Below are 130096 nucleotides of genomic sequence, written 5' to 3'. Positions count from 1 at the left end.
ATGTGTAATTCCCATGCAAGCTTATAACTCCAATTTACTTTTTAAATAATTTCCATTTAAATATTTATAACTTCCATTTTAATTTTTATAACTTTTATTATTATTATTTGTTTATTAATTTATTAGTATTTTATAATTATTATTTATTTTAATTTCTAATTTTCTTTTATTTAATTCTTTTCTCTCAATTAATTCTTCTTTAATTAATTATAATCAAAATATCAAAGATCATGATATTTAATTTTCTCAAATAATTAATTTATTAATTAAATCTATTTGTTGAGACTTAATTAATAGAAAATTCACCATAGACCTCCAAGATAAAATATGAAAACCCATCATAAGACAATTCATACAAAATCAGTCTATAGGATTAAAAATCATGAAATATGTCATCCAACACATTCAGTGGGTACTCAACTCTGATACTTGTCCTAACTCACTAGGACAAGTGGTTTTAGGGTTTGGGATTTGGACTTGAGAATTTATCTCCCCTCTCTTATCATTGAGATAGTATAATAGGGTATGCTCATCCTGGCAATTCAGGGAAGTCTTTACCTGGTACCTGCAACCTGCAAAAAAACCATGCATGTACATACAATATATAGTGCTAAGCTAAACAGGCAATGGTAGGAAGTGGTGCATCGTGTAGATCCTGACTATGTAGGTGACTACAACTCCCTTCCTTAACCACATCAAAAATGCCATACAATAAGAAAACACGCACACCATACACATGCAAGTATGGGGTAAGTATCCATAATAAAACACATGAGATAATAAGCCATCTAACTAATCATCAACAGTAACTAAAAACAATATAATGATCATCATACATACATGAAATGTAAAGTCTAAATGATCTCATCATATAACAATTGAATCGATAACATAATGTCTGATAGTGTCAAAACAATACCACTAATCCATTAACATAAAGCTAGTCTATCATAGTCTAATAATAATAGCAATAATATGTCCAAAAAAGATGTGAACAAGGGTAGGCACTACATCCACCCCCCCTTGGATTAGGCTTACTCCTGGAAGCCTACAAACAAGTAGGGATATAACTCCCTCGATCTAGCTGCATCCTCCCAAGTAGCTGAAGAATCATCAGTAGGGTCCCATTGGACCCTTACCTGCTCAATGGTTCGACCCCTGAGGTTCAACCCTCGCTGCTCCAAAATATGAACCGGCTCCAAAGCCAGCTAACTGTCCTCTACCTGCAACACATTCCAATCAAGAACATGAACAATATCAAGAATGTACTACCTAAGCACTGAAACATGGAAAACATCATGAATGCAAGCTAGGCTGGGTGGTAGAGCAAGGCGATAAGAAACTAGGCCAATCCTCTCTAGAATCTCGAATGGTCCCACAAAATGAGATGCTAGCTTAGAACCCTTTCCGTAATGGATCAGACTCTTTTGCGGTTGCACTCTCAAGAAAACCTTATCTCCCACTGCAAACTGCTTATTAGTCCTATGAGCATCAGCATACTTCTTCTACCTATCTTGTGTCGTAGTCAAATGGTCACGGATATGCACTACCTATTGCTCCATATCACGAAGCATCTCAAGACCCAACAAGATGTGATCCTCAAAGTTGTCCCACTCAAGGGTGTATGACAAGGACGACCATATAATGCCTGAAAAGGTGTCATGCCAATAGAACTATGATACCCATTGTTGTAAGAAAACTCCACTAGGTAGAGATAATCCTCCCAATATGTCTTCCTATCCATCACATACATCTGTAACATATCCTCCAAAACCTGATTCACCCTCTCTGTCTGGCCATTAGTCTCTAGATGATATGCCGAACTGAAGTTTAAATGCGCTCCAAGCTCATGCCGCAATGATGTCGAGAATGCAGATGTGAATATAGGATCCCTGTCAGAAATGATCTTTCTAGGAATACCATGTAATCTCACAATGTCATGCATGAAGACATTAGCTACAGAAGCTTCTATGTAGGAAGACCTGATGGGTGAAAAATGTGCCACTTTAGTCAACCGATCAATAGTGACCATGATAGCATCATGACGACGAACAGTCATAGGTAATCCTACAATGAAATCCATAGAAATGATATCCCACTTCCAAGAAGGAATGAGATTTGGCTACAAAATTCTAGCCAGGTGCTGGTGTTCTGCCTTGACTCTTTGACACTCAAGACACCTAGCCACAAAATCAGCAATATCTCGCTTCATTCCGGACCAAAAGAACAAACATCTCAAATCAGCATGCATCTTTTTGACACCTAGATGTGCTGAGTACGGTGTACAATGGGCTTATGCTAGAATCAAGGTGCAAAGCTCATCTAGTAATGGCACATAAATCCTTCCCAAATGTCTCAAAAGACCATCTAATTCTGGAACATAACCTACAAACTTACCTTCCAAGGGTCTTCCTAAATCTATCTCTCTGCACACTTCTTGATACCAAGAATCTGTAGGAAGTGCCTGAAGAATCCGACTCCTCAAATCGACACTAAGAGTCATAGATGATACCACATGTCTCCTACGACTCAAAGCATCTGCCACCACATTCTCCTTACCTTGAATGTACTTAACCTCAAAATCATACTCACATAGAAACTCCATCCATTGTCTCTGGCGAGCATTCAAATTAGGCTGAGTAAAAATATAATGAAGACTACGATGATCACTGTGTAGCTCAAATCTGTGCCCCAACAAGAAATGCCTCCATCTTGTCAAAGCATGAACTACTGCTACTAACTCAAGATCATGCGTAGGATAATTTAACTCATAATCCTTGAGCTTGCGTGATTCATACATTATCACCCATCCATTCTACATCAACACTGCCCCAATCCCTTCAAGAGAAGCATCTGTAGACACCATGAAATCTCCCTCTGGATCAGGTATTGCTAAAATCGGTGCACTAGTCAAAAGCTCCTTGAGCTTCTGAAATGCTTCCTCACATTTCTCTGTCCACATAAACTTCTTTCCTTTCCTCTGAAGAGAAGTGATAGGATGTGCTATCCTAGAGAAGTTCTGGACAAATTTGCGATAATAACCAGCTAAAACCATGAAACTATGAATCTCTGACATGTTAGTTGGTGTCGACCAATCTATTATCGCCTGAATCTTTGTAGGATCCACTGAAATATCATCACCTAAGATGACATGCCCTAAATACTGAATCTCTGATTTGAAGAATTCACACTTAGCTACATTGGCATAAAGTTGATTGTCCCTCAAACACTGCAATACCAACCGCAGGTGTTCCTCATGCTCCTTCTCATTCTTAGAGTATATCAATATATCATCAAGAAAAAAAAGTACAAACCTATCAAGATATGATCAAAATACACCATTCATCAAACTCATGAACACTGATGGAGTGTTAGTCAATCCAAAAGGTACCACTGTGAACTCATAATGCCCATAGCAAGTTCGAAAAGAGGTCTTGTGAATGTCAGCTTCCTTAATGCGAAGCTGGTGGTATCCTGACTTAAGGTCAATCTTGGAGAATATTGTAGCTCCCTTGATCTGATCAAATAAGTCATCAATCCTAAGTAAAGGATACCTATTCTTAATAGTCACCTTATTCAACTATCTGTAGTCGATACAAAGGTGCAAAGAACCATCTTTCTTCTTCACAAAGAGCACGAGAGCTCCCCATGGTGATACACTAGGTCGAATGCTCCCTTTGGCCAAAAGTTCCTCTAGCTAAAGACGTAGCTCACCCAGTTCCTGTGTAGTCATGCGATAAGGAGCTTTAGAGATAGGCTCTGCTCCAGGAATTAGATCAATGCTAAAATCGATATCCCTCTTTGGAGGCATGCCTAGAATCTCACTTGGAAAAACATATGCATACTCATGTAGAATTGGGTGATCTAAAGTCTTCCTCATAGGATCTTCCTCATCAAGATCATTTACCATAACAAAAAATACTTGACATCCCTTATGGAAACTTCGCTTCATTTGCATAGCAGAAATCATCCGTAGAGATATAGGCCTTGGTATCCCAACTATCTTCACATCATTCCCTTGGTCATCTTGGCACATAATAATCTTCTTCCTGCAATCTATACTGGCTTTATGAGTTCCAAGCCAATCCATGCCTAAAACCACATCATAGGAGCCAAGGGGTATGACTCAAAGATCCACTATAGAAACAAAGCTTCCTAAGCTAAGCCCACACTTATGAACTACAGAGTTCGTGGAGACCTTGATACCTAAGGCTAGTTCCACTTGCCAACCATGATCTTGCTTCACCGCATCCAGCTTACACTTAGAAATTATAGATGGTGAAATAAATGAATCTGTAGCTCCTGAATCAAATAATATTGAAAGAGATATACCTCAAATAGCACCTGTGGTCTCAACCATTGTTCCTTGATGATCTGCCTGATGGTGTTCAACTGCTACAAATACTCTATGAGCTCTACTTGCATCACCAACTATAGGCTCTGAAGCTGTAGGCCTAGGTCCTAAAAATTGAGGTGCTCATTGTGGACACTGAGCTGCATAATGACCAATCTGTCCACATGAAAAACATTCTGTATTCTTGCCAGATCCTCTACCCATAGGTGGTACATTTGATTGCTGACGGTTGTTCCTACTAACAAATGATTGACTACTCTGAGCTGGTTGATTGGTCTGATTTTGTTTATTGCATTGAGCATTGCGGATGTTCTTAAAGTTAGAACCTTTGCCACTACCTTGAGCTCGAGAATTTGATCCCTTTTTCTTTTACGTCTACTGAGACTACTGCTGAAACTGTTTTCCCTTAGAAAAGAAAGGCTTCTTGTTACCACCTAAATTGAAGTTGCCTTTAGATCCTGATGCTACTGGCACTCCTACAAAACCACCTTGACCAAGGTTGACACTTTGCTCAACAAGGATTGCTTGATGTACCGCATCCTTGAGGGTTTTTGGCTCAAATACTTTGACACCCCCAATAATATGGTTGTTCAAACCCCTAATAAAATGTTGTGTCAACTAAGCTTAATTTTCATTGAACCCTGAAAAAGACATGAGCTCATAAAACTTACGCTCATACTCGGTCATTGACATAGTGTACTGCTTGAGATTATGAAATTCATCTGCCCTTTACTGTTTCCATTCCTCTGGTAGGAATCATTCACAGAAACTCTCTAAGAATAGTTCCCAAGTGACACTGCTCATATCGATCCCCAACTTCTTCTCCTCAATTGTCCACCAAGTGGCCCCAAAATTCTCTAAATTGGTGATCGCAAATCTTGCCTTAACATTGCTGTCAAAGTCCTGCATAGAAAAAATCCCATCAAGAGAAATAAGTCACTGCTCAGCCACATAACCAAAACCTTGCCCATTGAAAGGCTTAACCTTGGATCTTGAAAGATCCTTCATCTGAGTGGACACAATGGACCTCTGATGATCCTTTCAAGTACTTCTAGATCTAGGTCTATGCTCTTGTTCTGTCTAATGCACTTTAGGCTGTTCATGAATAGGAGGTAGACATTCTAGAATAGTCTGCATCATCTGTCTCAGACCAACCTCTTCAGACTTAGCTTGGTCCTCTCTACGACTCTCTTCTTGCTACCTATTAGAGTGCTCTTCCATGCTCTCTATATGAGCCGATCCCTCATGGGTAGACTCATGGGCACTGACGGCTCTGCCACGACCACGACCTCTTCCATGGCCTCTACCATGGCCTCTAATAGAATACCTAGTCCCAGATACCATCCTACAATAGTAAAAAGTACTATTACAATCAAAAGACACATGTTTGTAATAGACTAAGTTCAGTTCTATGTTTAGGTCTAAGTAAAATTTCAGTTTTGACAAAATATACAAGTAACAGTTTAAGTTTTGTTTTCAGTTCCCCTAGTTTCAAGTTGAAGAGATACACTTAATAGTTCAAGTTATAGTTGTTCCAAAATACCCAGAGCTCCCGATGTAGAAACTCGGGCTCTGATGCCAAATGTAATGCCCTGCCAAGGGATCCAAAGAATTAACCTAGAATTTCACTAAATTTGGTAACATTTTTTATTATTAAAAATTACATGAAAGTAAATACCACATATAACTTATTCACAATAATGGAAGCAATAGCAATGTCCATCTAAAAATAAACATAACATACTTAACAGATTACATTCTTTAAGATCCCTTAACGTGAATTACATAGATGTTTCCATCTAGTACAACATCCACATGAAATAATAATGATAACTCCAATGTACAAATGTCCTTTCTAAATTACATTCCAGAATCCACAATCTTTCACTGTACATGTTGCAGGGTATGAAGGCTTAAAAGAATATACATATGTGAAATATAGTACATCACTCTATTCTAATCCATGATACATCAAAGTAGAGATAATCACATGATACATCATCATAGAAGACATATACATCCATCATAAAGAACAAACAAAATAAACTAAGTGCATAGTTCCTTCCAACCGTTAATAGCATCATTAGACCATTGTGGGCCCTAGCCATCCCTCCATGCGTAACATCCCAAATCACCGAAGAGATCATCGACATTAACATAGTAGGAATGTCACTCCTAATAAATACAACATCAGATGTAGAAGTAATCTAACATGCAAATATAAGCATAAGATTACATCATCTAACATATGCTAATCATCAATGAAAGGATACACATCCACCATCACGAAGGACGCTTCAGCCACAATGTCTCAATGAATCTCAAATGATAAGAGTGAAAAATACACTACCACCCGACCGCATGGTACCTAAGTGGTCCACTCCCACCGTGCTAAGGAGATAATCTCAAGTCTCAAACAGGCTATCAAAATCACATAGCACAAGTCTCTAAAGTCTAGGAATCCTAAAAGTATACTAACTCAAAGGTTCCAATCACAAAACAAACATCTACTTCCCAGAGGCACACAATGACATGTAGGAACCTACTATGCAAGCGAGAAAGTGTCATCGCATTTATCTCGTACAAGTTACCCTGGTAGTTAGCTAAAATCCACGAGTCCATACAGATCTCATGCAGCCACTAGTATTCTCTCATACTAACAAGGCATACTATGGAATGCAAGGTTGCAACCATGCATTGTCACTACTCCCATCCTAGCCTATACAAGCACTCAAGGCATGGGCGAGAACCAAAACTCTTATCTTTTTAGGTTCATTCAGTTAGTATTAAGTGTGAATGTTATCACTTATTAATCCAACTTACAATGAGTTACCCTGGCAACCTCTTAGGGTCCCGGCCCCCATTGCAAGCCACTTCCCATCACTACATGCAAATATCCTACCCTAATGCTCATGGTATCATAAACCATCAAAATCACTAAAGAAACTCCATAATAAAATCATCAAATTTCAACAATAAGAATCATCAAATATGCATAAAAGAATCAAATCTCCATGAGCCACATCCATAGAAAATCATGACCACAACAGCTCTCTATTGGCAACTGAAGTATCACTGATAATCAAAGTATATCCATTGGTTCTCAATAACTAAAATATGTCTCAATCATATTGATCGAAGACTCCAAAAATGGTTGAGTCAAACATGTCACAACATGACATCATTAAGAACAAATCCACATCTCAGTCCCATCATGGCGACTAGAATATAACCAAGGATAACTGATCGATGACCAAAAATAATGGTTAAGTCAAGGGTCTCAAACATAAGAATCTCAACTTTAACAATCAGTAATCACAACCAATACATAGAGCATTCCATCACATAATCATGGTTGGGTTTATAAAGATCAAGAATAAAACATCATCATGACATCACAATCACATAACCCCCAAGCCTCTAGTAGGCATCCTATACTGGTCAACACTAGTCAACCCAAAACCCAAAACAATAGCATAAAGAATACACAATGTAAACACATGTTTTGGTTTTGCTAAGTTTTCAAAATTGAATGTAAAAGTCTCAATTTACATTTCCCAATTAATATCAAGTGGAGAAATATCACATTTTACCTAACCCATGTATTTGCTTGATAGATAAAAGTTTCTCCATTAGATTCAATTATCTGAATGTTTTTAAGAATATACGTTATATGTTATTCTGGTATTGAGTTATCATTATTCACTAACTCAAAATTATAAATTTGAGAAAGACTTAAATATTTGATGACCTAGATGTTATAACTTTTAAATTTACCTTAATTAGATCAAATTCTAATTAAGATAAATTTGATTAAGTAAAACCTATATTACTTATTTAAAAATTCTAATTAACTTTGAATGTTAAAATTTCATTAATATATATTATATATATATATATACATATACATATATATATATATATATATATATATTAATATTATATATACATATATATATATCTAAATATATATATAATAAATAACATATAACAATATTTACAATTGTTTATATAACAATTAATATAAATTTCTTAATACAAAATCGAATCATGTCAAATCGACATATCACAAAGCCGAACGCATTTATATCCATGGGCGAGTTTATACTCACGCGACCACTTATACATGCGGCAGCGCTGTGCAACCTGCCTCTATCGCAGGCCTGCGACAGTAGGCCTGTTGCTGGCGGCTTCTTAGAGAATGGGTCGGGTGGTGTAAAAACCCCCACCCTTTAAAAATAATTCGCATACGAATTTTCAAAAATTGTTTATTATTAACGATTTCAAACGTTTTCAAATAACGACTTATCATATATAATTTTTAAGAAACGTTTATGAATTTCATTTTAAAAGAATTTACATATATATGCAGAATTTAATTATCACAGTATATATATATATATATATATGTATGTATATATATATGTATATATGTATATATATGTGTGTATATGTATATATATGTATACATATATATACATACATATATACATATATATATATACATATACATATATATATATATGTATATATGTATATGTATATATATATATGTATACATATATATGTATATATGTATATATGTATATGTATACATATATATATGTATACATATATATATATATACATATACATATATATATATACACATATGTATATATGTATATATATGTGTATATGTATATGTATATATATATATATACATATACATATACATATATATATATTTGTGTATATATGTATATATATATATATATATGTATGTTGCAGGTTTAAAAATATGACCATGTATATTTTTTTGCAAAGGCATATACACAGTTTATTTAAAGAACTAAATTTTCAGAGTTTTCCCATAAGTATTTGGTCTCAAAATTTATCCATTAAATCATCTAATGGTTTTTGGCTATGAAATTAAAACCTTGGCCAGATTTTCTTTTCAGGTCGATGCATATAAAATTCTCAAATAGATTTAAAACTTCTCATATAGAGAATGCATATAATAAAATATGAAATTCCTCTGAAGCCCTATGAAAGACACAAAGAAGACAGGGAAAGCAAGATGCAAAAATAGTATAAGTAAAATCACAAGAATCTACTCAAATTTTGATGCTAATTCTCTCTTTCTCAGAAAACTCGCAGAACAAGCTCCTCCCTTCTTCAGAGTTCTTGAGTCCTCCAATGCTCCAATTGCTCTCCCATGCTATCCACGCTATCCACGCTATCTCTAAGCTTCTAGGAATGCCTGAATATATAAAGAGCTCTCAGGAAACCTCTAGAATGCTTCTAGAAACAGCTGGAAGGTGTCACCAACTAAGCATGGGTCTTTTCCAACCTTTTTGATGAGCCTTAGGGTTGTAGACACCATGTGCTTAATTGATGCACTAACCCCCGTGTTGTTGACACATGAGAAATAGAGAAATGTGTTAATTCCCATGCAAGCTTATAACTCCAATTTACTTTTCAAATAATTTCCATTCCAATATTTATAACTTCCATTTTAATTTTTATAACTTTTATTTTAATTTTTATAACTTTTATTATTATTATTTGTTTATTAATTTATTAGTATTTTATAATTATTATTTATTTTAATTTCTAATTTTCTTTTATTTAATTCTTTTCTCTCAATTAATTCTTTTTTAATTAATTATAATCAAAATATCAAAGATCATGATATTTAATTTTCTCAAATAATTAATTTATTAATTAAATCTATTTGTTGAGACTTAATTAATAGAAAATTGACCATAGACCTCCTAGATAAAATATGAAAACCCATCATAGGAAAATTCATACAAAATCAGTCTAAAGGATTAAAAATCATGAAATATGTTATCCAATACATTCAGTGGGTACTCAACTCTGATACTTTTCCTAACTCACTAGGACAAATGGTTTTAGGGTTTGGGATTTGGACTTGAGAATTTATCTCCCCTCTCTTATCATTGAGATAGTATAATAGGGTACGTTCATCCTGGCAATTCAGGGAAGTCGATACCCAGTACCTGCAACCTATAGAAAAAACATGCATTTACATACAATATATATAGTGCTAAGCTAAACAGGCAATGGCAGGAAGTGGTGCATCGTGTAGATCCCGACTAAGTAGGTGACTACGACTCCCTTCCTTAACCACATTAGAAACACCATACAATAAGAAAACATGCACACCATACACATGCAAGTATGGGGTAAGTATCCATAATAAAACACATGAGATAATAAACCATCTTACTGATCATCAACAATAACTAAAAAAAATATAATGATCATCATACATACATGAAATGTAAAGTCTAAATGATCTCATCATATAACAACTGAATCCATAACATAATATCTGATAGTGTCAAAATAATACCACTAATCCATTAACATAAAGCTAGTCTATCATAGTCTGATAATAATAGCAATAATATGTCCAGAAAAGATGTGAACGAGGGTAGGCACTACAACATATATGATAATAAATCATCTAACTAATTATCATCAACAACTGCAAACACTAAAATAATCATCATACATACATGAACTATAAAGTACCAAGTAATCTCATCATATAATAAACTAAATGTAAAACAATATCTGGTAATCTCAAAATAGTTCCACTATTAATCATAAACATAAAACTAGCCCTAAAAAAGTTCAACAATGATAGAAAAAATGTGAACTAGGGGCAGGTACTACATTCCAGATCCCTATTAGTAGCTTCTACTAGATTATTAGCCTAAGGATGACAACATGATGATTTATTATGCCTGATAGTATATTCTTGCATAAGAGAAGCTATCAAATTTGATTTAAACTAAGTCCCTTCATCATATGTCAATTTCCTAGGAATGCCACATCATGTAAAGATGGATTAATACAAAAACTTTTCCATGTTGATATCCCTTGGGAGTTTTGTGGGTTTACCTTTCATCCATCTGGTGACATAGTTAGTGCATACTAGAATGTAAGACTTGCCTTGTGAAGTAGGATCAATGGGTCCTATAAAGTGAATCCTCCATTTGTTGAAAGGTGTGATGACTACTTGAGGTTTCATAGGTATTTCATTTGATTTAGTGGTTCATCCCATTAATTGACACCTGTCACATTTCATTGTATATCTTGTTGCATCCTAGTGCAATCTTGGCCAATATTATCTAGTTGTTAAATTTTGAAAGATGTTCTCTGGGTTGCAAAGTGACCTCCACAAGGCTCATCATGATAGGATTTTAAGAAATCATATGTTTCATCTTCTCTTAAACACCTATGCATGAGTTTATTAGGGCTAGAATAAAATATAAATCCAATAATCCATGAATAATTAAATCTCCTTTTAGCTAGTAGCTTTTTGGATTTTTTCTTATGGTGAGGTAGTTAGAAATATCTTTATACCATGGGTTCTATGCAACCAATAAAAAAAGGTGCTCATCTAGAAAACTATCATCAATGATTGCAAGATGATCATGATAATGTAATTAAGAGAGAAAGTCACCTACTACATTGGCCTTACTAGGTTTATCATCCATGGTGATGTCAAATTCTTGCATGAGCAATAACCATCGAGAAAATCTTCCTAAGATTGTAGGTTTGTTCGCCAAATATTTTATAGCAAAATGGTCAGTGTGAAAAAATATTTGATATCCAATAATGTAATGTGTCAAATTACTAAGGGCATAAATGACCAAAAGTAATTCATTTTCAGTGGCTATGTAATTAAACTCTGCACCTTTCAAATTCTTACTGATGAAATAAATGACATGTTTAATAGATTATGCTTTCTATCCCAAAACATCACTGATAGCATAGTTTGAGGCATCTGTATGAATGTGGAAAGGCATGCCCCAATTGGATGCTCTCAAAACATGAGTTGTGGTATGAACTTCCTTAAGTTATAGGAAGGATGTTGCACAATAAAATTCCCAGACAAATTCAGGATCCTTTTTTAGAAGGTTGTAGAGAGATGTTGCAAGTTGACTAAAGATTTCAATAAATCTTCTCTAATATCAAGCATGACCAAAAAAGCTACATACATCATTTTTCTTCTTTAGTGTTGGCAAGGTAATGATAACTTCAATCCTTTCTAGATCTACTTGGATGTCCTTTGATGAAATGAAATGGCCTAGGACTACCCCTTCCTCCATCATCATAAAATATGTCTTACTATCTAGAGAAAGGTTATAGTCCTAACATCTTTTTAATATTGTTACTAAATTTTCTATTACTTCTTCAAAAGTAACACCATAAATAGTGAAATCATCTACATAAATCTTCATATAGTTAGCAGAAATATCTAAAAGAATATGGATGATAGCTCATTGAAATGTGGCTTGGGCATTGCACAAGCCTAAAGGTAGTATTGAATAGGCAAATATTTCCAATGGGTAGGTAAAAGTTATATTTTCTTGATCTTCTAGGGCTATTTGAATTTGATTGTAACACTGTAACCATCCAAAAAAGAAAAATACTTTTTACTAGCTAGCTTGTCAAGGACTTGGCCTATAAATGGAAATGGAAAATGGTCCTTCTTGGTGGCTGAATTGAGATCCCCATAATCTATGAAAGCTCACCATTTTCCTTCCTTGAGTACCATGACCAAGGGTGAGACCCATTGACTATCAGAGATGGGTATATAAAACCATCACTTAATAGTTTCTATCATTCATTCTTAACAATATATTTTAACATAGGACTAACTCTCCTTTGAGGCTCTCTAATAGGTTTGAAGCTAGGGCTGATATAAATCTTGTGAGTGCATAGCATAGGATCTAGTCCTTTTATGTCCATGTAATCCCAAGAAAATACATTTTGATTCTCCTATAGCAACTACAACATAACTTCTTATTGGGAGTGTGATAAGGCATTGTTTACATTCAATTCCTTACCTCAACCAATTTCCATCTTAATAACCTTATCTTCCATGAATAATTAAGCAATAGAAGAATAATCCATCTCATGATGTAATAATGAATGGAGGAACTATGAAGCATCTGAATGATGTAGTTAACTCAAAGATGGTACAATAGTTTCTAGGATGCATTCAAATTGAGGACACATTGGAGATTCTACTCCATATTCATTCATAACAATGCATGAAATTATTTCATCTTCCTCCTGAGTAGCTATAAATGATTCTCTACCTATCATCATCAACTAATGGATGAAATTGGCTTCTAGATCATCATCACCCAAGTCTGGCCATTTTACTTGGTCATATAGTAACAATGGTTGAGCAGTGGAGTACAAAGTTAGGTTCTTGGTATGAACACCATTGGATATTGTCATCTTTCCAAATTGGAAAGCTATATAAGCATCTACAATGGCTAACCATGGTCTCCCTAAAATTAAAGGATATCCTCCCATATTAGCTTTTGGGGAGAGAACTATAAAATCAAATGGATATTCCTCAAAATTTAGGGTGACTATAAGATCTTTTCTCATCCCATCTAGTTTAATGGTAGCGCTATTAGCAAGTTGAAGGATGGTGGGTGTCTCTCTGAGGCCAATAATATGCAACCTAGATAGTAGCTCCTTTTTCATGACAATAATAGATGCTACTAGGTCAACCAAAGAATTTTGAACTTGGATCCCATGAATAGTAATTGTAGCTATAGGACTCCCTAGGTCAGAGTATTTTTGTATAGTTAATTTCTCTAGTATTAAGTTAGACAAGTGTCCTAGGACATGACTCATTTTTAGATCTTTCTTCTTCCTTCTTGGCTTCTTATGAAATGATTCCTTAATAGCTTTAGTATAGGGAGGGACTTCCTTAATAGCATTCTGTAATGGTATTTTTACTATAATCTATCTTAGATGATTAAGAAAATCAATGACTTCATGGTTCTTCTTGGACTAACCTTATTCTATCAACCTATGGGAAAATTGAGGTTGTTTTGTTATAGGAGAGGTATGCTAATTTTACTCATCCATATGCTCATTTAGAGGATCCTTAACTTCAATTATTATAGGTTTTAGGGGTGCAGGAAAAGTGGTTCCTAATCGTAACTGAGTATCATTCAATGAGATGGCATAGGTTTGCTATATGTTATTTAGTATTGATCATATTCGGGTTAGGTTGAAATTGTAGTCAGGTCTTCTTGGAAGGAGTATTAGTGGCTATAGAAGGAGGCACTAGAGCTTTATACTAAGTTGGTGGAATTAGGGTTGGTTGACTAGATTAGATACTCCAATTTTGATGTTGTTACTAACCTTGTTGAGGTTATTGCTAACCTTGTTGAGGTTGCTATCAAAACTGTTGAGGTTGCTACCAACCTTGTTGGGATTATTCCCAACTTCTAGTTGGAAGGAGTATTAATGGATATAGGAGGAGGCATTAGAGATTATTGTTGAGTTGGTGGCATAAGGGTTAGTTAACTAGACTGGGTACTCAAATTTTGAGGTTGTTGTTAGACTTTCTGAGGTTGCTACCAACCCTACTGAGGTTGTTTTCAAACTAGGTTGTTGCCTACCCAAGTTTTTGCCAACCCTATTGGGGTTTTTGCCAACTATGATTTCCACAAAAACTAGTATTTTGAATTTTTTTTCTATTTATTATTATTATTATAGCTTTGAAAAAGATCTTGGGGCATACCTTATCTTTGAGCCCATGGCCTTTTTAGAGTGATAAAGAGTACCTCTTCATTTTCATCAATAGCTTTGAACTCAATTGGCATTGGTTGTGTCTCCATACTTGGATTAGACTTACATCTCCAATGCTTTTTCTTTTCTCTACAATGTGGATAGTAGTCAGTCAACATGAAATCAACTTCATCTTTCTTTCTTTGAGTTTGCATGTTATCTAGCTAAATTGCTACATCATTAATGATGTCTTACTTGAAGTGTTATAGTAAATTAGATAAATCCATCTTGGGTACTCCTGAACTACCATTGGACTTATGTGGTAGGTCTCTAAGTCCCCTACCTTTCTTCATAGTAGTTCTGGAATAATTTAGGCAGGTAAAAGGATGAATCTATGTTACCTTTCAAGTCAACCTATATGAATGACTTAATTTGAGTATTTCTATTCAAAAAATAAATTCTCTCAGCCATATTATCTAGATAAATTCATTCTAGCTAAGTTATATATGGTCTCACACTTTTCCAATTGGAAATTTATACTAAGTGCATATTTTATACTAGCTTTGTCCAATTACTAAAGAAATAATATTATTTCATAAAATTGATGTTTCGATATCTCTTACTATTTTTTTATGATATTTTTTAGTAAAATAAAAACTCCATTTTATAGACCTCAAATGCAAGAATATTCTCATATAGAGTTTACAGTGTTTTAATTAGATATAGTTTATAGCAATTAAAAAGTTCTGCAAGCACATATTTAACACTAAAAAAATGTCAATTTTGAGAAAGAAAAAATATTAAATCATATCAAAAAAATAAAAAACTTATATGGCATTCTAGAGGAGAGAGTCCTCTTTTAAAATGTATAATTTATCTTCTATATAGAATAGATTTGTTTTTTAAAATGTAGTGGGACATGAAAACTACCAATTTTGGGTGAGTTGAAATTTGAATCACTATAAAAGAGAAAATATAAGTCTGAAGCAAATAATTTACTATTGATTGTTCTAGCTATATGTGTTATCTATAACATACTCTAAGTTCAAATAGAACACATTTATTTCCATGATAGTTTTATGGTTGGAACTAAACCCCTTAATTTTTAGTATTTTTTAGTAACTAAAAAATAATCCATAAAAATTTGGATAATATATATCATTTATTATTCCAAATAATTATTAAAAATTTTAATTCTAAACTTCAACCATTTCTAAAAATTTCACTAGTTTACCTCATATTAAAGTTCTAAATAATAATACCAATTTTATATCATTGAAGGTGAACAATTATACTGTTATGAGACTTTTCCTTTACAAAAGGGTGATATAGGCCTATGATTTTACCCAAGCATATACTCTATATCTCAATCCAAGTCTTTTAAGAAATGTCTCATCCTACCATAAGGTCTAGAGCTTCAATGCTTTCTTCATTTACACCTCTTAGAAAAAGAAGTCTCTTTGACTTCTCATTCAATTCATGTTGCATGTTACACTCTATGTTGAACTTGAACTAGGGAACATACTCTTCCAACATTTCATCATCCTTTTGTGGCATTTTAAAAATTTTGTCTCCTTCTAAATCCTGACCCCTACAATACTCATACTTTGTGAGAATCAGATTTTTCACTGCAAGACAATCTACCACAACTTAGGCACCCAACCCCATGAACCATCTCAAAGTAGCTTCTTTGAGGGTAGAGGGAAACAAATTCAATTTATGGACATTAGTTATATAGTCATAACTTCTACATAGTATATCAAATTCAAAGAGAAAGGTTTTAGGCTCATCAATTATTAAGTCATAAAACTTGGGAAGTGCAATAGTGGGTATGCTTTTCAAATTTTGGTTGCCTTGCTGAGGAGGGATAGGAAAAGGAAATGTTGGTTGAGGTTGAGAAATTCCTAGAGGAAGTACTATTAATGGTGCTTGATATATGACAAGATTAAGTGGATTATCTTGGTATTTTGGCTCAACAAAGAGATCATTTAGATGCAAGGATTCATTTGAGGATAAGGGTACTTATTCTTGAGTAGTAGGGAATGGATTTTTAAAAGGTTATTCATTATTCTTGTTGTGTGATTGATTAGGTCTAGGATTAATGATGTCCTCCTAAATATCATGGGGAAGAAATCTCACAAAAGTGTCTTTTCTTCTATGCATGCAAAATAATGAAAAATCTAGTCTAACATAATGACTTCAAGGTTGAATTAGATTGACACCTTCCTAGGAAATGATGTCAAAAAATGTTTCATCAACTCAATAACTTAGTAATAAAGGATTGGACATCCTTCTACATTGACTCCATGATTAGACAAAATCATGTATTTTCCTAAGAATAAAACACTAACTTCATTTTATTTGTCAATTGAGTAGCCTAAGCTTGAGAGGGTGGCTGCAAAGTTTATTCTCTAATTCCTCTTTAGGTCCTTACAACTATAAAAGGAAAGAAATGATGAATTAAACTAAGCTAGGAATTGAAACAACATTTTCCTTAAAGCATAGAGTAATGCTACAAACAATAAATCTATTCATGCACCTATGCTGGAGGAATAGTTCAATGATTGTGTTATCAATGGTTGTAGCAATAGAAAAAGTCTACTTTGCAAAGAAACAAACAAAGAAATAAAATTTGTTTGAACAAAGCAGTTCACTAACCAAGTGGGCCCCCTTGGATGAGTGAACATAAAAAATCAAGTCTGAAGGTGGAAACTTGAACTCTCTATTCTATTCATTCATAATAAGATATAACATTTAAAAATAAGATTATACACTACTGAATAGAATAATATATTCTATCTTCCTTCTAGTCAAAACTAGGAAAAATCCCTTTTCAAGGTTACAACATAAATTATTTAAAGGAAAGCTATAATAAATTCCTACTCCTACGATCACTCCATCAATGAGGATAAATTATAGTTCATAAATTATACAATAGAAACACTATTAAATGTGCTTAAACGCCTCCAACAATATAGTAGGTTGAGGAAGCTATCTTTCTACACTATCATAATAAATTTCGTGCTATAATCTGCTTATGTTGTAATTCAATAATCATCTGGTCAGCTTTGACCCAATGCTGAAATGATGTCTTCAAAATGCATGGAAAACACCTATAAAAAATTAAATACAACAACTTATAAATAAATTTATTCATTTCATTATCAATGTTAGAAAATGTATAATGTTCAAATTATCACTCTTGCACATCCTATGGTTGTAGGAAGGAACCTACCCAAACATAGCACGGATGAGGAATTATTTACAAGCATGTAATATTCCTTCATTAAACCATAGAATGCCATATATTTGAGCAAACACAACATATCTAAACAATCTATACTTCAATCTTCATGTCTTGACATATAGATAGTATATTCATAAAACATAAGTTCTTTTGCTAAACCATAGAGTCATAAATTTTTTCTAGCAAGACAATTATTTAAAAAAGATAAAAGGTACTCAAAATAATGGCCTTTAGAGTCTCATCAATATTTAAAATCAACTTCACATTGTGTTGTAACTGTGGCATATTTTTTTTATCCTCAATAGTTTTCATTTCAATATTTCAGCATTCAAGTTTTCAAGTTTTCTCTTCATTATATATTTGGTTTATCAATTATTTCATCTTCTTTGATCTAAACTAGATTTAAACTAGTTGCTACAATGATGCAATCACCATCTATCTCCAGATTATGTAAGCACTTGTTGATTATAGAATCTAGATAGATACTAAGAGTTCAAAAGCCATAAACTAAAGATCATCATGTGTGCATCCCACTTTAGGGAAAAATTAGATGTCATATTTTGCATATATTACAATCACTTCCTCAAACTCAACTAAGGTGAACCCATGGAATTATTTAGGTGAATTATGCTGCCCATGGAAGATGAGGCTTGTTGTTGAGCATACTCTATTGTTTCTTATTGCTACTGAAGTGCCTCAAATTGGCATTTCTCTATCATGCTATGATATCTTACATTCTCTCTAGCCCCAAGTTTTTCCACAGTCCGCCCTCTATAGCTTGATTTATTATTTCAAGGGCTACATTTAGCTGATTTCTTATCCTCTCATTAGCAATAATCTCAAGGAAAAATAGTCCTTTCCACCCTAAAAACCACTTTGTTACTTCATTAAAATAAGGAATTATGTTAAGATAATGGTTGTTGCACACATTGCATAATATTGTTATATTGTATTATTTTATTATGTAATCTTGCACCTAGATGGATGTGCAACATATAAAGATTTTGATGGGATATACTTGATGAGTTTTATTGTAACATAGTGATAATATTTCATGTAATTATTTAATTTCAGGAAAAAGAAATAAATTTCCAATATTAAATGTGGGGTCAAGGGGTTAGGTAGCACATGGTTTATGTAATACCACTTGGTGGTTTTGTGGAATCTTCTACTATATAAGAAACCACAAGGGTAGTTGTTATAGGAGAAGAAAGGAGAAGAAGAAGGCACAAAGGGAAAGAGTTGAGTGGGACAAGGCTTGGTAAGTTAGCCAAGGGAGAATTTGTGAAGGTTGGAAGCATAGCATGGGGTGTGTGGATTCATGCTTGTTCACATGGATTGCTCGGTTGTGGCTACAACTTTGAAGGCTTCCATGGTTGTATTGCAGTGGTGGTTTTGCTAAATAATACATGGGGATGGATGCTTTTGGAGGCTAGGTTTATCCCTCAATGAGGATTTCCTAGGGTATATCTTGTGTCGCATTTTTGTGGGTATGTTGTCCATTCAATTGTATGTGGATTTAAATTGCATATTTATTTGAGATCTATTATAAGTTATGTGGAAATGGTTATATTCTTTGTTTCTATTTTCCTTACAACTTGAACAAAGCCAATGATACAAAAGCTATTGCCACTTTTGAAAATATGTTGCCTCCAAAATTGCAACCATATGATAAATGGGAATAGCACATGCCTGAGCCATCACCTAATTAAATTAGTCTAGTTGTTGATTAGCTAGGTTGATTACAAATTCATGTAGAATCTTCATCATATTAGGTATGATGAAATGAGCAATCAATAGTTTCCATCTAGTAGAATCAAATAAAATTTTCAAAGGTGATAAAATTGCATATGCAGATGCATCACTTGCATGTTATGCATGATATACATTCCTCAATTTATAATGAATGGCTAGATATAAAAGCTCTATATGCTTGCCTAAAAATGGTAACCAAGGATGTAACCATGCATGTATTGAAGTTAATTTGGGCATCACTTTATGATCCAAAATATTATGAAGTACGGATGCTAGTAGTGACTTCTCTCATGTCTCTAGAAAATACATCATAGGTTTAGGGTTGCTTGGCTCCTAGGAATTTGTAGCATAGGTTTTAGGGTAGTAACTCCTTACACTCAACTCTTCACTAAAGTTATTATCATTGCCATAATGACATTACCTCTAAAACATGCAAAGGATGTTGAAGTGGTTCCCAACCATGAAATGCTCTTATAAGCAATGGAAAAGAAAATGCCATGCAATACATGAAAAATTGCACAACTTGCAATATTTATATACACATCATTTTTTTTTTTAAATGTGCTTATTACATATTAGCAAAAGAGAAAAATTGTTCTAGGTGCACATATATTCCTAAATCCAAATAATAAAACAATAAAACTCACTCAGCCTATGCTAAGTGACAAGCCATAACCTAGTTAAATTTGTCTAGTTATTTATTGGTTGGGTTGATTACAAATTTCTATAGAACTATCATCAGATTAGGTACAATAAAATGAACAATCAGCTATTGCCAGCTAGCATGATCAAATACAATTTTCCAATGTGATATAATTCTATATGTAGATGTATGTATGTATGTATGTATGTATATACATATATGTGTATGGATAAATACATACATATACACATTTGTATGTGTCTATGTATGTATATATGTATATATGTATATATAGAGAGAGATCTTGTGGATTGTGATGATCAATGGATATCTAAGATTTTGTTGTCATGCCTTCGTGATCTTTGCATCTCATTGACATGCCCTTGTGATATCTATGTATGTATGTATGTCTATAAATATTTATATATGTATGTATATTTGTACATATGTATGTATGTATGTATTTATGTGAATAGAGAGATCTTGGTATGAAAGTAAAACAATAGAACTCACTTAACAGGTAGCATGGCCATAGATGCAATGACAAAGCCTATTTGTAAGTAGATTCCTCTTTATCTCTCTCACTTTTCATGTGTTTATTTCACTTAAACTGTTATTTCTTAGGGGCTTTTTTGTAATATTTGATTCATTTTATGCAAGAGGTGATGAGGACATTCATGGATGTAATCATGTGATGAACTTATCATGAGAAACGAAGATATAATTTCTTGAGATTAGTACAATGCAATGAGGACATTCCAAGTACTTTAAAGATTGATACTTTCTTAAAGATTTTAGATGTTAACGGGGATTTTAGATGTTGGGGGGGTTGGGGCCAAATGAGCTTTCACCTTCACGTGGTTGGCCCTAATTAGTAGAAAATATTACACTATTCTCAAAACTAAGTGAAGATCAATATTAACCTATGGATTTATGACAACTGCTTGTGTGAATCTCTTGGTTTTAGGCAATGCAAAAGGATGTCATAGTTCAATATAAAATGTCAATTCATATGCATACGATATTAGGCAGAGCTAAAAAAAAATAGGTTTGCATTTTTGTTAGAGGTCTTTAATTAGGTATTTTAAGTTATAGACCATCACAAACATTTTTCGTGATGGTCTATAATTTTAAAAATCTATAGACATGTATATGTGGAGGATCATGGTACGCCAAAAAATGGTGATTTGAAAAATATATAGTTCTGAAATGCCTCAAAGCACTTCATAATCTATTCCAACTTTTTCCTCTCCATCCCAATGCTAAAAAGAAAAAATTAATACTTTTGTAAGGCCTATTATATCTTTTGATATATCAACCCTATATGGTCAACTTTAAAAACGTCCCAAAAATGTGTTTTTGGCTTGCTCTTGTCTAATTTTTACTTCAAACATCTAGCTGACGACTTTTTTTCACCAAAATTTGATGAAATGAAAAGGGTTTCTTAAGAATGTTCTTAGTTTTTCATAAATGTAAGGTTTGTCAAATTATGAGTTCAATAAGTAATTCTAACTTTTTTATAATGGAGTTATGTATAAAGTGTTAACTAACACACTACTTGAAAAATAATTATAACTTTCAAATGGTACAAGATCTTTGAAATCCAAAAGATGCATTACATTCTATGTTTCTTCTACTCTAAGGGAGAAAAAATATTTTTTTCGCATTTTTTTAAATTAGTTGGGGTGGTCAAACACAAGAGTATTTTTTCCAAAAATACTAAAGTATAAAATTAATAACTAATTATTAATTTAGAATAAAAATGCTCAAAAATATGTGTCATATCCAAGCATGATTCTACTTCTTATATTTAGAATATTATTAAAAAATATTATGATTTCATTTTGGTTAAGGTGGTCAAACATGCATCTGCTTGTTATTTTTGTCTTGAAAACTTTGTACTATTGCATTAAAATTCAAAAAATTTACCAATTTTTATTTTTCTTCAGATAAGGCCTAGTATTTTAGAAACTAAATTCAATTTTCAAGAGATTCTTTTGTCTCATATTTTCAATATAAATCTTATAGTAAGTAGAAATGTGCACATCAAGTTGACATAACTCTGATTTGCTGATTTTTTATTGTCACTTAATAGCATAGTTTGGGTTAACCATGATCTTGCATGTATACCAACCTATTAAATAAATGTAAACATGTTTTGTTTTATTAGCTCCACCTATTGTCCATGGATTTGAACATAGCTACATGCACATTCTCGAGTCAAAGTGGTTGAATCTTATTTTGGATGCGAAAAAAAAATGAAATGCACCAGAAGATGGGAAATGTTGTCACTTTTCTTGGTTTGGAACCTTATTTATATTTTAAACATTGACCCTTTCTTAAATATTTTAGATTTTAATGGGGAAATTAGATGCTATGGGGGTGTGGGGCCAAATGATCTTCCATCTTCATGTGGTTGGCTGTAATTAATAGAGAATATTAAACTATTTTCAAAACCAAGTGAAGCTCAATAATAACCTATGGTTGCATGACAACTAACTATGTGAATCTACTATGAGCTGTGAGAGCATCATAGTTGTTCAACTTTTGCCACCAATTTTTTTTTATTAATATAGTAAGTCATCACAATTGTGATAGTGAATTCCAATGGCTAGTCGTTGATCTCATAACATTGCTACCACATACCTGTTGCTATTATGATGGACTATTCTAAGGGCTAACTATCAGTACTACAACATTGATGTCACATACACATTGCATGTGCAATGACATTTCTAATAGCTAGATGTCACAATTGGGATGGTGAAAAGAACTCTTGGCCTTTATTTGACTCTAATTCTTGATAGCATTAGCTATCACAATTGTGAAATTCACCCCTACTGTGCCAAATTGTAATGGAAAAAGTCTAATGCCCATCCAATGGACCCCCAGAAACTACTAGTGTTTCTTGGGTGATGGGTGGTTGTCACAATTTCTATGGTATGTCATCACAATCTGGGCCCAAATGTAGTAGAAAGAAAAAAGTAATGTTATGACACTTAGTAAAGGAGACTATAATTCATGTTTATTCAAAGTTGAAAACAAAAAAATCCAAAAAAAATCATACATCAAACAAAATCCAAAAAAAATCCAAATATCCAATAAAATCTATATACTTAAGAAAAAAATCCCAAACATTTATTCATCTTTATTTTCTATTATGACATTTAGATGTTGCTAACATTCAATCCAATGATCCTCAAAATTATGAGCTGACTGAAGAACAAAATTAGGCCATGTTCCTTGATATGCCTAGAAGGCAGGCAACAAAGGACCACTTTATTGATCTTTATTATGAAATACAAGGATAGTAGGATTATTTTCCCCCATCATAGTTACACCTTGAGGGATCTCAGTCAATCCACCCAAAATATTTTTTCCTTATCTCCATAGAAATCCTAGGTGCTTCACCATAGGCTCTTTCTCTATGTCTTTGGTAGTCTCCTCCATATGTTTGATCTTCTTCTTGACTATCCTTATAATAGAGGGATAAGACACTAACCTCTAGCTTTACCCCTCTCTCAGAGATCCTATCTACTCCAATTAATTATCTTGTCTTGCAAGTTGCATCACACTCTTTGAGAACATTTGCAGCAAGTAGGATCCTCTTTGTCATCCTTAGTTTGATCTTAGGTTAGATCAAGTTGTCCTACCTCAATCAACTCCCAACTTTCTTTCTTCACATCATGATGAGGCAACATATCCCCTAATTCTTTTCGCTTGTGCTTTGCTCTCTTATTCTGTTTCCTCCACTTTCCATTGGTAAATCTTTCACCATCCTCTTCCCCCCATCATCCCTTTTCCTTCTCCACCCTCTAATACAATTTTTGTGAGTGATCTTGAGAATAATCCATGAATTCTTTGTTTTACTAACTCCTCCAAGATTTATCTTGAGAAATTTGAAGGCATTTTTTAATACTTTCTAACTTGTTTATGTAGTTTGATGCATCAACTTCCAGGAGTCATAAATTTTGACTAAGATATGGGTTTTGGCTAGAATTTTATAGGCAGTCATGTCATGAGGATTTATTTCAATTCGAATGAACTTAGCTTGTTAAGTAGCCATTTCAAAAAAAAAATGGGAGCCTAAAATTTCATCTTTACCTTTGAAATTGAGTTTTTTTCCTATTTTATTAGAAAGTTGTTTTTTAAAAATTTGAAATCATACTCTTGATTTTGTAGATTAGTTCGCAATTCATCTTGCCTTAGTTGGGGGCTTTTATTGGGAAAAATTAAGATTCATAAGATGGATTTTGGAAAAATAGAAAATTCTTTTTATTTTAATTTTTTTGCCAAATATGATAATTTTTAGAATTGTAATAAGTAGGCATTTTCTTTCATTGTAAGGGGAATAGAGTTGGAGAAGCTAAATGAATAATATGGTGTTTTGAAAATCTATGTTGTGTTATTATTTTTTGTGTATTATTTTGAAAGGGGGTTGGGCTACATCACACTTCATGATTGTTTATTTATGGAAATGTCTAGAGAAAAATGTAGTTTAAATCTCATCTCACATATTGACTCATTGCCTCTCAATAAAAGTCCAAATCAAGGTAGTTAAGGAAACTCTTGAGCTTTGAATATGACCCGATAATTATTTTTTTTAAAAATCCCATCAAGCATATAAAAAAATAGACACCTTTATTGCCACATGAATCTAATTAGCTAAAAAAAACAAAATCATTCTCATCAAGGGGTCAATCAAACCCACCTTTTTTATTGACGTATCTCATTTCCATGTATTATTCTATTTATTTCATCCCACTATCTCCTCATTTTGATCTTTTTACTACTATACTATATCAAATCACTTCCAATATCCTATCATACTAATATTTCTTATAGTAAATCCTTTTGTAAATATCATAGTTAGTCTATTATATAACCCCTAGAGTTAGTCCTTCTCTTTGTCCAATTGTACATATCTCAATTTTCTCATGTTAGTTCATCTTTGATCACAAATTGAAGTTCTTTTAGTTAGGTGCTTTAGTGAATCCTCATGTGAGATTCCTTTTCATCAACGTGTTATCCTAAAGATTATGGTTTCCAGTCTCATCCTAGTCCTTGATACTACTGATAGGTCTTTTTAGGATGCATCCTTCCCCTTGTCTAATCTTGGTCAGTTAGTATCAAGTCCTACTGGAATGTCTTTGGAAAAAGGTCACCTTTCTAATGGATTTATATTTTCTTTTGATTTTTTTTCTTTTTTATGATTTCAAATTTGGTTGTTAAAACTATTTTTTCTAAGTGTTTTCTTTTTTTCCTCCTCAAAATCACCATATTATTTTACATCATGGTGTGTTGCATGGGGAAATTTGAAAAAAAGGTCTTGATCAGGTCTTTCATTTTTTTTTATGATTATGAGTCAATTGAATGTGATCCTTGCATATTCAAAATATGCCATCCCTTGTAGTTGAATGGTGCACTTGGAAAATATCATTTACCTATGAGTTACCCAGTGTCATTTCCACTCTAATTCTATTGGAATTCATGTATGATGTCGAGGAGATCCTTGTATTTTTTTCTAGTCAGTCCTATGAAATGTTGGTGACAAGGCCATGATGTTCTATGTAACCTTGATGAGTCTACAATATTTCTATATCAAACTAAGTGCTCAGCTACATGGTAATGCTCCCTTTTAGAGTACCCCATGCTCAAGCTTCAATAGATTTTACTCACCCTCTCCCTTACCAATCATCCCCTAGAAATGCAATCCATTTTTAAGAATCCAACATAATCCAAGATAATAAGTTTATCCATGTAACCCTCTTAAAAATTTCTACATGGTAATGCTCCCCTTCAGAGTACCTCACACTCAAGTTTCAATAGATTTTACTCATCTCCTCCCTTACAATTCATCCCCTAAATGCAATCCATTTTTCAGAATCCCACATAATCCAACAAAATAAGATTTTCCATGTAACCCTCTTAAAAATTGCTAATCAGATTAGTCCTACAATCATGATCTTGCAAATCCTATAGTCCCATCACATCCAATGGTATTTATACCCTCCCCCACCTTGACCCTAGCTCATCCCACAATCACTATCTTGAGGGTTTATTTTAATAGATGCCCCCACCATTCCCCCAAAAACTCAACTTCTTAACCCATGGTTAATATTGTACAAATGGTTTCTTGATGTCTCGTACTCCTGTAGTGAGTGTATGATTCCCTTTTAATAATCTTTTAGCCTTGTACATCCTCCTACTCACCTTATTTTCTCATACTTTTCAAGTCATCATTGAGAATCATTTTCTCTATCCACCACCTTCTCTAGGGGGCATTACACAATCCAATCTCTCCTCTTTTTTAAGACTCGGGAAACTTTGTTTCTTTAAAAATCTTATTTGCGTCATCTATCTTGAAACTTTTGCAAAATAGTGATTTCCCAACACTATGTCAAAGAGGGGCCAAATGTAGACACTTTAATATGATTACATCATTTAAGTAATCCTATTTAATCATCTCCTAAGGAATTAATGATTAAGTATTTAATATTTAAGTAATTTTATGTTATCCCCTAGTTAGTTGATTAATTTAATTAATCGTAGTCCAATTGATAAATTTAAATGACAACCAATAGTCTAATTTGTTAATTAAATACCCCTTCTATTAAATAAAATAATTGCACTATACCTATTTTATTTAATTCTAACTCACCTTATTCTATTAAATTAAATAATCACACTATATACCTATTTTGTTTAATTATAAATCCCCCTTTCTATTAAATAACCCCTTTAATAAATTCCTCAAACATAAACTAACCCTTAATCTAGTCCTAACTCTTGGGTTCTAACTCAACCCAACCCAATCATCCATGCTAAGATTATTTAAGTAAATAATTAAACTCATTTAATTAAATGACCCGCTCACATTTGTCTAACATGTCCACTTGCTTCATAATCCCCCTCTAGTCTAAGACTGCCCTCACCCTAATCATTTGCATAACCCAAAGTATGAGGATTAATAAATACTAATCCAAACCTAAACCTAAACCTTATCTTATCCACACACTCACAAAATAAATTATCAAAATATCCCTTACATATTCCTTTACATCCCTTACATATTCCCTTACATCTCTTCCATATTCCTTACACCCTTAATACATTCCTTACACCTTTTATGCATCCCTTACATATTCCCTTACTCCTACTACATATCCGTTACAGCCCTTAATTATTCCCCTACATCCCTTACATATTCCTGATACCCTTATCCTCTTCACATTCTCCAAAATGAACTTTATATTCATCTTCACTCTACCCTTCAAAAACCATGGTAAGTCTTGAACCTTATCCCAACCCTTGGAAAAATCCTATAAATAGAGTTTTCTACCCTTCACAAATTATCCACCACTTGAGTATTTCTATCATGCTAATTTTCAATCCAATCTATTGAGAAGAAACATCATTACGAAGAAATATATCCAATTCATTTAATCTTGAGCATCCAGCATTTGAGCACACATCCCATCTTTCAGACACATTGACACACCAAAGGGAAGATTGCTTGGTTTAAGAGGTTTTCATGTTCTCAGGCTATTTGGCATTTTAGTTCTCTTTTGTCCAATCACATATGTGGCTTAATTCTCTTGTTTTGAATTCTTTAGTTAATCTAATGCCTATAAACACTAGTTTTATCTCTTATAATATGTACTTCCACCAATTCTTCTTCATGTTTGAAGGAATCCTCCTGAATTCCTTTGACCCAAACCTTTGCACTTTGAGTAGTCTACTTTATCATGTCAATACCACATACTACTTTAGTTGAAACACCTATCAAAGGGACAAAGGATGGACTTTCCTCTCTTACTAGATAAGGCAAGGTGTTGATGTACTGGCACAAGACTTTAATTTCTCCTTTCTATTTTTAGCATCCATGTTCTACCTTCTTTAGTCTATGCTTTAAAGACTGTGTAAAGTCATCAAATTCTTCTAATATTTTTTCCTAGGAGGCACAACCAAGATTTATCTCTGTAACATTTTATTCATTTAGGGCATTCCAATTTTCACTCTTTTTGACTATAGAAGTTCCAATCTACAATATTCTAGACCCTGATACTCCTCTCACAATATTAGTGAATATTTTTGCTTTCTCTTTCTCTTTTGATCAAGTTTCTCAATCTAAAATATCTTATAGTCCAATTGTTAGGTCAACGTCCTTTTGTTGACTCATCTAAATTTGTTGCCTCAACCATTCTAGAATAAATATACTTTAGTCTCCTTGAATCATGAGCTTTCTTTCCTTTTGACTACTTGAATGTTGATCTCCTCTTCACCTCCTATACTCTCCACCATTACTTTAGGAACAACAACTTTGCCATTTGAAATATGTATTTCTACTATAAGAGCCTCTTCCTCTAGTAGACCAACTTTGGATTCCATCATTTCTTGCTCTAAGATTTTACCAAGAATTTCCACTATATCTATATCTCCCCTCTCCCTTTCATGGACTTGTCATAAGAATTTATACTTAATCTATCATAAACTGGCCTATCCAAATTTTCTTCTTGCTCAGAACTCCTTATGCTTGTCTTCACTTCTTGCCTTTCAAACATTTCTATCTCTTGAACATCAAGAATGTGGCTCAGAGAAGAGGGAACATTTAAATGTTTTTTTTTTTTCTTATTTTGAAGCTCTTGGATGAATTTCTCATTCCTAGGATGCTTCTCTTGAGATACCTTTTTTCCTTTTCTTGTTTCCTATGTCCTCTGATAGAGTTCCTCTTTCTTCAAAAGTCCCTTCATATATTTGTCCTAATCTGCCATCCCTTAGTGGTCGGACACCAAGTAACCTATATGTGAATCCGATATGGCTCAATGAATTTTGCTGGGAAATTTAAAATTCCAACCCATTTTGGAGGGAAAATCAGGTTTGAGAGTTATAGCTTATGATTTATAAATTATTTTAGTTATATTACTATGTATATATATATATATATATATATATATATATATATATATATATATATATATATATATATATATATATATATAATAACGTAATGTAAAGATATAAGATATAATCTATTAATATATAATAATATATTATATTTTTCTTATTATAATCTATAAATATAATTTATATTATTATTATTTTTACTAAATATAATCATGTAATATTTTCATTAAATATAATATGTATTATATATTATTATATTAATATGTATGATATAAATATATATGAGTCAAACGGGGTCATAGGTTGACTTATGACCCTCTTTAACCCATTAAATAATGACATATTAGAATCGTTCTTATGGGTCGAAGGGGGTCATAGGTTGACCTATGACCCTCTTCAACCCATTAGATGACCACATATGTCCCAAGGGGTCATAGGTTGACCTATGAACCCCTTCGATCCATTACATGATGACATATGTCTCTAGGGGTCCTAAGACCCCTAAGCACATATTAGAAATGTCCCCTAGGGACATATATCATCATTTAATGGGTTGAAGAGGTTCATAGGTCACCTTATGACCCCATTTGATCCATATAAACGATTCTAATATGTCCCTAGGAGTCCTAGAACCCCTAAGGACATATGTGGTCATGTAATGGGTCGAAAGGGGTCAAAGGTCAACCTATGACCCCCTTCGACCCATAAGAATGATTTTAATATGTCTCTAGGGGTGTTAGGACTGCTACGAACATATGTCGTCATTTAATGGGTAAAAGGGGGTCATAGGTCAACCTATGACCTCCTTTGACTCATATATATTAATAATATACATATATCTTAATAACATACATATTAATATAATAATATATATTAATAACATATATATATATATATATATATATATATAATGTTATTAAATATATTAATAACATACATATTAATATAATAATATATAATACATATTATATATATATAATATGTTACGTTATTATACATATATTATATTATTATACATATTAATATGTATAATAAGAGTGATTCTCATATGTCACTAGGGGTCTTAGGGACACATGTCGTCATGTAATGGATCAAAGGGGGTGATAGGTCAACCTATGATCACTTTTGACCCATATGAACAATTCTACTATGTCCGTAGGGGTTCTAGGACCGCTAGGGACATATGTCATCATTTAATGGGTTGTGAGGGGTCATAGGTCACCCTATGACCCCCTTTGACCCACATTAACAATTCTAATATGTCTATAGAGGTCCTAGGACCCTTAGGGACATATGTCATCATTTAATGAGTCAAAGTCCTTTGACCCATAATAACATATGTCATCATATAATATGTCGAAGGCCGTCATAGGTCAACCTATGACCCCCTATGATCCATAAGACTGATTCTAATATGTCCCTAGGGTTCTTAGGGACATATGTTGTCATGTAATGGGTCAAAAGGGTTGATAGGTTAACCTATGACCCTCTTTGACCCATATGAACAATTCTAATATGTCCCTAGGGGTCCTAGGACCCTTAGGGACATATGTTGTCATTTAATGAGTCAACGGAGATCATAGGTCAATCTATGACCTCTTTTGACCTATATGAACAATTCTAATATGTCCCTAGGGGACTTACAACCCCTACAAACATATGTTATCATTTGATGAATCAAAGGGGGCCATAGGGTGATTCATTTAGGACCCCTAAAGACATATTAGAATTGTTCATCTGGTCAAAGGGGGTCATAGGTTCACCCCATGACCTCCTTTGACCCATTAAATGATGACATATGTCCCTAGAGGTCCTAGGACCCCTAAGGACATATTAGAATTATTCATATGGGTCAAAGGGGGTCAGAGGGAGACCTATGATCTCTTTTGACCAATTAAATGATAACATATGTCTCTAAGGGTCCTAGGAACCCTAGGGACATATTAGAATGGTTAATATGGGTCAAAAAGTGTCATATGGTGACCTAAGACCCTCTTTGACACATTAAATGATGACATATGCCCCTAAGGGTCCTAGGACCCATAGGGACATATTAAAATTGTTCATATGGGTCAAAGGGAGTCATAAGGTGACTTATAACACCTTGCCCGTAAGGGTCCTAGGACTCTTAGGGACATATTAAAATTGTTCATATGGGTCAAAGGGGGTCATAGGGTGACTTATGACCCCTTTTGACCCATTAAATGATGACATATGTCCCTAAGGGTCCTAAGACCCCTAGGGATGTATTAGAATTGTTCATATGGGTCAAATGGGGTCATAGGGTGAACTATGACCCCCTTTGACCCATTAAATGATGACATATGTCCCTAGGGGTCCTACGACCCCTAGGGACATATCAAAATTGTTCATATGGGTCACCCTATGACCCCTTTTGACATATTAATGATGACACATGTCCCTAGGGGTGCTAAGACTGCTAGGGATGTATTAAGATTGTTCATATGGGTCAAAGCGGGTCATAGGCTGACCTATGACCCCTTTTGACCCATTAAATGACAACATATGTCCCTATGGGTGCTAGGACCCCTACGGACATATTAGAAATATTGATATGGATCAAAGGGGGTCATAGGGTGAGCTATCACTCCCTTTGATTCATTAAATGATGACATATGTCCCTAGGGGTCGTAGGACCCTTAGGGATGTATTAGAATTGTTCATATGGGTCAAAGGGTGTCATAGGGTGACCTATAACCTCCCACGATCTATTAAATGATGATATATGTCCCTAGGGGTTCTAAGACCCCTAGGGACATATTATAATGGTTAATATGGTTCAAAAAGGGTCATAGGGTGACCTATGACCCTCTTTGACCTATTAAATGATGACATATGTCCTTAGGGGTCCTAGGACCCCTAGGGACATATTAGAATTGTTAATATGGGTCAAAACGGGTCATAGGGTGACCTATGATACCCTTTGACCTATTAAATGATGACATTTGTCTCTAAGGGTCTTAAGACCCATAAGGACATATTAGAATTGTTCATATGGGTCAAAAGGGGTCATAGGGTGACTTATGACCCCCTTTGACCTATTAAATGATGACATATGTCGCTGCAAGTTTTAGGACTCCTAAGGACATATTAAAATTGTTCATATTCGTCAAAGGAGGTCATAAGTCATCCTATGACTCCCTTTGACCCATTAAATGACAACATCTGTCCCTAGGAGCCCTAAGACCCGTAGAGAAATATTAGAATTGTTCATATGGGTCAAAGGGGGTCATCAGGTGACCTATGACCCCCTTTGACCCATTAAATGATGACATATGTCCCTCGAGATCCTAGGACCCCTACGGACATATTAGAATTGTTCATGTTGGTCAAAGTGGGTACCCATTAAATGATGACATATGTACCTAGGGGTCGTAGGACCCCTAAGAACATATTAGAATTGTTCATATAGTTCAAAGGGGGTCATAGAGTGACCGATGACCCCTTTTGACTTATTAAATGATGACATATGTTCCTAGGGGTCCTAGGACCCGTAGGGACGTATTAGAATTGTTCATATGGCTCAAAGGGGGTCATAGGGTGACCTATGACCCCTTTTGACCCATTAAATGATTACATATGTCTTTAGGGGTCCTAAGACACCTAGAAACGTATTAAAAATTTTTATATGGGTCAAAGAGGGTCATAGGGTGGCCTATCAGCCCCTTTCACCCATTCAATGATGACATATGTCCTTAAGGGTACTAGGACCCCTATGGATGTACTAGTATTTTTCATATGAGTCAAAGAGGGTCATAGGGTGACCTATAACCCCCCACTACCTATTAAATGATGACATATGTCTATAGGGGTCCTAAGACACCTAGAGACATATTAGAATTGTTTATATGGGTCAAAGGGGGTCATAGGATGACCTATGATCCCATTTGACCATTTAAATGACAACATATGTCCCTAGGGGTACTATGACCCCTAGGGACATATTAGAATGGTTAATATGGGTCAAAAGGGGTCATAGGTTGACCTATGACACTTTTTGACCTATTAAATGATGACATCTGTCCTTAGGACCCCTAGGAACATATTAGAATTGTTCATATGGATCAAAGGGAATCATGGGGTGACCTATGACCCCCTTTGACCCATTAAATGATGATATATGTCCCTAGGGGTCCTATGACCCCTAGTGACATATTAGAATTGTTCATATGGGTCAAAGGGGGTCATAGGTGACCTATGACCCCCTTTGACCCATTAAATGATGATATATATCCCTAGGGGTCCTATGACCCCTAGTGACATATTAGAATTGTTCATATGGGTCAAAGGGGGTCATAGGTCAACCTATGACCCCCTTTGACCCATTAAATGACGACATATGTTCCTAGGGGACACCCCTAGAGATATATTAGAATGGTTAATATCGATCACCCTATGAGCCCCTTTGATCTAGTAAATGATGACATATGTTCCTAAGGGTCCTAGGACCCCTAAGGATGTATTAAAATTTTTCATAAGGGTCAAACGTCGTCATAGGGTGACCTATGACCCCCTTTGACTGATTAAATGAGGACATATGTCCCTAGATGTCTTAAGACCCCTAGGGACATATTAGAATTGTTCATATGGGTCAAGGGGGGTCATAGGGTGACCTATGACCCCCTTTGACCTATTAAATGAGGACATATGTCCTTAGACCTCCTCGAACATCGAGGGACATATTAGAATTATTCATATGGATAAAAGGGGTTCATAGCATGACCTATGACCCCCTTTGACCCATGAGATGATAACATATGTCCCTAGGGGTCCTAGGACCCCTAGGGACATATTAGAATTGTTCATATGGGTCAAAGGGGGTTATAGGATGATCTATGACCCTTTTTGACCTATTAAATGACAACACATGTCTGTAGGGGTCCAAGAACCTCTAGGGATGTGTTAGAATTGTTCATATGGGTCAAAGGGGGTCATAGCGTGACCTATGACCCCCTTTGATCTATTAAATGACAACATGTCTCTATGGGTGCTAGGACCCCTAGGGACGTATTAGAAATGTTTATATGGGTCAAAGGGGGTGATAGTTTGACCTATGAGCCCCTTTGATCTATTAAATGATAACATATGTCTCTAGAGGTCGCAGGGCACCTAAGGACTTATTAGAATTGTTCATATTAGTCAAAGGGGGTCATAGGGTGACGTATGACCCCCTTTGACCCATTAATTAATGACATATGTAGTATACTATATATATATACTATCTATACGATATTTATATACTATTAATACTATTATAGCATAATAATAATAATATAAATAAACACTAAATATTAATAGTATTATATCTATAGCAATAATAATAATACTATTATAGCTATAATATATATATATATATATATATATATATATATATATACTATTGTAGCCTAATAATAGTAATATAAATAAATACTAAATATTAATACTATAGCTATAATAATAATATATTTATTAATACTCTTATAGCTCTCATACTATATATTAATACTAATAAACCAAAGTCGGTTTCCCTCCAATAATTATTGTAATATTAATACTATTATAGAAAAGGTTTTTTTCCCTCCAAATGTGATTGGAGAAAATCAAATATTCAATCTGAAATTGGATATTTTTCTTGGCACCAATTTTCAACATATCCCTATCCCTATAGACCCGACAACATCACTTTTTCAGTTTCTTTTTCATGAGTTTTGCAAAAAAGTGCATTTTGGGGCCCAACCAATTGAAAAAAAATCAAAAATATAACCTTAAGCATTCCAATTTGTCATCTGAATGGGGTGCAGAAGTCATCGAAAGGATAAATGCAAAAGGAATATATCCAATGAAGGCATCATGACATATAGAGAAAGAGAAAAAATGGAACACTCAAGAAAAAGACAAGGTATGCTAAATATCAGTCAAGTTGATGATGAATTAGTCGAAGGTGAAATCATAGAGTCAGATAATGAATATGTACAGTTGGCGAATGAAAATGTACCTATTGAAAACAATAATGCCGAAATTAAAAATTTAGAGAATGAAAATTTTGAAGATGAAATGCTACCAAGTCATAATCCAAATTGCATAATTGACCATGTCGAACATGACAATGCACAGGAATCTAATGCACAAGAACGTTACATATCTCCTAATTATAATCGACATGAAGGTTCTAAAACACCAAAATAGATAATTGAAATTGATAAAATGATTATTACTAGTTTGGAAGAGAAAAAATTAGAAAGAACCATTTGGTTATGGGCTTCAAGACTATATCAGATATTTTTCGGCAACAAGACAGTGGTAGAGCAATGTCATCTTTTCATGCACTTATTAAAGATGTAAAAGATGAGACCTATGATTTCCAAATTGAAGATTTGTGTCAATAAAAAGTTGCAAAGAAATGCCATTATTGTGAAGAATCTTTTTAGTTCTCTTAATAACATTGGAAAAAATAACAGAGAGAAGGATAACAGAGTTGCTCGAAGGGTTATTACAACCTCTTTGGTAAGTCATCATTTGAGAAAGGGTAGATATATGAGACAAAACTTTATTGATTTGAATCTAAATTGTACTACTTTGAGAAGAGCACTTAGTCGACGAGAGAAAATTGACGATCCTATTTAAAATGAAACATGGGCATTTGGTGGGGGACTTCCACGTTTTGATAAGAAGCTATCCGATGATGTGAAGGAAGAAATTACACAATTTTGGCACTCTAACTCACGAGTATCACCCAATGCTAAAGACGTGTTAAAGTTGAGAATTGGCATCAGAGGCCACACACCACATCCTCTTTCTAATCTTGTTCTCATCTTCAACATTTTCTTAAAAATTCTCATCATGGACTTTATGTAGTTACTTTGATCCTACTGCTATCATGATCTTGTTGTAGGGATCAAAATTAGGCCTTTTTGGATAAAGTGGAAGACAAAAGAAGTTTGGCTCATCTTATGATATCTATGTAGCCTTCAAACTTGGGCATAACTTTTTTTTTCCTTCTCCTACGGAAATTGGGAACTGCAATCCCAACTTCTTCTTCACTTTATGAATTTTGTTCAAGCCCATCTTATCTTTTGGGTACTTGGGAAGCTTGTATGGCTATAAGGAAAATACTTGAACTCAAATGTATGTAAAGGTAGAAAATTGGATGAACTAGATGCCATAATCTTTCACCAACTTTATCACCCCAACTGGCAATCTCATATATAGACTCTTTTATAGTGTTCTCACTATACATATAAAAAATGCATTAATAACCCTTATGTAATCATCTTTTAGATATTAATGCAACTGCAAGTAGCATTTATAAACTTTTAGGTTTTGGGTTCCACTTCTAATCGATCCTTTGCATCATAGTCCATCATAATTCATCCTCCATAGAAGTATACAAGTGATGTAAGAGCTCATATAAACTTATGTGTGTTCTCTAGATTCATCAATTATACATTAAGGTTATCACTATTGAACCTAGCCCAATCTAGCCTGTCACATTCTTCTTTCACCTATGGGTATGTGCAAGATCACGGTGTACCAAACTATGGCCTTAAGTGGCAGTGAAAAATTAGCAAATTAGGTTTATGTCAACTTGACACATAATTTTGAAATGGTTATGTACTTTATATCAAAAGCTTGTAAGAAAATAATCTATAAGAAATTGAATGTAGTTTCTAAACTACCAGGCCTTATCAGGAGAAAAAAATAATTAATTGGTCAAAAGTTTGAATTTTAATGCACTACTAAGAAAATTTTAAAGCGAAAATAAAAAGTAGGTGTATGTCTAACCACCTTAATCAAAATCAAATCATAATATTTTTTTAATATAATTATAGATATGAAAAGTAGACTCATGCTCGGATGTGATGCATATTTTTCGGTATTTTTATTCCAAATAAATAATTAACTATGAATTTTCTACCAAAAAATTTTCAAAAGAAAAAGTCTCGTGTCTAACCACCCTAACTAATAGAAAATTTTACCAAATTTAATTTAATTTTTTTTTTCTTATACTAGCTGAAGTATAGAATGTGACGCAACTTTTAGATTTGAAAAATGTTATACCGTTTGAAAGTTATAGCTATTTTTAATTCAGTATGTCAATCAGCACTTTACAATTATCTTCATTGATAATTAACTAATAAATACTCATCGAACTCAAAATTTGACAAAAATTAGATTTATGGAATCTAGAGATCGATATTAAAAAACCTTTTTCGTTTTATTCAATTTCGATCAAAATAAAATTGTCAGACGGCTACCCGAAGTCTGAGTATCACTAAAACCCTCTTCAAACAGTATTTACCAAGCCTAATCAGATATCCGATTTGAAATTAGATATTCGATATGTTGAGGTGGGAAAATTTAAAATCTCAACCCATTTTGGAGAGAAAATTGGGTTTAAACATCACAACTTATTATTTTTAAATTATTTCACTTATATTGCTATGTAAAGATGTATTTTAATATATTATATATATATATAATAACATAATGTAAAGATATAAGATATAATCTAACAATATATACTAATATATTATGTTAATCTTATTACAATCTATAAATATAATTTATATTATTATTACTTTAACTAAATATAATAAAATAATTTATATATATATAAAATACATATTATATATTATTATATTAATATGTATGTTATTAATATATATATAATAACGTAATATTTTCATTAAATATAATATGTATTATATATTATTATATTAATATGTATAATAATATATTATATATATAATAACATAATATTTTCATTAAATATAATAGAGTAATACATATATATATGTTATTAATCTATATATAATAACATAATATTTTTATTAAATATAATAATGTAATACACACACACACACACACACACACACACATATATATATATGTTATTAATAGATATTTATATTATTAATATATATGAGTCAAAGGGGGTCATAGGTAAACCATTGACCTCCTTTGATGCATTAAACGACAACATATGTCCTTAGGGGTCCTAAGAGCCCTAGGGACATATTACAATAGTTAATATGAGTCAAAGGGGGTCATAAGGTGACCTATGACCTCTTTTGATCAATTAAATGATGATATATGTCCCTACGAGTCCTAGGACTCCGAGGGACATATTTGAATCGTTCATATGGGTCAAAGGGGGTCATAGGGTGACCTAGGACCCCTAAGGACATATTTGAATGGGTAATATGGGTCAAAGGGGGTCATAGGTCCCTTTGACCCATTAAATCATGACATATGTCCCTAAGGGTTCTAAGACCCCTAGGGACATATTCGAATGGGTAATATGGGTCAAAGGGGGTCATAGAGTGACCTATGACACACTTTGACCAATTAAACAACAACATATGTCTCTAGGGGTCTTAGAACCCCTAGAGACATATTCGAATGGGTGATATAGGTCAAAGGAGGTCATAGGGTGACCTATGACCCTCTTTGACCCATTAAACGACAACATATGTTGCTACAAGTCCTCGGACCCCTAGGAACATATTCGAATGAGTCATATGGGTCAAAGGGGGTTTTGACTCATATAAATGATTCAAATATGTTGCTAAGGGTCCTAGGACCCTTAGGGACATATTTGAATTGTTCATATGGGTCAAGGTGGTCATAGATGACCTATGACCCCCTTTGACCTATTAAATGACGACATATGTCTCTAGGGGTCCTAGCATCCCTAGGGATATATTTGAATTGTTCATATGGGTCAAAGGGGGTCATAGGGTGACCTATTACCCCCTTTGACCCATTAAACAATGACATATGTCTGTAGGGGTCCTATAACCACTAAGGACATATTCAAATCGTTCATATGGGTCAAAGGGGGTCATCGGGTGACCTATGACACCCTTTGACCCATTAAATGATGAAATATGTCCTTAGGGGTCCTAGGACCCCTAGGGACATATTCGAATCATTCATATAGGTCAAAGGGGGTCATAGGGTGACCTATGACCCCCTTTGACCCATTAAAAGATTACATACCCCTTTGACCCATATGAACGATTCGAATATGTCCCTAGGGATCTTAAGACCCTTAGAGAAATATTTGAATGGTTCATATGGGTCAAAGGGGGTCATAGGGTGACCTATGATGCCCTTTGACCCATTAAACGATGGCATATGTGGACATATTTGAATCATTCATATGAGTGAAAGGGGGTCATACGGTGCCCTATGATCCCCTTTGACCCATTAAATGATGACATATGTCGCTAAGGGTCCTAGGGACATATTCGAATGGGCCATATGGGTCAAAGGGGGTCATAGGTCACCCTATTACCCCTTTTGACCCATTAAACGATGGCATATGTCCCTAGACCCCTAGGGACATTTTTGAATCGTTCATATGGGTCAAAGGGGGTCATAGAGTGCCTTATGACACCCTTTGACCCATTAAACAATGACATATGTCCCTAGGGGTCCTAGGATCCATAAGGACATATTTGAATCATTCATATGGGTCAAAGGGGGTCATAGGGTGACTGATGACCCCCTTTGACCCATTAAACGACAACATATGTCCTTTGGAGTTCTAGGACCCCTAGGGACATATTCGAATGGGTAATATGGGTCAAAGGGGGTCATAGGGTGACCTATGACTCTCTTTGACCCATTAAATGACAACATATGTCTCTAGGGGTCCTAGAACCCCTAGGGACATATTCAAATGGGTAATATGGGTCGAAAGGGATCATAGGGTGACCTATGACTCTCTTTGACCCAATAAATGACAACATATGTTGGTAGGGGTCCTCAGACCCCTAAGAACATATTCGAATGGGTTATATGGGTCAAAGGGGATCATAGGGTGACCTATGACCCCCTTTGACCCATTAAACGATGACATATGTCTCTAGGGGTCCTAGAACCCCTAAGGACATATTTGAATTGTTCATATGGGTCAAAGGGGGTCATAGGTTGACCTACGACCCCCTTTGACTCATTAAATGATGATATATGTCCCTAGGGGTCTTGGAACCCCTAGGGGCATATTCAAATCATTTAAATGGGTCAAAGGGGGTCATAGGGTGACCTATGACTCCCTTTGACCCATTAAATGATGACATATTTTCCTAGGGGTTCTAAAACACCTAGGGACATATTCGAATGGGTAATATGGGTCAAAGGGGGTCATAGGGTGACCTATGACTCTCTTTGACCCACTAAACAACAACATATGTCTCTAGGGGTCCTAGAACTCCTAGGGACATATTCAATGGGTAATATGGGTCAAAGGGGGTCATAAGGTGACCTATGACCCTCTTTGACCCATTAAATGACAACATATGTCACTAGGGGTCCTCGGACTCCTAGGAACATATTTGAATGGGTCATATGGGTCAAAGGGGGTCATAGAGTGACCTATGACCCCCTTTGACCCATTGAACGACGACATATGTCTCTAGGGGTCCTAGAACCTCTAGGGACATATTCAAATTGTTCATATGGGTCAAAGGGGGTCATAGGGTGACTATGAACAATACTAGATACTAAATTAATATGTATATCATTGTGCACATAAATGACAAAAATATATATCAAAATACATGTATCCATAGACAAAATTTTACACAAATATATATCAAAGATCATGTATCCATAGACAAAGTACTCAAATATATATATATATATATATATATATATATATATATATATACAAAATATATCAAAATACATAGATCCATATACAAAATGTGGCTGATCCTGCCATCAGAATGTGTATAATATCAATGTTTCTGTATACAATGTGGCATATGCCATCTCAAAATATCTCCTGATGCATCCTACGAAAACTATACTATCCTAGGGTGTTGGTGGATGATCAAAATGCAGCCTCTTTGTTGCACTAGGTGGATCAGATGCCTCCTACATAAACAAAAAAGGAAAACCCAAAGTTAGACTACTAAATTTATATGATTCTACATATCTAACATTGAATTACTCAAATGCATAATGATCATTTCCATAATGGAGATTAATACTATCAAAATTTCATAATAATTACCTTCTCATCAACCTCCTACCCCGGTTAGGAGTCCTCTTGTATGCCCTCAGAAATGCTGGTACCTCTCTGATTATGGGCTATATATGTTCAAATACCTTTGTCAGATGAATCTACAATTTAAACTATAACATTATAATTCATAGCATGCTAAATTTATAACATATTTAATCATGAATTCAAACTACAACTTACTATTATAGGCTCCTCCTCAGGAGTGAGTGGCCACGACCATCAAATCTACAAACTGTCCCGTCGAACCTCATGTGCACTAGGAGTCTCCTATGAGATACAAAATAGTAGTTGTTAATATCACGAAAATTAGTTCTGAATTTATTTATTAAGATAAGTGATGCAGGAGCATCCCATGCTCATCAGGGGAACATTGAAGATCCAAGGCATTACAGAGGTCATGGAACATCTCTTGAAGTCAATTAGGCAATCCTTGCACCAATTATGGCTCATGGAAGCATACAAAGTTATAATGTTGGACTCATATGTGAAAAAAATTTATAATTGGGCATGAGATAGGATTTTAGGATTTCATATGGTAGATGAGTCATTTGATAGGTTCACGTAGGTTGTCATGATCATATCTTGTCATTAGACAAGTCAAAATGTTCTAGAATTGAGTTTTGGGGTTTGAACAAGCAGGCCCTGGTTTTTAAGCCATTTTAAGAGGTTTTGAAGTTTGGGTGTTTAGGAGTGTGACCAAGACCTATAATCTAGAAAATCCTTAGTGTGCTGGTCCCTTTGTTGAAGCCTTGGAGTGTCTAATTCCTCCTTGTGTGTCCTAGAGTTGAAAGGTACATAAGTGGTGTCCAGAGATTTCTTGGTGAGGAAAGAAAGAGAATCAGTGAGTTGGCTCTTAGGAAGGAAGAAAACTTGTTGTGAAAATGCCTCCTAAAAATGAAATGGCTAGAGAACTTGAAGAATTGAGAGAAGAGTTGGCAAAAGAGAAAAGAGAGAGGAGAGAACTTGAAGCATCTAGAGTGAGGGAAGAAAGACAGATGAGAAGAGAGAGGCTAAAGATTATTGCAAGGATAGAATCCTTAGAAAAGGAAAGGAAAGAACCTAGAGGAGAAGAGGTTAGAGGAAGAAATCATGGAGAGAACCATGAAGAAGAAGAGGTTGGTAATGCAAGGCAAGAGCATGAGACAATAGATGATCCTGAAGAAAGGAGATTTATGAGAATCATTAAGGCAGTACAAGGTAATGGTGGGAAGAACCATATTGATTTTCCAATATACTAGGGTAAAATGGATAGTGAAGAAGTGCTAGGGTGGATAGAGGCCCTTGAGAACTACTTTGATCTTGAAGACATAAAGGCAGATAAGAAGGTAAAAGTAGCAAGAACAAGACTGAGAGGAACATCACTCACTTGGTGAACTAGTGTTCAGAATGAGAGAGAGGAAAGGTGGTGCAGGGGACCTAACCTATGTGGTAGGGGGGAACAAGTATCTATGTTGTCGGACACCTTGCCACTCCATGAAAGCGAGGATTCAAGTAGATTAGGAAGTTGGAATAAAGGTTTGGTCCATATTTTACAAGTTGGTCTATGTTTTGTAATAAAGGCACATGTAAGGCCCACAAGCATTTTGGTGTGGTTATAAACTAAGTGACGCCATGGGACCAAAAGGCGTTAGAATAGGGTATTTAGAGTCTAAACAATATTAGCAAAAAGTGGTTGTTTGTTTGTTTTATGTTTGGGAATGCCTATATGGTTGTTCCAACGGTCATGTAGAAATTTATATATCTCATATGTGATCTCAGTTGAAAGGGGGAGATCAGAGTGTATGGTGGTTTGGAGAAAAAATAATAAAAACTTCAATTTTTTGGAAATTTACTGGTAATCGCTCGGCTATTACACTGTTACAAATCTGTATGGAAATTTTATGATTTCTAAGTGTGTGAAATAATGTAGGGGTGAGTTTGAAAACTTTTGGTTTTGGTTTGACTCAAAAAGGAGCTAGGGTTTAAAAGTTATCTGCATTTTAGTAGAAGGTGGTCCGAAAAGCCTTGTTGCCTAGACCCTTCCACAAATGCATCCCTAACTTGCATTCCCACTAGTGGCACCCTCTAAAACTGAGGGATATGCAAGTTAGGAGACTAGGCAACATAATACCAGAGGTTGGAGGCTTGGAGAGAAGGGCAACTATTTTTCCAAGTCGGCCCTAGGTCAAGCAAGCCCATGTGGTGACAGTCATGGTTGCAAGCACTTTTGATCAGTTTGAGTGTTGTAGTTGGATGCATTGACTATGTTGGAGATTTCCTTAAGTTTTTTGGGTCTTGGGAACCCACCTTGCCCATTCTTCCTTGAAGCCCTAGCCTAACTTGATCAACTAGGCCTAGGTACCAAGAAGCAGTTTGGAGGGTGCTAGAGCAAGATCAGCCCAAAAGCTTTTGGATTCTTAGTAGGTGCCAAGAAGGGTGTTTGGACCTATGGAGAAGTCCCTATGCTATTAAGGGATACTGGGAGAAAAGTGCAAAGAAGTTAATTGGAAGGCTACAAGGTTTGTAGGCTGAGAAGTGCAAAGGTGTGTTGGGAGTTTGGTGGAACCAAACAAATTGATGAGTTTGGGTTGGAATAGTATGTCCATGATTGTCTCCATTTCTGGTGATAGTTGGTGAGGCTTTTGAAGTGGGATTTCCTTGTTTGGCTTGGAGGTTCAGTAAACCCAGAGTGGGTAAGAGGACTTTTGAGAAGTCCTAGAATCCTAAGTTGGATTGTGACACCCATTTATTGGCTTGTGAAAGGTAGTTGTTGCAAACTCTGCATCAAAAGGGGATTGAATAAGATTTCAAATTAGGAAAGAATGAAGACCATGGTGAGAAATCAATTCTTGCCATCTGATTTAGCAATCCAAATTTAAAGATAAGAAGGAAAAATTTGAAATAGAGGGATATGGATGTCATGTCCTATACTAAGAAATTCCATACCCTGAGTATTAGGGGAGGACTGGAAGACGAAGATTAGAAGGTGGCTAGATACATTAATGGCCTCAAGTATAATATTCAAGATGAAATAGGATTGAATGTACCAAGGACACTTGGAGAATGTTTTCAGTTGGCAATCCGGGCAGAGGAGAAGTTGAAAAGAAAGAATGAGAGGCAAGAAAATTAGAGAGGAGGTGGAACAATGAGAGGAAGAGGTGTAAGAAGTTAGTTTGACACTTCAAACAATCAAGAAAAAGATAAAGGAAAAGAGATTACATCTGAGACAAGAGGAAGTTTCAGGGGAGGAAGATTTGGAAGTGGAAGAGGTAATACTGTTTTCACAAGTAAATGCTTCACATGTGGAGGAGTAGGCAATCAATCCTACAAGTGCCCTGAGAAAGGTGTGGATTTCGGGAAGGAGGAGAGGAGAGTCACCTTGACCCAAGGAGAAGAGGAAGAGAAGAAGTACGATAATGCAGACCCTGAACTTGAAGGAGAACCTTTGATGGTGAGAAGAGGACCATAAATATAGCAACAAAAGGAGACCAGACCATCCATTTTTAGGACATATTGCATCAGCCATGGTAGGATTTGTAAGATGATAATAGGCTCTAGTTCCTTTGATGATTTAGTGTCTTATGAAATGGTAAATAAACTAGGATTGAATAAGTGTCCTATTGATAGACCATATAGGGCATTTTGGGTCAGTGATGCACAAAATATTGTTGTAAGGGAGCAAGCAATAGTGGATTTCTCTATAGGAGAATGTAAAAGATCAAGCTATATCTGATCACATTCTAATGACATGCTACCATGTAATCCTTGGAAGGCCTTGGCAAGCCTCAAGGAACACTATTCATTTTGGCTCATCAAATGTTTATATAGTACACAAAGATGGTGTGAAGTTTAAGCTAAATCCTTTGACTGGTCATGATGAGGAAAGGGTTATTTGTTTTGGCAAGAAAGAGTTTGTGGACTTGGAGGAGTAGAGGGAGAGTAAAAATGATATGATAGATCTGCCACTGAAGCCATCTCTTTTGGTTATGAAGGATGAGATTATTCAAGACAAAACTCAGAATTATGCTTACAAGCAGACAGTGATAGCAAAAGGAGTGATGATAGGAATAGTATGGTGTCCTTTGGTGACGAGAGTGAACAAAGAAGTGAACATATCCATGGAGGATAAGAGACAAGGCCAGCATGACCTCAGACAACAAGTTATTCAGCATTTGTCAAGGATAAAACATGACTGTTCACAATCAGCAGGCAGTAAGGTTACCATGACTGGTAACAAGAATCCAATGCTTTTTGTTTCTAATGATTTGTATGTAGGTGTGCAGGGTAATACATTACAGGTGCAAAGTTGCAAACATCCCTCTAGAAGGATGGGAGGAAAGAAGATAGTACCCCTTAACTCTTGGGACAAGAGTTGCTTTGAAGGTGGGGTGTTTGGTGCAGGGGCACCTATTAAATCATCTAAGAGAGCCTTGGTACCAGATGAAGATAGAGGATCAAAGACATCATTGATTGTAGATTGGGATATATTAAAACCAATAATAGAATTATGTAATAAACAATGTACTTTGAAAGACAAAAGTCATAAAAGTCCTAGTAAGGACCTAAGGGCAACATGATGTAAAATGGCCAAAAGAGCCATATGGGGTAGTCTTAGGATAGTTTCATACTTAGTTTCATTTAATAAATCCATATGAACAATTTTGAGTCAATGGAATAGTTTAGAAAGTTAGGGAATACATAAAAACTATAGTTTGAAATTTGAATTTCAAATTCAAACGGTCATATTAGTTTTGGAGGGAAAGTAGTAATTTGGTATTTGGTTGATTAAATAAACCTTTGTAACCAACTTGGTCAGTTGGACAGGTGCATATAAGCCTATTTAAGTTGTAATGAACATATGCAAGACCTGAATCATTATTGGTAAGGAAAAAATCACAAAAATTGTATAGAACAACAATCATACTTTCCTTTGCATCAATTAAAAAAATAAAAAATAAATGATACTTATACATACAATGGGGCTCTCTATCCGAACGAAAATCCCTGATGATCTAGGATGCCGAATCTATACAGGCTTATCACAAGTAGCCACACCCTATATACAATAAAGAATGTAATTAAATGAGATTACCACAAACATTTTACAATAATGCATCAATATTTAATCAATTAAAAAACATCTAATTACTTTTCCTTTGTCAATGCATGTTGGCTCACCCCCCGCACTTTGTCCCCCCAGGGTAGGTGGTATCTGCAAGATAAAAGAAAGATTAGCAACCATATATGCTACAATATCAAATAGAAAAAAAAAATGTGAACACAACATAATGTACCATAGATGTCTCAAGGCCAAATGAAATGGCTGAGAGTATACCATCATCTATCTGTCTGAGCTCCTCCTCGATCATCAACTAAACATGAATGAAGATCACATACATGTAAAAGTCGGTATGGCTTAAAAATTAAAATTAGTCTATTATAAAAATTAACTTTAAATCACATGTCATAACAAAAAAATGTATACATGTACCAACATCAAAGGAGTCCATGCCTCTGCATTCCCCTCCTCTCTCGCATCAGGGTCTGTAGCCTCTGCACGTGCATCTAGTGTATCCTCATCTAATACAAAATGATACTCAGGAAGATCACCTATGGGACCCAGGAAAATATTCTTGCATGTAATGCAAGTGTGAGGCACACAAACGTGTGATGAGCTAGCCGATGATGAACTGGCACCAACATCATCAACACGAGGAGGCAGGACTGACCTAGCCTGAGATATCATTAGGCTACTCAGCCATTCAAGGGGGAGAGATATCGGGGGGGGAAGTGCCAAGTTTCTTCCACTGGGAAGAGGGTCTATCTTGAGGAGCTCCTAGTCCTAAGCCCATGTTGGGCTTCATGCTCCAATAGTTCACTTTAAGTTTCAACACAAATTTTGCATATAATTTTCTAAGGAAATAAAATGGTATGTCTAAATTTCCATGTGGAGGGATATCAAAGACCATCCACCAATGGTCCCAAAAATTTGCATGTATGGCATCATTTGTGCACCATTTAATCGATAGTTTGGTTTTTTTTAGGTCAACTGGTATACCCATTTTTGGGTTAGCAAAAAGGCTAGCCAAATCATCTTTGGTTATGTTGAGGGCTGCGACCTCATCATAATCCAAACCATCATCAAACATCTAGTGCATTTCATCATGCCAACAAAGAGTGACATTTTGTTGGTTTGTAAGGGTTTCAATGTTATCCACTATGGTGTTTAACGTGGATAACATAGGAGCCAGTGCAGGTACATTATTGTTTGTTCTATGCAAATCTCTCAACTCAGTGAGATTTTCATTTATCAAATCCTCAATTCGAAAAGGGTTTTGAGGAGGTAGAGGATCATTTGGTGGAGGGTTTTGTGGGGATACTGGATCGTTTGGTGGTGGGTTACGAGAAATATTATTCCCTGCCTCAGTGTCATCATTTTGATTGGCCATTCCTATTGAATTGTAAAATGTAATATATATTTTAAAAAAATCTAAATTTTAACCATTTTTGTCAAAAAAACCCTAGATTCAACTAAAAAAAACAAAATCATGTTAAAATCTATTAAATTTAGGTTAAAATGAGTCGGGGGGGGGGGGGGGGGGGGGGGGGGGCACATACCTGATATCTAATATCTGATCTGCTATGGTAATACTGGCCCCAAATTCGCATAAAATGAGGGCCCCTGGGTCTGTGATTTTATTTAATCCAATGTACAGGTATTGGATATTCGATACTATATTGAATATCCGATATGGCACAATAACATAAAATGAGTACAATATATGTAATATAACATATAATATATAATATATATTACATTTTATATATTTTTATATTATATTTTATATTTATTATATTAATTTACTATATATTATAATATAAAATATTATATTATATAATGATATTATTATTATATTATATTATTATAATTTATAATATATTATACTTTTTTATTATATATTATATTATAAGATATTACTTTTTATTATTATATTATATCTTATATATATATAATATTACATTACTATATATTATAATATATGAAATATTATATTATATTATTATAATATAATATGTTATTATAATATAATACATTATAATATTATTATTATATCTTATTATTATTTAATAATAATATTATATTAAATAATAATATCATATTAAATAATAATAATATCATGAAGTAAATATTAATATTAAATAATAATAATAATATTAAATAATATATCATACTATTGTATGATTATAATTATTAGTCAAATATTTGATTTAAAATTGGATATTCGATATTATCGGATATCCGATATCATATCAGATATCCGATAAGGCTCGGCTTAACCTTCTAGGTTTGGTTCCTAGATAGGTAAAAAAAAGTTAGAGCAGATTTTGAAGCGCTTTTAGGCATCTTCAAACTCTCTTTTTTTCACATCACCACTTTTTGGCACACCATGATCCTGCACATACCCCTATTCAACATAGTACCACATCAAAGATTCAAATCTATTAGAATGAGGCATGTCAAATATATGACTTAGCATCATGATCATGTTGCTATACTCCTTCTACAAGTTGATTCATACTATTTCCTCAGGCATATTGAAATGATGTGATCTATTATTTTAAAATTATCACTTTAGTTGAGTATTTCCTCACAAAAATGGATTCTAGAGGTTTAGATTCTAAGTGTTTTCTCCTATGTCTTTGTAACTATCCTTGGGTGAGAAAGAATCCCAAATGCTCTAGAAATGGATTTTATAGATTGTAAGAATTTAGACTTAGGGCAAGATTCACCCAAGATTGTAGAACTCAACACAAGCACAATTGTAGGCCAAAAATGGATATGATCAATTACTTAGAGTATGTCCTAATACATTTCTCTATTTCGTATGTACAAATACATTAGGAGTGTCTATATATAAAGGCCTCTTAGGAAGCACCTAGAATGTCCCTAGAAACAACTAGGATATAAGATAAGCATTGACAACTAAGCACAACCCTTATCCAAAATTCTAGATGAGTGGATAAGAATGAAAAGGTTGTAGACACTATGTGTTGTAGACAACATGTGCATAAAATAGGTGCGAACTCCTATGTTGTCAATATGGTGACTAATAAATAAATATTAAAATAATGCATTAAACTAAGTAAACTTAAGTAATTTTAAATAGTAAATACTTATTTACACCAACACCCCCCCTAAAGTGCAACTTAGGGGAATGCCCTTAAACTTATGAGAACTAGGATGAAATGCATGATGAATCCCAGCTACTAGGCCATTTTAGGTAGTCATGTACATAATGAAGACACAATCTCTTATAAAGTGGGGCAAGAGGGAAAACCTCATGGAAAAAAATCTCCCCCAAAAGAGAGAGATGAAAATGGATGCATGGATGGATGGAGTAATCAAGACCCCCCCATTATGACATACATCCAGTATATACAATAGAGAAATGAGAAGAACAAAACCTCATAAGAGGAAAAAGTCCCCCCCCCCCCCCCATAAGAAAGAAGAGGAAGAGAGACAAGGTAGTCCACTTCCCCAAATGAAGAATGTATATTAGTGAAATACACTCCAAGATAGAAGCTAATCGATGACCTCTGAATGATGTTGCTCCCGTTTGGAAGAAACAAATGCAAGGGTGCAAAGGAGATGCATGCCAAATATGGAGAAAGGATCTCGATGATGTAAGGTATGTTTGAAACCTATTTAGGTTTCCCTGTATCGATATTGATGATTGCTTCCTCCAAAATTTTTGAGAAGAAGTGTAGATCAAAGAAGGAGTGATGTAGAACCTATTTCAAAAAACTAATAGCCTTCTCAACTAATAAAGAGACCTCTGGCAATTTCTATAGATAGGTATCCATAATCATGCCAACCTATAAAGATTGATCATGTAGAGAATGGACATGAGGGTTAGGGTAAATGCTCACAACAACTATAGAAGGATAATCCTCAACAAAGAGGTTTGGTATATCATCAAAGAATTCCTCCATATCTACTATGTGTGACTCCATGAACAAACCTGAAATGTCAGTCGAGAAGCCATCATCAAGAAGACAAAGTGTACCCTATTATGCTAAAGTACATAAGTTTGTCACTATGGTAGTTAATGAATTATTTTCCTAAACAAGGAGACGAATATTATCTAGGACCAAAAAGAGTTGGAGGTATGATCTCATATGAAAAGGATGTAGCTACAATTGGAGGTAAAAGATCTTCTAGGAATGGAGGAATGTTTGGATCTCCATACTTCTCCCAAAGATACATCCAAATATCATGTGGAGATAATATCATTGCAACTAGCTTATAATCTTCAGAACCTATGATATGATTTTAGATCTAAAAAGTACATAAAAAAATGCACTTTCAAAAAAAATGGAATCTGTTTGTGTCCAGATGAGCTTGTACTGAGCATTTGAGGTAGAAAAAATCGTGATTTTGGAGTTGCGAAAAAATTCAAGAACTAAGATCTCAAACCATTGGCACCAATGTATAGATCACAAAATTCTATTCTAAAACAAAAAAAATTGCTCACAAAAAAGAGTCTGTATGAGGGAGATATCACTATTTGAAATTTTTTTTTGTTGTTATTTTTCCTAAATCATTATCGCACCTCCAAAAATCAAATGGCTCTAGATTTCACCTCGGATGTCCAATTTTGGTGAAACAAAAGTCAATTTGGGGGTTTTTTGACCTTCTGAATGTGATGCAAATATTTGATTTGCACCAACAAGCACCAATTTTCACCTGCAATAAATCTCTCCTATAGCCCAATGGTAAAAAAAATATGGAAAATAATGCAAATCCAAAAAAATAGCAGAGATGTAGATGAAAAAATGTAGATCTAAAAATTAAATGTACAAATCTGAAATGATCATACCTAAATTGCAAATCATGCCTTCAGGTGCTGATTTGCAAAAAAAAAATGCCTCACAATTGACTTTGGCCTAGGGCAGGCAACTTTATAGCTGATTTTCATCGAATCAGCATTCTGGATGCAATGGGGAGGTCAAATCTGACTCGACACTCTCAATTTCTCTAGTGCTCTAAATTTGAGCCTTGGTGATGAAGCAAGAAGATGGTCTCAAATGGCTTTGTGAAGAGATATTCTCCAAGAGCTTTGATACCATGTAAGAATTTTCTTTAGGCCAAGATTCACCCAAGATCGTATAACTCAACACAAGAAAAAATATAGACCAAAAATGGATATGATCAATTACTCAGAGTATGTCCTAATACATTGCTCTATTCAATATGTACAAACACAAGAGGAGTGCCTGTATATAAAGGCCTCTCAAGAAGCACCTAGAATGTCTTTAGAAACAACCAAGAGATAAGATAAGCATTGATAACTAAGCACACACCTTATCCAACATTATAGATGAGTGGATAAGAATGAGAAGGTTATACACACCATGCACTTAATTAGTGTGCTAACTCTTGTATTGTCGAGAACATGTGCATAAAAGAGGTGTGGACTCCTGTGTTGTCAACATGAAAACTCACAAGAGTATGCATACTCCTAGGTGACTAATAAATAAATATTAAAATAACGCATTAACCTAAGTAAACTTAAGTAAGTGTAAATAGTAAATACTTATTTATGCCAACAGAGATAAATCTATAAGAATATTTTATTCGGAATCCTTAATAGTTTTGTCCCTAGGACTATAGTTATTGGTGCATTCCATAATCAACCATGGATGTTGAAAGGAAGGAGGGAAACTAGGTGCAACAAGAATTTTGTCTCTCACAATTCTAATAGCTAGGTGTGTAGGATAATGGTCATGATATTGAAACATTTTTTGAATCAACTCTTTCAAATCAAGGTTGTTGAGGCTAGTATCTCTAATTTCTACCAACTTTGATGTGATTTTGGATTAGAGGTAAAATATTCTCCTTTCATTTTTTATAAATAGCCCTTGCATTTACCCTTTTCCTTGGGGTTCTACCATTCTTTCCTTCTACAAACAAAAAATGTCCATACATAGGAATATGAAGAAAAAGAACTAAAAAGTAGAGACATTTTCTCTAAAGAACAAAGGTTTTCAAAATTTGTTAAAATTTCTATATTTTTCCCAAGATTCACAAAGTTTTCTCCAAATTAATAAAATATTTCTTTCTAATGAAATTTGAAATCTTTCTTTACTAATTCCAAGAAAACTCCGTTACTCTCTCCTCAACACTCCAAAAAGAATCCTCCCAATTTCTCAAAAATTTTCTTCTTTTCTCAATTTCCTCTTCAAATTCATGTGTGAGAAGGAATGAATGAATGTGTTGACTATATAAGTCATACCCACAAAAACACTATCTTTAAAATTGTATGCTAGAAGTAGGCAATTTCTTTAATTGACCACCAAGACTCCCCTTTTTTGTCCCACTTGCCATTTTTTTCCTCATTTTTTGAAAGATTTCCTATTTTATGCGTTCAGCTCCATGATGAAGCTATGTCCTCATTTGTCACATTTTGATTTTTTGGAATTAATTAATTAAAATGTATATTTATTTAATTTTCATGTTTAATGTAAACATTAGATTTTAGTTTACCTTTTTTTTCAATATTTATTTTGAATTATTTTTCAAAAAAATAAGAAAAAAATTAACAAAAATTAGTATTTAAACTTTTCGTCCTAGGGTATGTGTAGGATCATGGTGTACCAAACTATGGCCTTAAGTGGCAGTGAAAAATTAGCAAATAAGGGTTATGTCAACTTGACACATAATTTTGAATTGGTTATGAAATTTATATCAAAAAGTTGTAAGAAAATAATCTGTAGGAAATTGAATTTAGTTTCTAAACTACTAGGCCTTATCAGGAGAAAAAAAAAATTGATTGGTCAAAAGTTTGAATTTTAATGCAGTAGTATGAAAATTTTAGGAAAAAAATAAAAAGTAAGTGTATGTCTGACCACCTTAACTAATAGAAAATTTTACCAAATTTAATTAATTTATTTTTTCTTATACTAGGCAAAGCATAGAATGTGATGCAACTTTTAGATTTAAAAAATGTTATACCATTTGAAAGTTATAGCTATTTTTCAATCAGTATGTCAATCAGCAGTTTATAATAATCTTCATTGATAATTAACTAATAAATACTTACCAAGCTCAAAATTTGATAGAAATTATATTGATAGAATCTCGAGAGCGATATTAAAAAACTCTTTTCGTTTCATTCAATTTTGATCAAAATAACATTGTCAGACAGCTACCTAAAGTCTAAGTATCACTAAAACATTCTTCAAACATGTCTTTTGGGTTGACTAGGTAGGCTTGGTAAATACCAAGCCTAATCAAATATCCAATTTCAAATCAGATATCTGATTTCAAATCAGATATCTGATTTCAAATCAGATATACGATATGACTCGAAGAATTTTGATAAGAAATTTAAAATCTCAACCCATTTTGGAGGGAAAATCGGGTTTAAGAGTTATAGCTTATGATTTATAAATTATTTTAGTTATATTACTATGTAAAGATGTCTTTTAATATTGTATATATAATAACGTAATGTAAAGATATAAGATATAATCTATTAATATATAATAATATATTATGTTATTCTTATTATAATCTATAAATATAATTTATATTATTATTTTTACTAAATATAATAATGTAATATTTTCATTAAATATAATATGTATTATATTTTATTATATTATATGCTATTATATTAATATGTATGTTATTAATATATATGAGTCAAACAGGGCCATAGGTTGACTTATGACCCCCTTTGACCTATTAAATAATGACATATTAGAATCATTCTTATGAGTCAAAGGGGATCATAGGTTGACCTATGACCCCCTTAACCCATTACATGACCACATATGTCCCTAGGGGTCCTAGGGCCCCTAGGGATATATTAGAATTGTTCATATGGGTCAAAGGGGGTGATAGGTTGACCTATGAACCCCTTTGACCTATTACATGATGACATATGTCGCTAGGGGTCCTAGGACGCCTAAGCACATATTAGAAATGACCCCTAGGGACATATGTTGTCATTTAATGGATCGAAGGGGTTCATAGGTCACCCTATGACCCCCTTTGACCCATATGAATGATTCTAAAATGTCCCTAGGGGTCCTAGAACCCCTAGGGACATATGTGCTCATGTAATGGGTCGAAAGGGGTCATAGGTCAACCTATGACCCCCTTTGACCCATAAGAACGATTCTAATATGTCTCTAGGGGTCCTAGAACCTCTAGGGACATATGTCATCATTTAATGGGTCAAAGGGGGTCATAGGTCAACCTATGACCCCCTTTGACTCATATATATTAATAATATAGATATATCTTAATAACATAGATATTAATATAATAATATATATTAATAACATATACATATATATATATATATATATATATAATGTTATTATATATATTAATAACATACATATTAATATAATAATATATAATACATATTATTTATATATAATATGTTAAGTTTTTATACATATATTATATTATTATACATATTAATATAATAATATAAAATACATATTATATTTAATAAAAATTTACATTATTATATATATATTAATAACATACATATTAATATGTATAGTAAGAGTGATTCTCATATGTCCCTAGGGGTCCTAGGGACATATGTCATCATATAATGGGTCAAAGGGGCTGATAGCTCAACCTATGACCTCCTTTGACCCATTTGAACAATTCTAATATTTTCCTAAGGGTTTTAGGACTCTTAGGGACACATGTCATCATTTAATGGGTCGTGGGGGGTCATAGGTCACCCTATGACCCCCTTTGACCCATATTAACAATTCTAATATGTCCATAGGGGTCTTAAGACCCTTAGGGACATATGTCATTATTTAATGAGTCGAAGTCATTTGACCCATAATAACATATGTCATCATGTAATGTGTCAAAGTGGGCCATAGGTCAACCTATGACCCCATATGACCCATAAGAGTGATTCTCATATGTCCCTAAGGTTCTTAAGGACATATGTTGTCACGTAATGCATCAAAGAGGGTGATAGGTCATCCTATGACCCCCTATGACCCATATGAACAATTCTAATATGTCTCTAGGGGTCTTAGGACCCCTACATACATATGTCATCATTTAATGGGTCGAAGGGGATCATAGGTCAATCTATGACCCCCTTTGACCCATATGAACAATTCTAATATGTCCCTAGGGGACCTACAACCCCTAGGGACATATGTCATCATTTAATGGATCAAAGATCTATGACCCCCTTTCATTCATTCAAAACCCCTAGGGACATATTATAATTGTTTATATGGTCAAAGGGGGTCATAAGTTCACCCCATGACTTCCTTTGACCCATTAAATGATGACATATGTCCCTAGGAGTCCTAGGACCCCTATGGACATATTATAATTGTTCATATGGATCAAAAGGGGTCATAGGGTGACCTATGACCCCGTTTGCCCAATTAAATGATGACATGTGTCCCTAGGGGTCTTAGGGACCCTAGGGACATATTAGAATGGTTAATATGGGTCAAATGGGGTCATAGGGTGACCTATGACACCTTTTGACCCGTTAAATGACGACATATGTCCGTAAGGCTCATAGGACCCCTATGGACATATTAGAATTGTTCATATGGGTCAAAGGAAGTCATAGGGTGACTTATGACCCCTTGTCCCTAGGGGTCCTCAGACCAAAGAATCCAACAAGAATAATCCATTCTAATTACTTAATCATTTAATAATGATTGATTACTTTGCATTAAAAAGGCATTTAAAACACATAAGCAAACACAGTCATAAACATGACGAACCACTGCTACAGGAACCTAGTCTAGTGTAGCATGGTAATAGTACACAGTGCAATCTCTGCACACACCTCAGGGTAATCATAGAACAACCTCATGATACCACATCGATCCTAGTAACCACTGGCACAAACCTCAGTGAACCAAAAATCACATCATAATCTCAAAGATCAGTCAAAAGCATAAATAAAGCAACTGATAAGGAAACATAAATCCAAACACCTCAACGGTGTAGACCACTCAGGGTCACAATCATGATCCATCACAAAAAAAGATCAGCAAGGTTGCATCCATCAGGATGACTTACAGAAGTCAAATGGGAGAGGCACTACATCATCCTCCCCAAAGACTAGGCTTACTCCTGGAAGCGTACAATCCAAGAATAGAAACCAAAACACACAAGAACCAAAATCAAAAGCGAGCAATGGGAATGAGTCAAGAAACTCTCTACAAGTCAAACCCAAATCACTCCAACATTCTCAAACCATCATGTTAACCCCCAAATTGGTTAATGACGAGAGAATGGGTGTCACACAGACACAAGGTCCTCCAACAAGGAACCTTCTATGCACTAGGAAAAACCAACTAGCCATAAAAACAACAATACAAGGTAAGGAACAAGCCACTCTACCTTGTCAATAGGTGCCCAACCATAACATGCACCAACCACATGACCACAAAACCAGGTCAAAACACTAAGCACTTCCAACAAAAGTTGGAATCATGGGGAATAACCATCCCAAACTTCCCAAGAATACTATCATGTCACAGATGATCATTCTAGAATCCACATAAACTCACCCTTAGAACAAGGAGGATGAAAGTTTACCAAAAAAAGGACACACTCCAAAAGACTGCTCACCACCAAGCATAGGAGCACAACACCTCACCAAGGCACAAAAGCTCAACTACCACTGGAAACTAGGGTAACATAATCCAACCAGATACGATATCACCTTTCCACAAGGTTACACAGACTTTCGTGAGTGGACACAATCATGAAATGTTTGCATACCAACTCACGAGATGGTAACATGTGTCCAACGATACCATGTCCCTCCAGCACCATGCTAGGAAAACTACACCCAAACTACCGCTAAACTCAATCTCTAGCCTCAAGTCAATAGTTAAAGAGAAAGCTTGACTGAGACAGTCCACATGAAGATATACACTTAGGGAGAAGGATACTACAGAGTATTAGGACTGAGAGGGAGTCTCTCTCTCAACCTCTACACTAACCAGTCCATGATGCATTAGGAAACTCACAATTTCACCAACCATCAACATACTCACCAGAAAACACTAACTGAGCTAGTGGCATAACCACACTAGCCTACTCTCACAAGAGAGAAGAGGATATGGAGATGCACCCAAGTCAACATCCAAAAAGGAGAATGTAGACTCATCAAAGAACTGAGTCACTCTCAAATGATAAGGCAACATCAACCCTGAGCAAGGAATGCTCACAAACCACACCACCTCACAAGGGCGATTCAGTGCAATAGGAAACACAAAAAAAACCCCAAGCATGAACCCCAACAAGTACCTAGTAGATTATGAAGACAAGATACTCTTCCATTATGAATAACATAAGGAGTTAAACTTCTCCAATGGCCATAAATATGATATGTCATGATTGAATTGGCCTCTACTCGAAAAGATACTTGGAACATCAATCAACAACTCCAGAAGCCATAGCTTTTACATCCAAACTTGGATTGAATCCATTTGAAAAGCATCAAAAAGATATTGACAAGGACTACAACATGAAGAAGCTAAAAGAGACCTAAGATCTACGATCTGAGCCACCACTCAAATCAAAACAACAAAGAAAAAACCAACAGCCTTGGTCACCAAGACAAGCAATGGATGCAATGTCCAAATCCACACAAGAGCACACATGCCCAAAACAACATAAGGCATGGAATGAAAGGTAAATCACACATTGAAACCATCATTACTTTTCTTTCATTAATTCATTAATTAAGCATAACATAAGCACTAATGCATAATGAACTGAAAGATTTTCAAGCAAGGGTCCAAGAATCACCATAAAACAAGTACATACCTTTCAATTTCTTTCAAAAATAACATTAAGTTTAATCACCATTTAAACCATTCAGTTACAATAAAAACTTTAGATCTAACAAAGACACACTAGCATGTTCTCCATGATATTATCCCTTGAACGTACTAGTAGAGATTTGAGATGAACATGATAGAGTCACAACACACAACTAGGCAGTAGTAAAACACATCTAGAATAGTCATCATGAAACAAAATAAAAAGCCCAAATGGGAGAATTGCCAATTCCAATAGTAAGTACCAAAAAGAGCTCATTTCAACAATAAGTCAAATGTGACAATTGCCACAAAGAGAGCGATAGATAAAATTTGATGACTACTCCAAGAGAGGAAAATACTAAAAACTAATGCTAGCCCAACAACATGAGGAAAGTACCTCCAGCCAAATAAAATAAGGCATCAAAAAAATCACATTACAGGTGATGACTGAGTACAGTCACACAAGAGGGATAAATCACCACACAATGCTAAGGAATACATCATCCTAGCAATGTTAGAGAACACACTCACACACATCAAACAGTATACCATCAATAATCTCATGCATATGCAAAAAACAAAAATTTCCATGCAATGCAACATTTAGATATCCATTAAATTAATACAGTTTTACATAAGCTTAAGAACAATCGAATTGGGGACTTAAGTCATTAACCCAAGGATATAATGCAAAACTACTACTTTGCAATGATTCACAATAAACACTCATTTTCAATGAAAGGAACCATTTTATCATTATAACAACAAAATAAAGAATCACAAATAAGATTCATTCATCAACTTACAATCAGGAGAAAATAGGGAAACAATGCACCTAACCCCACAAGGAGAAACAAGACGAGGCACACAAGCCAACACATGGAAACCAATTAGTGGCTCCATCCAAAAAGGGTCACACACGCAACCAACCAAACAAGGCACATCAATCCCACCTACAAGGCTAGGAAGACTCACTTCCTTCTCCACACACTACTCTAGTTGCCTCTATTGGACAAGCGAGTCCATCACAAGTAGATACCAAAGCAACAAGATCACGAGTTCTCACCAAGACACTTGCACTCAACCAATGCAACAACAACTACAAGGGCAACATAACATAGAGATCCCAATGTTTGAACATGGGCTCTGATACCAGATGTAGTGCCCCGCCCAAAGATCCTTGGAAACAAGGATTCAAATCAAGCCAAGATATTTTTTTTTTTACAAGTATGAATGCACAAGACAACATCATACAGGGATCACAAAGATCGCAAAGGAAGACTTCAATACAATCTTGACAACCAATGAATCTCCAAACGCCACTACCCAACTGACACACCCAAACAAAAGCCAACAACCACCACAACAAGATGAGGGCACAAGAAATGACCACTCATCAAAAAAACACCAAGTTGGGGTAAAATGTAGAATTCCAAAATTTGGCTAAGCCTAAAATCTTGAAGCCCTGAAAATTGGCTAAGTCTAGATTTTTGAAGCCCTGAAATTTCCTAGAATCCATAACTTATCTCCGAGAGGTCTAAAACCTATCTCAAACGATTTGTCGCATATATTAAAATATATCTTAAGTATAAGAAATGAAATTAAATATACATCAACTTATACTTAAACGATATATTTAAACCCCAAGAGACTAAAACAAAAACATAAAAACTCGATTTCAAGAGAAACCGTCAGAATTCAAAATGCAACAACATAGGGTCGAAGAACATCCAAAAGGGTATCCAAAACCACTCTCAAAAAGATTAGATCACAAAGAAAAGTTCCCACTGATGGCATGCGCAGGTTTTTCACAAAAATTGTGCGACACTTTTTACTAAGGGAGGGCGATACTTCTTCTTAAGGCGTGTGACACTCTTCCAGTGTTGTACGACATTTCTCAACAAGGCATGTGACACTTTTCAGCATTGTACAACATTTCTCAAAAAGGCGTGTGACACTCTTCCAGTGTCATACGAAATTTCTCAAGAAGGCATGCGATACTTTACATTGTTGTACGACATAGTTTGCATGGGCATGCGATACTTTTTAAAGTGTCCCACCATGTTGAACAAATGTCGCCCATAGAAAACAAAAACACTCCCAGAAGCAAAAAGAACCAAAATGGAGCAAAGAACCTCCACACCAGGGAGTATCGGATCCACAAAGGCTTGAGGAATGAACACTCGAGTGTAAGAACAACACAGAATGAAGAACATCAAACCATCTAAACTACAGCAGCAAAGAACACGCTGAAATAAACATCAAAGAGCTCAAAAGCAACATTTCAGAACTAAACAACCAAATAAGTGCACGGTTCCTCCCAACCGTCAATAGCATCATAAGACCATCGTGGATCCTAGCCATCCCCCGTGCGTAACATCCCAAGCCACCAACCAGATCATTGGTATTGTCGTAATAGGGACGTCACTACTAAAAACATGCAACAATATAAGCATAAGGAAATCTAACATGCTAGTGATAACACATAAGATAATCCTACAATAGATAACATCACCTATCACATGCTAAACAACAGTAAGCAACAGATATACTACTAAAGCAAATCACATCATCTAATCATATGCTAAACATCATAATAAGGGAATGCGCCAAATAGAATAACATCATCTAAACATGATATACAAGCATCCCAATGAAAGCATAAATCACAACAAAGCATACTTCAGAACCCGAAGTACCAAGTGAAGACATCCAACGACGATCGCATTAGGACAAAAGATCGTCTCTGTACACCGATCCCTAGCAATGGTGAAGGTAACTACGCCTCCCAACCACATGGCACCCGTAGGTCCACACCCGTTGTGCTGAAGGAGATAATGATCCAACCACAAACACACAAAAGAACATCCATGGCTAACACTTACGCCAGACAGTATGATGACTGAATCCAAGACATAGATAATGCATAAACTACAGGTCCTGGTCAGACACGTCAATGGGCTACTACGTAGGGACTGACATCATGGAGAGTCGCTTGGCATCAACAAGCCTAAGCTAGTATAGGCAGCTACTCTTCTCAACAGAAGGTGAACAACCTAGGGCAGCTACTCTTCACGACGGAAGGCGTACAACCCACACATTTTAATTATCTTGTATTTATTACCACCCAAAGTTTTAATTTAATTATCACTTATATAAAACTTCCTCTGCCAACCAGGAAGTAGTCACTAGGTTACAGGATAGAAGCCTCCTCCATATGCTACCCTACCCTACCCATGCTCATCCTATAACAAGTGCCCGTGGCCAGGCATACTCCCATCCCAACCCCAATGATCATAACTTCCGGAAGTACCACGGAAGATCGAGCCTCACAAGTCACTCGATAAATGTACGCGGACATACTCATGTGTGGCGCACCACCATCATGAAGATCATAACAAAAAGGACAGGAATGAGAACACAATGCAAAGAAAACACCCAACTGAAAGCAACACGGAAACGACGGATTCTACATGAATCCCAAAGCCAATAAAATCATACATCATAAAATCACTCAACTGGCCTCAATCCGAGAGTATGGATTCTACACGAATCCCAATGATGTAACAAGACCAAACATCGTGAACTCACTCAACTGGCCTCAATCTAAGAGTATGGATTCTACATGAATCCTACCATTCATGAAACAAAAGCAAAGGTCCAACAAAAACAATAACAAGTATAAAATCACTCAACCGAACACAATGTCGGGAGTACGGATGCAACACGCATCCCAATACAATGTAAAAGTGTAAAAGTGGTTTGACTGATATCCAAATGGATCATCAAGGTCCACGTCCCACATTGTGCCAAGAAAACCTAAGAAAATAAGGTGGCACACAAAACGAGGTAAAAACTCTAAAAACTTAAAAAACTTCAAAATTAAAATCCATTTGGCCTTTGGGTTTAAAAACCCCAAAATCCCAAAAATAAATGAAATTGGACACCGTATGCAAAAACGACCAGCATAACGGTGCAAAACTCCAAACCCTCATCCCAAAAAATAGGAAAATGTTCATACCCACCCAACCAGGTAGAATAACATATAGAAACGAAGGGGAACACTAGTTCTCAGCCTCCAAACAAACGACTACCAAAAATAGAAGCAGAAATGGAGCAGAAACAATAAAATAGGAAAGCCCTACCTCGCAGCCAAAAGGGCAAAACAGGAATCTCAACCATAAAATAAATATCTTGCAGAAGTAGCTGAAAATCGCGGCAATCCAAGGTTTCCCCAAGCTGGATCCAATGAGCCCAACCTCGCAATGATCCCACGCCCATAGCTCCCACAATGAACAAAACAATAAATCCTCATGAAGAGGATTTTGGGTTTTACTCTCCAAATTTTCAATTTGAAAGTGAGAAGTGAGGAATTAAATTCCTCTTTGGATATTTATTCACTTTTCGGGTGAATAATCGATTAGGTCATTTAACTAGCCAATCTAGTTAAACCCTGAATTGACCCAAACGAAAATAGGGTATTCCTATAAATAGGAATTCATCTATGGCAAAGCTGCCAGAAATTAAAATAAATCAATTAAAAGGCCTGGAAACCCAAAAACACATAAATCTCCTTAATAACTTTCGCGACAATGCGAACCTCTAAATGCACAAACACGCTTAATGGTCTAATCAAATGATGCAAATGAGTTCGGATTTAATAATCATTGAAAGGTTTAAATTAAACATTTTAATTAAGGATACGTTGACCATACAAAGGCGACATTGGTAAAATATGAACGACTGAATCACTAACTCCATGTGCCACTGCCAGGGATATAATATTACACACTAAACAACATGATCAAATGCAATTGCATATAATAACATAGCCGAAGCAATAAATGTATTAAATCACCTAATTTAACTATTTATTTAATTATATTAAAATAATCTATTTACATCACTCACGTTCGCAAAAGGCATAGCAACGCAGGAATGAAGTAAATAACCATAGCATTAAATCTATCATATAGCGAAATCAGAGGTATGTGCAAATACAAAATAACTAGATAACCAGATATCATCATAAAACACATTGTCATCTCAAAATGGCATCATCATGCAATATGATTAACTGAACAACATACTAGTCTAATATCTATGATACTAGAATCAAAGAGTAACATGTAACCCTCGGGTCCACTCAAATGTAAAACATCACATAAGAACAGATATCTCTCAGATCAAAATAAAACAAGGTAAAAATCCGCAGCACATAACCAAAGAATCCAACAAGAATAATCCATTCTAATTACTTAAGCATTTAATAATGATTGATTACTCTGCATTAAAAAGGAATTTAAAACACATAAGCAAACACAGTCATAAACATGATGAACCATTGCTACAGGAACATAGTCTAGTGTAGCATGGTAATAGTACACAGTGCAATCTCTGCACACACCTCAGGGTAATCATAGAACAACCTCATGATACCACATCGATCCTGGTAACCACTGGCACAAACCTCAGTGAACCAAAAATTACATCATAATCTCAAAGATCAGTCAAAAGCATAAACAAAGCAACTAATAAGGAAACATAAATCCAAACACCTCAACGGTGTAGACCACTCAGGGTCACAATCATGATCCATCACAAAAAAAGATTAGCAAGGTTGCATCCATCAAGATGACTTACAGAAGTCAAATGGGAGAGGCACTAAGCTTGCATTGATGGACATGTGTTGGGCCATAATGAACTTGAATCTACACTATGAATCATGAAATAAAAAAATTGCACTGTTTGACACCAGTTGTACTAAAATTAACCCATTGAACTATATTTTTGAATCACCGAATCTGCATTTTGAACCTTTGGATTTTGAGATTAAAATTGTATTTTGCATGTGCACTTTCAGACTAATTTTTTCATGTTCAAAATCCAAGGACAAAAAACACATGAAATCCTTTTTTTTCTTAATGGTTATCACACTGCTAAGTTCGATAAATTTGTTTTCATAAGTTAAAGCATAGGTACACAGATGTAATTGTTTGAGTAATAATTTAAATGATTATAGATGTAATTATTTTGATACATTTGAAAACAAAAAGAACTTCTAATTAATACAACATTACATCCATAATTAATCTTTAATAGAACAATAAGATACTACAAACTAATTAATATTTAAAACTAAAACTAAACTACATTATAAAACTAAAAGTAACAACTAACTATTAATTAAACATACAATTTTAAAGTTACTATCCTATATACTTAAACTAAACCAAAACTAAATTAAAACATTAATAACCAAAACTAATATTACTTTATTAATACTAATACTAATTAAAATTTTAATCTAACTTAAATTTTTAACAAAACAAAAGAAACTATATTTAAAACCACTAACTAAATTTAAAACTTCACTTATACAAAATTCCAAATCTAAAAAGCTGCTAACCTATCCTACTATCCCCCCTTACATCCCTTAACCCGAAATACAATCTACCCCACGCCTAAAAGCTTTCCCCCCCTCCCCCGCATCCACATCACAAGCCTTCATCCAAAGTGGGTTATATGATGTACAACTTGAGTTGGCCTAGTGGTGGAGAACTTGTACTCTTGAAAGAGAGGTTACAAGTTCAAATCCCACTGGGGGGTAGGGTATGTACGCCTCGTTTGTAGTGCCAAGCGCCTCTTGAAAAAGAGTACAAGGTTGTCCCATATCATTGTCACCATATGTAAACCCAAAAATTATGGCATAGTGTCGTGGACTATAAAACCCACTTACTTACTTACTTAAAACAAGAATGAAGAGGTTGTTTTTTTTAAGAAAGAAACTTAATGCATTAGACCTTGGGTTCCCATATTTACACATCACATCATGCCACTTGCCTTTGGGCGTTTCCTCAAATTCCCTGTGCATACCCATGATTTGCATTCGCTGACCAAGGCAAGATGGAGGGTAAGACATTTAAAACTTTAGACAAACTACCCACCATAAATACTCTGCCCCCCAATTTCCACAAAGAAATTAGTTTGCAAGGAATGACATGACAACCATGTCAGGTCGACCAGGGATACGTGCCACTTATGTCAGCCTTGTTTTGCAATTTGCCTAGAATTATCCAAGGGGTGGTTATGACATAGGCCAAAGGGGAAAAGAAATAAGTGAGTGAAGATTAATGTTATAAAGTTTTGTAGTTGGGGATTTTAGAGTAGACTTAAGATAGATATTTATTTTTGAGCATTTATTTATTTGTTTATAATTTATTTTTGATAGTAATTGAATTTAGCAATGAATTTTCAAAAGAATCAAATAGGAATATTTTCTATTGCAAGAGGGGGTTAATTCTTTTGTTTTTTCATACAAATTTTTTTTTTTTGAAGTGTTAAAATTTTCAAACTTGTTTAATTTTCTAAGAGGAATTTTTTTTTTAAGTGTCCAATTTTTTAAAGAAATTTATTTTTATAACAAGAGGTGTATATTTATTTTATTTTCTTCTTTCTATTTGAATTTGCTAAACACTTAGTTAAACTAAGAAATTGAATAATTTGTTTTTTTTAACAACAATGTAATATTGTTTTGTCTCTCAATAATCACGAAGATGAATCGAAGTCACAAACATAGTAGGATTTTTTTTGCCTTAACATAATTGAACTTGAGATTTGCATAATTGAACATCACCATTTTATCTACTTTTCAATACAACATGCATATAATTGAAAATACAAGAATCTCATAAGCAAGGATATTACTCCAACATTATTTTATTGACCACTTAATTCAAAGGCTCTACTAGGAAAGAACCAGGAAGAAAACTGACATCGTTGCCACTTCATCAATACATTTAAATATATTTTACACAGGTTTTCAATCCTAAGGAGAAATCTCCTCAACATAACTGAATTTCAATAACAAGTTGAATTTCCTTCTTGTCCCTTAACAAGGGATCCATTTCAAATTTGACAATACATCACGGTGATCGTGGAGAGAAAAAAAATTGACCAGAAGACAACTAATCGTAACATGAAGACAAAATTAGACATTCACTCCCATACCGAATTTTCACAATAGGTTCAACATTGAACCAAACTAGGGAGAAGGTGGATTTTTCCAATAAGAGCTGTCAAACACAATACCAAAATAATTTCCCTATCAGGGATATAAACTCAAGAACTTCCGTTCTTCCATTCTTACATGTCAAAACTCATACATGGTTTGTGCTGACAAGTAGGGGCCTATAACACCCTACCCTCTCTCCCTCTTCTCGTCCTGAGTAAAGACTCTACACTGTTGGAGTCCAACTGAAGAACTTGCCCCATACATAGCCACTTCTACCCTATCCAAAGGTGAGTAATACGGATACACCCATACAATCCCTTTGAAAATTCAAAAAAAATACTAGTACATTCGCACTTTTTTTTCTACCAAAGCTATGAATTTTTTTTATTTTTTATTTTTCATTCCCACGTTGGTTGAAAATTAAAAATAATTGCCCGATTTGGTCAAAATTTTGACCAACGTAAGTTTTCCCAAGTTGGTCAAAATTAAGTTGGTCAAAATTTTGACCAACTTGAAAATCACATTATGAAATTATAAAAAAATGACCTTATGTTTCAATTTTAAGCTGAAAATTGTAGTTTTCTTGGGGCTTCATTCGCGTAGGCAGTTTTGGCTTCATTCACGTAGGTAGCTTTGCTTGGGTTCTTTCGTGCATTGGGAAAGTAGTTTTGTTGGGGCTTCTTTTCCATAATAATGATGCTCATCCTTTGTATTGATTCATTGTGGTTGCATATATATCATCTACCTGGATGTTAAATCCTATCAAGTTTTTATCAGGGATTGTGATATCATCGTGGAAATTTTAAGGTTCTCGATCAGTCATCATTTCTAATGGGTTTTTATGAATCTGGGCTTAGATCTATTTCTATGCATTTTCTATAACTATTTATGGGCTTTAATCTGCAATGTGAGACGCTTATTTTGTTCGTAGGTAATTTAAATAGGAAGCATTTTCTATCGCTAATGTTTGAGAGTTTGTTTTATAAATGATATCTAAGTTTATTATTATCAATATGCATGAAATCTTATAATAGGAGAATATTATCAATATGCATGAAATCTTTAGGATCATACAAGATTTTCTTTCATCTAGAGTTGCATAGGTGTTGAAACTCCTTTATTATATACAGGTTGTTGCTGGAACTAACTGTTTGAAAACATCATAATGTGGGTTATTTTCATATTGCAACATTGTTAGCCAATCAGAAAAGATGTAGATTTGAAATCTATTTCACTTTTTTTTTCATCCTAAATTAAAATACATCTAAATTATTAATAGTCATTTTTTGTGTTTCAGGTGCAATTTATCAAATAACACCCTTTTTGTTATGTCTTTTGAGTTAGTCCCTTGCTCAAACAATAAATTAAAAGATCATTTTATCGTAGGGCCTTGAAGTCAGAAGTGGAGATCTACCATAGCCTATCATGCTCACAAAGGGCCAAGAGTTTACTTTCACAATCAAAAGAGAAGTGGGCTCTGAAGACTACGTAAGCGTGAATTATGATGATTTTGTGAATGATGTGGAGAAGGAGACACACTACTTGTTGATGGTACGTTCTCTTATGTTGGCTTGAAAATTCATTTATTAGCTGAAATGAACAGAGTTACTAATGTTATTCATAGCATTTTTATAGCTTTCTATTTCTTATTGTTATTTGAATTTCTCTAGGGGGGGTGATGTCACTGCAAGTGAAGTCAAAAACATCAGATTCTATAATTTGTGAAGTAATCAATGGAGGAGAGCTTAAATCACAATGACACTTAAATGTGCATGGAAAAAGTGCTACCCTGCCTTCCATTATAGGTTAATCTTGACCATTTTATCAACTCTCAGGCATGCATAGAAAATTAGATTTTTGTTGCTTATTGACATGTACATCTCAATCTGCTTCTTTCTCAGGGACTTTGATTTCATTGTGATTTCCTTTTTTTGTACCTAATATTGATTGATTGAAGTTACCTAGAATATAATTGAATGATATGTTTATCAATCTTGAAATATGTGTAATATTTGTATTTTCTTTTTTCTTGTATATGTGATGAGTTGTTTTGACCAACACAGCATCTGAGATAGCTTAATTTGGTATTTGATAAAATCTATTTCTTGTCTTTTTTTTTCGTAGATAAAGATTGGGATGATATTAAATTTGGAGTTGAGAATGGCATATACTATTATGTTGTTTCCTTTGTTAAAGATGCTAAGGTGGTGCATGAGTTGAAAGATTACCTTAAAAGTAAACCTTTGAAGAAAAATTTTAACTTTCCAGTGTAATATAATCCTTTGCAAACAATATTGGGCTTGATATTGCATGTTCCCTTAATTTATATTTTAAATCAGAATTTAAAAAGTGATAAAATATCAATGCATTTGTATTTGTAATTATGTGAAGATTGTGGTGCAGATATCCATGTGACTGTGAAGATTGAAAGTGTCGATTCAATACCAAATCTTCATTCAATTCTTTCTGCATCAGATCGGGTAAGTATAGTCTCCCTAGATCAAATTTTTTAGTTGGATAAGTTGTTACTTTATGATTGGTGATATTGCTTTGAATGGTGTTAATAAATTATGTGAAGTCATGCTTGTCAAGCATTATATAGAAAGTTAAATTCACATGCTACTTTGTTTACTATTTAGTCATGCATGTATTTGTTTGGATGTTGGTGCATTTCCATTGTTGGTTTTTGATGGTTTTTGTGCGGCTTTGATGTGAAATACAAAATATAAAAGCTTTACTTGTGAGTATGTTATAATCTTCTTTAAATTGTTGGCAAGGACTATGAGCTTCAGTAAAGATGTTTTTAAATCAAATTTTTTGATTGTCTATCATTCAGTGAAGTTAACTAGAATGCGACCATCATTTAGGTACTTGACTAATTCCTAGCTATTGAGTTTTTAGATTGTAGTTTCCTCATAGAGCTCAGGATGGTTCTATCAAGAAATGAGAGAGCAAAACTTAAACATGGACACTAATATATAAATTGACACTTTGAAAGGAGGGATAAATATATTCTTTATGCTATAATTTTCACATGAAATCAATTAATATGATTTTTTTTTTCCGTGTGAGTAAAATTTGTGAGGCCATATAGCCTTTGGAGAATTTTCTAAATGTGACATAAGTTGGTTAAAATGGCATAACTCTGAACTATGAAAATCTTGACATCTTCCTCATTTTGAGACTATTTGCTTCTAATGGGCATTTTTATGTCATCACAACTTCTCATAATTGATTGCACTAGGTACATTCCCATGAAAGACTTGTTGGTATCTTATGCTTAGGAAATTTTAGGGTATGTATTTAAACATGGCATTCTCTTTAGATTCTACTATTGTAATTCATAAATTTGACATTAGTTCAATCTCATAAATTATGCCTTTGTTATCTTTGTCCTCTCCATCTTTTAGCTTCACAAAAAAAGGCTTAGAAGTTGTGAACTATCAAGAAACCTTTTTCTATGAGAGGAAATGCGCTTTTCCAATTCCTAACAGAGATGTTGTGTCATGCAAGGGCTATGGGTATTTTTGTGCAGCTGTCATACCATGCATGGGAAAAGATCTTCTATTTGCCATAATTTTTGTCAGTGTTGCCTTGAGAAGAATTTAGGGTTAGCTTTAGGTTCATTCTAGCTCTGATTCCATCTTGTTGCCTTTTGTTTGGGTATGAGATGCCAGATTTTGAATACATAGGATATAAACTAGGTTTTAAAAGCTAAGAAACATTGTCTTACAAGTTAGATTTCAATAGCTAAGAAACAATGATCTTATTGTTAGTCCCTGCCGCCCATAGGCAGGGACTAATGTTTTCATTGCACTTTTCAATTATTAGTTGCCTCGAGACTAGAGTGAATGTTAAAACAATCCCACTAAAATCCTCCTCTGCCGTGCATTTTCATTTACCATTATTTTCCAGTTCGATTTTCCCTCTGTTTCTATTGGTTTTGAATGACTTTCCTGGTAGTCTTTTAAATTTTGTTTCTATAAATTAATCCACTAAAATGAAAACCCACCTTCTACCTATCATATGCACAGCTTGCAAGACATCCCTTGTGCATGTTTCGCTGCAATTACTTCTCTGATATGGGTCCCTTCATTGTCGTGGCATGTGCTCGTTTTCTCAAAATGGGCGTCATTGATTTGGGCTTACAGCTGCACACCCTTTACTTCTTCTATTTAATGGTATGAGATTTATTTTTTATTTTCTTTTTTCCAGATTGTAACTACCAAAGCCTAGCGTAGTTCTTGCAATTCTCATCTGTGGTTAGTTTTTTGAATTATTTTCATTTGTTCGTCTGCAATCTCACATGATTTACAGTAGACATTTTCATATTTTCCCTGGTTTTTAGGAGCTTGCTCAGGGTTCATTCTCTAAAATATTTTTTGACACCATCGATTTATGTGGTCTTCTTCTCTTACTTTGTCTGTTAGGACTCAATTTCTTTATGTCTATTTCTTATGTTTCATCATCTAACCATGTTTATGTTTTGTCTAGACTGTAGCCTCTAAATCAATGCATCCATTGTCACAGCAACCATGGCTGATATCATGAAACATATGGCATTTGTGCAGAGCCTTCACTCATAGCATAGTAGCTCTTATACTCAACACCTTCTTTCCCTTTCATCTCAAGGAAAAATATTTCGTTCATGGGGTTAAAATAGGGCAAAAATAGAGAACGTCTCTAAAAGCTCATTGTGCAGTTCTCTAATCTTGTCTGAACACCATTGTTCTCATATTATGAGTCCATGTTCTTAATTGAATGCTAAATCAAGAAAGGCCAAAAAAAACCCATCATACTTGAGACCTGAGATGGGGCATACCATCCTTCCCATCCTTCATTGAAGCAAGTACAGAGGACACTAAATCTTGGAAAAAAAACTTCTGTGGGTTTGGGTAGAATAAATGCGAGTAAAAAATGGCTCACAAAAATGTTTAGAATGATCATGAGGTGTCACAAGAACTTTTGCATAGGAGAATAGATGCATAGCTAACCAAAAATGACTTTTTCTTCCTTCACAAAACCCTCTTCATGAAAAGCAGTGATTTGTAGGGAAAAAAGGGCTAAAAAACCCTCGATACTGCTTTTCAAAACCTTTCAAAATTGTAGAGGCTTCACAAAATGAAAAAAATAATTAAATTTTTTTAAATTGCTCAAATTTTAGTAAAAAATTTCATCATTTTAATAGACGCTTGTGGTTATCCTTGGTCCACATGAGAACCTAGATTGAAGATTTGATCATATGTATAGACCATAATCAATGGATAAATTTCAAACCTGCCTTTGTTCCTTTACATGTCTATTTTCTTGTGAGTGTTTATGCCCATGTACAATGTTATTTTATTCATCCTCTTCATCCTTTTCAAAACATGATATGGTCAATTTCCAAAATCAAGCTTACTTTAATGATTCACCATCTGTTAGGTTCCCATTACATTTCTAATTTCAATCAAATTTTTTAAATTGCTAGCAGCAGAACTAAATATTGGTGAACTTTTATTGCTGTGTAGATTATATTTTCCATTTGTGGAGGCATTACAGATCTCTCCTTTCATGCAGTGGGCTATAATGGAAAATTTTGAATTGTTTGCTCACAGCTTCATACTCGATAAGTTCTATCACTAATTTGTATAGTTGGCCCAATTTGAAATCATACATTCTATTAATGTCATTTGTGCCTTTATGGAAAGACAACATTCTGTACATGTTTAAAAAAATTCAATTCATCCCCAGGCTATGATATACTTCCCAGACAATAGTACATTTATTTATTCAATAACAATCCTCGCTAATATTTTTGAAGTCTACACATTTAATAAGAAAAAAGACAAATTGAATTTGGCAAACTGGTTCTGGAGAGATCACACCCTGAGCCACCAAAAAAAATCTAATTTATAACTCTCTTTACTTTTCTTATGATTCTATGAAGTCTTATCAAATATTAAATGTACAAGGAACTCATGTAGGTGTAAGAAACATAGCTACTGAAGTTGATAATTTGTATTAAGAGATTTAGTGAAAATATCAAAGGTGCATATCAATGTTGGAACCCCCATCAAGTGGTGGAGAAGGTAGACCATTCTCATCACCTTTGATATCTTTTGGACAAATAGAGTCAAGAGATGCACCTGGAAAGAGAAAATAACAACAAAAATGCACAATGCAACTGTAGTCAGAGAACCAATAGTCTTCATCCATATATAGGTCAACTAAAAAGTGTTCTTCGCAGCACTCTCTATTCTCTTTGGCCATCCATAAGGATTCCCCTATACATTGTTTGGCCATCGGCAAGGATTCCCCTATAGACTGTTCCAAATCGGCCTTGAGTCTTACTTTCCTCTTATGCACTTTTCTAATATTATTTTGATGCTCATACAATCACTCTTATCAAAGGCACAGCTAATGCCTCGATCCACTTTTAATTTTTATACATAGTAAAATAGTTTCCACTAAATTGTTTTTTTTTAATTGGGTACTGTCCCTGCATGATTTAGAGTCAACAGGTGCTTGTGCTATTTTTTAATAGATCCATTTGGTTGTATGTTCTGGCTGATGCTTTTCCCTATTCACTATTTTTCTCAACTTCTTTTCTTTAGTAACTACGTGCATTTTTGTTTCCCCATTTATCACTTGTGGATGTTTAGAAAATTCTTTTCTTTATCCTGTGCATTGTTTTTTTTCCACCAATTTTCAGTTTCATGCTATATATAAATCTGACCATGAAAGCCACTAGCTTGATATGGAAATTTGTTGTTCAAACATATTAGTGTAAAATTTGAACTTCAAATAAGTTTTTGATCATTAAATATTTCACTATTTTGTATCCAGTGTTCCTTAGTATGCGTGTTTGTTGATATTAAGGCACTAAAAGCAGTGCATTGGATGAGAAACGATAATAGCCATTTTAGCAGCAACAACAACAAGGTTCATCAACTATTATATCACCGACATTTGCAGATCAGCCAAGAATAGATTAAAAAAGAATGTTTTTCCTTGTCCACATTATTACCTTTACACGAATCTGTACATGATATTAACCAAAATAAAGAATTTAGGTGTCCACTACCACATCAATTCACACAAAATATTCAAATAGCAATCCAAAAGCCATCTAAGGTATGAAATACGTGGCAATGTTCCCCCGCTAAGAAGGGAGAGAGAAAATTATAGGTGAAGGTGCTCCTTTATTATTACCCCATCTCAAATAGGCTCATATTCACAACACACAGGAGGCTCTGACCACCTTCACAATTGGAGCTTTGAACATTGGTAAATTTGTTCCAATAGATACAAATTATGAGTATGTAAAATGTAAACACATTATGGAAGATTTTCATACCCTTGGATAAATACTAGAAGGGTATAACATCTGGGTGCTTCCATTTTGTTTGATTACTTCTTTGAAATTTAGTTAGTGTGTTGATGGTTGGCTCACATTCTTTTTAATCATGACAGCCTTATTTTCTTGATACTTTTTCTATATTTTTTTATTTGATAAAAATCACGAAGGATCTTACATGTTTTTGTTTTCTGTAGACTGTTCATGCTACCAATATTTATTCAACCTTTCCATCTACAACATTTCAAGTAATTCATCCATTGCCATAGCCTTGCAATTCTCCAAAAAGGATGTTTCTATACGTGCTTTGTACATGCATGGTATTCATAGTTAAGTTCATTTGTAAATACAATAGACAACATAAGTATTACAACATCTTTTGTAATTGTAAACACTTTCTCTGCAACAACCTTCTATTTGCTTAAATCTGATATTTCTAAGACCTCCTCAGCCTTAACAATCAATATGTCATCAAAGAGATCACGCCAAACAAAATAGAACCTGCAAACTCCTATCATAGTAGAGTCATATAAGTCATCTAAATTAGCTTCCCAACTAGATATACTATCAATTGATCAAGCTCTAGAAAACCACCATTGCTTCCATATTAATTCATTCAACTACATTGTTGGTGACTGTTTGTTTGACACAATACACGTCTTGCTTCATGGGCAATATATAGCAGATGAGCTTCACAATGGACTCATAAGCTATTTCTTGGAATCCCTACACAATGGTTGTGCTATTGCTCCACGATGCTTACAACATGAACTGCACCCATCAATACTATATGACTTGCACGACATACATGATCCAACCACCTACTTACGTAGGATGTGAATTTCAGTAGCAAGAACAAATCTAGCTGGTGAAACAGGACTTTTGGGTGACACATTTTGCATTCATTGGCTAGGACGATGGCTGAAACTCCCTATATGCCTCTAGTCATTAATGCATAGGAAACCATATCTACATTTCAATACAGATGCACCTCATCCGCTACTATCAATACTTTTCCATGACACTAATCCGACAGCAGGGCATTATGAGCCTATTTTTTCAAGGAAAAGTATACATAATGCCCAACAAAACCCCCGACTAGAAATCCCCATTATACATTGCACTATAGAGAACACTTCAAACATTATTAGTCAAACTTTTACCAACATTAACCTCTCTCGGCTTAGCACATTCAGTGCTCCATGTGGCGAGAGCATGTTTGCTACTATAGCCTTCCTAGCTGACAATCGGTTTGACGCAATGGCTTTATGATTATTCACAGTGCAGTCATTGGCTAATGCTATAAAAATTTAGGGTACCGTTGCCACGTCATGCTTTAGATCATTGCAACACCCTCATACAATGAATGGTCCTCTTGAACAAATACAAGTACTGATATCTAAGATTGGGATTCCATATTCTACAAGTGGCCTTGAAGGATCTGAATGTTGTTTACTATGGTTATCCCACAAATTCCAGCTAACCATATATGTATGGTTAGCATCTCAACAACCACAACCTCATATATATTGTAATTGCTAAGAACCAAAGAGATGTATTAACTTAGTTTGTTTCCCCAATAATTCAGGCCATTGTCATTACAAGCCATTAAATGATGTAGTTACCAATGCTTCTACATAACAAGGTACTTACAAAAATGTTGTATCAAGCATGCCCAAAGTACAAATTCCAAAAGTGCATTCAATAGAGTCTATTGCTCATCATTCATTACGTTTGTTAAAAACAACAATCCGCAACAAGGACACAAACAAAATGCAACTAGCACAAGATAAACCTATTGCACCCAACAAATTTGGAAATAAAAAACACTCCCCAATACAAGGGAAAATAAAAACTACCTTTCATAGGCCAAGGCGCGTTCACTACCTTGCTAAAGCTACACATGCAAGCACCACAAACAATGTAGTTAACAAATCCACAAATCAATCAGGCTATACCTACGTAGCCTTCATGATGTACCCATGCAATCATGCACTCTCTATGAAATGGTATGCTTCCACAAGGACCTATACAAGGTCGATGATGCATTAGTACATGAATTATCATTCATATCTATTTCAACTAACATGAAATCAATTTCATTAGGCCAAGCTATTTGCAAGCAATGTATAGATTCTGTGACACTTGGTAAAGTCCCTGTCTTTGCATCGCCATACAACATGCAACACAATACATGAATCGATTCTATTTATGGCTTGACCACATTAGAAGAAAGATTAGTCTCACTCCGAATTGCTTTTGCACAAATTTGACAACTAGGATACAAAAGGGCACAATACGGATTAAATGGTACAATCATCAATGTGCTTGTGTATTTTGATAAAGTCTAGAAAGCATTGCCTAAACAAATGGACAAAGCTAGAACAATAGTAGTCTGGCTAAAGCACAAGTTAGAATACGAAAGTGCTTATGCACAAGGCAATGTTTTCCCTGCACGTGTTATACATGTCTTAGCAGAGCTATCAAAAACATCACTTAGTTTAGTTTATTTATGACAAGCATTTACACATTGCTTGCATGCGAATGGTCATAGCCACCTTCATTTTTAGCCACACTCATTCAAGTTATGCATGTATTGATTTTTTCATGGTATTTGTATGTTGTTTAGGATTCTAGCAGTTGTCTCTTCCTTCCTCTTCTTTAGGCTATGGTAGCTCAAGGGGATCTTGGAGCAGAGCTTCCTATCGAGAAAGTTCCTTTACTCCAAGTAATTTTATAGAGTTTTTTTTATCATCAGTTAAAATGTTACACATATCAACGAAATTCATTTCTTGAACTTTGTGTTTGCAACCATTCTTATGAAGGAAGAAGAATATATTATATAATATATAAATTCTTCTAGTTCTTTAGATCCTTGTGGTTTGATTCATGATGTGGAGGTTAGCTAAAGAGTTATCTGAAGCTCTAATAAACAATAATTTGGTCCAGATTAGCAAATGTCTTTCTTTGTAATTTCTCAGTATAGAAAATGATAAAGATATTTTTTAATTTCTCAGGATACTAGTAGGGAAAAAGTGAGCAACATAATGGCAACTCAAAAATGTGGAAAAATCCCTCCTCTGCATGCCCACCCCCCATCTTCTATCATAAGAGAAATAACTGATTTTTAAAACTTTTAAAGCCATCCTAATTGCATAGAGGTTGAACAAATGAAAGTAAACAAAAACTGCACACCGTGAGTTTTGAAATATTAATTTTTTCTTGTTAATTTTGAGATCACTAATTATGGATAGTTGTAACATAAATCTCTTTAACACTGTTACGGAATAACTCTGCCAGAATGATAAAGGACAAACATGTTGGAAAGTATGACAATTCACCCAACGCCAACTCGAGTAGAGGTTTTAGACATTGCTATTGCTGTACGAGAAGGTGCAGATGCTATCATGCTTTCAGGAGAAACAACACATGGAAAGTATGTATTTCTTTTGACAAAATTAAAGTTTTGGATTTCGTTTTTTCGAAGGCACAGTTCAAGAAGATTTTGAATGAGTTTCATTTCTCCATGCTACTTCTGTCAAGCTATGAATGTCATGCACACTGTTGCATTACACACTGAAGCGACTACATTGAAAGAAGCACCTCCTGCTAACCTTGGTCGTGCTTTCAAGGTTGGCAAAAGACATTTATAATTGACATTATTTTCTTAAAAATGTGTATAGCCTCTGAATGAGAAACTCAATCTTTTATTTGAGAGTGAAATGATGCTCACCTGCTTAAGGAATTTCAATTTTCCAGAGACATATGAGTGAGATGTTTGCTTTCCATGCAACGATGATGTCAAACACTCTTGGAACCTCAATCGTGATGTTTACTAGGACTGGGTTTATGGCTACTTTACTTAGCCATTATCGGCCTTCTAGCACAATATTTGCCTTTACAAATCAGTATGCATCTTGGCCATTATCTTGCACTACAGTTTTATGCTAATCATCTTGTAATCAAGTTATTTTTTCAAATGATTTGCATGGAAAGCTTATTGTTTGTATTTTTTTAATCTGTCTTGCTCTCTTTAATCTATGCAATTTCTTGATTTGCAAGTTAGGCATTTCTTTGACTAAATTTGTTGATCATATTGTTCTGTGGGTACAGAGAAAGGGTAAAATAGAGGCTTGCTTTATATTGGGGTATAAAACCAATATACATTCCATTCTCTGATGATGCCAAAGAGACCTTTTCCAAGGCTTTGTCAATATTGCAGGTAAATAAGATTTTAGCAGACTGCTTGTTTCTATAGTGGTGTCTTGTGGTAATTGTGATTTGACTAGAACGACTCTGCATAATTTATCGGATGAAAATGAGTATAACTGAAATGTTAAGGTCTAAAGATCATTTGTTTTATTTTAATTGATTACAGATTACAACCGTGGATGAGGCAAAGCAGTTTTACCCTCTTTTCGGCCTGCGAGCCAACATAGCTCTGATTTTCTCAGGGTAAACTCTGAAGTACTTTTTGAATCTTCAGAAGAACCTGGGAGTTGGTGTGGATGGTTGGGCAGTCTCCTTGAAGGGAATGATGAGCATTGTGGTGGTTCTGGGGCTTGCCATTTCTGGAATTTACTGGGGGGTAAATAAATATGTAGTGGATGATCCTACACTTCCCAAGGCAGAAGCTTATAAAATGAAGGTATGCTTCAATTGAAATTAAGCATCCAATGAATTTGTAGGGTTGACACTAATGTTTTTTTGTATTCTCTAATCACTTGCCATGTCTAATGACTAAAGTGGTACCAAAAAGTAAAACACAAAAAAACATTTTCAACTTTACAAAATTCTCTTTTAGCAAAGATGATGCATCTCAATAAGATTCCTGACCATCATTGGAGAGAAGCCACTACAACTTCCTTGTTACAGCCCAGACAAGCAAACAATCATCTTCATATTTAACTAAGACAAGACTGATTTACTCTCTAGAGAAGAGATAACGGTTCACAGAAGACACTAGTAATTAATACATTTATTTTGTAGGATTTCTATTCCTCTTTTCGAGGAGCTAGAGAAAGTTGATATCACATTTATTTTGATGACATTGAGTTGAACTATGACATTTTGGAACTAAATTTTTTTTCAAACTGGATTATCTCTTGCAGTTCAACAACATTTTGAATGTGATTTTCTCATCACCAGCAACACTTCCTAGATTTGTAGCAATAGTACTGGATAGCACTTTGTTCAACAAGGAAACATGGCAACCATTGACAAAACCCATTAAAAATATAATTTGAGCTGTCCAAGAATAGAGGAACACTTGCAAAACTGGAAACCATAGAGACCCTAAAAACTGGTCAACACTAGTAGGACATCATGGTGTAAAAACAGGGTCCTTCTCTCTTATTTAATCGCAGTGTGGTCTCTCTAGAAGGTCATGTTAAGACAAATGATTGCACAACACATGGTGTATATATAGACATGAATCTACTAGGCTCGTTTCTTATAATTTTCAAGCTGATTTTTCTTATAAGCAGAGCAACATGTTGGGTAGTTTTTTTTTACGAGTTGAAAGGGAGAACACAAAGTAGGGGTCAGAATTCTGGAACCATGGTTCGATGGATTGCCCACAATTTCTCCAAAATCATGGTCCATTGCCAATCATGGTAAAACTAAAATATGTATGTCATAGTACATTTTGAGTCTGAGTTAGTATTGCTTTTAGAGCTTCTAATGCTGTTAACATCAACTCCTTAATTAACATATGTAGTTACTGACAGATGGGAAATCCCTATGTTGAAGTAATTGAAGAGCAATGAGATTCTACCCAAGCAGCCAAGGGCAAAGCAATGGAGGCAATGTCAAATGGTATAAACTCTTTGCTAATAGAATCCATAGAGTGGCTGTCATATATTATTTCTGGAAGGGTATCACATAGATTGCCTTTTGCATTTGTTCTAATCTCAGAGTTTCTCAGGTGATTTGGAAGAGGCTATAAACCATCTTATAGATCATTGGTGATTGTGTCACTTCTTATAGAATCATTGATTGCCAAAGAGGTCTCCCCAACACAAAATCCTCAACTGGCTTTGCACTTGGCCCTAACTGCAACATTCTTTGCTAGGATTTTTCAAGCAAGCATGGGCATTTTTAGGTTGATGATTTACATGTCTTATAATGCAATAATGTCACTATGCAAGCCTCTCAATTTCTGTCCTTCATAGGATTCTTCTTTTATAGAGAAGATACATGTGACTGTACATAATTGAGTGGGAAGCTTGCACTAAAAACTTGTGTAATTCAATGGTTTTAACAAGTCCCATATTTCTATTTTTAGTTATGTAATTCTTCTTATTTGGGATGGCATGAGAAAGTCATATTGATTTATATAACTATTTAAAGTTCATGGACAACACTAGAATCTTTTTCAGTGGAGCCAAAAAGCAGGTATTGGTCACTAATAGTATGTGTCACATCATTTATGATTCTACTATAGGTTGGGATTCATTATAGACTTTCTATCACATGAAATTATCTGTGGGTTTCATGGCTGGAGCAGCCACTGTTGTTTCTCTCCAACAGCTAAAAGGCATTCTTGGTCTTCAACATTTTACTACAGAGACAGACATAGTGTCTGCCATGAGATCAGTATGGGGACAAATTCACAAGGTATGTTTATATGTAATGAATCAGCAACCTCGTGTTTTAAATACATCTGGAGTAAAGAATTCATTCTTGAATAAAGTATATTGCCAACATATTGTTATTTTCTTCTTGTAATTGTATCGATGTGCAGTGGAGGTGGGAGACCATAGTGCTTGGAATATGCATTCTCTCTTTTCTACTCATCACTTGTCCAATTTTTAGTATTATAACATAACTTTGTGATTCTCTTTCATTTTTCTATCCATATAATACCTAGCCTTCATAACGACAAGAAGAAACAACATGGAATGACTGATGTCTGATATGGTGTTGATCTATTTTTCATTCTTGTGGGTTGATCTGACAGAGTAAGAAAAATCCTAAGCTCTTCTGGATATCAGTAGCTACTCCTCTGACATCTATAATTCTTAGTAGCGTGCTGGTGTTCGCTACACATGCTGATAAACATGGGGTTGAGATTGTATGAGTTTCTATCACCAACTATTCTATACTATCTTGTATTTGTTTCTACACAATGTGTTCAATTCACTCACGTTTAAGTATGGTAGAATGAATCACTTATCAAATCGCTTATTATTATGATCTGTACATGTTCAGTATCACAACCCAAAAGATACTATTAATTTAGCGAGTTTGAAACACAATGGGTATGGAACAATTTGTTTGATATTATGTCTAATTGTTGTTCTAAACATGATTTTTTGGTCCTGAAATGCATGTTTCTTTTACTAATGTTTTTGTGGGTGGCTTGAAATAGGTCGGTCACTTAAAAAGTGGTTTGAACCCATTGACCACTGAATTCTTTGTTTTTGAGGCCAAATATTTAAAGACCCTTGTGAAGGTAGGACTAATAATTGGTATCATCACACTCACTATAAGAGCTAATCCCTTGAATTATGTTCAGTGGTTGGTAATTTATTACCTCTGGCTGATTTAAATGAGTCCCATGCAAGAAGGAATAGCAGTTGGCTGAACTTTTGCACTGTTCAAGAACTACAATATTGATGGCAACAAAGAGATGATTGCCATTGGTATGATGAACATTGTAGGTTCATGCACATCTTGCTACATCACAACTGGTAATTACTGCAACACATTTAATTTGTTGAGTTAAAAAACATTATATGACTACTCTGTGTCTTTATTGCATTCAAAGCATGAAATTTAGTACTGGTCCTAAGTTTTTACAGCAATCAAACCATGGATTTTGTATTGATTCTAAGACTTTATATTATTCAAACCATGGATTCTAATGTTAATTCTAGGTTTTTATGGCATTCAAAACATGAACTGTAGAAGAATTTATATGGTCTGAAGGGATGCTGCCCCACACTTCTTGTGACCACCCTTGTAGTCAAATGTTGTTCTTGGACTCCTGGGATATTACTATTGGGTAAAGCTTAAACGGTCTTGAATTTGTTTGTTTTCTTTTGCTATTTGGAGTTCTGGGTTTCTAAAATATCTCAACAATGAAAAAGAATGTGCTGACCAACTCTCTAGTAGGTTCCTCTTAATTGGGTACTTCACATGGGTTGCTAGACCGCAAGGTGCTTCCTTTATTCAGCAAGTGGCGAGTGCTTAACTTTGAGAACCTTGCGGTCTCATTGTTCTTGTCTTCACGCTTCTCAATCTTGTGATCAAGCACCAAAATCTCTGATGTAGGGCCAATGCTTAACAAGTGGATGAGGACAAAAAGGTGATTGAGGATGTAAATAAAGATATACATTATGCAATTGATACATCAATTGTAAGAATTATGAAGAGTAGAAAAGTTTTAGCACACCAACAACTTGTTATGGAGTGCATTGAGAAAATTGGACGGATACTCAAGGTGAATTGCCTGATTGGATGCTAGATACTTTTGTTTGCATCACTAGTACTTTAGATTTTCTTTCTACATTCCCACAATGAATGGGTTTATATCTGTGTGAATTTGTAAAAGGTGGTCTTTTCTTTTTTCAATAGATTGTCCTTTATCTGTAAGAAAATGATATACCTAGATAAGTAGGCATATTGATTTATCTTCATAGGCATATTGGTGACTATTTGATGTACTTTATCCACTTTGTAGTGTGTATTTTATGTCTATGGTCCTAATGCGATCATATTTGGCATGGCGGTTCTTTGGAAAGGGAGAAGATCCTAGTAGTGGCAAGCCCAAACTTCAGATTGTTGTTCCTTCTATGACTTTTTGTGGAGCATTAATAAGTTTTGTACTGTGCCTAGTAGAGTTGATAAAGGTAACAAGAACTAGACTTTGTATCTAATGTATGCATATAAATTGAACTCTAGACTCCATACCATGGACTATTTTTTGTTTTGCAGTGTAGATTGCAAGTTCAAGAGAATGACAACAGGCAACTGAACAAGCATCAGTAGATATATGCTGGGCCTTTGGACTGTGGACTGCAAACTCTTAGAAATGAAAGGGTAAGGTGTTAGATTGTTGTTACTATTTGGTATGTAGTTGTAGACATGGAATATAAATGCTTCACGTGGTATCCTTCATTATACAAGATACTATTTGATTGTTTCATTGGTGCATAATTTTCTAGGTACAATGTTTGTTTCATGGTGGCCTAACTACTTTTTTAGGGAGTCTATTTGAAACACAGTTTTCTTCAGTACTTATGAATTGAATCATTATCATATGCTTTCACTTATTAGCACACATGATAAGGTGAATGCCCAAATGAATTCCCAGTCTTCTCAATTTGTCAACTATTCTTCTAAAGTTTTTATAGAAGCAGGAGTTGGAGTTGTCTCTGGTGGGCTTGCAGGAATTGAGGTATGTAACCTTAATGTTGGAATTTCAATTTAAGTATTTAAACTTAGTTTTTGCAGATCAAATGTGTGCAACAAAACTTGTAATTTGCTTTGAAGTTTTGGTTAGTTGTTTTGACTCTTGATGTTGCAAAAACCCATATTCAAACAGCTCCAAATATTAATGCCAGCAGAAATCCTATACACACAATCAGGATGGGAGGACATAAAATTTCATTTTTACATGGACTCTACTCTAGAAAAAATGTTTTAAAATTAATTTTTCAAAAAGATTTTGACTAGGCTTTTACAAAGCTATTGGATTCTTATGATAGAAATTAGGATATCTTTTAGGATTGATGGTTGGATTATTGAATTGGGTTAATTCATTTATTTGCATGTTTTCTTGTGTTCTGGATAAAAAATTTATCATTCACGATACTAACACCAATTGTTTGCATGTTTATTTTATAGTGGGTATATAGAATGTTTTAATTAAAAGATTAAAATTTAAATATTCAAATACCACGGGACTTAGCTTCTGTCTTTTTATCTAGGATCTATTCTACTAAGTAGTCTGAGATGACCAATAGATGAATTCAAAAGCAATAAGTGCTCATATTAATGAACATAAAACTATTTCCCAATTCTATGTTTGGCAGATTTATAGAGAACTCAGTTTTAGAGGATTATATGCTGGCTTGGGGCCTACATTGGTGAGAGCTTTCCCTGCTAATGCTACAACTATCGTCACTTGGGAACTTACAACAAATTTAATGGGGGTGAAACGGTAGTAAGAGCATTACCTTTAGAGATGAATGGGTTTATACCTGTGTGAATTTGTAAAAAGTGGTCTTTTCTTTTTTCAGTAGATTGTCCTTTATCCATAAGAAAATGATATACTTGGATAAGTAGGCATATTGACATAACTAGGAATTGGCATTATGTCATGGGACTCAGTCAACAATATATTTGTACCATGTATAGTGCAATGTAACGGTATTGTTCATACAATGTTGATATTTACTCAAGAGGACTATTTTTATTTAGTTTTATTCGCCAAGTTTCCTTTTTAGTTTGATTTTGTGCCGGTGACACTTTAGACTCAAATGCCTACAAATGCTTCATGTAGTGTCTAGTCTCAAGCCCTAATCACTAGGCAAGCTCGTAGCTCTTATTACAGTTTGCTTACTGCAATGTCACATCTAGTTTGCATGTGATTCTATTGACCTAAAGGATCCTTAACCACAAACAACAATAGTCTCCTCTACCCAAGATAATATAACTTTGTTTGGATTTAAACAAGAAAATTGCAACAGCATTATTATTGAGAATTTGTGTTTGCTCAGAAACTTCTTATCTAAGAAAGCCTTCCTAAGGGTTATGAGCTTGTCTATTTCTCCTTTACGTCAAAGGTTCAATGTGAGTATGTTGCTAAGAGCCTGCCCAATGTTACAAATGTAAAGTGAACTAGTTTTTTATTGTCTCTTTTATTAGAGTAGATTTACCTATGGGGTGTAGAGCACATGGAGAGCTTGCCTGCTTATTTAGAGTTTTGTTTCTCATCCTTTTCCTAAAATATCATATCAAAGAAAATACAAAGAGCTCACACAAGTTTGTATGATTCTCTTTCTAATTTTGGCAGATAGAAAACTATTATGGCTTGAGACTATATTCAACATAATTTACAACCTCAACAAGAGTTGGAATCCCAATTTTATACATATGTGGCATTGGTTGTAGTAACAAGAATGTCACTACATCATCTGGATATATTCAACAAATCAATATGCATATCCGGCAATATTGGCTTGCCATTAGATGAAATTTCATGGAAGCAATCAATAAAATAGTTCAAATGCCTTACCTATGATTCCACATTTTGCATGCATGTCTACCATGGTAGTTGCAACTTAAACAAATATATTCTCTCAATATATCTATTTTGTGCATATCCAGCAACCATGGCTTTTGATGACCACTTTACGTTTAGGCATCTTGTCAAATAGTTTACATGACTTATCTATGCTTCCATTTTGCAAGCATGTCTCCCAAGGCAAATGCTACTACTTCATCTACACTGTCTGACAAAATCCTTTATGCTTTGATGGATGCCTATAGCTTATCCCAAAGCTCTCATTCAACAATTATGATATGATCAATCAAGAGGAAACAGTTGAGAGCTTAGAGTGACCCAATTTTTAGATGATCATATGAAATGAAATGGGCATGCAAGTAGAAAGAAACTAGAAAGACATTGTGTATAGTTGAAGGCATGAAATGGAGGGTTTTGGAGCATTCAGCATAGAGACTCAGCATTGAGTACACATCATCATTCAAGATCAAATGGTTGTGTGTGATTATATGTATAATGAATAATAAAGGAGGGAATCGAACCCTCCTTGAGGCTCACACTTGTTGAGGTCCACTATAGGAAGGGCCCTTCTTGTGAAATTGTTGTCTAAAACCTTTCTAATGAGATAATGCGTTATGAGCTCTTCATTAGTGGGATGGAACATGAATCTAAGAGGCAGTTGTGCATCACCCATATCATGACTATAACTAAAGTTAAGAGCCTCTATTATTGAACTATCTTCCCTATTACCCTTATTCATTTCCTTTGCTATGGGAAATAGGGAAGAGAATTCAATAATAGAGGCTCTTAACTTTAGTTACAATCATGACATGGGTGATGGACAACTACCTCCTGGATTCACGTTCCATCGCACTAATGAAGAGCTCATAACACATTATCTCATTAGAAAGGTTTTTGACAACAATTTCATAAGAAGGGCCATTGTTGAAGTGGACCTCAACAAGTGTAGGCCTTAAAAAAAATTTGACCAAGCATTGGTAGAAATTTTGACCAATGCTTGGCAATTTTCTACCAAGCATTGGTTGAAATTTTGACTAATGCTTGGCTATTTTTGATGAATCATTGATCAAAATTTCAACCAATGCTTAGCAATTTTCTACCAAGAATTGGTCAAAATTTTGACCAATGCTTGGCTATTTTTGACCAATCATTGGTCAAAATTTTGACCAATGCTTGGCAAAACTTGTGCCAACATATTTCAAAGGTTTCGACCAATGCATTGGTCAAAATTTTGACCAAAAAATTATCGACCAATTGGTTGGTCAAACTTGGTCGAGATTTGGTCAAAAATTGGGTCAAAATTTCAACCAATAATGGTCAAAAAATGACCTCAAATGTACTAGTGAAAACAAAAAGGAAAGACATTTTAAGAAACCCTATTTCAAACCCTCCCAACATACTCAACACACATACAAAACATACATAATTAATAAAATTGAAACATGAAGCACAACACGAACAAAATGAGGTGAAGTATTCCTACCTTCAAATTTTAGGTTATGGTAATGAACAAGTTTGAGAAGAGCTTGCTTTCCTCTCCTTCTCCTTCAATTCTAAAATCCCCTCTAAAACTAGAGGTTGGGTGAACACTCAAAACCCTCTCAAAATTGCTTCTAAATAAGATCCTAAACTCAACCACCTGAAAATAAATGTAATAACTCTGCCCCTTGCCCAAAACTTCTAGAGGTTTCTAAACTCAACTAGAACTAATGCTAACCTCAAGGTGGAGTTAAAGTCATCCAACTCATGATGAAAATTATCAATTTTTGCAATAAAGCAAAAATAGGGTTTTTGAGTGACCATAAAAGTCAACAAAAGGAGTTAGGGAGGTAGAAAATGCCCCAACCCATACCCATACCCCTTGGGTATCAGGATTTCATGATTTTAGGCATTACAGATTAATTTGAGACCTAACAAATGTTAGGAATTTTTAGGACAGTCTAACAACCTTCAAAATGTAGATTAAACACTAATCTAGATTAGGGGTAATTAATCTTGATTAAAACCTAATTAGCAAAGAGGTCACTAACTTAGTCCAACTTAGATCTTTGGGTTGCTCGGTTAACCCTAACTATCATGCTGGAATGCATATACAATTCATGAGTGTAAAGTGACACTACAAAAGCACTGTTACAAAACATTAACATTTATTGATTAGAAAATAATACATTCATTCAATGCACAATATGAATAAAATACAAATAGCAAGGTTTGCATCCTTCATCAGATTTAACCTTGGTTTTTGCAAACAGTACCTGGGGTTCAGTTTCGTTTCTTCATTTAGATTTCTTGGCTAAATATCCTGCAAACTCATTGCATACATCAATAGCTCAAGAAAATCACATGCATATATGTATATAACATATCAAGGAAATCACATAAATCAAACATCCATCTTCAAAATAATCAATTGTTTATTTTGTTCTACTCATATTCTCAATCATTAAAGTTGCATAAATAAAGTGTTAATTCTGTATTCACTTCATCATAATACATGTTCATAAAACATTAAATGATGAAATAAAATATTTGAAAGTAAACATCACACAACAAAAAATAAAATAATATGTTTAGTGTATTTGATATTGTGTTGACATATCGTGTCATGAGTATCAAAATGATAATGTATCAACTATGCTATGATGGGTCAGGGTGAGGCCTCACATCCTCCCCTAGTAGGCATGAACTTCCTCCTAGATTTCATCAAAAAGATAAGGTTACTGAGATCACAAATGTGTTTCATCCTCCCATGAAGTTGTGACCTCATCATAACAATCACACTAGACCCTAACCTGATCCAACTCTTAGCCTTGAAGAGCTAGGATCCATCGAGGAATAATATGGATAGGCTCCAGTGCTAGCTACCCATCTGACTCCACCTACAAAGCATCTCAATCTATAATATGAGACCCATCATAAATGTATCCTCTAAGTAAACACATCATTAATGTGTGATAGGCTAGGTGGCAAAGCTAAATGGTATGCAACTAGTCTAATCCTCTCTAGGTGGCAAAGCTAAATGGCATGCAACTAGTCTAATCCTCTCTAGGATCTTGAACAATCCAACGAATGGAGGTGCCAACTTAGAGCCCTTGTTAAATTGAATCAGACTCTTGTGTAGTCACACCCTCAAGAAAACTCTATCTCCAACCTGATACTCTCGATCTACCCTCTTCGCATTAGCATGCTTCTTCTACCTATCCCGTGCCTCTCTCAGGTTCCATCTAATCAAGGTCACCTAGTACTTCATCTCTTTGACTAACTAAGGGCCAATAGATACTTGATCCTTGATCCTATCCCAACTCAAGGGTGTTCTACATGGTCTTCCATATAAGGCCTCATAAGGTAGCATATCTATGGAGGAATGGTGCCCATTGTTATAGACAAACTCAACAAGATGTAGGTATTCCTCCCATTTGACTTGATGGTCCATCACATACATATGTAACATGTCCTCCAAAACTTGATTCACTCACTTGGTCTGACTGTCAGTCTGAGGATGGTACACTATACTGAAATTGAGCCTAGTGCCCAAAGCTACCAGTAACTGTCTCCAAAAGGATAAACTAAAGAATGAGTCTCTATCAAAGATGATCTTATAGGGGATGCCATGAAGTCTGAAAATTTCCCACAAGAACACCTAATTTATGTCTCCTGCTGTGTATGTAGTAGGCATGGGTGAGAAATGGGCACCCTTGATCAACATGTCAACTATTACCAAAATGACATCATGGTGGCAAGATGACATGCAGAGACCAACAATAAAATCCATAGATATAGCATCCCACTTATACTCTACAATCTCATGAGGTTGAAGAAGCCCATCAGGATGCCAGTGCTCTACCTTCACCCTTTGACACTTGAGGCATCTCACAACTATGCTAGCAATTTTCACTCTCATGCCTAGCCAGTGATATAATTGCCTTAGATTTGCATGTAACTTCTTAACAACAGGGTGTGCTGCATAAGGTGTTGTATGAGCCTCAAGTACAATGAGCTCATGCAAACCCTCAATGGAAGGTACATACATATGTCCTCTATGACACAAAAGTCCATCAGACTCCAAAGAATACTCTGAATACCTCCTTTCTAAGGTTCTTTTAGAATGCACTATCTAACTAACTTCTGCATAAAGCTCATCTACTAGCAAGTGTTGTAGGATCCGCTCCCTCAAGTCAGTGCAAGTAGTCACAGATGAAAGCTAATGGCACCTTCTACTTAAGACATCTACAACAAAATTCTCCTTTCCCTTGATGTAATGAACATAAAAATCATACTCATAGGGGAACACCATCCACCTTCTTTGCCTAGCATTAAGGTTTGGTTGCGTAAATATATATTGCAAGCTCTGGTGGTCAGAATGAAGTTCAAATCTGTGACTTAGAAGGAAGTTTCACCACCTCACTAAAGCATGAACCACTGTCGCAAGCTCTAGGTCATGAGTAGGGTAATTGAGTTCATGAGTCTTCAACTTTCTAGACTTAAAGGAAATAGGTCATCCAACCTACATAAGGACCACCCCTATACCATCTAAAGATGCAGCTGTGCACACCACAAAATTCATAGAAGGATCTAGCACTGTAAGAATTGGTGCACTCATGAGGGCTCTCTTGAGCTCTTGAAACGCTCTATCACACTTCTCTGTCCACTCATATTTATTCCCCTTCTTTCAAAGAGATGTGATTGGGTGTGCTAATCTAGAGAATCATGCAATGAAGCATCAGTAATATCTTGCTAGTCCCATAAAGCTTCTCACTTTAGTGACACTGGTGGGTGCTAGCTAATCCATGATGGCCTGAATCTTTGATGGATCTACTGAGACACCATCACCTAAAATGACATGACCCAAATAATTTATCTCAGCTCTATTGAACACACACTTCAATAGTTGCCAAACAATTGATTCTCTCTCAACATTTGCAATACCTATCTCAGGTGCTCTTCATGCTCCTTCTCATCATGAGAATATATCAAAATGTCATCCAGGAAAATAACCACAAACTTATCCAAAAATGTACAAAATACTCCATTCATGAGACTCATGAATATAGCTGGAGCATTCGTGAGGCCAAATGGTACCACGGTAAACTCATAGTGACCATACCTAGTATGGAAAGCAATATTGGGGATATCACTATCCACAATTCTCAACTAATGATAACCTAACTTCAAATCAATCTTTGAAAATACTTGGGCACCTTATAACTGATCGAAGAGATCATCAATTCTAAGAAGAGGATATTAGTTCTTGATGGTCACTTTGTTCAATTCTCAATAATCAATACACAACCTAGGTGATCCATCCTTCTTCTTTATGAAGATCACTGGTGCACCCCAAGGTGAGACACTAGATCAAATATGCCCCTTCTCCAAGATTTCCTCCAACTAAGTCTTTAGTTCACTGAACTCACGAGTAATCATCCTATACCGTGCTCTCAATACTGGCTCGACTCTTAGCATAAGATCAATATGAAAATCCACTATTCTAGGTGGAGGCATACTAGGGAGCTCTAAAGGAAACACATTTGCAAACTCTTGTAGGATTGAAAAATCATTAAGGGATGGCTCTCCCTCTAAATCTTCCTCTCTATCACTAATGGTGATAGCGAACAACTGACATCCCTTTCACATGCACCATCTAAGCTGCATAGTAGAAATCATAAAAAGGGATACAGGTGTCTTTACTCCAAAGATCACTATAGAGAACCCATCTTCATCCACACATTCCACTTTCTTCTATCAAAAATCCATCTTGGTGTTGTGGGCATAAAGCCAATCCATCCCAAGGACTACATCATAAGGACCTAGAAGGGTAATGCATAGATCAAACATCATGGACATGTCTCCAATCTACATCTGGCAATCATGCACCATGGAACGAACTAACACTCTAGCTCCTGAGGCTAACTCTACTTTGCAACTAACATCCTATCTAACTGCCACTATCCCACAATGCTCCACTACATATGGAGATTATAAAGAGTCAGCAGCTCTAAAATCAAATAAAACTACAACCATAAAACCCTATATAATACTTGTAGCCTCAATAACTGTGGCTTGATGCTTAGCCTGGAGGTTGTCAACTAGTACAAAAATTCTATGAGATCTACCCATTTCTCCAACTATTAGCTCTGAAAAAGCTCCTCTCTGGCCACCGGATGACTATCCCTATAGACACTCTCTAGCTATATGACCCAGGCCACCACAAGTGTACCATGGTAGTATAAGATCATGCACCTTGTGATCCAGACTGCTATGGGCCTCCTAACCTACTAGATCCACTGTATCCACCCCTAAGAGACTACTGAGTCTTCACTAACTATGACTGTGGGGCATATACCTTTTGATCCTATTTGGGACCCTGTGATTGCCACTGCTTGGGCTTGGAGCCTTGATAACCTTGTGAAGGTTTTTGCTACTACTGTTGTGGTTTCTTCTACTGAGACTGTTGGCCCTTAGAGGACATTGCCATATAGTTCTAATTTCCTTTCCAAGGGGGTTTCTATTGGGTAGAGTTTCAGTTCTAAGACTAATCTCATGACTCCTGTCTAACAACTAGTTCTATCTCAACTAACTGTCTAAAGGTGGTAGGGAAGGCCAAATGAATTAGACCTTGGATTGAGAAATTCAGTCCCATAATGAAGCGATGCACTCGCAATTTCTCATCCTTCATGTATTCAACATAAGAAAGGATTTCAAGAAACCTACTCTCATATAAAGCTACTATGAGACCCCTTTGATATAGAGAATGAAATTCCTTTATTTGCTTCTATCTGAAGTGCTCTGACAAGTACCTCTCCCAGAATCTCTCCAAGAATGACTCCCATGTTTGGGTATCCATCCTCACTTCTCCTATAGTCTCCTCTTGATGCCACCAATTGAAGGCATCACCTCTCAGCTGATGGACTACTAGATGTGCCTTCATATTACTTCCAACATAATCCAAAGCACCATTGTAGACTCTGTAACCAAGCCTCTGCTACTATCCCCTCTATGAAATCGGTAAAGAATGGTGGCCAAAGTCGTATCAACTCCCTAATATCATCTCCTATATGTTTAGGAGGTCTATCAAGTGGTGGTCCTCTTTGATGTATCAACTCACCCTTATGCTCGCCCTGCCCCTCTACTTGCCTCGGTGAGGGACTCCTACTCCTCTCTACCTTTGACCCCACCTCCTCTAGGTCTCTCTGCTTCCCTTTTAGAAATATGCTACCTTGGCTGCACTATAGGTAGTATCCTCTACTAGATTACACCAATCAATGTCTAAAAGGTATCCAAAATATCCTAATTTGGGTTCAGTGGTAGTGGTGGAGGTGGAGGTGGTGGTGGTACATCCTCCTATTCTGCTCTACCACCTCTCGCCCTATGAGTTGCTTCGAGTAAGATGAGGCATCCTACACAATTTAAAGTTTAGTTTAAGTTTCAGAAGCATAATGGTTTTAGATTCCTAGTGTTGAAACATAGGCTCTGATATGAAAAATGTCATGCCCAAAATCCAAGGGCAAAAAACACATGAAATCCCTTTTTTTTTAATGGTTATCACACTACTAAGTTTGATAAGTTTGTTTTCATAAGGTAAACATAGGTACACAACAAGACACACAGGTTCACCTATTAAAAACTTGACTTTCCAATGAGGTTTAAAATTGATGAGTAGAAAAACATCGTTAAATTTTTATATTCGTTATTAGAATGATTTTTACATTTGTTTTATTTCATTTTAAGATATTAATGAATAGTATATTTAAATTGTTTGAGTAATAATTTAAATGATTACAGATCTAATTATTTCGAAACATTTGAAAAAAAAAAACTTCTAATTAATACAACATTACATCCATAATTAATTTTTATTTAAAGTTTATACTAATTACAATTTTATTTAAACCTATAAGTATTTAAAAAAAAAATTCTAATGAAAATAATAAAACACTAACATATTGAGGACTAATTAATATTTAAAACTAAAACTAAATTACTTTATAAAACTAAAGTAACAACTAACTACTAATTAAACATACAATTTTAAAGTTACAATCCTATATACTTAAACTAAACCAAAACTAATATTACTTTATTAATACTAATACTAATTAAAACTTTATTCTAACTTCAATTTTAAACAAAACAAAAAAAACTATATTTAAAACTTCACTTTTACAAAATTCCAAATCTCAAAAGCTACTAACCTATCCTACTATTCCCTCGTACATCACTTAACCTGAAATACAATCTACCCCATGCCTATAAACCTTCCCAAGCCTACATCCAAAGCGAGCTGTACAATAAAGAAAACAAGATGGAAGAAGTCCTTTTTTAGAAAGAAACTTAGGCCCCATTTGGCAAGTGGAATACGATTAGAATACGGATTAGTAAATGCCAAAAAAATTGTATGTCATGTTTGGTTGCACCGAATGGGTTTTAAGAACTGGGTTTGGTATTCTATTTTTCCCAGCAAAACAGTCTTATCCTACTCCACAAAAATAGGTGGAATAGGAATAACTATTCCTATTCCAACGTTGCCTATTCCAAATTTAATAAAGTCGTTGGGTTCGTTGCTCATGTTGCTGATGACTTAAAACAAGTTTTGGCCTTTTCGTCGAGTTCGCCCGAGATTTTTCCCCAACGCATCTGCGCCACAAGTTTTCCCCAATGTTCGTCGTCTGCAACCTTTGGAATGCAATATTGAAGCTTTTCATTGCAACATTGTTGTTGCCCATTGCCATCGTCTTCGTATAACAGGTATTTGTTTTATTTTTTCTACCATTTTTTCTAAGGGACGAAACCCTAGCCCGCAAGTCAATTTTGATTTTCCTACAAAATGTATGTGGGTAGTGGAGACAAGTCTTTGATTTTTCCTGGTAGAAAAATATGATTGTGAAAAATATGATGTTTTTTTAAGAAAAGAATCAGCATTGTGCTATCTTCCCAATGTATAGATAATAGTTTTTTGAGCCCGCAGCTAGGATTTTAGTTTTAAAATTGTACATATTGTTTCATATTATAAATCTGAATATCCCAAGTCTCTCACCTTCTCAAGTGCTTGCAATGCTCTTTCTAACTTCATTCCACATCCTTTGTTAAAACTGATGTGAAACCCGATGACCATGCCATTCCTTTTTGGTAGCTACCAATCGCCTCCCTGTAAACAATTTTTTTTAATACACTTTAGAGAAATCATGTTCATCATTGCCTCAATTTAAATGGCTTGGAGGTCTTTTATCAAGGGAAAATCTATCGTAGACTGAGGGTCAAGTTTGACAGGTTTAATTTTTCCATTTTAATCTATACCAGTTCATTTTTTCTTAAGAGAGCCGGTCTAGGGTTTAGGGTTTACAGTACACAATTATTGCCTGCTAGTTTTTTTTGCTCAAAATAGCACAGAAACATCATCATCGCTTTAATAACTCACATATAAATTTGTCAACACCAAAGGGATGTGTATTTACAAACACATTCAACTAACATTTAGAAAACTGCATTTGGTAGAGGACCCATTTTTTCATTATTTCAATTGCTAACATTTAATTGACCATGTATATATATGGAGTAGTCTTTGGTAAAATTCATTGAATAGGGTTTTAATATTCATTGAATAAGGTTTTAATATTATGTTAATAATGCCTAGACATATTAAAACGATGAGTTTTAAAATTGTACATCGTGTTTCATATTAATTTAGACTGTTATAATTGTATAGTCAATAGATAATCAGCTTCAGTATTAGTTATTGGTACTAGATTGATTTTTTGTTTTAGAATCAATTTTGTGAGCCCAATAGGAACTTGTATAATTGTCCCTTATTCATCTGAATGGGTGATACAATGTACATCTTCTAAAAAATCAATACACCAGCAGTTCTTTGTGCAAATGTCTGAAAATGCACTTCAGCCAAGGCAGCAGTAATATTGCTCCTGATGATCCTTCTCGCCTAATTTGACACATATACCTTATCTCGTCTTCCATGCACTGTTAAATCTATTTTCTCACAACAATAAAATTTTCTCTTCCCTATTTTCTAACAGCATTATAGTTCTGTTCTACAGTTACATTTTTTGTTTTTGGCACTATTATAGAGTTCGAATGCAGAGGAGATTGTATACTCATAGTATTACTTATCGCAATTACATAATGATTTATCTATCATAGCTAAAAAAGAATTCCTAGTGTGACTTTCATCGCACAATGGTGTTCAGGCTCCTTTAAATATGTATAACATTATTTTCATCGCATCTATTTATACCAATGAAGTCATAACTTGCTTTGGTCAACACATAATACCACTTTCCTTACCTAGTTGTCTGAGTTATGTTTGAAAAATCTGAAAGAAATGACACTTCTTTCACTTAGATCATCTGATGCCAAGACCATTAACCCAATTCCCTTCGGAGTCCCTTCAATATTTGTTCCCCTGTTGCACAACTTTTGGGCATTGGTGAAAACATCTATCCTCCACTATTTCATAGACATGGTCTTCAACCTTATTATGTAAGGTAAATTCAGCTTCCATATCAACCTGTACACAAAGTGGGACATTTTTATAGTAGATTTTATGTCATTTTCGAGAATAAGATCATTTATTTATAGACATTCTTAGCTCTCTCATCCTAAGAGATCATTGAATATGATCCAAAATGTTGATACTAATAAACTCACAGAATATTACCCAATCTTACCCAAAAAGGTGAATATAAGATCATTTAACTACATTAATATAGAAGATTATTTTTTTAGTAAAAAGAAACTCATTTTGAGATTTTTTTCTTGGAAGGAAAGATATCCTTCTCCTGTTATCAAAGTAGTATAAATCTCTTTCAAAACTTCTGAGTGCATATCTCAAATTTTTTGACATTTTTAGATTTCATCCATAGATCTTATTGGGTTATAAAAGCAAACTTCAAGTCAAGAACATAGTATTCATAGTTATTAACTTATAAGAGTAGATTTCAAGTCAAGAACATAGTAGAGTCCATTTATTAAAAGAAAATACCAAAATCCTTTTCATGGTAACAAATTTCATTGGCAATGTTGGAATCATCAATTATTCAACATTTATTTTGAGAAACTCTTTTTAACTACTTTTAGTCAGTTTATGTGGATAAACTCTTTTTTACTACATTGTATAAGAAAGGTATATGGATCATAATAACTCCATTAAAATGTTATAGGGCATTCAATGGATCCTACTACTAAAGTACAAGTTTATGGAAGCATTGTTAGGAAGATCACACTCTTGCGTATATATTCCATTTTGCTTGCAACCCAAGCGGTATTCATAGTAACATCATCAGAAGATGCTAAAAGACAAAGGCGCAAGAGAAGAAGGGCTGCTTGTCATTTTTATAAACGTATTATCTATTCCAATGAGATGGATTGCCATGACCAAATACGAATGTCTAGAGGAGCATTCTTCAAACTTACCAATATTTTAAGGGGAAAGGGAGCATTAAAGATACGATAAACATGAAATTGGAAGAACAACTAGTTATGTTCCTACATACTCTTGGACACAATCTAAGGAATCGTAAGATTGGCCATAACTTTGGTCACTCAAGAGAGACAGTGAGTCACCACTTCCATAAGGTCTTGAAGGCTATTATATCACTCCATACTAGTTACTTTTTGCCCCCTTCTCCAAACACTCCTCCAAAAATTATTGGGAAGGACCATTTTGATCCATACTTCAAGGTAAATCTCATATTGTCATGTATTTTGTTGCTTGAGTCCATTGCTACATATTTGACAATAATATTTCTTACACTAGGACTGTATTGGAGCAATTGATGGAACCCATATACCAGTTACCATTGATGTCGATAACCAAGCAAAATACCGTGATAGAAAAGGCCACCTATAACAAAATGTAATGGGTGTCTGTTCGTTTGACTACAAGTTTCAGTATGTTCTTGCTGGTTGGGAAGGCTCAGCTATAGATAGCCATATTCTTGCTTTGGCTCTGACAAGAGTAGATCCACTACTAGTCCCCCCAGGTATATTTAAATAATTATTTTAATGATTATATATTCATTATTGTCAACCATACTTTTTATGCTATTTCCAATATATAATATCCTTTTTCCTTTTTATAGGAAAATTCTATTTAGTTGATGCCAGCTATCCAAATGTTCCTAGATTTCTTGGGCCTTATCGGTGTACACGATACCACCTCAAAGAGTTTTGTAGAGCAAACCCAATCAATAGTGCTCACAAGCTATTTGACCACCAACACTCCTCTCTTAGGAATGTGATTGAGCACACATTTGGTATTTTGAAGCAACGTTTTCCTATCTTGAGGCATGCGACATCCTACAGTATCGCGAGTCAAAAAAAGATCGTGTTAGCATGTTGCATACTACAAAATTTCATTACAATAGAGGATGGTGTTCCACATGATATAGAAATTCAAGAGGATGATGATCGTGATGGGATAAGCATGCCAATTCTCGAAAGTTATGGGATGAGTCAACAAGATAGAGATGATTGGGGAAATTTTCGAGATGAAATAGCACAAAGGATGTGGGAGGACTATAGATCTCAACATTAGCTGTGCTTTTTACTAGCATTTACACTTTTTTCCTCACTTTTGAACAGCAACAATACTTGAATTATGAATCAGAATTATTGTTACTCTTTCATATTGTTGATTGAGTGATTCAAATTTGTGATTTATGAAATACAAATCAGAATTATTTTTATGCACGAGATTGTTGATTGAGTGATTTAAAATTGTGATTTATGAGTTACAAATCAGAATTATTGTTATGCACTAAACTGTTGAGTGAGTGATTTAAAACTGTGATTTATGAGTTGCAAATCAGAATTGTTGTTATGATTTCAAATAGCTGATTGAGTGATTTAAAACTGTGATCTATGAATTGCGAATCACAATTATTGTTATGCTTTAATTTATGATTAAATTTATGCATTAATTTTTATTTAAAACTATGATTTATGAATTGTGAATTACATTTTTCATGGTTCGTCTATGTATTATATCAATGGTTCTCCACACACTCTAACAACTCATTATTACTAACAACTCGTAACTTATTGCAAGTTTTACAGTGATATAACAGCTGCCTTTCTCAAAGGTGAAAATGTCTTTCACTAATATATTGACGAGCATACATGAGGATGTTCGTATGCCCCCCACTACCACCCCTATTTCTACCCCTATTGCCACCCCTGTTTCTACGCCCATTGGCACTCCTGTTTCTACCCCCATTGCTACCCCTGTTGGTAGTTCTTCTCGAAGTCCAAAAGTGGTATGGACGAGAGAGATGGAGAGGAAATTTCTTTACTTGCTCCTTGAGAAAGTTTCTCTAGGAAGGAAAGGTGAAGGAGGGTTCAGAAAAGAAGCGTGGACAGCAATAGAGAGGAGATTTAATGAAGATTTAAAGTTGAATCTTGGAAGAGATAACTTTAAAAATAAGTTGAAAACATGGAAGTCGGTGTATAGAGTAATGAAAGAGCTACAAAATACCAGTAGTTTTTCTTGGAATGAGACAAAATAGTGCATGGATGCTGATGATAGTGTCTGGGATGAACTTTTGAAGGTAATGTCCTCTTCAAAGTCATGTCTTGTTCTAATTAGAAAAAATATCTAATTATTTAATTTTACCAATGTGTAGAGAAATGAATTCAGGATTGCAAGAGTGTATAGGAGGTAGCCATTCGCCTATTTTAATGATCTAGCAATCATTGTGGGAAATGACATGGCGGAAGGAAATGTAGCTACAACGGCTCAAGATGTTGAAGATGGTAACCTCTTGGATGAGGCTGTTGATTTGGGTGATGATGAGGATTTAACTATGCCTCTGAATGTTGCTGATGATGAAGATTACCTTCAGTCAAATCAGTCCACTACATCCACTAGAAACAATCCTTCCACGCCAATGACAAGGAGTGCAAAGAGGAAGAAGGCAAGCATGGCCGCTTCTTTGGATGCAATATCTGAAAACATCTGTAAAGTACAAGAGGGAATCAATAGGTCACACACCATCAAATTTGATAAAGAGGATACTAAGAAAGAGGCAGCAGATTTATTTGCTGCCTTGAAAGCCATCCCTGGAATCAATTGAGACACTATGACTGTTGCATTTGATGCTTTTATGCAAGAACCAAAAAGAGCTATTTGGTTCTTATAGATGGATGACTTAGTAAGGGAATATTATATTTGATATAAATTTGGAGGATTGTAATGGTTTTATATTAGATATTAGAAACAAACATTTTAACTGTCAGTTGTTTTCTTTCAAGCTGAAAGACATCGTCATCTTTGGTATTGAACTACTGATCTATATAACTCTAGTTTCTCATTACAAAAGTTTATTATTATTGTTTATAGAATGGTTTATTATTATTAATGATTATTGTTGTGTTGATGATATTCAGATATTGCTTTCAGGATTTCAATTTGAAGGTAATGTTGATGCCAGTCCTGTTATATTTATATGTTGATGCTGATGTTGATCCTTTAATATTTATATGTTGATGCTGATCCTGATCCTTTAATATTTATATGTTGATGTTGATGTTGATCCTTTGATATTTATATGTTAATATTTAACTTTGTGCATAAGTATAAGTATAGAAAAGTAAGCTCTTTCTCCAATAGCCCTAGTATAGGAAATCACAACCACCAAGACTGAAACCCAAATGTGAAAAAATTAGGAATGACAATAAGAAATGAAGACCCCCTATACTAGAGCTACCAGCCATTTAAAATCCTTCCTCAAAGTTCATAACCACCTCCAAGATCATAGAACACACCCGAGTATCTTTACCATTTTCTTATGCCCGTAAAGATGAACGGCTCCAAAATAGAACTTGATAGAAATCATCTGATAGCATAAACATATGCAAAAGAGAAGGTAGAGTCCTCCATGCTACAAGACATAACAATAATTGTTTGAATGCAACCTTTATTTATATACCCCAAATAAATCCTTGCTCAAACTTCTCAGCTAGTCACAAATCAATTATAGGAAGCTTCAACTTTAATGTTGCACCAAAGCTTCAACTCACAAACTGCTCTCTAGATTTGACACCAAAGCTTAAACTCACACCAATATTTAAGAAATGTTGCACCAAGCTTATTTGACCAATAAAATCCATGGCAATACCTTTCTCTAAGCCAACTTGAATTCATAGTGGCAATAGCAATACAAAATCCATTGCTAAAAGGAGACACCATGAATGCCAATGGCCTCACTACACCATTGTATCAGACAGAAATGACATCTACCAATCCGAAAACTGTAAACAAAATCTAAATGATCACTTCTTCATTATTTACAAGGAAAAAGTAGATTGACAATGTTGAGATTCCTATCACAAGCTTTTGCACTATTACAAGGAATAAGAGGAAAGTTCTATTTTGAAAATGTTGTGGAATATACAATAAATTAGTTCAAGTGGCTAAGTATGGCTTGTTTATTTAGGTATGCTAGATATCAAAACATATTGCATAAGATACTGAACCTATAGCTTGTACTGGGATAAGAATGATAATGGGGTAAGTCATCACTACTGGAAATCTGCTTATCTTGGACATCAACATGATTTGACTGGTTAATATTAACTTGAATCTAGAACCCACTGCAGTTACTATGATTATGAATACAAGTAATGATTCAATGTGATTCTGGGTAGATCGTTGTTCCTTCCATGATTATATTTACCATTAGTGGTCTGATTCATGTTTGCTAATATTGGTTTCGAGATTTCATTTCAAAGGTAATGTTGATTCTGTTTTGGGATTTCATTTCAAAGGCATATGGTAATGTTCATATTTATATTCATATGTTGATGTTGTTTATACTTGGTCATATCTATATGGTAATGTTCAGATTTATATGATGTTGTTTATACTTAGTCATATTTATATGGTAATGTTCAGATTTATATGATGCTATTTGTACTTAGTCATATTTATATGATAATGTTTAGATTTATATTTATATGTTGATGCTGTTTATACTTAGTCATATTTATATGGTAATGTTCAGATTTTGGTCTAAAAATACATTACTTGCAGCACTTCCTTGGCTTTGTATTAGTCACAAAACTCAGAATTTGCCCCCTTCAATGATTGTGAAAAACAACATACAAGGTAATGTTCAAATTTTTGTCTAAATATGCCTTATTTGCAGCCCTTTCTTGACTTTGTATCAATCACAAAACTCAGGATTTTCCCCCCTTCAATGATTGTGAATGACAACATATAGGGTAATGTTCATATTTTGGTCAAATTTGTGTCACTTTGATTGAGTAAACCACCTAAGAAAATCTCAAGTATTTATCCATTTTGCAGGGTTGTGTTTTTTTAATTTAGCTATAGCTTTCAGTGTCATCATAGAGGAGTTTCACTGAGGAAGTAGTTGACCAAATCTTGTATGTATTTTCATTTGAAATTTTAACTCAAGAGATTATTTTCTTATTAGATCTTTATAATTCTAGTGAATTTTCCATTTCAGTCAAGTTTGATGATGAAGAATGATTTATGCAACTTAGTTTCAAGGTTAAAATTAATACAATTAGTCAATGGACGTAAGCTTCTATAAGGAATTTTTCTTAAATAATATATCTTGCTAATTGAATGTTTCATTTTATTTGTATTTGTTCATATTTTATATAGGATTGATGGATTTGAACTTGCTAATGTGTGAGTGTGGTGTTGGCCATGTAGTGCTAAAGACCTCGCACACAACAACTAATCCGGAGTGTAAATTCCTCTGTTGTCCAAATGGAAAAAAGGTTATCACTAATTTTTGTTGTATGTTTAGTTTTTTTTTGTATCAACTAGTTGTTATGGAGACTACTAATTTAGATTTTTTATTGTAGGGGGATGGTGGATGTGGTTTCTTCCAGTGGGTCGATGATGTCTCATCGACATCTACCATAGCTAAATCTGTAGCTCCTGAAAGTACTGATTGCAAGTTGTGCAAGGTCAAAGAGAGTGAAAACATGTTTCTTCAAGGCATGTTGGGAGTAATAATTGTTTCCATATTACTAGTCTGTTGGGACCATATGCGTTAAAAAGTCTTGTAAAAGGGTTTTAGGGACCCTTCAAAACCTGTTTTTCTTAGTAAAAATTTTGAACATTGTGAGCCATGTTTTATGTTTTTTAATAGAAATGGTGGACATATTTAATAACAATTTGACTATTTTTTTTGTTTGAAACTTGTGTCTGATTGTATTGTGGTGACGAATTATGTTAAAATGACGAATAAATTATACTAGTTGAAAAAATAATCTTTAAAAAAAAAAAGTAATACTAGTTTCATTACTATTTCAATTAATTGTAATTTTTTTAAAAAAATATTATAATAAAAAAATAATCTTTAGAAAAAGGCAATACTAGTTTCATTACTATTTCAATTGATTATCTCTTATTTAAAAAAAAAATTTCATAATTTAAAAATTGAAAAAATAATTTTTAAAATAAAAGTAATACTAGTTTTATTACTATTTAAATTGATTGATAGTAATTTTTAAAAATAATTATAATTTAAAATAAAATAAAAGCAATGCTAGTTTCATTACTATTTTGATTGTCAATTCATAATTTAAAAATTGAAAAAAAGTAATCCAAATCAATCAAATGTATAAATTAAAATATTAAATAACAATAAAAAATTATCTTATTTTAAAATAATCTTAAAAAAAATAAAAGTAATCCAAATCAATCAAATGTATAAATTAAATTATTAAATAACAATAAAGAATTATCTTATTTAAAAATAATCTTAAAAAAAAAAAGTAATCCAAATCAATCAAAGGTATAAATTAAATCATTAAATAAAAATAAAAAACTATCTTATTCCATTTCTGCTTTTGCACAACCAAATAGAGGTTATGCGTATTCCCTATCAAATTTAGGTGAACCAAATAGAGAATAGGAATACGTATTCCAATTTTGTATTCTTGGAATAACAAACCCGAAATAAGTATTCCTATTCTTGTATTCCTATTCCGCTCACCAAACGGGCCCTTAATGCATTAGATCTTGGGTTCCCATCTTTACACATCACTTGCCTTTGGGCATTTCCCCAAATTCCCCACGCATACCCATGATTTGCATTCGCTGACCAAGGCAAGATGGAGGGTAAGAAATTTAAAACTTTAGATAAATTGCCCACCATAAATACTCTGCCTCGCCCAATTTCCATAAAGAAATTGATTTACAAGGAATGACATGACAACCATGTTAGGTCAACTAGGGGTACGTGCCACTTAGGTTAGCCCCCTTTTGAAATTTGCCTAGAATTATGCAAGGGGTAGTTATGACGTAGGCCAAAGGGGAAAAGTAATAAGCAAGTGAAGATTCATGTTATAAAGTTTTGTAATTGGGGATTTTAGGGTAGACTTAGGATAGATATTTAATTTTATGCATTTATTTATTTGTTTATAATTTATTTTTGATAGTAATTGAATTTAGCAATGAAGTTTCAAAAGAATCAAATAGGAATATTCTCTATTTCAAGAGGGGGTTAATTCCTTTTTTTTTCATACAAAAGCAAGAGAGCTTTTACTCCTAGGATGAGATTTTTTTCTTTTCTAAGTGTTAAAATTTTCAAACTTATTTAATTCTCCAAGAGGAATATATATATATATATATATATATATATATATATATATATATATATATATATATATATATATATATATTAAGTGTCCAAGTTTTGAAAGCAATTTACTTTTATAGCAAGAGGTGTATATTTATTTTATTTTCTTCTTTCTAATTGAATTAGCTAAACACCTAGTTAAACTAAGAAATTGAATAATTTTTTTTTTTTAACATCAATGTAAGATTGTTTTGTCTCTCAATAATCATGAAGATGAATCAAAGTCCCAAACATAACATAATTTTTTTTTTACCTTAACATATTTGAACTTGAGATTTTCGTAATTGAACATCACCATTTTATCTACTTTTCAGTACATGCATATAACTAAAAATACAAGAATCTCATAAGCAAAGATATTACTCCAGCATTATTTTACTGACCACCTAATTCAAAGGCTTTGCCAAGAAAGAACCAAGAAGAAAATCCGACATCATTGCCATTTCATCAATAATTTTAAATACATTTTACATAGGTTTTCAATCTTGAGGAGAAATCTCCTCAACATAACTGAATTTAAATTACAAATTGAATTTATTTCTTGGCTCTTAAGGGATCCATTTCAAATTCTGCAATACATCATGGTGATGGTGGAGAGAATAGGAACTAACCAGAAGATAACCAATGAAAACATGAAGACAAAATCAAACATCCAGTCCCATACTAGGTTTTCACAACATGTTCGACATTGAACCAAACTAGGGAGAAGGTGGATTTTTCCAATAGGAGAAATCAAACACAACACCAAAATAGTTTCCCTATCGGGGCTATAAACATAAGAACCTTTGTTCTTCCATTCTTATATGCCAAAACTCATATGTGGTTTGTGCTGACGAGTAGGGGCCCATAACATCCTACCCTCTCTCCCTCTTCTCGTCTTGAGAAGAGACTCTACACTGTTGGTGAAATGTCCCTTTTCTGATTTTTCATGATATTTCCAACCTCTAATCAGATCTTTAAAATCAAACAACTGCTATCACAAAGATCCACCAAATTCCTTAAGAAACCCCAAATCGGGTATGTTGAAAATAGTGCTAAAAGCTTCACAACTTCACAAATTATTAATGAATTTGAAAATGGAAATTTTTACAGAACTTTCAGCAGCATAACAGCCTACAAATTGATATTTCCAGATCCGTATAGCCTTTACACAACAGCTCGAAAATGTAGGACCAAAACTATGCTCATCGGGCTCCCGAAATAGCACAAAATATGCTCGGAAACACCACAAGAACACTAATAATCTATCTCAGAAGTTTAATCACGTCCCAATATATATATTCAGCTCTATTTTAACAGCTTAAAGTATAAAATACAGCAGCAACCAAAACTGATATGAAATACTCAACCGGAAACACCAAACTCTTACAAAAATACACCCGGAAACTCACAAATCTGCACTGTTCAGCACAAAGGCAAACTCTGTATGAGCATGCACATGGAATGGCTTCAAACTCCCGTCCTTAGCCTTCCTGGAAACCTGCAAACTCCCGTTCTTGGGTCTCCCTGGAAACCTGCAAACTCCCGTTCTTGGGTCTCCTTCTCCACAGGTTTGGCAGCCTCTGAAGAATAACAAAGAATGAGTGAAAATCAAGTCTGGAATCCCCCCAAAATGCCTCCAAACCTCTTTAAAAAGGGCATAACTGTAACTCACGTCCAAGAGAGGTTAATGAAACATATTTTAATAATAATTATCATTTATTAGTCCAACGGTTTCCAAAGATTAACTCCCTTTTTCCGAAACTTCACTTTCTTGGGCCTGCCTGTCTTAGCAAAGATTATTATTTTTTAATTATTTGAAAAGGGGACATGACAAGTCCTCCCCTCCCCAAACATTGCTTGTCCTCAAGCAATGGCTGAAAAATAAACCAATCAATCCTCCTGGATCCCAAATGTAGTCATGAACTATACTACTACCAATTAACACAGACTCCTGCAAGATCCTCTGCAATATGACCAAGAGGAATCCATAATCAAACTGGAAATTATAGCTCAACCAAACTCCAAAATCACCATTACCACAGTCAAAAACCCATGAGACACAAACTCTTAGAATATCAAAACCCAAGTAAAGTGGACTACCAACATAGTAAATACCATCAATGCATTCCATTGGCCTATATGGAATGTACAATCCAACTCTGCAACAATGGTGAATGCTCTCAAATGAAACTATACCAAGTATGGAGAATCCACACACTATACAACTCCTGCAGTCAACACAACTCTATAGATCATTGGCCACTGTCTCATAACCATAACTCCCATGCACCCCTGATGGTGAAAAGCCATCACAAGATAAACAACAAGAAATGGAACCCAAACCAAATTTTCCTGCCATCAACTCCTCAGCATAAGGATCAATTGTTAACTGATGTACATACCTTGCAATATAATGTTGATTAAAAAAACCAACCTCAGTCAACAACTCACCATGAACAAGTGATACAACCCAGTGTGACTGATCACTAGCTAAGTCAGGAGATGTCATAGCCAAAGGAGTAGAATCAATAACAACACTTGCTGAAGCATCACTCCAAAACTCCTGCTCTAAGTCATGTATTATCAAGCTATCAACTACAAAACCTATCGCCATGTCGTGCCCATCACAACTCTCATCTCGAGGCATCAAACTATTCCATAATTGATGATAAGCACTAGGAACCAAAGTACATCTCTGTATCATAATCTCATCAACATGGTCATCAAAGGTAAATTGATGAGCGTACCTCACAGTGTAATGCCGATAGAATGCGCCAATCTCAGTCAGTGGCTCAGACTGTAATCCAGATGAAACTAACTGCAATTGATCATCAACCATGTTGGAACTGACTACTACCTCCAAAGATATCACCAAGGGAGTAGTATTACTATCAGGAACCATGCCAACTGTCGACTCACCAACATCACACATGACCTTTGATACATCTCTAGTCTCTGTGCCTTCAGTACTAGAGGCCACCACCCTGTCAGGCATACAATAATCTGCTACAATACCCAACTCAACTAAACCTGACTCTAGTGGGAATGAACCTGATATGCCAATGTTAGTATCAAGGATGGATGCATCCCCATCTCCATTGTCTCTGACAATCTCAGTCATGGACATCCTCGAATCACCAAACACCATAGCTTGTGACTGTATAGAATCAGATAAAGACTGTAGTCGCTCTAACTCCATGGTCACCTTAGCCAAATGAAACTGTGACTCCTTGAAAGCCAACTGTGTACTCTCAAGAATCTCAAAAGTCACCTCAAGCTGCTCAGTAAGCTCACTCACCTCATCTTCCTTGGCCAACAATGCATCATATGTTGTACTACCCCACTCCATAAGATAATCTCTATCAGCTACCAACTGCATATAATTCTGTCTCAAAATCTGAATAGCCTCCCATAAAGAGTGGATCTCTGTCAAGGAAAGATAACTTCCTTCCTGCTCATCACTAGTAGGAGAACCCCATCCATAAACTGCTAATAATTGACGAGCAGCATCAAAATGTTGGCAAGTGATAGCAATGTCTCGGTCACTAACTCTCAACTGATTAGACACATGATGGCATTGGCTTGACTGTCTCCTACAAACCTCCTTTGATGCACTGTCTAAAGGAGTATCCTCAAAGTTACTAGTCTCTAGAGTATTACCATCCATGTCCTGTGAATCAACTCTAAAGCTCATATCAACATACAGAGTATCAAAATTTGTAGCACTGCTGTCCAACTCCTCTGTACCCAAAGAAACTAAGTCTTCAAAATTGCCCACTACATCCTCCTGGATGTCATCGATGCCAATATGATCCTGGGACTCATCTGTACACACTGCCAAATATGAAAGATCATCAACACATTCCAGCAAGTATGGTCGACTGGATATATGAACAAAGCCCAACACCGGTGTATAAAAACTAATACCAACATCAGACAAGATACTGGCACAAGAAAAGACAACACCGTGTAATCTGCTAATCAAATCCATGATAGCACCCAAACAAACACTGCGACCAAAAAGTGTTAAAGATCTCCAGTCAACTGAATCCCAAACACCAATATAACAATCTCGTGTCCATATCCGTAAACTAGAATCAACTGGTAACTCAAGCAAACTCCTCACCTGAGTAATATGACCAATACCAACTAACTCCACATACCTGTCATGATAAGGTAATGAAGTCACAATACTATCTTCACTCACCTTCAGCTGGCGGGATAAATCATGTGAAATACTACCTGCCTCAACCTCATGTGATGAAGCATCTAACTGCGCCTGGTACTCTTTCTCAGCAAATTCATGAATGCTCAATGTCTGCTCATCTCTACTAGGTATCTCACCATCCTGCACAACAACATCCTCATAATCATCATCTGAACCCACTACACTGTAGTCACTGCCTGTTGTAACTATACCATCCTGAATACCTGTGGCATCACCCTTTGACAACCTGTAAACAATTGTCTCAATTTGAGTATCAAGTTGACTGTTACTATCAATCTGTGTAATATCCTTTCCCACCACCTCCTGTGGCAAAGTAGAATCTGAGACCACTACCTGGCTATCAGCTAGTTTCTCAAACTCCTCATGCAAGTTCTTGGGAATTGTGTCATCTGTCCTGTGAGAAAATCTGCCAATAGAAATCCAGTCAACTTATCCACCTTAGCTGGGTCAGATAACATGTCATTTATACGGTGGTGCTCAACCAACTGTTTAGACATGTCATGGCTTATTTTCATAAGTTTATCTCGAATGTCTAAATAACCATCCTTTCTACTAGTTTGACTCTGGCTATCAATTGTCCAAGATCGTTCCCTCTGAGACTCTGTACTATACCTGTCCATTCTGGATAAAGTAGAGTGTAACCCCAATAGGATATAACTTCTTCAAGCACCAAGAACTAACATGCAAATGATTAGAAGTAGCATGCAACCATAGATTTGGACATGCAACTGATTAGAAGCAACATGCAACCACCAAATTATGACATGCAAGATCTGGGTAGTTGTCAAAACTGACATGCAAACTTCTACAACCGCCAAATTCACCAAGAACTAATAGGCAAATGATTAGAAGTAGCATGAAACCATAGATTTGGACATGCAACTGATTGGAAGCAACATGCAACCACCAAATTATGACATGCAAGATCTGGGTAGTTGTCAAAACTGACATGGAAGATCTGGGTACTTGTCAAAACTGAAATGCAAACTTCTACAACCACCAAATTCACCAAGAACTAACATGAAAATGATTAGAAGTAGCATGCAACCATAAATTTTTACATGCATCTGATTAGAAGCAACATGCAATCATAAATTATGACATGCAAGATTTGGGTAGTTCTCAAAACTGAAATGCAATATCTGGGTAGTTGTCAAAACTGACCTGCAACTTCTACAAACCCTCAGGCTGGCAAGATCATGGCTCTGATACCACTAAAATGTCCCTTTTCTGATTTTTCATGATATTTCCAACCTCTAATCAGATCTTTAAAATCAAACAACTTCTATCACAAAGATCCACCAAATTCCTTAAGAAACCCCAAATCGGGTATGTTGAAAATAGTGCTAAAAGCTTCACAACTTCACAAATTATTAATGAATCTGAAAATGGAAATTTTTACAGAACTTTCAGCAGCATAACAGCCTACAAATTGATATTTCCAGATCCGTATAGCCTTTACACAACAGCTCGAAAATGTAGGACCAAAACTATGCTCATCGGGCTCCCGAAATAGCACAAAATATGCTCGGAAACACCACAAGAACACTAATAATCTATCTTAGAAGTTTAATCACGTCCCAATATATATATTCAGCTCTATTTTAACAGCTTAAAGTATAAAATACAGCAGCAACCAAAACTGATATGAAATACTCAACCGGAAACACCAAACTCTTACAAAAATACACCCGGAAACTCACAAATCTGCACTGTTCAGCACAAAGGCAAACTCTGTATGAGCATGCACATGGAATGGCTTCAAACTCCCGTCCTTAGCCTTCCTGGAAACCTGCAAACTCCCGTTCTTGGGTCTCCCTGGAAACCTGCAAACTCCCGTTCTTGGGTCTCCTTCTCCACAGGTTTGGCAGCCTCTGAAGAATAACAAAGAATGAGTGAAAATCAAGTCTGGAATCCCCCCAAAATGCCTCCAAACCTCTTTAAAAAGGGCATAACTGTAACTCACGTCCAAGAGAGGTTAATGAAACATATTTTAATAATAATTATCATTTATTAGTCCAACGGTTTCCAAAGATTAACTCCCTTTTTCCGAAACTTCACTTTCTTGGGCCTGCCTGTCTTAGCAAAGATTATTATTTTTTAATTATTTGAAAAGGGGACATGACAGTTGGAGTCCAATTAAAGACCTCCCCCCATACATGGCCACTTCTGCCCTATCTGAGGGTGAGTAATGCCAATACACCCATACAATCCCTTTGAAAATTCAAAACAAAACATAAAGGAAAGAAATTTTAAGAAACCTATTTCAGACCCTCCCAACATACTCAACACACACACAAAATGTACATAATCAATAAAACTGAAACATGAAGCACAACATGAACAAAATGAGGTGAAGTATGGGTGACCGCAAGAAGTTGGATAGCAATTCCGCGAAAGTCAGATCCGCAGAATTGTACTTCTCAAAAATGGGTACCCAATTTTTTAAAAATCAGGTACCTGTTTTTAAAATTATGCTTTGAGCACTCGACCCAAATTTTAAAAATCGAGTACCTAATATTTAAAAAGGATCGGGTGCCCGAGCCACTTAACTATCGGGCATCTACCTTTTTAAGAATCAGGTACCCGATTGCTCAAAAATTGGGTACTCGATTTGTAAAAATTTTCTATAGCTCTTTTTTGGCATTTTAGAGGTCATTTTCATGACCTCAAAAATGGGAGCCCGATTAGAGACGCATACAGGAGCTCGTTTCTCATCCCTACCGACTACCCCCTTGCTACTAGTTTTTGATACACAGGTATTTTAATATGTTTTATACTATTTTACTTTTTTTTTTCAATTTTCAATTTAATATGTATGTTAATTTATTGTTTTTTCACTTTTCATATGTACGTAAAATTGTAAATTTACATTGTTAATGAACTTAAATGTTTAAATTTTTTGTATTTGTTAATTAAAATATAGTTTCGTAAATGTTTATTTAAAAAATTATTATTTTAGATGTTTTGAAATGTATTTAATTTATGTATTTCTTACAATGTTGAATGATTAGATTAGATGTAAATTTATTGTTTAAACATGTAATTCTACAAATAAATATAACCTCGACCAAAAACCATATAACCTCGACCTTGTTTTAACTATAGCCTCGACCTAAATTTATTGTTTAAACTATAATATTGACCTAACCATATAAATAAAACCCTAAACATATTATAAAATACTTAATCACATAACAACCAACCAAGAGATCCAAATAAAAAACTTATAGTATTTAAAATGATTTTACTTAAATTGTATTGTACTTTGTTTCATGGATCGAAAATGGATGATGTAAACTATTTTATAAATGTATATTCTTTTAGCCTTTCATACCCTGTGACATGTATAGTGGATGATTGTGCATTCTAAATTAATTTTCCAAGTGGCATTCAGAACAAATGTATATAAATTATTTAAATGGATTGAACAGAAGTAGTTAATATGAACTTTCATGTGGACACATTATTTATTTTACTTTTAGTAGTTTATAATTATTTAAAAATTAAATGTAAATGTGTTCATTAAGGAATGCAATCTCTTATGTTTTTTATAAATGTAAATTATTGTGTGTATGTTATTGATTTCTTGGTAAAACTTTTGATTAGTTCTTTGGATCCCTTGGCTAGGCGTCATTTAGGATTAGTTCTATAATGTCAAATTGTATTGAATTTAACTCTAATCATAACCCTTATTATCATCTTAACCTAAGGAATCTTAATTTGCTAAAACCTACACTAGGTAATATATAAATAATTAAATAAACTTCCTATCTTACCTTGAGTACTAATTTTATAAATGTCAAACCCTAAGATTGAAAGGTAACCCTGACCCTTAACTAATTAATATTATACCGATAAACCAAATTGAATTAAACCATGATCATAAACCTAATTATATATCCCAACTTAAGAGTAGAAACCTTGAATTTAACCTTAAAAATCCTTTCCCCAACCATTAACCAAATTGAACCATTACTCTAGAAGATTGAACCAGGTTAAACGTTGACCTTAAGAATTAGCCAAATCACCCTAAACTAGAACTCAATAATATATTGAACACTTTAAAACAAAATTCAAACCTAACTTTTTTGAATTAATGTTGATTTTTAACCTAAAAGCTCTAACTATAATTCTATATCTAAAACCAAATTTAGCACTTGAAAACTTAATTCAATTTATTAACTCTTGTCCTAATTGAAACCTAAGCATGTAAACCTAATCAAACAGTCCAAAACAAATTGAACCCTAATCCTAAAACTAATTAAACATTTATATCAAGGTCTCAAAATGATACATCATAAAAAAATTAGAAGAGACTTGAACGAATCAGGCATCTAATTAAGTAACCCTCCCTGACCATCAAGAGGTGGAGATGTCCACATCAGTGCGAGTACGAGCCCAGACTAGACCTTTGTAGAATGGAAGGCCACATAACAAAATATTGCCTTATTCTATAAAAAGAAATACCCACCCCCTAGTGATATATATAGTAAGATATTTTTCCTAATTTTACTATCAATTTTTTTGGTTAGAAGATGATGATAGTTCAAAATGATTTAGAAGATAGGGATAGAATGAGAATCATCATTCCTAGAATGAAGATGCATTATTCCAAGTGATAAACCCATTTCTATCATAAATCAACTCCTCCATCCAAAAAATTAGTAATGAGAAATCCCTACGTCAAGTAATCAATGGAGGGCTCATAAAATTGATCAAGTGATCAACAGAGGTCTCATAAAATCCCTAGGTCAAGTAATTAATTGATCCCCAAGGGGAGATAAGAATCTCATTAAAAATTAGAGACAGGACACTCCTAAATGCGTATCATACAAAATAATTATTGCTAAGGTCTTAGCCTCTAGACTAGAAGATATCCTACCCAATATCATCAACCCTACACAAAAGTGTTTTGTTAAGGATATTTATGCATATTGGAGAACTTGATAACTTATTGGAAGACTTTGGATTGAGAAACATTTCTAGGATAGAGTGTAGGCATGCTCAAGTAATTGATTATGAAAATGTCTACAAAAGGGTGGAATGGAGTTTCACTATGATGATGTTGCAAGCCCTCCATCCAATATTAAATGTCAAATGGTGTCCTCTCTTATGATTGGTGTCAAGGTTTTAGTAAAGAAATTAATGGGGTTAGATCATAATTTTTAGGACTCGCTAGATCAATTATGAAAGGGTGTCCTCTTGCATCCTCTTTATTTTTTATTGTTGAACATTGAATCAATACATTATCTCCTTAGAGATAACCAGTTGTCTCTAAAAGTTAGAGGATCTACTCTCCAAATAATTAATAAGTATCTAATGTACATAGTTTTTTGATAATATATTTGTATTCATTTTAAGCTAGAAGAGTGCAACACGAGTCATTTAATGATCAAATTGGACCTCTTTTCTTTGTATCTGGTAGTAAGATTTATGTCTCTGCATCTATCTTATTGGGGCTAAATATTGAGTCCCCTACCTTATGTAGTAAATATGGTATTGGATGGAGATTTCATAATTAAGTGGTTAGGTACCTAGGGATTCCATCTGTAGTAAACCCTAACATATAAATGAAATATGTCTTTATATCAACAAGAAAATCATTGGAAAACTCAACAAATGGAACTCTAATTATCTCACTTTGGTTGGTAGAATTCAAGTATGTTAAAAGATTCTCTCCTTGAACATTGGGTGTAAGTTTGTCTTCTTCCTGCTCATTTTATTTAAATCAATTTTGTCTTCCATATAAATCTATTAGGACCATTTCGTGGATAGCCAAGGAATTACTTTGGCAATAAAATGGATAGCCAAAGCTTCATAAGGTAATGAATTATGGATTATGATTAGAATTAGGATTATTATACATGGTTAGGGATAGGGTTCACATGTAAATTAGTTCATTACCTCACATGATATACACTTATAGTTTGCAAGAAGTTTTTCAACTTGGTGCCATAGTCTATTTTTGAGATCTTCTGAAATTGCTTTTGTAAGAGATGTTTATCTCAATACCTATATATTTACATAATATGATGGTGCTTCCCCATACATATATACTCAATATACTTTACACATTATATGAAACTTCTTATATTTTCATCTTTACATCTTTTCCCCCTTTCTAATGTAAATGCCAAAGGTGAATTTGACATGGTTATTCCAAAATGTGACAAGAAGTCAGAGCATACCTTTAGAATTAGTGCCATTGTCTTATCCCAGTTTTCTTGTAACATCTTGTTTGTGTGCAATATAATCTAAACTTCTACTGATAATTCTATCATCTGCTCAACAATGGAGAAATTGTTAGCATGTGCTCTATGACATGAGTGTTTTCGACACATTTCTAGAGAATATTTTTTATTAGCCAACTACTTTTTGTAGAACTTCATATGACCAGGTTTACAACAATAATGCATGAGTTAAGTTTTAGATTTTGATTCTTTGAAGAATCATGAAGTTTTTCATATCCTTTCTATATAGTAGAATTGTCCCCTCATTCCCAAAAGCCCCAAAATTCCCCTCATCCCTAGGTGACTTAGTTAATGGAGATGCTTATTTTAAGTGTTGAGATTTGTACTTGAGCATTTTTGACACCTTTCCAAGAACAATTTTTTATCAGCCAACTATTTTTTGTAGAATTTCATATGACCTACTTTACAACAATAATGTCATGTGATATATTTTAGATTCTTTGAAGAATCGTGAAGTTTGTTCTATCCTTTCTATATATAGCATAATTGTCTTTGCCTTTGTCCTTGGTATTTAATGGTTTTTCATGTTGGATGTGTCATTGTTGATAGAAAACTACTTATGTTAAAAAGCAGATAATAGTTAGGATTCAAACTACAATCATAAATATTTTTAATCAATTCATAATTCTATCTCTAAGCTTTCATTAGATAATTGTAACCTTAACTCTCGTCTTAGGACCATAATAAATATCCGATACAGGTAAATATAATTGTAACTAAAACCATAATCCTAGGTAAGTTCCCTAACATTAAAGGATCACAATCATTATAATAATCTTAAGCTTAGCCATCATAAAAACTGTTAACATAACAAAATTGTAAACCATAACCTTGTCATAATCTTAACTTTGTTTCATCCTGAGACATGAGCATGTATAATCCATAATGAGTTCATACTTAAAAATTTAGTATTTAATGTTTAATTTGACTTAAGTGTTTAAATTTATTTATAATTTAATTGATATAATTTTAATAAAGATATGCGCATTTATATAGATCTAGTTAATAAATTTTAGATTTAAATTTTATTAAATAGTAATTTTTTCATACATGTATTATGTTGTGATGTATTTTTGATGTGTTTTATGTTTTATGTTGTTTAAATATATATGCAAATTATATTTGATGGACCCACTACCACCCCCTTCCCCTCCCATACCCCCACCTCTGCCACCTCCATCTCCACCTCCACCTCCACCTCCACCCCCACCCACACCTCCACTACCCACCGCGGATGAGCTCCGCAAGACCATGAGGCGTAACCTCAACAACCTCGTGAGTGATATAGAGGCTATTCGACATGAGAGGCACCCCCCCTCCCCCTCACCTACTAAATCTTTCATAAAGCATGCAAGGTATGGTTGACTCCATTCATCATTTTGATTTAGACATTGATTCATTTAGATCATGGAGGGAAAGCATGTGTGCCTTCTGCTCTGATGGCTTATCATATAGAGAGGTTTATAACCTACATATAGGTAAAGGAAATTTTCAACATTATTTTGTAAACCCTAAGATGGGTGAACCAATTAGTGAGAAGAAGCCTTGCATTTCCATTAGGTGGTGTACACATCCACGCATAGCAGCACATTTTTGGGAGCGGTGGTGGATGGTATTTGACCATCCACCACACACTAATTGTGAGGTGCCCATGTACTTCCTTAGGAATTTATGGGCTGAGTTTGAGGTGGGTTTGAAGCCCAACTATTTTGATATGAAAGCATTTCAGGGGATTGGTAGAGGGATGCCTCAGGATAGGCCTAAGGCAAAGCTGAGTGATAGAATGAGAAACTGCATGCGAGTTAAGCCCCTTGTACCTCTTTCTGCACCTGTTGTGCCTGCTCCTCACCATCATCATGCAATTTCATCTACTTTTACCCATTTGAGTGCCCTTTCGGGCAATTTAGTACATCAATGGACGTAGGTGGTACATGTTCCTCCACTTGGACATGTTTGTACTAGCTGTTGAGGCACATGCATAGGCCCCCAGAGCGATTCTGGTGTAGCACATGATGGCCATTATGCTAAGGGTGCATATTTTGATGATGATGTATACGCTACCCATGGTGATGGTAGTGACGAGATAGACGTGTCATCACTTGTTGACCTCATGCAGCAGGGAGAGCCTGGAGAGAGTCAAGAGTAGTAGGTAAAATTTTAATTTCAATATAAATATAAAGTGCACATAATTATTTACTCTCTACATATATGTGTAATTATATTAACTATATTAATTTGAACTTTTCAAATAACAGAGGATGGATGACACTATTCCTCCTAGGAGGCAGTATAGTCTTTTTCTAAGACCTACAGATGTTGGCGTTCCTTATATAGTATGCACTTTGAATTACACTGTAAAAATGTACATTCAAATTCGAATTTAATAACATGTGCTCATATGTTCTTTTTATTTGATTTTGTAGGGATTTTCTACATCTACACATACTGATGTGAGTACAAGTCCTACTCCAGTTGCCATTGAGGCACAGCCTCAAATACATGCGGTATGAACTTTTAACTGAAGAAAAATAATTTGTATTATTTTTATGTATGTACATTATTATTAACTTGTAATCTGAACAATTTTGACTCACATGTATATATATTTTATGTTTTTTGATTTTACGAACAGGAGCATGGATATCATACTATTCCATATAGGCCTCGGTATAGTCTATTTTTGACTCCATCTTATGATTATCGTGCTAGCATACCTATAGACACATTTGTGACATTGGCTACCACTCAGGTAAGATATATACATTATATATACATGTTTAATTTATAGTGTATAAAAAATGTAGTATACAAATTATGTACTTTGTAATTATATTCATTTATATTTAATTTTGACTAAACATTTATGTATCCATTTTTTTAGGAGTACGTCACCACGAGTGTTGCTGAGAGCATAGGACTTAGTCAGATGGAGGTACCTAGATTGTCATTTGAGGTCAGTATTGTGATTTATGTACATAATTTATAGTTCATTATGCTCTAAAATCAAATTAAAAAAATGTATGTATTGTAAATTACAGGACCTCACCACTGCTGCATTTGGTAGTTTTGAGAGTGCACCTCTTCCCGTTACTGAGGGACACCCATCTCATGTGGTATAATTTATTTTATTATGTAGTGAATATTTAATTTATTTGCAAGCTAGATTTTGAGACCCATTTCAATCAAGAAAGTACATGATGAGACGTGCCTTCTGTTATATAGGGTGATACATCTACCTCACAGCTGTTCGACATGATGAGATGATGCATATTACACATGATGATCCATCTGAGTCCTCTTTACATGGAGCAAAGAGGACATTTGATCAGATAGATTAGGTATTGTTGGCACCTATAGATTGTGTTTTTATGATGTGTGTGTGTGTGTATATATATATATATATATATATATATATATAATTTATGATGTATGTACACTTTGTGTTAGGATAGTTAAAACTTTATGTTAGACCATGTACTATTTTTTTATGATTTCTTATCATGCTTGTGTATGTAGTACATATATTACTATGTTTCACCATGTTTTAAGTATATTCAAACCATTTTCTTTATTCTGGCATATTTTATTCATGAACATATGACACATTTTGTAAGTATATATGCAAGATGAACAATAATTTTAACTATCTATAGAGCATTATTGGATAAATATCACATCAAATTTATGCATTGAGATAATTCATACAAATAAAATTGAACTAATCAATTAAAAAATGTATTGATAACGTACCTAACAATGTGTCCTAATTTGTCTCCATGAAACCAATCCCTCAAGATTATCTAACACATCATTAGGAATATGAAAATTATGTTCAGACACTTTACTATCATACTGACATGTTTGTTTAGTAGTTGGTGTTTCTATGTCTACATTCATGCAATTTTTATTTTTAGACACTTTACTATTTTCACTGTTATTTGGGATTTGAATATCATTTTCAAATTTTCTTGGCATTTCTTTTGGGGCAGGCATTTCAATTGGAGTGTTTTGTGCATGATCGTTTGACAATTGCTTCTCATGAAGAAAATCTAAATCGTTTAAATCGTAACCTGCTTCTAAAAAATCACCAATTTCATCATGAGAGAATATTTGAGGGTTTGGAGACACACCTATACTGAACGCATAATTAGAATGTGCACCTGAATTTTCTTGTATTGGGTTCTCTTCTTTGACTTCTTCATCCATCGTGGTATCTTCAATGTCTTTCTCCTTTGAAACATTGTTCAAGTCTCTAATTCTCTGTCTTCTCTCTCGTTGACGTTGTGCTTCATTCTCTTTATTTACTGCAATCTCCTCATCTATTAGAACTCTTGCTTTCTTATTTCTTCATTGTTTTGATCCCATGTTTGTACTAGTTTTGAATTTGAATCAGTAGCCTACAAATTGTATAAGAGGACAAGAAAATAGAATAAGCGTGATGAAATTCGGTGTTGTAGGTTGAAACTATTCTTCAATCATTTCAATCATTGAAATTGGGTCAGTGGGGCAGCTTTTGGGACCCAACAGGTACATCAGAAATGAGTACCCAATTTTTTAAAAATCGAGCACCCAATTTTTTAAAACTCGGGTACCTATTTACAAATTGGGTACCTGATTTTTAAAAAATCGGGTGCCCGATTTTAAAAAGGTTGGTATAATAGTTTAAAGAAATCGGGCACTTGATTTTTGAATTACAAATCGGGTGCCCGATTCGTGAGACATGAGTGGGAATTTGGCATGGCTTCCAACTTTTGCATGGGGTTTTGCATTGGGGAAAGGCATGGCATAGGCTTGGTCCCACGAAGCCATGCCTTTGTACTCCTTTTTTTTTCTAAGGCATTTAATCGACAATTTTTGATATTGTCATAATTTTTTTATAGTCATTCTTATTGAATTTTTTGACGAGACAAAAACCCATTATAGGTCTTGCTGTTTTGATTTCAAAAATGTAAATTTTATAGTGTTATTAGTTTATTTTCTATTTTCCCATTATTTATTAATCAAATCTATCTCCTAAACATTAAAAAGTGGCATTCACTAAAACTTTAATAAATTTTTTATTTTATAAATTTTCTTAAATTAATTTATATGTCATCAATCTACATACAATTACTTTGATGTTAAAAAAAAAAAAATTGAAAAAAGTGAGATTTTGATCAAATTATGTGGTCCGTACACGAGAGGTTGTAAAATTTACCTTTATAGCCAATTAATAATTAATAATAAAAAAATTATTCAATAAAAAATTAAGAAAAATATTGTCATCAATCTTAGGTGTATTACATAACTCCCTTTAAAAGGATTTGCAAAAATTCATTTATTTGTGTCAAATTATGGTGTCCGTACATGAGCATGGTATGGTCTTGAAATAGGCATTTTGAAAAAGTGGTTTTTAAAGATTCATACCAAAAAAATAATCTCTAAATACCTCAAATTTTGACATCAATTGACAAAAAATTTCAAAAACAGGAAAAACACTTCCACTTTTTGGCCAAAAGTGAGCGCCAACTTCTTGCACTGACCCATATTCCTACCTTCAAATATCAAGTCATGGCAGTGAACCAGTTTGAGAAGAGGTTGCTTTCCTCTCCTTCTCCTTCAATTCTGAAATCCCCTCTAAAACTAGAGGTTGGGGGAACACTCAAAACCCTTTCAAAATTGCCTCTAAATAAGATCCTAAACTCAACCACCTCTAAAAAAATGTCATAACTTCCCCACTTGCCCAAAAGTTCTAGAGGCTTCTAAACTCAACAAGACCTAAGGCTAACCTCAAGGTGGAGTTAAAGTCATCCAACTCGTGATGAAAACTATCAATTTTTGCAGTAAAAAAAAAATAGGATTTTTGAGTGAGCATAAAAGTCAACAAATGGGGTTAGGTGGGTGGAAAATGCCCCATCCCATACCCATACCCCTTGTGTATCTAGATTTCATGATTTTAGGGTTTAGGGATTAATTTGGGACCTAACAAATCCTAGGAATTTTTAAGACGATCAAACAATCTCAAAAATGCAGATTAAACACTAATCTAGATTAGAGGTAATTAATGTTGATTAAACCATGATTAGCAAAGAGGTCACTAACTTAGTCTGACTTAGATCTTTGGGGTACTCGGTTAACCCTAATTATCATGATGGAATGCATATACAATTCATGAGTGTCGAGTGACACTACAAAAGCACTGTTACAAAATATTAACATTTATGGATTATAGAATAATACATTCATTCAACGCATAATATGAATAAAATACAAATAATGGGGTTTGCATCCTTCATCAAACTTAACCCTAATTTTTGCAAATAGTACCTGGGGTTCAGTTTCTTTTTTCCATTTAGATTTCTCGACTAAATATCTTGCACACTCACTGCACACATCAGTAGCTCAATAAAATCACATGCATATATGTATATAACATATTAAGGAAATCACATAAATCAAACATCCATCTTTCAAATAATCAGTTGTTTATCTTGTTCTACTCATATTCTCAATTAGTAAAATTGCATAATCAATGTGTTAATTCTACATTCACTTACTTCATCAGAATACATGTCCATAAAACATTAAATGATGAAATCAAATATATAAAAGTAAACATCACACAACATGAAATAACATAATATGTTCAGTGTATCCGATAGTGTCTCGACATATCGAGTCATGAGTATCAAAATAATAATGTATCAACTATGTTATGATGGGTTAGTGCGAGGCCTCACAGATTTGAACTTTGAACTTGAACTCCTAAAACCTAAATCTTTACCATAGAACATGAACTTTTAGAGTTTAATGTTTGAGCTTTAAAGATCAAATTAAACATAATCTCTCAATGGTGTCTCTTTAATGAATTAAGCTTTGCATAGAAATCATTAGTAGTAAAAACTAATGATTAACTAAAAAAATTTAGTAATCTTTTCTATGGGATAAATTTTGAAAGTTTTAAACTTAAATGATGAGATAATTCTTACATATCCATACACTTAGTTTCATAAAGACCAAGATTAAACTGAGTAGTAAGCAGCATTAATACTTCTTACATGTAATCTATTAAGATGCCACAAGTTCATGGCTTAATGATTTGAGAAGAGATTCTATCAATATACCAAAGTTGATATAGGACAATTCATCAATGCTACCAAGTCCCATAGATGGCATACACACACTAGGGCATTGGCAAGAACATCCAATGAATTCTAGCAAGTGTTTGTGATCTACTAGCCCAAGAAATCCATGGGCATATATTATATATTTGAAGCCATGTACTTGTATTTTCTTTTGGGTTCTCCTATCAAACCATGGTTTTATTATAAACCATATTTCCTTAAATCTTATAGAGGCTTTACTGAGGAACATTTTCCCAAGGTGTTCAGATTATAAATCTTGTTTTCTTTTAGTGCTTCAACTAAACAAATTAAGTTAAAGAATATGATCATTAAATCGCTTGAGAAAATCAATTACCAACCATAATTTGAACTTATATATCTCTAAAAGAAGTGTTATGACATTGTATTGCATTCATTATTAATTTTTTCATCTCTTTTATTATCCATCTCCTTAGATGGATAATACTATTCAATTTCTAAGAATGTTGTAATTCTTTCTCATTGTTGGCAGTAATTTATAATTTTCTCTCTATAAATTAATATTTTATTTTGATTTTGTCAAAATAATGTACTATGGACCAAGGTGGATTAGAGATTACTTGAGGAGTTGTAGGAGGATTGCCATAATTTGGTTTGATTTAAAGTAGGGTTTTAACAAACAAAGGGAAATTGGTGTCTTGACCTAAAAAATAGCCTTTTCTTTTACTTTTATTTGGAAGATCTTATGACTGCTATTTTCAAATCTTGTTGATGATAATTGTTACTTAGGCCTTTTGGTGAGTCAAGGACTTAAACAAGAACACTAGAAATTGTTTATGATATGGTATGATGTCATACATACCTAAAACATTTCCCAATCATTGGTGTATTGAAAATTCAGACAATGCTCTTTTCTAGGATTTCCTTATACACTTTCATAAATGAATAATAGAAAAAAATTAAATGGAAAATTTGTTAAAGTCCATGTAATGTAATTTTTACTGCCAATAAGTTTTATTGCTTGCTTCTTATTTATTTTGTGGGGACAAGATCTCTATTAATAAAATGCAATGATACACTCAAATCAGTCCCAATTTATAGAACAATATGTTGCAGATTTTAAGAATGCTAATAAATTTTCAAATAGAATCAACATGAAAACCTTTTGAAATGAATAGAAAAATTAATATAAATCTTTGAAAAAATAAATAGTCTCTTGAACAACAAAAAATTAAAAATAAGTAAAATAAGTTTAGTTACTAATTTGAGTTCCATTCTAAATTCCAATTGGAAGAATTAGTTTAGTAGTAGGATAAAATTTTGGAAAGGGTTTTAAGTCATTATACAAAAATATGTAAAAATTATATGTGTACATATTTATAAAGTCCAGAAGCATAGGTTAAAACTAGATTGTCCCATAGTATTATAAAATCATATGAAACCATAGACAAACTTTAAACTTGTAATCATAGCATCAAACTCGTGAAGAAACTTAGAATAAATGCTAGGCTAGAAGAATACAAATAAATGTGTTTATTTAGAACATGGTAACCTTGGTTTTTCCTTTAAAAAAAATCTAAAAATTAGTGTGTTTTATTTACATTAAATTTAATTTAGTTTACCTTAAATTATATTTTCTCCAATATAAGTTCTTTGTGGTGTTCAATTTTTTCATACATGTAAATTTCTTATAATTATTTTTAAAAAATCTATTAAGAGCTAAAATCGTTAAAGCACATTTTTTAGCTATATTGAATATTCTTAAATCCTACTATTTTATTGAAAAATATTTTCATATTTCTAATGTTATACAAAAACTTCTAATTGCTATAGCCTCTCCCCAATATTCACTTGGGAGTCACTTTGCTTTCATTGTGCTCATTGCCATCTCAACAATCATATGCTTCCTGTAAGACACTCCATTTTGCTACGGAGTATAGCTAGTTGTAAGCTCCTTATTGGTATCATTTTTCCTACAAGAACTTATAGAAAAATTCAAGGTATATTGCCCCACTCTATCTGACCTTATAACCTTAACATAATGTCCATATTCTTTTCTAGCCTGGACTTTAAACTCTACAAAATTATCAAATGCATTAGATTTACTTTTTTTAAAAATACACCCATGTCCTACAACTGAAATCATCTATGAATGTCATAAAATAAGTCCTCCCCCCAATAGTACTTGTTTGCATCAAAATGCACCAACTTTAGTATCTTTACCCATTTAGAATTACCAAAATTAAAGGGAAGCCTATGTTTCTTACCAAAAATACAAGTCTAACACTTGTCACATGATACTACAATATTTGGAAAACTATGTACCATTCTTTTCTTCGATAATAAATTTAAACCAACACAACCAAGATGTCCATACCTAAGATGTCATAGCTTGGAGGGGTCTTCAACCATGCTCTTTAGAGCTGATTGTTGATGTACTATTGTACATGCATTCTTGGGAAGTGCAATAAAAATTTGAGAAGAGAAATATGTCTCTGTTCTCATTGGAAACATCATGTTCCTTGTCATTTGAACTACTACAAGAATATTCTTACTTGCATCTTTCACATGAATGACACACTTTTTATTTTCCATCAGCACTGTGTAACCATTTTGAATGAGTTGTCCAACACTCATCAATTTGTGCTTTATACCTGGGGCAAAAGAAACATTTTGAATTTCCCTCTACTCACTGTGCTTGGTGCAGACTATGATAGATCCATTGCCAACAATAGAGATGATTCTACTATTCCCCATTTTAATTTTAGATTTGAAATTACTATGAATAAATGAAAATAGGCTTTCATTATAACTCATGTTGTAACTACATCCACTATCCAAATACCATATCTCAAGGCTGCCTTCTTCACCAATGTTGTACATGATGAAGGTTGTGGGATTATTTGCTTCACTCACATTCAGATCAGCAACATTTGCATTTTTCCTTGATTGTTCACCTTACTTTTTCTAGCATTCACTTGCATAATGCCCAAATTTGTGGTAGGAGTAACATTCCATGTTGCTCTTGTTGGAGCTGTAATTTTTCTTGCCTCCTCAAGAGCTATTTTGAGAGCTTCTTGCTCCCTCTTGGTTACCTGGTTGGCCTGAGCTTTCTCCTCCAACATTTTCTTGTGTAGAGTTTCCATGACCTATGCTTCTAGAGCCTCTACCCCAGCCATTTCTTTCTATCCCCTACCTCTTGCATTGGTCAGAGCCTTAAGATGTTGTTGATCAATTGATCTAGTGCTCATGAGTTTGGAGAATACCTATCAACTCATCCATTGTCAAAGTGGTAAGGTCCTTTGCCTCATCAATTGTCATCACAAGATTATCATATTTGGGGAAAGCTGTCACAATATTTTTTCTACTATTCTCGACTCATAATCTTCTCCATTTAATTTTTGTCAGTTTATCAAACAAAAGATACTTGAGCTAAACTATATAATAGATGCATTATCCTTCATTTGAAGGTTCACAAATTCTCTTCAAATAGCTTCACTATATGGACTTTATCAGTCCCTTTGAAGTTTGTCTCAAGAATTTTCCATTTTGTTTTGAATAGTTAGCTACTCCTATGTTAGGAAAAATTGCCTCTATCATGACTACCTCAATCAAGATTAAAGCTTTTGTATCCTTTCTCCTTGACTCCTTTAGCTAAATCTTTTGATTGTTAGTCAGGGAAGCATACTGTGTTGGGTCTATTACATCATTGAAGTCATTTTCAATTGTATTGGTTCCCATCTTCTTTGCCCAAGTATCATACTTTTATCAATTAACGAATGGTGACTGTTGCCATAGCCATATCTCCTACAAAATAAATTTAAATACATAGAAAAATTGATTCCAAAACTCACAAGGATATGGGGCCTAATAACTCTGAAACCATGTTAAAGAACCCAAAAAAAGGTAGAATAACTAGCATGTTAACTCAAGGCAACTCGGCACTCACTTGGTCAATACCAGATTCACTCAAAACCATAAATCAAGAGTAAACCAAGTAATGTCAACATTTCATAAAGTATAATATTAACCCATGCGAAAAACATAAACTATTTTCTAGAACAAATGCCAAAACAAGAACATAGATGTTTGTCTATTATGTCAAGTAACTTGAACACATAGCAAAATAAGAGATATAGGTTGAAAATTGAAAGATTGATTGCTTGCTTACTATTAAATCAAAATATTCTATTACAAATCTAGAGCATAAAATTTACAAAATGCATAAGAAAAAAGGAAAAAACTAACTACAACTGGTGTTAATAAAATCACTATTTCAATAGGTTAACCAACCATTAATGCTGCTTCACATAACATTCCATCTCTTTTGTCTTCCTACTGTCCACTAAAATTTCTCCCTCATTTTCCAAATTTAGACTCACCTCTTGCATTACATGTCTTTTGACTATTGGAGATGCAAAATAAGGGATGCCTAGTGGGTAGGCAAGGTCATGTGAGGCTCACAAGACAAAAGGAATTCATTAAATATTCCAACATATTAGTGTCAAACCTTGATGTGCATTTTTTGATAAATTTTTTTTGATTTAATTTATAGACTCAAGTTAATTTTGGTGGAATGGATGTTGGTATTTTTCCTATGTTTAAAACTTTAGCCTTACAAGGCCACTATCAAGAAAACAAATAGAATATTTAGCTCATAAGTTCAATGGTAGCCTAAGAAATTTCCAAAAAAAAGGTCAAGTAACTTATAGAGTGAACTCACAAAATGACTCAAATAGTTTTAAGAAACAACACATTTAGTTCAATGCTCTTGTATCATGTCAAGGAACCAAAATTTTTTATTAATTGTAAATTTCCTGCTTGATCAAAGAAAGATGAAAGAACTATCAATTAGTCACTGATTTTAGATTGAAAAGGGGTGCTAAGTCATCTAGCCTTTAAGATTCTATTTGGTTCTTGAATATTTTTTCATTCCAACTTAAGTTATGCTAACCATCTAAAGATTTGTCAATGCTAATATCTAGAAAACTATTATCTATTTAATCTATTTGCTTCATTTTCTTAATATTTGGATTCTCCTCCTTTAGAATAGGCTATATTAGTTCAATCAGGTCACAATGTTAATTGGATTTGATAGTGTATATGGATGTGACATTGTGTGCATAGTTGTGCTTTGTTCCAACTCTCTTAGTGCTAGACTTCTTTCAACAATGTCCCAAACTGATACTCATTTGTTCTCTTTTGACACAATTTTTTATTCTTTGTTGTTCAAGACACTGTTTAATTTGTCAAAGAGTTATATTAATTTTTATATTCCTTTCAAAAGTTTTTTATTTTGACTGTCTTAAAAAAATTATTAGCATTCTCAAAATCTACAACGTATTGTTCTAAAAATAGGGATTGATTTGAGTGTATCATTGCATTTTATTAATAGAGATCTTGTCTCCAAAAAAAAAGAAAAAGGAAGCAATAAAAATTATTGGCAGTAAACATTACATTACATGGACTTTAACCAAATTTCCCTTTAATTTTTTTCTATTATTCATTTATGAAAGTGTATAAGGAAATCCTAGAAAAGAACATTGTCTAAATTTTAAATACACCAACTATTGGGAAACTTTTTTGGTAGGTATAACATCATACCATGTCATAAACAACTGCTTGTGTTCTTTTTCAAGTCCTCAACTCGCCAAGGGGCCTAAGTAACAATTATCATCAACAAAATTAGAAAATATTAGTCATAAGATCTTCCAAATAAAAGTAAAAGAAACAGCTATTTTTTAGGTCAAGACACCAATTTCCCTTTGTTAGTTAAAAGCCTACTTTAAAGCAAACCAAATCATGGAAATCCTCCCACAATTCCTCAAGTAATTTCTGATCCACCTTGATCCATAGTAGATTATTTTGGAAAAATCAAAATAAAATATCAATTTTATAGAGAGAAAGTTATACGTTAATGCCAGTAATGAGAAAGAATTGCAACATTCTTAGAAATTGAATAGTATTATCCATCTAAGGAGATGGATAATAAAAGAGATGAAAAATTAATAATGAACACAATACAATGTCATAACATTTTTTTAAGAGATTATATAAGCTCAAATTATGGTTGGTAATTTCTTTTCTCAAGCAATTTAATGATTGTATTCATTCACTAATTTGTTTAACTCAAGCACTAAGAAAAACAAGATTTATATTTTGAACACCTTGGGAAAATGTTCCTGAGTAATGTCTCTACAAGCTTTAAGGAAATATGGTTTATAATAAAACCATGGTTTGATAAGAGAACCCAAAAGAAAATGCAAGTACATGGTGTTGTGGGCTTTTCACACCATCGCCCCATTGCAAATCGGGGTCCCACTTTTGTCTCTTGGTCTTGTCCTTTTGGCTTTAGTTCTTGGTAGTATTGGGCTCAATCTTGTAAAGTTCCCTCTTTCAAATGAGAATTGGTGAAATTGGGCAGATCTAGAAAGTGTTGCGTATGTGGCTCTAAGAATGAAAATTGTTTTCTTGTTTGAGAATTGATTGTCTTGACTTACTATTTTTAGAAAGTCTATTTTTTGTAAATGTCACTGCCTCTTGGATTGACCTTATTTTTCCTTTGGGACAACTTACTATTTTAGAAAGTCTATTTTTAGTAAATTTCACTGCCTCTCAGATTGGCCTTATTTTGACTTTGGGACAACTTACTATTTTTAGAATGTCTATTTTTGACATGTCTATTTCTGCAACAAGTGAGCTATGGTTGATAAAGAGCCAAAAAGGTACATGTGTCTATATCCAAAAGAATAAGCAAGCACGACAGTTAATCAAGAAAAAAATGATTAAGTTTAGAATCACCCATGAAATATCCAAAAGTAGAAAGGCATGAAAATAATAGGAAAAATGGTTGTTGTGGAATTCTTCCATCATGGACAAAATCCAACATCTCTCAAAATATCCTACCATGGAGAAAAATAGTTGTTGCAAAATTCTTCCATTGTGGACAAAATCCAAGATCTCTGAAAATATCCTACCATGGAGAAAAATTGTTGTTGCAGAATTCTTCCATCCTGGACAAAATCCAAGATCACTCAAAAATCTAGCCTTGGAGAAAAATGGTTGTTGCGGAATTCTTCCATCATGGAAAAAATCCACGATCTCTCAAAATATCCTACCATGGAGAAAAATGGTTGTTGCGGAATTCTTCCATCATGGACAAAATCCAGGATCATTCAAAAATCTAGCGTTGGAGAAAAATGGTTGTTGCAAAATTATTCCATCATGGACAAAATCCACGATCACTAAAAAATTCTAGCCTTGGGGAAAAATGGTTGTTGCAGAATTCTTCCATCATGGACAAAATCCACGATCTCTCAAAAAGTCCCGCCTTGGAGAAAAATGGTTGTTGCAAAATTCTTCCATCATGGAAAAAATCCATGACCACTCAAAATTTCTACGAGCAAGAGAACTAGAAATCATGGAAGCAAAAATGGCTAAGTGTTGGAAAATTCTCCTTCCTGGAAGAAAAAATGGTTAAGTGTTGGAGATTTTTCCTTCATAGAAGAAAAAATGGCAAAGTGTTAGAAATTCCTCCTTCATGGAAGAAAATATGCTAGTGTTGGAAGTTTCTCCTTCATGGAAGAAAAACTGGCTAAGTGTTGGCAATTCCTCCCTCATAGAAGAGTAAATGGCTAAGTGTTGGAAACTTTCTCCTTCATGGAAAAATGAAAAAGGATTAAGTGCTGGAAATTTCTCCTCCAGATCTTGAATTTAACCCTCTTCAAGTGTGTACCCAAGACTAGAAAAATGATTGATGATGATTAAAAAAGGGGGAATTCTTCAAAATGTAAGAAAAGGCATAACAGTGAATTGAAAGCATTTGAAGAAAAAGGAGGAGAAAGCTCTAGTTCTAGAAATTCAAGAAAGATGCTCAAATCCTAAATTCTAGTACCAAGATAAAAGTACTAAGTAATCCAGTCCTAGACATTCAAGGTTCAAAGATAAAAGTTCAAATCCAAAAATCCAAGAACATGGCAAAGGAAGTTCAATATGAAGAAATTCTACAATAACATAATCATCAGCAAGGGATTCCAATCCATTTTAGGGAGATAAATTTCCAAACAAGTACATGGAAGACGAGAATGTTTGAAGAGAGATTTTTAGAAAAGTGAGTCAAAGTTGGATCTTAGTTAAAATGATGCAGTTGGAAAAGACTCAAGCTTACATGGTCTCCATCATCATTTCATGGCATCCAATTATCTTTGATGAAGAACTGAGGTCTCCAAGTCAAACTTCTATGCATTCAGAGAATGGAATCAAGAATAATTTATTCAAGGAAGACAAATCATTTATTGAGTAATGGACGTGCATGGTGGATATTTATTGCACCTCACTCCTTCCTAAATGAGCATGCATAGTGGGAATTTATTACCCACTATAGTAATGGATTCCTTTTTGCATTAATGTAGATTCCTTTCCTTTTCCCTAACCCTAATTAGGGCTGATGTGGCACAATCTTGGCCATTGGTTATTGTGATCATCCGAGCCACCTATTGTAATTGAGATCCTATATAAAGGCCTCATTTTTCATTTGTAAAGGGAGATTTTTATGAGAATGTTGCTATGAGCTACTGAGATAATAAAATTTTCATTGGAGTTTGGTGAATACTTGATGTGTCTTAGTGCTTGCTTGTTCTCTTAAATTTCTTCAATTAGATTAAGTTTAGCATAGTCAATGTGTGGTGATTACAATGAATAATATGATGGTGTATTGATGAATTCCTTTGGTTCATACTTTTGACATTTTAGTGATTCTAACTCATCGTGCAAAGTTAGCCTAAACCTCTTTCATGCATATGCTTAACTTCTATCATTTTTATACATTGTTCTTTATGATGGTGTATGAGATGATATGAAAACCTTTACCATAACCCTTGAAGATTGCACCAGTTCACGCGTAGTTGTAGCATAACTTGGCGAAGAAAAATTTGGTAAATTGAGGAATTTTTCCACTAGAGTACTATTTG

At 34.3% G+C, this 130096-nt stretch overlaps 1 pseudogene; it reads left to right on the top strand.

The window, feature by feature from the left end:
- Positions 1-8404: 8404 nt before the first annotated feature.
- LOC149540512 (pyruvate kinase isozyme G, chloroplastic-like) lies at positions 8405-83870 on the top strand (annotated as a pseudogene).
- Positions 83871-130096: the final 46226 nt, after the last annotated feature.

The sequence above is a fragment of the Cupressus sempervirens genome, chromosome 9 (genome assembly GCF_028749045.1).
Source record: "Cupressus sempervirens isolate cs-2001-9-10 chromosome 9, ASM2874904v1, whole genome shotgun sequence".
Classification (NCBI taxonomy): Eukaryota; Viridiplantae; Streptophyta; class Pinopsida; order Cupressales; family Cupressaceae; genus Cupressus; species Cupressus sempervirens.
The sequence above is the reverse complement of the archived record's forward strand: the minus strand, read 5'-3'. Positions and strand labels throughout refer to the sequence as shown.